Consider the following 128,007-nt stretch of genomic DNA (forward strand, 5'->3'; position numbering starts at 1 on the left):
AACCAGGGTTACATCATGATAATACTGTCACTACTGAAAGTCAATGTGAAATTTCAGTAGTATTCAAAGTAGGATTGAGACAGTAGAACCAGGAGTAAGGGGAGAAATTGAAAATATGCAGACGTCAGTGCAACACAGAGAAGAACTTTCTGATCCCTAGAGCTGCTAAAAAGTGTAATGGGTTTCTAGAGGAGGGTCAGAGGGTATTGAAGATAATTTTCCTTTGTGACTACATACATCTGTGCTGTTCAATACAGTAGCCACGAACGACATGTGACTACTGAGTACTTGAAGTGTGGCTAGTCCAAATTAAGATGTGCTTTAATTGTAAAATACCCTGAATTTTCAAGACTTGGTATGAAAAAAAAAAAATGAATGTAAAATATCTCATTAATAACTTTATAATGATTACATGTTGAAGGCATAATGTTTTGGACCTATTGAGTTAAAACAATGTTAAAATTAATTTCACCTGTTTCTTTTTACTGTTTTAGTGTGATCATTAGAAAATTTAAAATTACATATGTGGCTTTATTTTTAGCTCACAGTCTATTGCTAGCGGACGGCACTGATGTATTAACAGTGGCTGGACAACCATGTAGAGGATGGAGGGAGTTTACACACTGCATAAGGACTGGTCCCCATCTCTAAGTCCTTCAGACTCTGAATTTTATGCTGTAGGTTAAAGAACCACCAATAGAAACTGAAAAGTAGCTAAAACTTCACTGTTAAATTGCAAACGCTTTTTCTAGCAACAACCATTTGTTGACTTAAGAGTCCTGCTTAGGTTAAGACCATTTGTGGAAGAAGCTAGATGGCAGTGACTCATCACACAAGTGTCTTTGAATTCTTGGCATTTTCTAATGGGGCCATCACGTTGATCAACCATCATGTTGATAACTGTAGTCATAGAATCTTAGACTAACAAATCATGATCTTTTAAAATGGGCCTTTATAATCATCATATTCAAGAATTTTCTAATTTTTATTTCCTACAGCATCTTATAGATAGGATGTTTAGGAGTTTAAGTACATAAATGAAATAAAGAACTTCAGAAAAGAGCAAAACAACTCAGGCTGGAGTCTTTACTCTGTGCATTAAAGAAAATTGAGGGCAGTGAGTACAATCTATATTCATAAACTGCTGTATAATGGGTGCTCTTTGTGTTTCAAGCTTGAACTGTTTGTCTCCTTAACTAGACTATTATGACTTTGAAATCTGTATGCAAGTCCCTTCTATGAAGTGTGAGCTTTGTACAAGAGATCTGGGAGGCACTAGCTAGATGCTTGCTGCATGTAGAGATTACAGTAAGCTCACTATCTTGGAGAGACTAGTTCATTTTCAGACAGGAGTGGAATTTCCCGATAAGCCCAGGAAGCAATATAGAAACTGATTTGATTTCAGATCAGTATACATTCTAACCGCCAACTTCCTCCTTCCAGAATCAATAAGCCCTTCAAGGAGTTTTGAATCTAGCTAAGGAACTCATCATCATGGATTACAGGATATTAGAGCTGGAAGAGCTGACCCTGAAACCTACAACTCCTGACTCCAGTCCTGACTTCTTAAAGTTCACCTGTATCTTACTACCTAGGCATCATGTATGATTGTAAGGCCTTAGCATTTTAAGGTAGGAGAGTAGTGCTGGTTAGTTTCAGTGATAAACCTAGACTTGAAATGCTCTGCTCTTCAGTGACCTTAATCACTGATGATCTAAAAATTCTGACAAAATTTTAGGATCCCAAAGCTCTGCAGAGACTGCTTATGTAATTGCTATTCATCTTGTTTTATAGGTACTTGGCTTAATAGGAAGCTAACGATGGGCATTTAAAAGTCAAATGACAAGAGTCATTAAGAATAACCAAGAAGGATGATGTAAAGGCATCTCCATTTCAGGCTGGAGAGAGCACAGGAATTTTCTACCTCCTGGATCATAGATAAAAATAGCTGCTGTCTACTGGTGCCAGGTACTTTACATGATTCTCTCATTGACTCCTCACAGCCACTATATGAGATGGGTGCCATGTTATTCCATGTAATGCGTGAGGAATCCAAGACAAGGAGAGGTTTTGTTACTTGTCAGATGTTACAGTCGGTCATGGGGGCTGGAACCGCATCCTACAGCTGACCTGATACCCAAGCCTGCTGTCTGTGCTGACTGGGGGTAGAGACTGCCCCTCCCACCAAGGAGCTGAGACCATCTCAGATGAGCCCCTGCTTGGACCTTAGTAAACTGTAAAGAGTTGTTTCCTCTGAGAGAACAGGAGCGAGGGAAGGGGAGCTGTCAAGACACAGCTTGGACCCTCGGGGAACGCTATGCCTAGAAAGTTCTCAATGATAGAGGATATGGCTCCGAAGAATCGCAGAGACCTCATGGCTCTAGCCCTCACTCAGTAAGGCAACTTAAAACAAACAGACAATCACCTAAAATTAAGGCTAAGAAATATTAGCAGCACAATATCAGTAACGGTTTACACCCTAAACCCCAAAGGAAAGAGGTGAACCAATATCTCATTTTTCCCATTGAAATTTGTCTCTTCTGTACCCTTAATCATTACATTGCTCCAGTGGAACCTTGTACAGATTAAAACCCCTTATGGACTTGCTACCCTTGTTTTCTGATCCAAATTCAGCCATAAAACAAAGGACTCTGGTCACAATCAGAGGGAAACAAAAATGCCTGTAAACTCATTACCAATAAACTATCAAGTCCTTATCCTGTAACAAGGTTGGGTCAGAAATGTTATCTTTGGGTAAGAGAAACCAAGCAAAACACGATGGAGGCATTTCTCTCAGAGACCAGCAGGAAGTATTCCAGGAAGGTGGGATGACCCCTCGTGGTGTAAACAGGATGAAGGAGGACAGAGGAAGAAGACAGGGCAAACACTGAGTCCTCTCAGAAGAAAGTTTGAGAAAGAATGTGACATAGCTAAAGGGACCAAAGAACAACAGGAGCTGGGCTAAGGAAAGGTCAGGAGCAGAGAATCTCAGCCGTGCACTTCCCCTCGCTTCAATATCTGACCACATGTAGAAGTAAACAACAGCTGGGAAAGAAGGGAAAGAAAAAAAAGAAGAGACACATTATTCAGGTGCTATGAAGCGTGAGGGCAAGTCGGATACGCAGGAAAGTGGCATCTGATGTCAACGAGAGGACAGCACGTCAGTGGGAAGCCCTTCAAGCAAGAGGACAGCCAAGTGTCATGTTAGAAAACATCTGTAGACAGTTACAAAGCCAAAAGGATGTTGACTATTTTGTGTGGAACCCAGTTGTAGGCACCACGATGGGAAAAGTGCCAGGAAAAGAAGCAGAAGGGAAGGAAGGAAAGTCCAGGAGGATAAATAGCAGAAAGGCTGAATGACCAGATGGTAGGAAGCAAAGAAAACATACACCCTGACTTTGAAGAGTTTATCTTTGCCCAGCCTTCATGACCTGGCTTATGGGCAACCAGCGGATAATTGGAGTTGTAAGAAATGCGAAGTTGTCTCCCATGGCTAAATCAGCCATTGGTTGAAAAGAGAGAAGGTGAGAGTGTGTGTTAGTCCACTCAAATTCATCTTCAGCAGTAAAATATTAACGCAAATCACAGGGTCTAGAAGAGGACAATTTGGATAAGAATAGAAACTTGCTTGAAAAGCAGGGCAGTCAATGACAAGTACAATGCAAGTGGCAGATATTAATTATCTAATTCAACTGAGTTAAATGTTGTGTTTGCCCTCGCCATTAAGGAAGAGCAATCGACCAATGAAGCCAGTTGGTAAAACAAAGTACAACTTGGAAAAAGAAAACAACATATTTAATACTGTGTAAAAGGGAATGGCCTCATTAAGTGTGCATCAAAATGATGCATAATCAGTACCGTTATTATTTATTAATAACAGCGGTATGGAACCCAATTTCACAGTGGCTGAGGTCAGCCTCAAATGGGTGACTCACACACATGGCTGATCTACATAAATAGCATGTGCTAAGATTACCATCTGGTATAACAATCTACATCACAAGACTCCACATTTCCTGTTACCCAGGGTAAGTAAATTTCAAGCATGAGGGAAAATTTTAGCAAGTTTCTCCAAGTACCTTTACTGAGAGACTAATGTGGCTTACACAGAGAGGAGGGGAAGGGAAATTATGAGGTAAAGGTTATTCTCTCTTTCATCTGCCCCCAACTTCCCCTTCCCAGGAGAAGAGAGACGCCACCTTTGCTCTTCTGGCTCCTATCATTTAGAAAATCAAATTTGCCTAATTAATCTCTAACAAAGGCACTCCAGACATACCTTGAGACAAATATTTGAAATGTTAAAAACGGGCAGTGCATATTTGAAAAATCTTTTTCCCTTCCTTTCTTTTCCTATTCTTTTTTCTTTTTTTTTTCTTTTTTCTTGAATGAAGATATTAACGTGTATCATGGACCTATGCAAGGGAAGCTGTAGCCCCCAAAGATGACTTTGGTATTTTGTATTTCCAATAAAGACATCCACATCTGAAATTGTGCTCAGACGAAACAAATTTTGATTCATTTTAAAGATTTTCCTACTCGTAAAGATGTTATTACTGCTATAGCTAGAACTGCGTTGTTTTCTATCAGAGGCAAGTAAAGAAGCTCCTACTTTCACACCTACACACATGATGCCTCCTGGTGCATTATTATAATACCCATCTCTTTTTCTGAGAACCACCCCCAGGGTCTACCAGTCACAGAAGCCCTCAGAGGGACTTTTAGAGCTTGGGATAAGCCAGCATCTCTACTCCTGGTTTGATTCTTCAGATTCTCTTTTATTATTTAATTTTCTTTTTTTTTTTCTTCAAATTTTCACAAATTTGGAACTTTGCAATTCAGATTATAAAATTCAGATTATAATTCATCTCGGTAACAGAATTCTCTCCCTCGCTTTTTGCCATCTGTAAGAGACATTGTGTTATACAAATTAAAAGTATAAACAGAGATTTAATATAACCGTGAGGAAAAGCAAACAAATAGTTTACAGCAACCTTTGCTTGAGAGCAAGGACTATGCTTGTTATCAATAATAGAAATCCCTTTGCACAGTACTTTATAGCAGGAATCAACAAGCTTTTTCCGTGCAAATCAGATAGTAAATATTTTAAGCCTTTGTGGGCCAAGAGGCAAAAGAGAGGATTTTATGCTGGTATTTATATAACCAAAGAGAAGACAAATTTCCATAAAATCTTTATTGATGAAATTCAAAATGTAATAATAATAATTGGGTGCAATTCTATTGTAATACAGACCTACTAACAAGAAAAAAGGAATTCTTGGGTGTGGAGAGTGGTAACATTTTTCATAGCTGGGGTTCACAGTTAGCGGTCCCTATTAACAAATTGATACACACATTCACTGACACCATTCTTTGCTCACTGGCTCTGCAGAAACAGGCAACAGACTGAATCCGACCTATAGTGTGCCAACCTCAGCTTGTATTCTTGGGTGCTTTTCAAGCAAAGTGCTCTCACATCTACTATCGCATTTGTGCTTCACAATAATTCTATGAGAAATCTAGTTTGGTACATTATCCCCATATTATGGATGAAGTTCCCAAAACTTCCACAAGTAAAGTGGCTTCCTGAGGAATACAGCTGGTAAATGCTGGAACCAGGACTTAAGCTTGTACCTCCTAACCTCTTACACATTCCAATTTAAGGCATATGCTAAGTCTTTGCTTCCTCTGATTTACCAAGGAAAATAGTCAAATTAAACTCTAATAATATTCCAAGATAACATTGATATTACCCAAAAGATTTTTGTAATTCCATTTTTGAGGTGTCTATCAGAATATCTTCAATGGTGGTCCATCTCTTTCCTTAGACAATAGATTTGGCTTTTGCGAAGAGCCCCAAATCATTTGATGCCAAGTCTCATAACATGAGCTCCATTCGAGACACGAAGTTTGGATATAATGTAATGAGACTTTTTCTCTGGATTGACCTCATAAAGCCAATTCTGAAGATAATGTCCAAGCAGAAACACCTACCTCTGCCTGAAAAAAGCAAAGGAATCTTCATTGGGTAAGTGAATAGCCTCCCAGTTGACCAATCTTCATACAATTTTAGAATTAGAAGAGACTTTTGTGATAATTTTTTCTAATTTTTCTTATTTACAGAAGATGAAGAAGGAAACAGACTCAGAAAGATTTATTTGAAGAATAGCATTTATTTGAATTGTAAAATCTAATATTTGGTTTTAAAACCCCTCTCTCAGAAGTAATGACAGTTGAATGAATTTCTCTCCAGTATACATCTTATAAATAAAACTAGATATTACAGTTTAGTGACATTAAACTAGCAAGAATAAGATATCTACCCTAAAATGACTTGGAGTTTTGGCCTTTTTAGGGCAAGTTACTGGTTCAGATAACTTCTCAAAATCTCTGCCAGTCCTCAAACCCCATAATACTATGGAAAATTATATTGAGTCAAAGTCAAGTTTTGTAGGTAGTAGTAACCATTAATTGAATACTTCCTGTATGCCTTGCAGAGTACTGAGCTCTTGGCTCATATAATCTTCACAACACTCCTATATCGTAGTTAGTATTATTCCCATTTTATAGATGAAGAAATTTGCTTAGAGAGATTTGCCTACTATTGTATTTATAGCTAGAGAAAGATATTGGATTCTAACGTAATCAGTTAGTTGGGGCTCAATCAGAGGAGCAAAATCACCAGGAGCCATATATACTTGACCTTACATGATTATAGGAACTGACTGAACCGTTTACATACAGTTGAGCCTGAAGTCAGAAGGGCAGGCTTTCAGGAAAGAAAAGATGGACATGGAGTAAGGGAGAGCAAGGACAAACTACATCCATGAGAATAAGCTGGAATCTATTCGGATGAACTGGAGCCAATGCTAGCCTCTCACTGCCTCCAAGACTCCAACTCCAATGATGCATATAACCTGCACAAGAGCTGGTGCATTTTGCCACAAAACTGCATGCAAACCTGTCAGGTTCTCACTTCCAGCTTAATGAAACCATTGCTATATCCACTCTCTTGGGGACTAAGACCTCTAGACCAGCAGAGCAGGGACGGGTAGCAAAAATTCCACTAGTTTATCACTAAGGATGATAATAAGAGAAACCATTTGCATTTCCACCTCTTGATTCCTAGAATGTAAATCCTACCTATGGGAGAGAGAGTACCATATATTACTCACTGATTTAGAGAAGATAATGCATCTTGGAGGCTATTCCTTCAGGCTTCCATGCTGTGTACATCCGGTTGGCACTGAAACCAGTCTCAAAAGGTCATTCTACTCTTTTACTCTCAGGCCACCTTCTTCAGAGTGGTAGGGAACCTAGTAAGACCAGTGAGTTACATGAGTGTGAGCCCACTGCTGCACTTAATTTCTTGTGAAATGAGGTCTTCTGTCAAAAGCAATGTCGTATGGTGATCATGGCATCTGTAAGTCTGTAGAAGGTAGTATTGGCAGAAGCACTGAAGGAAGTTAAGGTAAATCTACTTCTAGAGTAAACGTCTATTCCAATGAGAACAAAGTGCTGGTGCTGTCCCTTACGTCATAGAATTGGCCCAATGGAATCAACCTGCCACCAGGTGCCTGGTTAAGCCCATCAGGGAGTGGTGCCATATTGGGAGCTCATTGTCATTCTCTGCTGTTGGTAGGACATATCTTCAGCAGTGGCTGAAGCCAAATCAGCCTTAGTGAAGAGGAGTTTGTGTTGTTGAGTCCATTCGTAACCTCCATCCATACTTCTCTGCCCACTTTGTTCATAGAGCCAATTGGGCAAGGATAGGGTATCCACTGGTATCCATAAGACAGGCTATTTGTACACCTGATAATTGAGCCTTTTCTGTTTAGGTTGCCCTTTGATGCATATTCACAGAGGTCCACCCACAATCAGAGGATGCCTGATTGACACTCTTGGAGATAATGACCTGTGACCAGTAACTTCCCAAGACCTCTTTTCACTAATTTTCCAATTGAGCTCCTTCCAAGTTCCTGACCATCTAGGCAAACCAATAGCCACAGCCCATGAATTGTTGTATAACCATATCTCTTACCTTCTCTCTTTCTAAGCAAGTGTACTTGAACAACCAAGTACACTGCTAGAAGTTCTTTCCCTTAGCACTGCCTTTAGGGCCACCCCAGAGTAGGGCTATAGGGGTAGCACCAGCATATTGCCAAAAACTATCCATAAACCAGACCTAAATGATTCCTTCCTCAGTCAACTGATAATAGGGAACCCCCATGGGACCATATGTTTGTTCGAGAAGGAAAAAGGCATATAGCAGAAAGATGTCCCATGAGCATCAGTACATTTGCACATGCAACTTACATTTGCCTTCAGGACCTGCTTTAACCTAATCTCATTTATACTGCTTCCATCTAACAATGGAATGCTTCCATGCACAATCAACGTTATGACCCAAATATGTGTGTCTCCATAACCCATGACCTTAACTACTATATGTACTGCTGTTGGAGTTCATAACAAACAAGAACCATTATATTTGGTACAGAAAGAAACGTCAGGTAACGATCGTTATTTACAACATCACTGCAGACATTTATTATGTTAACACTGATGATTTCCGATATAAAGCAGATATAATGGAAGAGCTAAACCCAAGCAACCCTGAGAAAATGATAATGGAGGATGCCTGATTTACACTCCTGGAGATAATGATCTGTGACCAGTAACTATACAGGAGAAAAGATCTCCAAAATTATATATAATTTAAATCCTAAATATCTTTTTAAGTAAATAGGTGCTTCTCAAACTTTTTCTGTTAATGATGCATTCCCATTGCAAAGGAACAAAGAATCCAGCCTCTTCTTAACTCTTTAGTTTTCTTCTCAGGCTTTCTAAAATACAACATTATACAAACTAAGGTAATTACTCAAAAATATAACATTTTTCCACCATCAACCTTAAAATATTTTGCATCATATTTTGACAAATGTAATCAACCATACCTATCTGATATGCTTGATTGCCCTTTTAAGAGGTTCTAATTTGATTCAGACCGACCTGATTCCTGTATCTCTGAAGAAGGAGAAAGTAAAAGCAAAGAGAAGCATTTCCTTTGTAAAGCATGAGGGAAAAGAAGAACTTATCTGAGGAAACAGAGTGCAAACAGGACATTGTAAAAGCACAGTTTTGATGTTAATGTTACTACTTCACCCATCGTGGACCAAAGGAAGATTCCATATAAGCTAAAACATGGTGCACCTATGAATAAAGGGATGTTAGGTATGTCGACATTTCACAAAGATGGAGTGATTTTCTTCCAAAGAGCTCTCCATGTATTGCATTTACAGAGATTACAATATTAAAAGTAGAATGAGACACCCTTAGAAATTTGAGCAAGGATTTTCCTTCTAGTCTTTGGGTGACTTTGACTCTCCAGGCTTCACAATGGTGGCTGAGGCCAGCAACTCTTAGCACGACTACCTTGCTTTTGGCACCCTGGGAATTCTCTAGTTTTTCCTGGGGTGATTGTCCCACCCTGGTTACTCTTTGACATAAACGAGCAATGAAGTTGCAAATGCAGTCATTGTCAAGGCTTTAAAAAATAAGGGAAGTGGTGACAAGGATAATCCAAGAACTACACTTACTGTCAAATGCAAGGATAATCTAAGAATTGCAGTTAAGCCAAAGAGCATTAATGCTTGGCTTTGGAACTGATCGTGAAATTTAGGAAGCCTTCTTGTTGAACTCTAACAAATACTAAAATGAGTCTATGCCCTGGGGATATCCACCAACTCCTAGTTCTGGGAGGCCGGCCTGCACTTCACATTTTTCTTCAGTTGAGATCCAAAGTGGACAATCCACACAGATTAATGGAGAATTGATTTTAAACGCTGGGTGATGAGGAATGCCAGTGGGGTAAGGAAAGGGAAAAAGAGATGGGGCAAGAAGGAGACATAAAGCACATATAGGCAGGTGCATGGTGCCTCCAATCAGATCCGTAATTCTATCCCCCATACTGAAGAAGATGCTTACAACAGTCATGGGTCACAACACAAGCTCCTTTATTCCCACGGCAAATAGCATTTGAAAATGGTGCTCTGTGCAATTAAGGTTTGTTGGGAACTTCTTTTTTTCTTTTCACATATGGCAATATTTATCTTCAAAGTTTTCCTCTTTGGCTCACAGGCTCCTTTGTGAAGCAGCTGGTCTTGTGTAGCCTAATTGTGAGATGATATGTTGTGTGATTCAGTAGCATTGTTTATTTGTACAGTGGTTTGGTGGAATTTATAAACTGCATAATATTGTTCTAGACTGTTTTCTTTTTATTAAGGAGCCACATTTTCTCCAGCATTCATGACCGGGTCTGTAATTAGGTGGAGCGTTCAAGATATTTTCATCCCAACTTCCTCTGTTAATTAATGACATTAAACCAGAAACTCTTGCATTTAAATGAAAAGATGCGAGCAGAACATGGAAAGAGAACTCAAGTGATGAATCAAGTTGAAATCCATCTTTGTTTTGCATACAAGAGCTTGTTAACAATTACTCAGATGTAACTAATACAAGCTGTAAGTTGTGTCTAATTAGTCCTAGCTGTTCTCAGGAAAATCAAGACAAATCACGGAGTCTTTTAGAAAAGCTCCCTTTTGCTATTCTTTGTCTGTCCCTGAGAAATCCTCAGTAAATTGTCCCAGTGACTTGTCACACGTTCTTTAATGATGAAATATTTCCAGTACTGCCTAGGCCTATAAAAAGTTCTAAGAGCAATTTTACTTTCCCATCTCGTTTCCTTCATTAAAAAGAAGCTGCATGTGGGTTTGTTTGTTTGTTTGTTTGTTTGTTTTTCCAATAAGAATATTTCTAAATAAAGTATGAATGGAATTTTCAAGGGACTTTGGAAGTGCAAAAAGGATAATTCCAGGATCTGGGATGGGCTGTGAAACCTGACAATGGTAAGATATGTTCAAGCTGAACAGAAAGGCTTGAGGCAGAATAGGGTGTCACAGGGGAAAACGGGGTTAGATGATCAGTCAAGCAGTTTCCAACATGGCATTGCTTTGGTAAATGAGTCACAGACCAGAGTCTGGCCCTTTGCCTTGTCAGTCCTATAACTGGAATTAATCGAGAATCTCAGATGTAGTCAGAATCTTGAGGAGAGATTCACACACTAAGTTCACAAGAGAGTAATGTGTAAAGGCAAAGGTCAATTTACCAATTTCTTATGGGGGATATCTATGTCAGGGTGCTGAATGCTTGCCCCTCCCATCTAAGACATCCCTCTCCATGTACTGAGTAGCCAGGAAGATGGGTTATTCATCTGAATGTTGCTTGGTGGGCGTGGAACTGAAACCCATGGGTGGGGAATGCCTTGAGGATCATGTCATCTAAGCAAAGATAAGGTTCAATGAAATTCCCATCATCTCACAGGGAACAACACTCTACAGAGATCTATGTGTCCCAAATGCAGTCACTTCAGTCCACTCAATAAGACTTAACATAAATCATTAATTCTTTTGCCCCTTTTCTTCTGTGCTGCATGTCTTTAAAGGTGTTAAGATTGTTAACCAGTTATTGAATGGCTGTTTCTGGGGATGCCAGAAAATACGCTGTCCACTTCCATTATATGCTTACTTAATTTCTTTGAATCTCTAAGAGCATCCTTTTTTACCCCACCGCTAAGTTTCTTGGGGAACCCTTGCTTTCACTCCAATGTATCATCTTCAAGCTTCAGGATTCAATCGTTCACGGAAGATATATTTATTTATCAGGAGCGTACTGAATAAAAGCTAAGTCCAGAGTGTTAAGTTGGGTACAGTTGAAGGCACAAAAAGAAGAGGAGATAAACCCTGCCATCGGGGAAACCTCAAATCCAATTAGGGAGATAAGCTATAGATAAATTCAGAAGAGCAACGCCATGCAGAACACAGCTTAGTACCAAACACACAGCGGAGTTCAAAGAAGGGAGAAAATAGGATGGTCAAGAGAAAGTTTAATGGAAGAAGTGGAATTGCGGAGGAAAATACATAAATTCCATCCTAGGTTAAGACGGGCTTTCTCAGTCTAGGCACTAATGACATTGTTGTGGAGGCCTTTTCCATGCATTGTAGGGCGCCCAGCAGCATCCGTGGCCTCTATCCAACACACCAGTAATGTCCCCCTCTAAGTGTGACAACCAAAGAAATCTCCAGACATTGTCATATATCCCCTGCGGAGAGGGGGGGCAAAATCACCCCTGTTGGAACCCCTGGGGTGAAGGTAGCCAGTCATCTAAGTGAATTATTCAACTGACCCTTAGAGATGGGGGACCAGTGCCCAGGAGAGAAGTTAGGGCTAAAGATTCAGAGCGGAGAGCTAGCGTCACAAAGGTGTGAATCTATAATATCGGGGAGGCAGGAAGAGTGGGGAGAATCTAAGAGAAGAGGTGGGCCTGAGACTGGATCGAGCATAAAACACAACAGGAGTTAGGAAATTTACTTTTTGCACTTAAACTGATGTTTTGAAAACGCTTAAAACGTTCCTGCCATTATTCTGAATTGGTGAGTTTTTTTTCTTTTTTTGATATACGATTCTCTTTCGAAAAGACTCCAGGACTTCCCTGGTGGCGCAGTGGTTAAGAATCCGCCTGCCAATGCAGGGGACACGGGTTCGAGCCCTGGTCCAGGAAGATCCCACATGCCGCGGAGCAACTAAGCCCGTGCGCCACAACTACTGAGCCTGCGCTCTAGAGCCCCACGAGCCACAACTACTGAGCCCACGTGCCACAGCTACTGAAGCCTGCGCACCTAGAGCCCGTGCTCCTCAAGAAGAGAAGCCACCGCAATGAGAAGCCCAGGCACCGCAGCAGAGTAGACCGCAACTAGAGAAAGCCTGCACGCAGCAACACAGACCCAACACAGCCAAAAACAAATATATAAAATAAATAAGTTTATTAAAAAAAAAAAAGAAAAGACCCCATATAAAGGGAGAGGTTGGCTACGTACAACTAATTATCTCAGAAGACATCTAAATACCCTATAGGAACAAATAAGATTATAGGCCTGACACCAGAACAAGATGTTTTTCAGGGCAGAGAGCTCCCTTTTTACTATATACGACTTTGCTTGAGAACTTGGCACCTAAACTGAGTGCCAAAATATATAATTAGGACAGAACACATTTCAAAATGACACTCAGCATAAACAATGTCATCACAATCCACCCTATAATCTCTTTCCAGGGCACTTTTTTCCAGGGCTGCACATGAGCAGAAGTCTTCAGCATCATGAATAGCCACTAGTTTTCCCAAAATGCCTGATGTCACAAGCCAACTTGGAGTAAGAAATTGTTATCTCGGCCCAATTTGTGACTTTGCTGGGGACCCTGGAGGGGAATCAAGGAAAGGCCGACCCACTGGCAAAGGGGCACGTGATACTCTAGTAGACCCGCCAATATTCCATGTCGCTTTCAGCAGGTTCATTGTCTCCCGGATTCATTTCGTAATCATTCTAGCAGGAAGTAAGAAGGCCCAGTGAGTCATGCAGAAATACATCCTTAAAAAAAAAAAAAAGAAATATCCAACTTGTTCAGATGTACACCGTTTTAAAATTGTGCTTGTTTTGAATTCACCAAAAAGCAGGTACTGTGGGGAAATACGGTTGGGTGTTGGGCAGAAGGGATCCATTAGCCTAGAAGGTGGTGAACAGGAGAATAAAGGGACATGGGAGAGAGCAGTCCCTTCAGAGAGGAACCTGGGATCTACCAGAGACCTTTACCAGCCTCGATGAGTTCGTTTCAATTCTTTTTATTTCACTCTTCGCCTGGACTCCAGCGCGTCAGGAGCAGCGGTGCAGAAACAATGCTGATTCAGAAAGGCTGTTTGCCAGAAACAGAAAGACGGAAAGGATGCAGTGTGGAGAGGGCAACCTGGACATGGCAAGGCCTGTTATCCCTGCACGCAGGGGAAATCATCAGAATCTCTTGAATCAAAAAAATCAGAGTGGAAAGCAGCCTTAAAAAAAAAAAAAAAGAGGCTGACTTTCCTCTGATATCCAGAGTTTTCTGGTTAGGCTTCAACTGGAAATGCCACAGTGGGGTGATGGGGAGGAGGGCAGGGGAACTGTTCTCACACAATTCCTCTTTCCCCTCCACTCTCAGATAAAACTGTTTCGAGGCAATGATTCTCTTAAGCTATACGCAAATGTTAAGGATAATTTTTATTTTGTCAAAATGCATTCATTCGTCTCTTCCTTTGAATCCTCTCCTTGCCCAGCCATTGCTATGAGTTTCCTTTAAAAAAAAGAAGAAATCACTCACGTTATGACATACACTAGAATAGCTCCAAGTCCTATTCTTAGATTGATATATAAGGAATTTACTCACCACTCCCTTCAGGATTAAGGAGCATTAACCTTTGGAACACAGTCTCCATATGCATGTCAGGGTATTTTTAAGAATGGGAAAACCCAGGATACAGATAAACAACAAGGGTTCCAAAGGGGATTATTTTTAGACCCGAGATTCCGAAGTATATAAAGCTACAGATACCAAAATGGTTCTCATCCTAGTGGACGTGCCCCTCCCGTCACCTCCACAGACCGCTGCCCCCTTGCTCTGTTGCATTTGTGTGCACACACACACACACACACACACACGAGCACACACACACACCTCAGACCCCTTCATAAAATCCCACTGCCACAATCCCTAATTTTGATCATAACCCAAACCGTGATGAGGAGTAGAAATATTTAACTGTTTGCTGCTGAGGCTTCCCCCTCAAAACTGTAATTAAAAAAATGCCTGGGTTGTGGTAAGTGTGTCTATAAGCATTTGAATATTAGTGATTTCTCCAAACCACTCTTGAACTCTGTGGCTGTCATGGGAAAATGCTGTGGATGTTACCCTTCTTGCAGTTACTACCAACCACTAGTCTCTGAAAAATGGAAAAGGATGAAAAAAAGCCTCCTCACATGATACAGCATATCGAATCTGCAATGGAAAAGAAAGTAATAACACTTGAAAGTTTACCACACTTGGGCTGATCTAGAGCAGTCTTTTGGGGTTCCGCACAGGGCATGCAGAATTGCACGCTTATTCCCGAGCTGTGACTCTATCTGAAATATGGAGTACCCTTGAACGGATCTTTGGTTTTCCACTAATCCAGAACACGTGGCATCCCCTAAAGGACGAGTGGGATCTGAGGGTAATGGAACTGTTTGCTCTTATCCTTTTGGAAAGAGCAGCAGCCGTATGGTTCTCGCACCTGGAGAGAATCAATTTCTCTAGCTGGTTTTACCCAAATTGTCTGAGTCTGTCTATGTTCCAGAGGAGTATCATTATGCTAATGATTTGTAAACTCTTAGTCAACAGATACAATGTCTGAGATTTGTTTCAAAATAATCCAGTGACAGGAAGAGGGAAATGAGAAGAGATGTAGATAAAACAGAGCTGAATAAAGGGTACAGGAGGGGGTTTATTCTACTATTCTTGCTAGTTTTGTGCGTGTTTGACATTTTCTATAATAAAAAGCTTTTTAAAGTTTTATGCAGTCATTCATTTATTTTCCATCTCAACTCTTTGAGTGACTTTCAAAAAAAGCACAGTTTCCCAGTTTAATTCACACAGTTAAAGCATACAGTCGGTAACCTAGTTGGGGGGGGGGGGCATTATAAAACAATGTAAACAATAAGACAGTGAGGGCCCCAAATCCTGATTTCACTACTTACTAACAGAGAGACTTCAGGGAAAATGTCTCAACATCCCTGAACTCCGTAATTTTACTTTTAAAATTGAGGGCAATAATACCTACTTTATCAGAATTATTGTGAAGTTCAAAAAAGTTAATATATCCAAAAGGGTCCTGACACTATAGGTGATTAATACATGTTAGTTTTATTTTTCAACAAAACCACTGATGGAATATCAAATGCTGAGTTTATTTCAAACTCCAAAGAAATAGGCCAAGTATTCGTTTAGGCATGTATTCGACCTACATATACCAAGCAACTTTTGTGTGATTTGAACTGTGCTGGGCACAGCACAGAATTAATACATGATCATTGCTTTAGAGGATTCTGTAGCCTAGTGGTAGGCAAAGGTATAAATTTCTATCACCAGTTGGGGAAAAGCCACAACAGGGTTATCTATGCAGAACTCTTGGAACCCTGGACAGGACACTAAGAACTCAGCCCAGAAGGGGTCATGGAGTGGTTAATCAAGCACTCAAATAGGGCATGCTACTGACCACTAAGCCCTGTTCCCCGGCCTCCCAGGGAATCCATCCAAGCTCCCAGCCAATCCATTGCCTCTCCTGGCGATATCCTAGGTAACCAACCGACAGCCACGGAAACGGAGCATACACAGTGGAAGGAAACCAGAACAAATAACCTCTGGCATTTCCACTCATTTCAGGACAGTCCATCTGAATTGTTAATAAACAGAGAACCGAACTGCTGGAAGGAATAGAGCAGATTGGAGGGTCCAGCTTGTGGGGCTGGGACGAGGGTTTGATAGTGGGAGATATAATGGGAACACGAGTTATTTGAGAGGTTGTGAGGGGTCAGTGGCGGAGCCCCAAGGCCATCAGAAGGCAGTCTCACACGCAGGCTTTGCCTTTGGTCAGGGGACAAAGAAGACTTGAAAACTGAAAAAGAGAGAAATAGCTGGGGTGGTGGTGCATAGAAAGAGGCAATGTCCAAATAACTTGCCCCCTCCTATTTTCTATTGGCACTATAAATACCATTCTGAAATGTTACCGTAACTTAATGAGTCTCTTTTAGGAAGCGTTGGGTAGTGAGTCATCTCAAAACTATGCATGAGGCTGAACACCCTGCTGGGATTCTGTGACGCTTCTCAACTGGCTATTACTGGGTCTGGTTTGGAATCCCATTTCTGTGGCGAGGAAGGAGCTGAGCTACGTATACAGACAAGGTCACCTTGGCTGCCAAGGTCTCAGCAACTACATTTATTCCCATCTTGCCCGGGGGACTTCCAGGAGAAGGGGAGCTCATCAGAAAGCTGGATGGCAGGGATGTGCTTTTAAAGGAGAAGGTGGGGCTAATTTTAATGAATAAAATGTTTTCAGAACAAGACCCTTTGCAGATGACAGGAAATAGACAAAAGGGAAATAGACTGAAGGCTCAAAGCAAGGGACTCAGGGCGACTGGACCAAATCTCTTGGATCCCCTTTCCTCTGGGGTCAGTGCTGCCGGGCTGGCCGAGCCGCCATTTTGGCCACCTGCCTAAGGACACCCCACAGATGTTCCTTTAGGCCCGGTCCCCTCCGTCTCATGGCTCTTCAGAAAGTCAGCAGCCAAAACCAAGGCCCACATCAGACAACAAACCTAGCAAAATCGTTGCATTACCTTATCAAGTGAGGGCCTGAGTTTGTATTTCATCCTCACCGCACTCTGTAAAGTAGGCAACGTTTACTAGCGTTGTTGTTAATATTATTTAATGATTTTGCCTTTTGAATAAAAATTATTTGTACCATAGTAATACATGTTTACTACATGATGATTATAAGGCAAAAATAAAAAATAACTCAGAGAAATAAGAACTATGATCCACCCCTTGGACATAAGAACTGCTAGCATTTGGATACATTTCTCTGCTGAATTACATGGAGCTTAAAGGAAGAGACTTGGAGAGAGTTGTCCGCTTTTATATTAGTTCCTCCATTTGAGACCTATATGACTTTCTTTTTATTGAAGTATAGTTGCTGTATAGTATTATATAAATTACAGGTGTACAATATAGTGATTCACAATTTTTAAAGGCTATACACTATTTATAGTTATTGTAAAATATTGGCTATATTCCCCATGTTGTACAATATGTCCTTGTAGTTTATTTTATACCTAATAGTTTGTACCTCTTAACCCCCTACCCCTGTATTGCCCCTCCCCCCTTCCCTCTCCCCACGGGTAACCACTAGTTTGTTCTCTAGATCTGTGAGTCTGATCTTTTTTTGGTATATTCACTAGTTTTTGTATTTTTAAAATCCCACATATAAGTGATATCAAACAGTATTTTTCTTTCTCTGTCTGACTTATTTCACTTAGCATAATGCCCTCCAAGTCCATCCACATTGCTGCAAATGGCAAAATTTCATTCTTTTTTATGGCTGAGTAGTATTCCATTTTATACACATACCGCATCTTCTTTATCCGTTCATCTGTGGACGGACACTTAGGTTGCTTCCATATTTGGCTATTGTGAATAATGCTGCTATGAACCTTGGGATGCGTGTATCTTCGAATTAGTGTTTTTGGTTTTTTTTTTGAATATATACCCAGGAGTGGAATTGCTGGGTCACACAGTGACCTATGTGACTTTGGCCAATCGATTTAACCTCACATCAACCCACGTGCCTTATCTGGAAGATGGGGACTATAACAAAACCAATCTCATGATTGGTCAGGGGACAAAGAACCAATCTCATGAGGTCATTGTAAAAACAAATCTCCAGAAAGGATGTGTCACAGCAAAAAGAGAGATAACAGAGGGAGCTCAGCAGCAGAGAGCAGGAGAGCACAAGGAGGGGGAAATTATACCTGGCAACTTAAGCTAAGGAAGCTCCTATGATTGATTATAAAATTTAGCTCTGAGTTCACTGGCAGCCAGAATAAAAATAGGTCATTGATACATTGTATTCTCTCGCAATCTCATGAAAGAAAGCTTCCTATTACATCAGGAAAGACATATTCTATTAGCAGTTGACTCTAAGAGGAGTTATCGTATGGTCTTTTCTATATGGGACTATAAAGAACATATTAGGGGCTATATTTTAAATATTTTCTAAAAACACAGATATTTCTCAGGCAACCACCTCTCCTCTTCTCGTGAGGCTCTCCAATTGCATGATCATTTGCTTTTAAAACTGGATAATATTTGTAAAAACAAACATAAATCACCCCACATACAACAGATTGCCCTTAATTTAGTAGCTTCTACTTGCTCTCTCTTAATTCCATGTGGCTTAATGTCGTATTTCACTTTACAGCTATAGATAATTCCTACTTACACTCTTTCTTGATAGAGATGTGAAAGAACAAAATTCAACCGAGTAAATGTTAAAGATCTTAATTGGCCTTATGCAGTGATTCATAAATCATACAGCATCCAATTGGGCAGCAGATAGAAAGGAGCTCCGAAGAGTTGTACAATTTGAGAGGGTTTTATAAACCAAAGTGAGCAGGAACAAGGAAGTTATTTTGGGCAAAAGCAGACTGGTTACTGAAAGGTTACTTTCCTCATATGGAGTGAAGGGAAATCTTGGCGGTCTGTCAGGTAACTTGTGCTGAGCAAGCAGACACTGATGGGTTGACCTACACCTTCATTTACTGGGAGAGCTGAGTATAGAAACTTAGCTAAGTTTTAGTTTGTTGACGTGGAGCTTAGCATGAGAGATTTCATCTTGAGCCCAGTAGAGATAGTACATGAATTCATTCTCCTTGAGAAGAAAACATGAATTAAAAGTAAGTGCCAGCATAGTATGTTGATTATGGTATCAAAAAACAATATGTTTTTACAAAGCTTGAGAAAATGAATGAGAAAGACAAGATGGTACCGAGTTTATTAAACATACTTGAGAATCATTGAAAGCTCCTCATAAGCTGTTTACATACCTCAAACTGACAACAGCTAAAAAGAACTCTTCTGTGTCTTATCTATTCATCCTTGTCTCCCAAAGTCTCTATTACATAGCACTTTCTTTATCCTAGAATCAGTGCTCTTTGACCTCTTGAAAACATTAATATTGCATTTATTTATTTATTTATTTATTTATTTATTTATTTATTTATTTATTTATTTATGGCTGTGTTGGGTCTTCGTTTCTGTGTGAGGGCTTTCTCTAGTTGTGGCAAGCGGGGGCCACTCTTCATCGCGGTGCGCGGGCCTCTCACTATCGCGGCCTCTCTTGTTGCGGAGCACAGGCTCCAGACGCGCAGGCTCAGTAGTTGTGGCTCACGGGCCCAGTTGCTCCGCGGCATGTGGGATCTTCCCAGACCAGGGCTCGAACCCGTGTCCCCTGCATTGGCAGGCAGATTCTCAACCACTGCGCCACCAGGGAAGCCCTAATATTGCATTTTTAAGTGATTTCTCATATTTCGATTTTCTGTGAACTCAGATGGCTCAATTAATACATTCCTACAATTTAAAGCGGCATGATTAATCATAAAAATAGGTCAGTGATCAGAACCAGTCCCCTAGAGCTGTAGACATTTGCAAAACCAACAGGCGTCCTTTTTGAACAGCTAGTTTATTTTGCAAAAGATCGCAGAAACCTCAAGATAGCATTTTCTTTGTGTGAAAGAAAGATTTGAGTAAGAGTTGACAAGATTTGTATTTAGGAATTGACGTCACAACTTTACCAAGAGTGACGTTGGTTTACTTCATCATTTGTGCACTTCCCAGCTTTTCTGATGGTGATCGGTGGTCCTGGGGCGGGGTGGGTGGAGGGGGGGGGAAGGAGATTCTTTTCATACCACCTGCAGTGTACCTCCATGGGGTGAGGGCCACTTTCAGGCTGACTGTGATGGCGTCGGAGATGACCAAGTGTAAAACTACTCTACTCATCTGAAAGGGTCACGGAGCTTTGCATGTCTCAGGTGGGACATGTCCAAGCATTGCCTATCACTTTAGCAATATCCCCCTAACTATCCCCAACACACCTAGCCTTGGGGATATTTAGGCAGGAGAAAGGGTGAAATAGCAGAAAAGCCCAGCATACAAACTGAGGAAGAAATTTCTGCTCTAAGGTTCCATGGCTGACTCCAACTGGTTTCCTTTATTGGTAAAGTTTTTCTTTGTGGGTTTTCCTTCTGGTCTACTGAGGGCTTGACCAATAGCCCATGGAATGTGTCAGCTCTAATTGCCTGTGTGGATTGGCACAAGTCATGCTTCAAAATTGGAATGTTGTCACATATAGTCCTCCAAAGGGATAAATGTGGCCTGGAAAATGTTTCACCCAAACATTCATTAAAAGCAATTGCATTCTGCTATGGTGAGGAGCAGACAACCTTCACAGAACCGCTGAGCCAATTCCCAGGATGCCGAAGGGGCTCAACACATGTCAGGGCAGTGCTACCTCACCCGGCCCCTACAGAACAGATTTCCTCCTCCCTCCAAGGACAGAGACGACGACCAGTTGCACCGGGGGGGTACCCTGGCACTGGAGTCAGGGCAGCTTTCCAAAAGAAGTGGGTAATTGGAGAGTTGTGAAGACAGACAGGGGATCTACAGACCTGGGCTCACTTTGGGGGTGAGCCTCCTAATTGATGATCTCTTTACACGAGTGTTGCCTGACGGGCAGCTAATAGCTGTCAAGCGAGCCTCGTTGGAACAGGTTTGAAGAAAGCAAGGAAGCGGTCTTCGGGGGAGTTTTGCCATGAAGAAAGATGCCATGAGGTAAGGACATAATGCGATTAGGGAGACAAAGAAAGGACACCAAAATCTTGAGCACCTATTATGTGCCAGGCCCCGTGAGTTGGCATATTTATCCATTTTATCTCAGGACTCTTAAGGTCAAGCACTCACATTCTCCTGCAGGGTCTGCTTTCTTTAGAAATAAATTGTGTCAACCTGGTTCCCGTGAACCAATTAAGTAGTAAATATTGGGTCACACAGACAAATCAGTTCTTTGCTTCTCCACTCCATTTCCCTCTGCACCTGGCAGACAGGTGCTAGCAGAGGAAAACAGAGGCTTGAACCAAATCCTATAATATAGTTGGGAAAGCATTCATTATATGCCAGAAGTCCAGATAATGTTCCTCTTGCCTCAGAAACAATCCTCATTAAAGGCACATAGGCAGACACCAAAGCATTGTTGGAAAACAAAACAAAACACAAACCAAAAACGAGTTATGTTAGCTACCTATGATGAATCAACTAGTTGACTGATTTAATTTTTGGAAAAATTAGCAAAATTGAGTTGCACTTTTTATTATGAGAGATTGAGTTGATTGGAGACCAATAGCAAAGCCGGAACTCTGTATCAGTTGGGGAGACCCAATCAAGAGGTGCCATCAAGGAAGGACTCTCTACCAGAGACACTCTCAAGAAAGTTCCCATAGAAAAACTCAGGCCCACAGGAAATGTCTAGTTGAGGTCATGGATCACAAACCGCCCCACTTGCCAAACTTCCATTTCAACCTCCTGCAGCACCATCATGTGAAGAAACAATTCTCCTTTTTGTCCTGGGAAATGACAAACTGTGGTCTTCTAAACATTTCATGTTTGATATTTGACATTTTCCCAAGAGACCCAACCCTACCCTCACCACGCAATGGACTGGAGATAAAGATTCTTCTTTTTTTTTAGAGACAGGCAACACTGCTTTTGGAGAGCTAGACAGAACCACAAGCATCTCCTAACAGAGAACGGAGCCGAGACAATCAGATCCCTGGAGACATGAGTGGGAATCAATTACCACATGACATTATCAATACTCATCTTCTGACTGACAGCTTTTCAGATATAGTGTCTGGAAACTCTCTCATTGAACTGGTCCCATTTTTATGAACATTTTCTCATAAGTTTATACCCATTTGTTTAGGCAGTACTGTTGACGATTGAACAATGCAGGAGTTAGGGGCGTCAACCCGCCCCACAATTGAAAATCCCCGTATAATATATATGGTCGATATATAAAATAAACAACCAACCGGGACTGTATAGCACAGGGAACTATAGTCACTGTTTTGTAATAACCTGTAAGGGAAAAGAATCTGAAAAAGAATAGATATATATGTGTGTATAACTGAATCACTTTACTGTACACCTGAAACTAACAAAACATTGTAAATTAACTGTACTTCGATAAAACAAACAAAAAACTTTACATTTGGCCCTCCCCTATCCATGGATTCAGCCGACAGCAAATCGAATGGTACTGTAGTATTTACTAGTGAAAAAAAATCCACGTATAAGCCCCTGTTGTTCAAGGGCCAACTGTAATTGACAAATGCTAGCTTGGGACTGCATCAGATTTCCTTAGAAGAGATTTCCTTTTTTTACTACAAAATCCCCTTGTCATCTCAAAAATGACCCGATTTAGTAGGCCTGGGAAGGAGATAGGAATCTCTAATTTTTAAATCCCTCCAGATGACTCTGCTGTGTACCCCGGTTTGGGACCACTGAGGGTAGACAGAGAGCCCATCCATAAGAGAATGTGAACTTTTCTCCACCCTGCAACTGTAGACTTTTCGAAATGTTTCACAAACGAGACTGGGTAACAGAGTTTGGTCTAAATTGGCCCAAATCTTTCTCTATTATTGGCAGAAATATCTAGCCATTAGCTGATGGGTGAAGCTCACTTTTTATACAATTTATTATTTCCTTTAACTTCCCCAGGGATAATTATTCATTCTCCTCTGCACTTCTGATTTAAACTGTCAAGGGTTAAATTGTGTTCCTCCCAAAAGAAATATCGGAGTCCTAACTCCCAGAACCTCAGAATGTGACCTTATTTGGAGACAGGGTTTTTACATCAGTAATTAAGTTAAAATGAAGTAATTAGGGTGGGCCCTAATCCAATATGACTGGTATCCTTGTTAAAAGGGGAAGTTTGGATGCAGAGATAGACATATCTCTGAGGAAAGATGATGTGAGGAAGCACAGGGAGAAGACAGCCATCCATAAACAAAAGAGAGAGGCCTGGAATAGATTCTTCCATCGCAATCTTCAGAAAGAACCAACCCTGCGGACACCTTGACTTTGAACTTCTAGCCTCCAGAACTGTGAGACAATAAATTTACGTTGTGACGCCACTCAGTTTGTCATGCTTTGCTTCAGCAGCCCTACTAAACTGATACATAAACATTAGTCAGTATTTAGTGGCCCAGCCTCCATCTACCTTCCTAGTAAACCTGCCTTTTCCCCTGTGTAACGATGTTTCCCCAGTGTAAGCAGCCGTGCTGGAAGGATAACTTCCTGTTGCTGCACCCACCATGGAAGCCAAGGGAACCAGATTCCGCCTCTATAAACCCATGTTCTAAGCATAGGAATTGGCACATGACCTAAGCTCAGACAACTGGATGCTTTCTTCTGGAACTTTCCATCTTGAGTGAGGGAGGCACAGATGGAGGAAGCATCAGGCCATTCTCACAGCCTCCACAGCAGTGGTGGTGGCTGGCTCAGCAGTGCCCCAATGGCAATTCCTGCAATAGGAGGTTTGTTCCTCCTCCCTGTCTCTGGTCCCTCCAGGGTTTCCTTGATCCCTGCTAATCCTCAAGTCTGGTCTCCCTGAATCCTATTGATTCTGTGAGCGTCATATAAATGTATCAATAGACAATCTTTTTTATTTAATTTTTAAAAAATTTTATTATTTATTTATTTAGTTTTGGCTGTGTTGGGTCTTCGTTGCTGCGCACGGGCTTTCTCTAGCTGAGGTGAGCAGGGGCTACTCTTTGTTGTGGTGCGTGGGCTTCTCACTGTCATGGCTTCTCTTGTTGTGGAGCCCAGGCTCTAAGCACGCAGGCTTCAGTAGTTGTGACACTCAGGCTCAGTAGTTGTGGCTCGTGGTCTCTAGAGCGCAGGCTCAGTAGTTGGGTGCACAGCCTGAGTTGCTCCGCGGCATGTGGGATGTTCCCAGACCAGGGCTTGAACACGTGCCTCCTGCATTGGCAGGCGGATTCTTAACCACTGCGCCACCAGGGAAGTCCTAGACAATCTTTTTTGACCTACAATAAACCAATTTCATATGGTCTGACCTAATAATTTTACTAGACTTATTTTCTGTTGTTTGTTACTAAGAACCTTGGTACATTTCCAATGTGCTTCACACATGTATTATTATAACCCATTAGTATCATTTCCATGTGTTTGTCTTCTCAAAACCACTATAATCCCAATACCTGTAGAGTGCCTATCACATCACGGGTGCTCAATAAATATTTGATAAATTAATTGCTTTTGACTTCCAGATTGTATTTTACATATTTATATATCTGGCTCTTTCAGAAGACTGTGAAAACTTTGTGGCCAGAGACTGTGGATTTCTTATCTCTGCATCTCCAGAAATTTATACAGATCCTTGTAATATTAAAAGTTGCTGAGTGACTGAACACACAAAGTTATTTTTTGAGAGAAAGGAGTCCATGTAGACCATCTAATTAAATTTTCTTATTTCACAGGGGCTCTTAGTTTAATTAGTAAAAGTCATGCAGCTAACTTCTTAATTACAAAGTCAAAAATAACCATGGTTTCAGTTATCATTGCTGTATAACCTATCACCCCAAATCAGTGGCTTAAAATAGCAATAATTATTCTTACTATTACCTTTTGTGGTTCTGGGCATTAATTGGACTTAGCTAAGAAATTCTCTTTTTTTAAAGTTTATTTATTTATTTATATTTATTTATTTATTTATTTATTTATTTATTTATTTATTTTGGCTGTGCCAGGATGGGGGATCTAGTTCCCTGACCAGGGATCGAACCCAGTCGATCCCTTACCCACTGGACCACCAGGGAAGTCCCTTAGCTAAGCAATTCTTGCTTGAGGTTCTTTGTGAAGAATGTCAGTGGCTGCAACTAGAGCCCTTTGATGCCTTCTTAATCCACAAGTTGGACAGTTGATATATTGACTGTCAGCTGGGATCTTGGCTGAGGCTGTTGGCCAGAAACTTTTAATGTGGTCTCTCCATGTTGCTTGGGTTTCCTCACAGCATGGCAGCTGGTTTCCAAGAACAAGTATCCCAAGAGAACAAGGCAAAAGCTCTGCCTTTTATGACCTATCCTTGGATATCAAATAACAGCACTCCCACTGTAGTCCTAAGCCCAGGCAGATCCAAGGGGACAAGACATAGACCCCACAAGTAATGGAAGGAGTATAAGTTTCATGCTGTAAGATGGGCGTGTGGGATGGGATACACTGTGGCAGTCACTTTTGAAAAATATTATATAATTTGCCAGAGGAGTCTGCCCTCTGACTACAATAGATCATATCCTTCCCACATGCCACATACACTTAACTCCTCCTTCCAAACCTCAATGTCCCATGCCATAAACTCGAAGTCCAGGATCTTGTCATCTGAATAAGATCTAGATATCGTGAGGCTTAGGTGAAATTCCTCAGGTGCACCACCCCAAGTACTGCTTCCCTTGATCTGGAGACAAATGAACTAAGTGTTTGCCCCTTCCATATGCCCAATATGGAACAGAAAGAATGTTTTATTTCCTCAAAGAAAATAAGAGTTTCACAAGTAAATAAGAAAGCGGAGGTTGGAGGCAACTTGATTAGGGTTTAGAAGATGAGAAGGGGACCAAAGTCCCGTAACCTTGATCATGTTTGAGGAACATCCATGTCCCAGTTCCCTAGACAGCAAGCCTCATAGGGCAGTCAAACATGGGACCTGAGCTGTGGAACACAATGACTGAAGGAGGTGTTTGAAAGGATGAACCTAAGGCAGCATCAGAGAGCTTTATGAACTCAGCTAAAATCAAGAAAAACAGGCAAGAGTACCCAACCTCGCTGAGAAAGGCTCAATCAACCAGAGGAGACAAGGGCATTAGGATGAGGAGAACGTAAAGCACATCTTCCTGACAAGAGGGCGGCTACAGCAAGTCCTCCGACATTAGTAGCACATGAAGCAAGCACACATGGTGTGTTGGCCATGACATCAATCCTCACCGTCCCCCGGCCCTGTCCTGCAACATAGGAAGGCTAACTCTTGCATGTCACGACTCCTAGGCTCCCATCTCACCTGGCTTCCCACTGGGTTTACCCAGTGAAGACCTGGGCTGAACACTGAGGGCAACAGGAAGAAAGAAACTTGGGAACTTCTCTCTTTCTTCGCCTCAGGCAACATTTCCAGCAAAGGTCACATGTCCTTCAAGGCGCCGGCTCCCTACAGACAGGGCCCCTCTGACACCAGCCCCTGGGCTCTGGAAACACTGCTTCTTCTCTCGTCCCTCTGGCTTGGGTGTGGTTACCAGCTCCTTGTTGTTACTAATCTTAGGGTTGCCTTGAAGTCCTCTATGTGGTTTCTCAGCCCTTGCATCACCTGGGTAACCAGTTCTGTGCATAAAATTCCTCTTTCAAACACTAGTGGTTTTTATTTTCCTGTTTAGACCCCATCTGATATGAAGCAATGTCCAAGATTCGATGGGTTATGATATACCCCCAAGACCAGTGAAGAGAGAAAAGCACCACAGGCCAAATATATACCTCCTTGACTACTGTATATAAAATAGATAACTAATAAGGACCTACTGTATTGCACAGGGAACTCTTCTCAATACTCTGTAATGACCTATATGGGAAAAGAATTTTAAAAAGTGTGGATATATGTATACATACGACTGATTCACTTTGCTGTACAGCAGAAACTAACACAACATTTTAAATCAACTATACTAAAATAAAAATTAATATATATATATACACATATGAATATATGTAGTCCCCATAGGGTAAGGAAGACTCTCCTAGGGCCCACATGCTACCCAAGCAACAGAGAAAAGGAAAAGGAGTGGGCAGAACAAATCCAAAACTGACTGAGTGGTTAGCCAAAAGAGACAGCTTTTAAACTGAAGTGACATAGTTATCTTGGCTCGGCAGGCTTAATCGTTCTGCTACCCAAATGAAACTAGAGGTTCAGAAGTTAAGTGGGTTCAGTCATAGAAACATAAAAGTCCTTTCTTTATATCGAAATACCCAGTCTTAAAATGCCTATCCACCATGTGAAGGGTTTTAAATTTGTCTTCTATGCAATGGGAATGGTCTAAAGGAATTCACACAGGGACTGACATATTTATCATTGCTGGAGAAAGATTCTCTTGCTAAACTGTGGAGATGTTATTGGAGGGAACAAGGTAAGAGGGAGAGAGATCTGTTAGTCTTTTCAGAACAGCTTAAATTTAGGAGTCCAGAAGTGGCCTTCCTTAAATGTTTGAGCAATATCTGGTTGATATTGCTGGTTAAAGTTGAGGAGGACAACTTTATATACCCTCCAATAGAGCTTCCTATTGTCACCGGAAGTCAAGTTCAGCTTCTCCTCACTTGAAAACCAATACTTGAGAGACAGTGCTGATTGGAAAGGAAAAGATGCCTTATTCAGGAGGCTGGCAACCTGGGGAGAAGCCAGACCCGTGTCCAAAAGCCAACTCCGAAGATTCTGCTTGACCATGGACGTTTTTGAAGGGAGAATCATTTGGGGAGGGGGTCTGTTATCTTCCACTGTGTGCAGATTTTCTCTTGATTGGCCGGTAGTTAGGTAAGAGGGTGGTGTTCCAGGAATCATGTGTTCAGCCTGAAGTTACCATCCTCCCCCCATTCCTCACCCCCGGGGTGGAGGAGGGCCTTTGTTCCTGCAGAAGAACTCAAATATATTGTTATACATATCCCTTGAGGAGGAACCAGGACCCTGCCCCAAGGCTGCACTATTATCTCTTGACTGCTCCACCTTTGTTTCTGCATCCCCTCTCTTCCCTGATAAGCAGCTGTTTGAATCCGCCCTTTGGAACCCAGGTAAGGTCAAGGAGGCTGAACGAAGCCCATTTCCTGCAAACAAGAAACGGGGGACCCAGAAAAGATTTGTACCTGGGAGAGCCCCACAGGGTCCTGCTCTGTTTCACTAGAAGCCTACTCTCTCCAGAGACCTGAGATTCCTAAGCACACTGAGGGTGAAATGACCTTCCAATATATGTAGTCATGATTGGAGCCTTAGAATAGACACAAATTAATGCAGAACTTGCTTTAAGAGACTCTCAGGTTGAGGTGATGAGTGCTTTTGGAGATATCCTCACTTCTGCTACTGTGTTACTTCAGAAACCCATTACAGTTACTCACACTACATTTCTGCAAATGTGTTCATCATGGTTTACTGTCTTGTGAAGTACTTGATAACTACCAAATGCTGCAGAAGTTTTGATCTAGATCAGAGTTTTTTAATCTCCGCAGCACTGACATTTTTTGGCTAGATAATTCTTTACAGAAGGAGACTGTCCTGTGCATTGTGGGATGTTTAGCTGCATCCCCGGCCTCTACCTCCTAGATGCCAACAGCACTTCCTGAGCTGTGACAACCAGAAACGTCTCCAGACTTTGTCAAATATGTCCCACAGGGGAAGAGGGATGAGGCAAAATAGCTCCTGGTTCAGAATTGTTGGTTTAGATGGAACAAGTTAGCCATGGGAGATAAACCAAGATACACACACTTAGTAAGTTGTAGTGATGATTTTGTTGATGATGATATTGCTGGCAACAAAACGAAGGATAAGTATAATTGGGTCCACTGTTTCTTTCACTCTAAACTGTGAGCTCCTGGGGTGCAGAACTAGTTACTGTTCACTGGTAAGAAGGATTATAGGTGGTGGAATATGCATCTGAAGCCCTCTTTGCTGAGCCTCCACCTGCAGAAGCAACATGGTTCCGGTCTTTCTCCATCACGAAGAGCAGTTCAACAATTCCTTTGTGTGAACTTCAGAGTTGGTCTCTCTCTCGCAAGGGGGTTATAGACCAGCCACCTCTCGGATTGGCAAACGAAAGGCTTTGCTCTAGTGGAGAAAGTATTGGGGGAAGCAGGGCTTCTTCCTTTTCCATTACCTCTAAAATCAGCCAAAGAAGTGCCTGCTGATTCTGCCTCCACCAGTGATGGTCAACCAAGTCTCAGCGCCCACAGCAAGGAAGGTGCAGCGAAAGAATGGGTTGCAGCATCTTCTTTAGGGTTTCACTGGGGTGAAATCCCCCCCACACCCACCCAGAGCATCACTTCCCGAAGGCAGAGACTGAGGCTGTTTTGTTCACTTTTGTGAACCTAGAACCTAAAACCTGAAACAAAATCTGTTACATAGGATATGTTCAGTAATTATTTGTTGAATGAATTATAGTGGAGAGATGTTTTATGCTCACAGGTGCAATCATAGAAAAACACACGAGGGCATCCGATCAATCAGAAAAAAGGAATGTACAAAGGACTTTGTAGATCACTTAATCTAACCCTTTTGTTTTATTGAAGGAGACACTGAAAATGATTTCTCTGCGTCCCAGATAGTGTCAGTGGCAGAGTTGGGACTATAATCCCATCTCATGCCTTTCTTTGATTTTTGCCATGAGCTGAGCTGTATAGTAGGGGCTGAGAATACAAGATAAACGAGGATGGGTACAGAATAGGAAACATAGGATGGATTGGGATGGCTCACGGTTCTGAGGGAGACCCCTGGGGGTCGATGTGACCATCCTAAACACCCATCACGGTGGGGCAGGGACAGAGCACAAAGAACCACTTCTTCCAGTCACATCATTTATGCAACCAGCTCCTTGGCTTTCCAAGACGCCTGTTGAAAGACAATGGCACAGTGGGACTCTTCCTTTGAATCTTTTGCTTGAGCTTAAGCCTGTTGACCAGTTGTTTTATATTTCTCACTATATTTGCTTAGTTGCTTTGGTGTTTTATGCAAACATCATGCTCTTGACTCAGTGGGCGATGCACATAAAGTTGGTGCTCAGAATAACCCACTCCCTTTCCTGTCCCCCTCCTTGTGTCCCCTCCCCACTTCCCCTTCCATTGTGTCCTGAGTGTTCATTGGTCTCACTGTTCCAAATCCTGGAACAAGAGGAAATAAATAAAAATTGATCCTAGCACCCTTGGTTGGAATTGTTTCCTGCACTACACCCCTGAGGATATTAAAATAAAAATTTTAAAAATCTATCTATCTACCTATCTATCTCATCTCTTCGGGTAAAATTCTACAGGAATAATTCCTTATGGTTGACTGTATTCAGGGGTTTGCCAGACGTCCCTGGACCTCCTCTAGGTCGCCATGCCACCTTCTCTCTGTGCTTCACCTTTGTAGGAATCTGCATGTAGCCAGTGGCTTTTGGGGGCACCAGGATGTGAGCAAGGGGAAGATGTACACGTATGGTGATGTGAAATCTGATATTTCATGAAATGAAAAACGACCACTTGATTGAAAGTTCTCCTCAGTTTTCTGTACTGTTTAACTTAATTTTGTTTCAAAGGAAGAAATTAATGTTACACCCATGTTTGAGGACAAGCCAAGCTACATGACTTCACATTGCCTTCAGAGCTGGATGGGATTGCATAAGTTCTTTACTTGTTTGCTCCCAACATCCTGAGATTGGGGATTTTCTATATGAATCAGAATGGAGATTTGGGCCTGAGGAGAGTGTTTCCATCTCTAGAGTTGGCTAGACCTTTATGATGTCACCTGAGTCATACATCTGTGTTCTTTCAGTTGGGTTGCCACCTATGGGAGATAAAATCCCACTTTGGGGGAAAAGCCTGAGAGATTGTACTGGGCCTTTTTGGGGACCACTAATTTCTTGCTTTGCTGTTTAATTATGTCTGTTCTCTTAGGCTGAATGATTTTCCTAGTTTTGATCACAGAGCACTGTCTCCCTCAGTACATTCTGTTCTTTTTACTAGGTCTCTGCCCAATTACAGGAATACACTCATCTCTTCTCCAAATAGCCTTTACTTGCTGAAATAAAGAAACCAACTACAAAGTGTTTCAGGGAAATAAAGACAAAATCACAATCATCACAACTGGGGAGGAGGGGCAGGGGACCAGAGAAATACTTTCCTTTAAAAAAAGTAATTGAAAAGCATTCTTTCTGCAACTTCAGGTGAAGTTATTCATATTTACTGACACAATTGCCTAATATTTATATTAACAATGTCTCCAGTCTCATAGGGTGTTTCAAAAGAGGTATAAAAATAACATCGCCTCTACTGCTTCTGACTCAGAATGTTAGAAAAACCAAGGTCATTTTTTCCTTTGTTCAGCACATAAGATGTGATTTAGAAGGTTATCAATAAAGAGATGGGCTATAGTTTTTGCTAGAATTACAAGCTGACCATCTGATAGTAACAAAGGTATGTGTTAGCTTAAGCCCAGAGGCCAGTTTGCAGTGAAGCTCTTTCTTTTTTTTTTATTGATTGATTTCAAGTGGCACTAATATTACTGGGGTCCTATGCTATTCAACTCCAATCCACATTACATAGAAATTCAGAAAGGCTCTAGGTTTCCGGGTTGGGAGAAAGTGGGGCTTTATTTTATTTATTTATTTATTTATTTATTTATTTATTTATTTATTTATTTATTTATTTTTGGCTGTGTTGAGTCTTTGCTTCTGTGCGAGGGCTTTCTCTAGTTGCGGCAAGCGGGGGCCACTCTTCATCGCGGTGCGCGGGCCTCTCACTATCGCGGCCTCTTTTGTTGTGGAGCACAGGCTCCAGACGCGCAGGCTCAGTAATTGTGGCTCACGGGCCCAGTTGCTCCGCAGCATGTGGAATCTTCCCAGACCAGGGCTCGAACCCGTGTCCCCTGCATTAGGCAGGCAGATTCTCAACCACTGCGCCACCAGGGAAGCCCTCCAGTAAAGCTCTTAAAGCTCAAAATATCCCACCTTCTCACTTTTATGGGCCCTCTCTAAGGCTCTGAATCTAATTTTGTGTTTGTAATTTTGATTCTTTAAAACAAAAAACAAAACCTCCCTTATATAAGCTTCCGGAACACAAAGCCTGGATCCACCCTTCTAAGACCTGTTAGTAAAGAGAGCACAGCTTATTTACAGATAGAAAAGCAGTGTCTTCTCAGGACCAGTGACTTGAAAGAGCACAGTGAGTATTCTGGCTTTTTTCCCCCCTTCAACACAGTAGAAAATGTTGTCACAGGTGCATAAATGAAGATTTCTATGGACTGAAAAGATTTGTACGATAGTCCAGCTACCCTAGAAATAGGTTGTACTGTCTCAGTAGTGCTTTGCTGATAAGTAACCATAAATTTTATCAAGAGCTTTGCCAGTGGAGCTTGTAGAATGTATGTATTTTCATTACCACATCTGTCAATCAGCTCCAACTGTTAGGATGAACCCTAAAGAATTGGCAACTTTCAACAAATCACGACCTACAAGAACAATTTCGTAGAGTTTGACTCAATATTGTTCAATCATAGGTTAATTACAAAAACAAAAGCTGGTAATACAAACAAAACAAAACAAAAGCTGGAATCTAGGACTTCCTGCAGGGGGCGGGCTAAGGGAATAGTTTAGCCCTTAAACAGAACTGCTTTCGAATTCTACACCAGAGCTGTCTAACAGAAGTAGAAAGAACTTCTGGCTCCACATGTAAGGAGCTTAGGAGTCACCACTCTGTCCTAACAACTAGTAACAAGCTGAAAAGACTGAAAAAATATCAACAAATCTTCCTGGATCCACAGAGAGGGGAGGGCACAGGGCAAACCACTGTCCCCAAGGTTGAAGAGACGGATGGATAAATAGAGGTCATCACCACTTATCAGAGCAGGGACTTATAAGCAGAAACTGCTGTGTGTGATATGATTTACATAAAATTCAAGAACAAATTAATATATTATTTGTGAATACATACATATTAAAATATAAGCAATAGATATAAAGATAAAATCCAACTTCAAGATGGTCATCTGCGCATGTATTTTTGTAACTTGCTTTTTTCACTCAACATCATATTTTTGAGATGTATATATGTTGATACATTTAAATCTAATTCATTTTCTTTTAATTACTAGACAACATTTCATTGTATGAATGGACTATGCTTTATCCATCACATTATTGATAGACAAAAAAAAAGAAAGAAACCACTGCAGGAACTAGTGCCGGGATAGGAAAAGCTGAATGGTAATTTACGAATTGCTGGAGGCTCAGTGTGAACACCTCTGAGAGTTAAAAACTCTGGGGGACCCACCCATAGCCTCCTCCCAACCCCTACATACACACACAATATTGTGAGATTCACCTCCAGGAGATCCACCAGATTCCCACAGTAAATACCAGAGAAAAATCTAGGACTTCCTGCAGGGGGTGGGGCAAAGGAATCATTCTGCAATACACCAGAGCATTCTGTTCTTATCAAGCCCTCTGGGGAAACCAGTTAAGCAGAGGCCAACCTGCTGCAGTATTATCAGAGACTAACGAACTGCTGACCTTGAGGAAGGGAAATATCCAACTCTGCAACCTACTAGCCATCCTGCCCCAGCTAAGGAGGGAGAAGAAATCTGAGCACCGCCTGTGAATGTCACAATCCAGAGGCCCAGGTTCACTGGAAGACTGAGACCTTATCATAGACCTATAGACTGCTTCCCCTCCCACTTCACCACCATGTTTCTAAGGCCTATTCGCAGCAGTTCCTTTTACCCAGAACATCATGTCCAGCTATAAGAAAAACTTACAAGGCATACCAATAGGCAAAAAACACAATTTGAAAGGACAGAGCAAGCACCAGAACCACACATGGCAGGGATGTTGGAATTACCAGACCTGGAATTGAAAACAACTGTGATTAATATGCTAAGGGTTCTAATAGACAAAGCAGACAGCACACAAGAATAGATGGGCAATGTAATCAGAGAGATGGGGAAATTCTAAGAAAGAACTGAAAAAACGGTTCTAGAGAAATAGAATAGGGGAGGAATACGAGCCCCATATGTACTTTTTAAAAAATTAATTAATTAATTAATTTATTTATTTATTTTTGGCTGTGTTGGGTCTTCGTTTCTGTGCGAGGGCTTTCTCCAGTTGTGGCAAGCGGGGGCCCCTCTTCATCGCGGTGCGCGGGCCTCTCACTATCGCGGCCTCTCTTGTTGCGGAGCACAGGCTCCAGACGCGCAGGCTCAGTAGTTGTGGCTCACGGGCCCAGCTGCTCCGCGGCACGTGGGCTCTTCCCAGACCAGGGCTCGAACCCGTGTCCCCTGCATTGGCAGGCAGACTCTCAACCACTGCGCCACCAGGGAAGCCCCCCATATGTACTTTTAAATTTTCTAGTAATTGTATTAAAAGAGTAAAAAAGAAACAGGTGAAATAATTTCAATAATATACTTTATTTAATCCCATATATTCAAAATAGTATTATTTAGACATGTAATCAATATAAAAAAGTAATGAGACATTAGATATTCTTTCTCTTTTGTACTAAGTCTTCAAAATATGGTTTGGATATTACACCTTGGAATGTCTCAGTTCAGATTCGCCATATTTCAGTGGCTTGAAGGCCACACGTGGCAAGTAGCTAGTGTACTGAACAATGAAGTTCTCGACCTTCCTCTTACAAACTGGGTGATCTTGGACATGTAATTTAACCATTCCGAGTCTGCTCATTTCCCTGTAAAATGGAGTTCTATCAAGAAAGCCTATATCGTAGGGTGACATGTGAGGTTAAGTAGGATAACAGAGAACAGTAGTTGGTGGTTGCTCAACAGACGGGGGGTGGGGGGTGTCTCAGTATCATCATCTTAGAAAATGGGACCGTCAACTAACCGCCTTGTCTCCGTTACGTTGAATTTCATCGGTGGGCTGGAAGCAAAGCTTCACCTGAACATTTCCCTATGATTTTAAACAGTTTCTGGTCAGTCATGTAACCAGAAAGTTAAGAAACAGAGTGACAGAATATTCTCAGGAATAACTGATGGCCTGATTCATTGATGAGATTAGGGTCTGGAGGTTACACATTCAGTGTCAAGAGGAAGGGGCGTGGCCCCTGGTTACAGCCTGAATAGACGTTAAAGAGCTGTTAAGACTACGATTTACTGACCATCATCTACAGGCCAAACGCCAAAGTACTTTTCCTAGGTCCATTTACTTAACAATAGCAAAGGCACAAAAACAAACACACAAAGCCCCATAAAGCAGGTAAATCTCATCCTTATTTTAAAGATAAGGAAACGGAGGCTCAGAGTGGCTGACAAATTTACCAAGTTGATACAGCTCTTAGGTGACTCTTTTCATGACCCTATGATATCCTCTTATTCTCACACTTCAAATAAAGGTGATGGGGGCTGGGGTGATAGGCCTGGTACTGGCCCTCTGCAGAGAAGCACGAACGAATTGTTTTCAAGTGAAACACTTCCTCTGTCTATAAAAGATGAGTATAAAAGATGAAACACAGAGTGTAGAAAAGGGAACCGTTTTCTGTTCTACCTAGACGTTTGAATGGACGGTTTGTTTCTAGGTGATGTTTAGACAACAGGCACAAACTCGTTCTTTCATTAGATAAAGCAGGACAGCCAGAGGGAGCCACAACGACTTTTTTTATTACTTTGATTTATTGAGAGACTGGCAACTCACTTGCAAAGTCTGGTTTTGCAGGGAACAGCCAAGGAAGTTTGCGGGAAAAGGGGTTTTTTGGTGCAGCGGTAGGGGAGAAATAGAGAAGTAGCTGCTCTCAAAGACCAATCCCAAAAAGCACGTGGCTCTTGTTATATCTGGCTGGCTCAGCAACTATCCAAGTTATGGGGCTACAGGGGATACTGTCTAGACCAGTCCTTTTGGCCCTGGGGTTGGCAGAACATAGGACCAGAAAGCCAAAGCATGGTCCAAACATCTCTCTGCATTTCTTTTCTGGTAGACAGTCAAGCTGGATGGAAACTAAATCTCCAACAATTACCAAATAGCAATAAACAAGGGAATAAAAAGACTGCACAGGGCTTTCTTCAGGCCTTGATAGATACATCCTGGCTCTTGAACTCTAAAGCATGACATCTCTGGACTGAATCTCTCTAAGGAAAAAAAAAAAAAAAAGCACAATCTTAAAGCTGGTATGACTTTTCTAGCTTGAGATCATGCTCCCTGAATCAGAAGTGTTCTCTGGTCTCCAGGATGATACCAGGACAGGAAAAACACATTGACATATAATTGAAATAATTTATTTACCACTAGAGCACCACAAAAACAGACATACATTGTGTTAAAATACAGCGTAATCAGTCATCAAAATACAAAACAGCTATTCTTATGTTCCATTTAAAAAAAAAAAAAAATCATGCCAACCATAAAATCGTATTGCTGTTTATCACAGAGAAACTGCAGGCCAACCCCACCCCCCCACATACTAACATTTTCCCCACTCCCTCCCATCTCCCTCCCCTCTCATAGCAATATTTACTTATGGGAAATAAAGGCCTTATAGAACCCCCAAACTAAAAAAAAAAAAAAAAAAAAAAAGATTCAAGAGATCTTAAAATAGAGCATTTAAAATATTATCAGTGCATTCATGAGGAAAGACAAAATAATACAAAACAAAATGTCATTCTATCTGAGAGGAAAATACCTGCAGAAATAAAAGTGATTTACATAGAATGGATAGAAAAGTGGAAGAGAAAAAAAAAAAAAATCAACACACTCCAATCTGGGATTGGGTTACATCCAACCCAAGGGTTGTTTGGTATTGTGGCATCCTATCTCTTGCTTTTCCAGTTTTCAAACAAATCCAATTTGTCATTTTAATAATGGTCAGGAAATTCCAAAAAAGAAGAACACTATATCAAACAAACAACTTCACTCTGGATTCACACGTCATTGTGCTGCTCTTCAGGTAAAACTGCAAATATTCCATTGACTTACTATTAATTGTTATCCTAAAGCTAAATAAGAGACAACTGACAGACTGACATATCCTACAACCCCTGACATAAGGTTACCTCCTCTGCAAAAATGTGGCAAATCATGTATTTCAGCAAGGTAAATTCTAACCTCTGATTTGATAACTCTCATTCAGAGGAAAGAAAGGATTTTTTGATCATGGGAGAATTTGCCTAGCGCCTTTTCAACCTTCAAAGAACATCTATAAAAACCTTAACTTCAGTGAAATAAACTAAATGACTTAGGTTGACCTGGGCTTTTTTTCTTCCTTAAAAAAAAAAAAAAATCAACTAAAATGTAAATCTTTCCATTTCTCCCTGAACACTAAAAGGTCGATTAAAGAAAAGGCTGTTTCCTATGAACTGTCTGCTCTTTTATAACAGTAGAATTCCGTGAAAATACTGATTAAACCAAGTTAGAGAAACCTTTCTTAACCCAGTCACCAAGATTCTGAGTTCCAGTCAGATCCTTAAGCCCTTGCTAAAACTAAAACATTTCACCTCAATTATCTATGTATCTATAATCCCCAATTTCCCTAAAATAGAAGATTGTTAATGTCTGAATTGATTAGTAATGATGCTTAGAAAAGGAAGGAAAACTACGTCTTTTTATAAAAGAAAAAAAAAAGGACAAGTGGACTCAGGTAGCTTATGTCATAATAATGGACAATGCAAAAGCACAGGTGGAACAAATACTATCAAACATGTTATTTGTAGTGCAAGTCAAAATACAGGGGCTTTACTCAAAAGTACTGGCCAGATAAAGGAAACACACAATTCCGAACGATCATTAAAAAGCGCCCAAATTTAAGTCCAATCTAAATCAGAGTTGACATGATTACAGAACATTAAAAATATGGTAAAAATTTATACATTACACATAAAGTAGTTAATGTTTTGATTTCATCGTTTGCAAAAGAGATCTGCAGATGTGTTTCCAATTATACTGGCTTCTATACCCATCTATTGTAGTAATATAGGTATGGTTACATACACCGAAATGAAGGAAAAATCTAGAGCATAGCTATACAGCAATACTTTAAGGTCTGAAGTTTGACCAGTACATATCAAAACATTTCAACATTTCACTGGTTGACTAAACTGACAAAGAACCATTTACAATTAAAAAGGAAAAAAAAAAAATCTTACAGACTTATTCTGACCGAAAGTTTCCTTTATTAACAGGCTTTTCAGTTTTGAACCTTACAAGAAGCTTCCTCCGGCAGTTGGTAGAGAGCATGTGTTTTCAGGGTCTTATCTTCATGCAGACTTGCTCGGTCATATAATATGTCACTTGCATTTTTCATCCCGTTAATATGACCTCTCTTTTTTGCTGGCTCGTTTGAGTTCAAGCTCCTTAAGCCATCCATGAGTTTCTGGCAAAGTATTTGGTCTCCACTTTATACACCTGTTTTATTTTCCAAGGGCAATGAAATGTTCATTATATAGTAACACACAATAAATAACTCACTGTTAACTCTAAGAGTAAGAATGGGAAGGATGCCTATTGCATAGCAATACAGAAAAATCAAGTGAGGCGTGGGATAAAAACGTATGTACAGCAACTCCACTTAACGGGATTTTCCTGTTTTTTTTTTTTTCTTTCACATAATTAACACTAACAAATTCTTCCAGTGTTTATTTTTTTTTCTCAAGAAAAAAAGGTTTTGCTTCTTGTCTCTCTCACTTACAGAGTAGGTTAAATATAGAATAAAGCCTTCAACATTTTTTTTGTTTGTTTCAGATGCCAGTTTTAACAAACAGAACACAAACTTCCGAAGTGTTTGAACTAGTACCGCTTTTTCAAATTTTTTTTAAACACTGATGAAGCAAGGCTCTCTCGTGTTTTCCTGTTACAAACATTGCCTTTGTCACCATCGTCATCATCACCATCATCATCACTGTGTGATTATCGTCTTGTCACTTTTCCAAGAATCTTAGCTGCATTTGCAAGACTTTACGATCATATTAGAAAGCTGTTCAATCTTGGGTGTTTTGCCGATGTAGTAGAGAATGGTGAGTGGTTCTAAATCCTGGGACACGCAGCAAGGGGAAGCAGATGCTTCTGGATTTATGGTATTATATAAGCTGAGAACCTGAAAGGACACAGGAGAAGAAAGAAAACATAGGAAAAGACCAAAAACACCAGGCAATTATTTTTTAATAGAACAATCGCACATGGTTATCTTATCAGTCACAGCACTGAGTAGGCAATTTAGATTATTTGGGGCTTACACTTTCCTTTACTTATTCTCCAATTATAGTCAAATGGGTAGGCGTCCTGAGGAATCCCTGAATTCACCATTTTCCTACAGAATCCTTTTCTCATACATTGTAAACAAATAATTCTGTAAAAGTCAGATTAGGCAAAATTGCTCATTCAACAGATTTTCCAGTTTTTCCAAGGAGTCTTTACTTTGATCACTGCTTTGCTGCCCATACTTCCCAGGCCCTCAGAAAACTTGGTCCAAATACCAAACTTGGTATTTCGCCTTGTGTCTACACTTCTTTGTAACTGAAGTTGTTTCGTGAGTAGTTTCAATACCCACCTAGATGAAGAGTTCCCTTGAGGTCAGGGACTCTACACACCTCTTTTTTTCAACCTTATAGCCCTAGTGAGTCTTCTCTGGACAAAACCAAAACAAGACTCACATGCTAGGTGAAGAAATGAATACATGGATAAACAGGAGAATAACATTTTTTATTAAAACTCTCATCAGAGCTTTAATCTACCCTTAGGTAGAGCAAAAGACACCTGTCTGCAGTGTGAAATCTTCCTAGGCTAAGTGTCTTCTCAGTCCAATTTAATGTCACCTAAATTTTCATTTAAAATAAAAAAAGATCAAAGTCTTTTCATTTTTCATTGCTTCGTAATAAGAACGACCTCGGAAGTAATCTATATTCTTAATTATTCACTTTGTTACATTTTTCTTAAAATAATAATAATAATCAACCCTCCATTTAGCTTTCCAGGTGGTAAATGGTAGTGGCTAAGTTGGAGGAGTGAATAGGCAGTCTTAGAATGAAAAGAAAGTTCTATGGTTAGTGCTATACCTTTAACCCCATCCTATATCAAAGGGGTATGTGACTTCTACCAACGGAAGCATGGAACTTCCCCAGTGATGATAAAGAGACATTTCCAAGGATGCCATTAATGTGTTAATCAAACGGCGAGTGACCTTTTCCTCGAGATTCACTGCAATGTTTTCAGCCTAAGACAGAAGATCTGTTCAGCACAGCAACACTGACTACTTTATTAAGCTACCTCTGGCTTTTTGGGTAACTGTCCAAACCACATATTTGTGATCATGACAGTGATTCTTCCTCTCTCCTTGAAAAACAAGCATGGTCTCAGCCTTCACACACTCCCTCTGTGTATCAGGGAGGAGAATTAAGTCTCTACTTGGCAACTGGGTCTTGCCCACATTACAGCTACTGTTGCCACAGCCCAGCTGAAGCAGCCTGGCCAGAGAGCTCAGACCAAGGGACAGGCATGAGCAAGCTTCCCTCACGTGGCCAAGCACGTGGTCAGCCCAGAGAGCCCGAATCTCCAGGGGTGTCCGGAAAACAGCTGAAGGAAGGGGAGGCGTATTTGTCAATTGAAAGTGTAGCATATGTAAGCGTTTATCAATAAACAGACTTCACGTTCCACCAACACAAGATTTTTTCAGCTGAATTCAAGAGGAATTTTAGAATACAGATTATCTAAAATAATTGATATCCCCCAAACTCTTGAGTTCAGCTGAACGCATTATGTGACCTTTTTGGCAGGAGATTCATTTTCCTATCCTGCAGTGAAGGCAATTTTTCTAATGTTTCTTTAATAAGGAGATTTACAGAGGCATAACCGCGATGTGTAGTCACATTTCAGGAATTAAACTCTACGACGAAGTGAACGAAGGCCTGGTTATAAAACAAGGAGGCCTGCGTTCCAAGCTCTGGTTTGTCACCAGCTGTTTGCTCTTGGGCAAGTCATCTACTTGATCTAGACTTCAATTTCTTTAAAAAAATGAAGGGTTTGAAGAAGAGAGCCTATTATTTTTTTGTATTTTATTTTATTATTATTTCATTTTATTCTATATTTTTATTGAAGCATAGTTGATTTACAATGTTGTGTTAGTTTCAGGTGTACAGCAAAGTGATTCAGTTATGTGTGTGTGTGTGTATGTATATATATATATATTCTTTTTCAGATTCTTTTCCCTTATATGTTGTTACAAAATATTGAGTATAGTTCTCTGTGCTATACAGTAGGTCCTTGTTGTTTATTTATTTTATACATAGTACTACAGGATGGGACAAGATAACTTATGAAGTCCTTTCCATCTCTAAAAATCCTACATGACTAGGCACCAGGAAGAAGCATTTGGACAAATATCATTATTACATAGAAAAAGTCTTTGCTAATCTGGGCTGGGAACCCATGGCATCCAATCTAGGACCTGCCTTCTGAATTAGCCTTCATTCCTCATTGAAGTAACTTAACAAAATATTCAGATTCTCATTTACTTTGGGTTATATTCAAAAAGACTGGGAGATACTGATTTTCAAATCACTGTTCCATATATCATCTTTATGTTCTTCATGTCCACTCTCGAGTTGGACATTATTATTTCAAAAATAATTTTTAATACAGACATTCCTTTTTACTGATAAGAAAACTGAGGTTCGGAGAAGTTAAATGATTTTATAACTGCCATACACTAGTGAATCACTCTGCCAAAGCATCTACTGAAGTCCTCTATGTCTTATATGACAGTCCCTGATGGAGGTGATAACGGATCCTTTTTTTAGCTGGAGACCTGGGTCCCTGCACATCTTAACAGCACATGACACTGAGTGATATATTGATCCTACCTATTTATGCTTACAGCTGTTAAGAATATAAAACAAAGGAAAAATTAAACTGTCCTCAAGTTGCTTGTAATCTAATTGGGAAGGCCAGACCTACTGTCCAAACTCATCAGTGTTACTTTCTGAGTTCACCTACAGCTTACATTTTTTTCTCATCATTCCAAAGGGTGTCTCCAGCACCCATTTACGTGTGATGACAAAAGGGCACCAGGCTATTTAGAATTCATGTGGAAATACTATCAGCAGGTAAATATTAGCAGCCCAAGAATAGAAGAGACAAGTGAGGCCCGTACTTACCCTACTGTGCTGAGTGTCTGAGCTCCACAGATACGGGCACGCTCCAGCACAGAAGTTGGCATTGTACCCTTTAGGCTCATGTATCCATTTCCACCCAAGATCCCTCTTGAAATCAATGTAAAGTGGGCGTAGGCAACAATTATCCTGCACATTTCTGATAAAAGAAAAAGCAATGGAGATTTTAAAGCTGATTTCACCCCAATCCCCCCGCCCCTCATCCCAAACCAGGAAAATGACTCGTTCATTTATTCAACAAATACGTATGAGCAAATACCACGGGCCAGGTTTTAATGGCTGAACTGCAATCTCAAGACACTGTCATGATGAGGTGTGATGGTGATTCGCTGGACTCCCTTGCGAGTTCTATGCCCCAACTCGTTTATCTGGGACGTCAAAAATCAAACCCTTCCCTTGAATGATGAGATATAAGCAGAGATATGGCAGATGGAGACCAAGCCCCTTCCAACCTACAGTGCACAGTTTTGCCATCCAGCCTCTATTGCCTTTTCAAATGCAAAATGGATGAAGTACAATAGCTATTTACAGAGAACAATCTAAGGCACTTTCCTTTGAGAAGAAATCCTTTCTTTCATTTCCTGTTCCTGGATCTAGGAATGAACCAGGGATCAAGAAACACGGAGTCTTGCTTAGAGCAACCATTGGATCTGGCAACCAAAAAACACCCTTTTTCTTGTGAACTCAGACACTTTGAGCACTCTATCGGTGAGGACCCCTCACCACCCCACAGCTCCTACCATGCTTGCTAAGAAACCACAGAAAAGGGGAACTCCCCGGTGGTCCAGTGGTTAGGACTCCGCGCTCCCAATGCAGGGGGCACGGGTTCAATCCCTGGTCAGGGAACTAAGATCCCCGCAAGCCACTAAGGCCCTCGCAAGCTGCACTTGTGGCACGGCCAAAAGAAAAAAGAAAAAGAAAAAAAATACAGAAGAACATTCACACTTTCCCTCCATGAATTCATGTGGAAATGGGAGATACATTTCTGTTACCCTCCCTTCTCATATTCTCTAGTAAAAGACACGACAAATAGCATCCTTCTTCTGTCTCTCTCACCACTATTACTGTGAAGAAGGTTTGAGCATGGGTACCTTGCAGGGAGAGTGAAGGCTTCTACAGGTGGTGAGTCTCCCCAGTTAGGAACCCCCATCCTGCACCTCAAAGAAACCTAACTTTGCTCTGGGGAGCAGACAGCTCCTTTTCTTCTTCAGCCTCAAAGTGCTTCGGAGGGATCTGGGGAAAAAGTTCAGGGGGCTAGTTTTCTCCCTTCACAGTAGATTCATTGCTAAAGAACTGATGAATACAGCATAGAAATAACTGTTTAAACCTCCGGAAAGGATGATGTTACGAAATACTATGGCTCTACTTTTCTAGTCCTGGTTTTACTCAATGAGTTGCAGTTCAAGTTCATTTTTAGTAAAAAAAAAAAAAAAAAAAGGGGGGGGCATAGGCAGTACAAAAGTTAAACAAACACAGTTACTTTTTGTTTTCTTTTTATTTCCTTTACCTAAAGCAATAGGCTGCATCCAAAGCACGCTTCTTCCGCCGGTTGGACTGTTGTGACTCAAGTCTGTAGGAGGGTAACAACATTAGCAGGAGATGTGGGGTCTTCCCACTGTTTTTTTTCCTAGTGGACTTTATTGTTTTCTGATCACCACTGGTATATGTGGAGGTGCCATCAATACCTTGAAAAAATGCATTCGGGTAATAAACATTTAGCTTCACCTTCATCAAATAGAATCAGCCATATCTTTTTTTTTTTTTCCTTTGTCTATTGTCACAAATAGCAGTGATGACCACATAGCAGCAGCAGCTGGCTCACTCCCCGCAGCAATGGATAGGACTAGTGCAGGTGACAAGGAACACGGCTAAACGGGGCTCTTGTCAGAAGGCAGTTCCGTGTCCAAGGCAGGGCCTGTTGGTTACGAAAGTCACTACAGAAGAAGTCTTTGACCTCTGGTCCAAGGGCAATCTTGACTGTTTGTTTTAGTCAGTCCTCAGTGTAGGCTGTGCTCAACCCCTCAACGACTGATGACATGGCCATAGGACGTGTCACCCGCTGGTCCCCTCTCTTCCTAGGACTGCTCAAGTCAAAGACTTCCCTGATGAACCTAAACTGACACTTACACTGAACTGCAGTGAACGAGGTTCAAGTGAAACAGAAGTCACCCACCCTTACCTAATGCTATTTTGGGAAGCTGTGAAGAAAGGGTTTTTTCATTGATTTTATGACATCCTCCACGCCTTCCTGATTCCATCTGAGGTGGAGAGACTCGAGCTCCCCAAAGCGCACTCAGGAGACTGCCAGCTTAAGCATTTAATCTCCATACTCTCGAGAATCATGACTAGGTTAGAGACTGAAATAAATCTCTAGGCCGCTGGGAGGATTCTTCCATGAGCAAGGCCCACTGGAGCCTTCTGCCAATGGATGGAGGTCCCAGGTGGGGTGAGTTAGGAAAGGGCCATTAGCTCCCTAACCTGGTGGTGTGGAGCCAGTGCTGCACCCGCAATTGGTCCAGACTCCCCCCTCAACTGTCGTCCTCCAACGACTTGTTATCTAACGTAAGACATGACTTGAACCCTTGGCATCTCCTCATCCTCTTTGACTTTTGGCTAATTCACTAAAAGGTGAGCAACACTAGGGGGGCAACTAAAACCTTGTTATGTGTTTATAAACTATTGTGAAAGTCTGATAAGGAAGCCACTTGGACTATTGGGCACCAGCTAGAAGAGGGGGTGTGTTCTGGTACAGGTCAGGTTAGTTACAGAGGCTGTGGTGGGAGAGGACGTCCTCTGTGAGATAGAGTGGTGGCTTCCCGACGACGTTGGGTTTGGGGGGGATAATCAATGGATGTCCTTGAATGCATGTGATCTTCTTCTTCTATAATATTAGCATAGATGAAATGTTGGTTTGCTCAAGTGAAGAATAAAGGGCTTAACAGGCTATTTAAGAGTCTGGAAGGTTGGTAAGTCTGTCAGTTAGTACTGCCAAGTCATCACGGGGCATCAAGCAGCGTAAACTGGGAAGGAATCCCTTTCTTCCAATCCTTTCTGCCTTCATATATCTTTCCCCAACCATATCTTTGCCCAAACAAATGAAACTCCCCGGGCCTCACCCAGCAATCTCATTTTCACATGCAGACTGACCTCATCCCCCCAGGAGATTATCAACAGAGACCCTTCCCTCCCCCCACCTCATACGCCCAAGTTTCAGTTACCTGCAAATCGCGCTTCTAGTTCTTCACTTTTGTTGGGGATGATGTAATTATTCGATGGTACAAAGGTGCAGCAGGGACAGTGTAAACTTATTTTAAATCCCAGATTCCTGTCTGGAAAACATTAAGTCAAGGAGGTCATTTGTCTATGCATCTACTACCCCTCAATCTGCAATCGACTTGCAATAACTTAGGATCACTGAACATCGAAGGAGGAGAACAGAGGGCGGTGGTCACCTTTATGGTGGAGCCATTCGTGAACAGCATCAGTGACATCGAAGGAGAGCCATTCGCCTTCCGCTCTGGTTTTCACGACTTTGCTGTCGATGTAGCGCTGGGTTGGAGATGTTAAATCTTTGGATTTGAGAATCTAGAGGAGGAAAGGGCAAGTGAAAAAAGCTCAGCTGGCATACTGACAGCATGACTAAGCTCAAACCATTAACAGTACTCCAGTTCATTATCTAAATTTAGTCCCACTCCAGTCCCTCCATGTACTGTCATCTCACTAGCATGTCCACATGCGTAAAAACATAACACCAGGCCATTTGCCATGAAAAACAGAGCTACTAAATCAGCTGTGTGTTATGATAAAGGTGACAGGAACCATAAAGCCAAGTGTCTCGAAGAAAGTGACAGTAATTATTTTCCTCTGCTGACATAAGCTTTGCAAGATTTCAGCCATAAATTCTACGCTATTAAGTTAACGGTTTTGTTGTCCTGCTTCCCTGCTTATTTCATTTGGGGAGCTGGGATGTGGGGAGGGGCTGGAGGATGGGTCCAGGTCAGAGGATCCAGGCTCACCCTCAGAAGGCTCTGAATTATAAATCTTCTTCTAATAGAGAGAGAAAGGTCCTAACCTTGGTTCCTAGATCCACCGCCATTAAAATATGCGGCACGCCTCAGCTTTTGAGGTAGGTTTCTAGCTGGGATTTTTACCCTCCCTGTGACTTGTTTTGATTTATAAAGATATTCCATATCCCACAGACGAAGAACAAATTTGGGCAAGAGCAGTCTGGCACAGTGTGGAGGGAGAGTTTGAAAGGAAATCAGCCTGAACGCTGAGAATTTAGACGGATGCATTTATTTCAAATAAGTTAAGAGTAACTGCAGTATGTTCTTAGGTTTCTATAGGAAGTGACCATTTTAGGTTGTTTTTTTTTTTTTTTTAATTCTGTCTGTCTTTAAATGATACTGTTTTATGAACCCGTCAAACCACGACCCTAAGTCTCCAAGAACTATATTAAATCCCTACCCAAACCTGTATCCTGCCTTTCCTCAGTACTTACGGGCTCAAGCCCTGTTGTTTTATACTTCCTTTCCTGAGATTGAGTCTAACCGTTCTGTGGTCATTTCATATATACATGTTTGGTCTCTCCAACAAGTTCATAAACTCTCCCAAGGCAGGGATCATGTCTTCAATTTGATATCATTTCAAAGCACAGCACTCGATTTAATCAATGTCTATTAAATGACTACCTGCGTATCTAGAAGACTGATTTATTCTCCTTTAAACCTTGTAAAAAAAAAAAACAGCATAATCTTCCTGCTGATTTTACAACGCACTTTCCTTCCATGTGTGCACATCATTTGTTTCAAGTAGTTTGACAACAAATCCTTCCTGGAACATCTGGCATTATAGTGGACTCTTTTTTTTTTTTTTTCTTCTGGATTGAGTAAGTATAGAAAAGGGGGAAAAAAAGTCATACAATTGGACTTCAGGTGCCCTCATGAATTTTAGACCAACCCTACCCTACAAACCTGCCCCTAAGGTCCAGCAAAGCCCACGAGGGAAGACAGTCTAGAGGCAATCATGATGCTACCATAGGCAAGAGATGCCCTTTGTGAATCAATGCCTTAAGGGCTGGGCACATGAGCTCTGAGCTTGGAGCATACTATTGCATTTAATTTAGTCCTGAAAACCTTCTTGTCAGGCAGATGAAGGAAAGTGAGACTCAGAGAGGTTAAGTAACTTGTCCAAAGCTTCACAGTGAATGAGTGATTTAAAGCAACCCCAGGTCATTTTTCCTCCTTCAATGCTGGATTTTTGAAGACCAAAAGAGTTGTGGGAGTCAGGGCTGGATTATGGTCCACCCCACCCCTGCACAGATGCCAGAGAACACTCAACGATAGAGGCAAACATTTCTAATAAGCTTATAGTAAATGTTGGTACAAGGTGAAAATATCCCACGTGGAACACATACACAGTTAATGTTGATAAAAACCTATAATTTTCCAGATATAACCTAACAGTGGTCAATCCTCTGGAAATGAAACCTTGCCTTGAAAACACTCCTAGTTGGGTAACTAAGACACCCCTTTATCCAATTCAGAATAAACAGTAAAATTCACCTAACACAGGATAACAATGGTGAAACAATAGTTGAGAAGAAGTTTCAGGCATTTCCATCTGCCTCGTTGGCTAAAGACTAGTAACATTCCCCAAACTCACTTTTCTGTCTTTAAATTTCTTCCCCTAGATGACTTTCTATAATGATGCATTATTTCATAATGCTTTGTGTGTTTATTTGCTTTGCTCCCAATTAGCATGGTGTATATCTTATTCATCTTCATATCCCTAACATACAGACACACTGTCTAGAATGAAACATTGCTTTCATTGTTGAATTAATTACATATGATAAATATATATCTATATCATATATCAAATATCTACAATATCTATGAGATACATGTGTATATATCTCATATCTTAAGACACCATATATACACACATGCCTATATACATGTATGTATACACATGTATGTGTATACACCATCTCACTAAAAACAAAGAACTTTATTTTTAAAGTCGTGACCACATTGACCAAGTGGGCAGAAAAAAACACACACTGGCAAATCTATGGAAATTTTTCATCTCATACAGAAGAAGTAAATCTAGATTATCTGGCTTTAAAAGCAGATGAAGGGGGAGCAAAGAGATTCTGAATTTTTTTTCTTTTTAAATCTCCTTAGAAGTTAAGTGCTTCCTCAGCCACAGAACACTGGTAGGTTCTGACACTGGACAACTTCATAGTCTCACACCGGTGAAAGGTCCTCCATATCTTTTTACTAGCTCAAGAACAGGCCAGTTGAAACCACCCAAGAAAGATAGCTAGTGAGCTACATAATTCTGAAACAGAGAAGTGACTTTGGTCTTGTGGGTTTGTTGTCTTGAACTTTATGGCCAAGTAGTTCTTAAACCCACTTGTTGCAATTTAACTCCATTCTTTCTTATCCAGCCCTCAGTGGAAACAGGAAACAGCTGCTTTCCATCACTCATAGAATATCCCTCATATTCTTGGAGACTGTTATTAAGTCCCCCTCAGCATGCTCAGTCTCCCTCTCTAAGCTAAATAAACCCAGTTCCTTTAGCCCATATTTAGAGGGGCAATTTCCCAAACCTTTAATCATTTGGGTCGCCAACAAGGATGGACGCTGCTGTATAAAAGTTCTCCTCCTACAGCTTGGTGATTTCATTTCGGAACTGGCTAGAAAACCTTCTAATCACATCCCAAAGTCTTGAATCTTAACCTGAAAGGTATTGTCTTTCTAAGAATAGGCACGATCTCCCTATTCTTTGTTTATCTTCCATTTATCACCCACGCCAAGTGAAGCTGTAAGGGAAGGAAATTAACCTACGGCTCTTATCGATTAGAACTTTCTTAAATCCAAGAGTTGATACAAAAATGACCACCTTGGTCAACTTCCCATTCTATTTTAGCCTTTGCTGTGTGCCTTTCTCCAGTCTCCCAACAACAAGTGTATTGAATGTTAACAGTCCTGGATGTGCAGCTGTTTTGTTTTGTTTTTTTCTAGAGCCACAGTCATTTCTAAATTCCTTTATACATCTTATCATGACAAAGGTAATTTAATTGAATGGTAAAAGCTCTCTTAACTGGCCTCCATTTGACTGGACAGATTAAGCAATATTCTCCATTTGTTCTGTAATAGGTATTGGCTGATGCCCTTAGCACCCTGGGGTTTATTGCCAGAAAGCTACTCTCTAGTATGTTCCAAGGACTTCTGGTCTTAGCAGTTGAGTTGCATGCTTAGCAAGTATCAATTGTATATGTTTCTAAACCTGTTTATGATAGTTGGACTTGATATTGTATTTTTTTGACCACGCAGCATGCGGGATCTTAGTTCCCCTACCAGGGATCGGACCCGCGCCCCCCGCATTGGAAGTGCGGAGTCTTAACCACTGGACCACCAGGGAATCCATGATATTGTAATTATACAAGTTAATTAGATGGTCTAGAAACTGATGAAATATAGGACCAAATGTGAAGAGAGCTGTTGCTTCTGTGAGAACCAAGCTGAATGCCTTAGAAAGTCTTCATAAAGACAAATTGCTTAAAAAAAATTTTTTTTTGAAAAACTGTTTGGTGGGTCCTCAAAAAAGGTAAACATGAAATTACCATATGATCTAGCAATTCTACTGCTAGGTATATACCCAAAAGAATTGAAAATAGGGACTCAAACAGATACTTGTACACCAATGTTCATAGCAGCATTAATCACAATAGCTGAATGATGAAAACAATCCAAGTATCCATCAACAGATATATGGATAAACGAAATGGAGTATATACATACAATAGAATATTATGCAGCCATGAAAAGTAATGAAATGCTGACATATTACAGCATGGATGAATCTTGAAAACTTTATGCCAAGTAAAATAAGCCTGACACAAAAGGACAAATATTGTACGATTTCACTTATATGAGATAACTAGAATAGGCAAATTCATGAAGGTATAAAGTAGAATTAGAGGTTCCCAGGGGTTGGGGGTAGTGGGAATGGGGAGTTATTTTTTTTATGGGCACAGAGTTTCCGTTTAGGATAATGAAAAATTTCTGGAAATGGATAGCAGTGATGGTTGTACAACACTATAAATTTACTTGATGCCTCTGAATAGTATACTTTAAAAAATGGTTAAGGTAAATTTTATGTTATGTATATTTTACCACAATATATTTTCTTTTCTAATTTTAGATGTGGGAGAGACAACTATCAAAGAAGGAAATAATATGTTAAAAATCTAGAAGGATCCTGCACTCGGCTTGCTTAGCAATTGTCCTGAAACGTCTCTCTCTTCTTCAAAGAAACTAAAAACTAGAAAGTATTGATGATGTACTATGGATGTGGTTTAGGCAAAAAATAAGACATGGATTGGCAATAGGCAGAGCCACAGTCAATGAAAAGTCCTCGGTATTTTATAAAAAACTCAGCATTTAAATTGTGTTTGTGTGTGTGTGTTGTACACATATATACACATACATATGTTTTAAATTAAAATATAAAGTTTGCCCCCCAACTCATGTTTTTATAATTCCCTGCTTTAACTGACTTTTTTGTCTTTAAATAACAGAACAACAACTGTTCCTGATTGAATTAGAAGAGAGCTTCTAATATATTAAAAATGAGATTTAGCTGTCTCTTGCTTAGCTACCACCCACAGCCATGCTTGAATGGTACCTTCATTACGTTATTGATATATACACATTATCTGTAATATGTGTAAAATACCCACATATCGCCTTTGGCAAAGCTCTCAGTTCTTCCCTGAATTACAAAACTCCCTACACAAAAGGATCCATTCATCTCTCTGCCACTGGAAACCAGCCAGTCAGGGAGTGGAGAGAGGCAAAAGTCACTGATGTTACCCAATAGTTTAGGGCCAAAAGGAAGAAAAAAAAAAAAAGAAACAGAACTCTAGATGCAAAATTATAGCCAGAGGAGAGCTTAGTCTTAAAGGAATAATGCTATAAATCAACTCAGGATTTGGCTCAGACCTCGTGAAAGACACCTCTTCCATTCCTATGAGACATCGCAAAAAGGTATAAGAAAGCATTGGGGATTCGATTTTACTTTCCATATTCAGACATCAACAGATCTACAGAAGGACCCAGGGGCCCATTCAACCAGACTTCTAATGGAAAGAGAAATTTAACAATAGGGCTGGAGAGAAAAACTGACACCAGGTTAACAAGTGTGGACCCATCTTGTTCCTTTTAAATGTTTTTAATGTACTTAATGTTTAAATATATTTCAGTGTTTAAAATGTTTGCAGTGGTGTGCACGGAGTGATGAGGAAATGCTGAATTAAACGTTCACTCTGCTGGCTCTGAGCACCATTCTCTTAGATCTGCCTCATCTCACGCACTAATGTCCGTGTCATGAAACACTGGTGTCAGAGAGGCCCTTAGGGGCCGTCTCTCCAACCCAAAACAATTCATCCTCTAACATCTCTGGCTTTATCTGAAGACCTCTCACGACAGTGAACTTGCTACTTGTTGAGAAAGATCATCCCACTTTGGGCCAACTGGTAGGTTGAAATTTTTCTTTATCTTGGATTTAAACTTTCCATCAACTCGTCTTAGTTAATAATAGTACCATTGCCTCATCTTCATACAATGATGTTAGCTTTTCAAAAATGTGAAACATTTTCACATTTTTCAGTCTTCACAAAACCTTGTGAGGTAGACATCCTAGCCCTTATTATCTGAATACTACAACAGGAGGAGAAGAAGCCTGAAGGACTTACCTGGGTTACCAAAGCCCTGTAGGAAATGCCTGGAAACATCTTGCCCTGTTCATACCAGTTGAGGGGGCTTTTGAACATTGTACGTATTTTGCTCTCTGGAACAAGATGAAAAATTCTCTTTCTTCTCTATGTCAGCCCCCCATCACAGGAGATGGCTTCCCCCAACTTCTTCCTTCAAGACAAGGTTTGTGGTGCTTTCCACCCTTGTCAAGCCCCTTTTCAATGTCCCTCTTAAAATCAGTTCCTCAACAAATTCCAGGTACAGTCTAGCGGAATATGGCGAATACACAGAATATGCCAAATGGGGAGGGGGGAGCCTCATGCTTCCCTTGTTCTGGTCACTATTTTTAATGCAAACTATTTATTTTTGGCAGGAGCCACATCACACCATTGATTCCAAACTTTTTGTAAAATAAAACCTTTGTTCTTACACAAATCATTAAATCAGATTTTCCACCCCAAGTCCTTTCTTGGGAAGGACATGAAATAAAGACAAAGAAATGAAGGAAGGCAAAGAGAGAAAGAAGGTTGGTTTTTCTAACCAGTGGTTCTCCAACTTTAGCCTGCATTAGACACATCTGGAGGGCTTACTGAAACATCTATAGAGTTTCTGATTTAATAGGGGTGAGGCTGGGGCCCAAGAATTTGCATTTCTAACATGTTCCTAGGTGGTGCACAAGCTGCTGGTCCAAGGGCCACTCGGAGAACTACTGTTCTAGTCTATATTGACGCAATTCATTTTTGAACCTAAATGGAAATTCCACATATATCTCCATTAACTTTGAACTTCTTATCTGAGCTGGGTTTTTAGCATTTTAGAATCTCTCTGAACCTTGTTTGCTCTTCAACATCTAAACTATCCTCGTCATAGTACCAGCCACTGTGCATGCAATGTCTTCATCAGCTTGACGATAACAGTATTAAACTGTATAGAGCCAAAGCCATAACCTGGTGCTGTATCCATAGTTACTTCTTTTCTGGTTGGCCTTGTTTTCTTTAATCAACACCCTGTCTTGTGTTGTATACAGCAGAACAAAGTAGAACTTCACTAGTGTATGTAAGGTGTGAGGCCCAGTTTAAGCCAGAATCCTGCCCATCTTTGCCAATTCATTCCATACCCTCTGTGGTTCCTCAGGTTTCTTTGAAGAACCCATGGCGCTTGCCAAGTGCCTTTGGAAATCATTAGTGTAGGGAAAAGGCTCATAGGCTGTGAAGTCAGGCAAACATAAACCATCACTTCCTTAGTATGATAATCTCTAGGTCCATCCATGTTGCTGCAAATGGCATTATTTCATTCTTTTTTATGGCTGAGTAGTATTCCATTGTGTATATGTACCACATCTTCTTTATCCATTCATCTGTCAGTGTTAACTTAGGTTGCTTCCGTGTCTTGGCTATTGTAAATAGTGCCGCTATGAACGCTGAGGTGCATGTATCTTTTCCAATTAGAGTTTTCTCCATATATATGCCCAGGAGTGGGATTGCAGGATCATATGGTAGCTCTATTTTCAGTTTTTTAAGGAACCTCCATACTATTCTCCATAGTGGCTGTACCAATTTACATTCCCACCAACAGTGTAGGAGGGTTCCCTTTTCTCTACACCCTCTCCAGCATTTGTTATTTGTAGACTTCTTAATGATGGCCATTCTGACTGCTGTGAGGTGATACCTCACTGTAGTTCTGATTTGCATTTCTCTAATAATTAGGGGTGTTGAGCATCTTTGCATGTGCACACGCCTGTCTTCTTAGGACACTGACCATATAGGATTAGAGGCCTACCTTACTTCATGGTGTAACCTCATGTTAATTTAACTAATTACATCTGCAACGAGCCTGTTTCCAAATAAGGTCACGTTATGGGATGCTGAAGGTCAGGACATCCACATATCTTTTTTGAAAGGACACAATTCAACCTATAACAGTAGGTGTTCACGCATTTCTGTGGGTTGTGTATGTTCTGATGCTTGATCTGACGGGGAAGTTCTTCAAAGCAAAAAACACTCCTTTCTTGTTCTTCCACAGAGTTTTTTCCACCGTAGTTTACACAGTCCATCCTTGGTAAATTCTTATTGACTAACAGACTTCATTAGAAAGACATATATGATCAAGTGACATACAAGCCCCTGAACAATCAGTCATTTATAGTGATAGAAACTACTTCTCAGAATTTTACACATACACATGGACATACACCTCACAGAGACTTCATAGATAAACAGACAGACAGACATCTATATCTGTATATCCATATCTGTATCTATCTATCTATGATGACAAAGAATCACCTGACAATGTAAACAATTTTAGACATATTTTACCCTTTCTACTTAACATATTTTGTTTTGGGAATGAAAATGATGAGAAAAAGCAAGAAAGTAGAATTTCCAAGTACTAGAAAGTGGGGTCTTAGAATCAGAACTGGGTAAACAGCTTCTCTTCCACTGAGGCATAAACATAGCCCTTTGTCCCTGTTTAATTGCAGCCTCCTTGAACAGCGCTGGGTCACCTTGGGCGTGTCTAACAAACTGACACACTGCATGATTATCCTTCGGAAAGTGGCCTAACAGACCCAGCTCTTATCCTACTTCTCCCATCACCACGTCCTGTAATTGCCGCTTGTAATTGTGGCTCCTTTGTGACTGCATCCCTCTAAGAGGTCTTAAGGAATGCATACTTCACAAGAGCTTCACAAGAGCCTGCATAGCACACACCTATGGAATACACATCAGCTTCAAAAGAAAGACTCACGTTAAAAATACAGTCTCTTTGGAGCTGAGATATCTACATTATTATGTCCCGATATTAACTCTTTCTCGTTACAGTACAATGTAATGCACATTGGTATGTTTCTGTATTACACAGATCCATGTGCAGTAAAAGTATGGCATACAGAGGTCTTTAATGACCTTTATGGAAATGACACCACCAAGCTACATGCACACGCTTACACACATACACACACACAAACACATATACACACACATACATACACACATACACACATCCTCACACACACACACACACACAGGAAAGCCTCTCCTCTGTGATGAAAACACCTCATAATTCCCTATTTTTTCCTTCACCTTTTTCATTCTCCACACACGGGCCTCTGTGCTGACTGCACATGTGCATAAACAAGCAAATGCATCTCTACGGGTCTGAGGGATGAAGGAGTCCTTTGTGTAAACGGAAGTCTCTGTGATGCTGCAGCTCGATCTCATTCACAAGAGCATGAGATATAAATCACACAGCAGAGAAGACGATTCAGCCAGACACAAGTCACATCCGCACAGGCAAGGAAAGAGGCATGTGCCATACAACAGTCAATGATGGAATCTGATGAGAAATGAAGTCAAGACCACAGGTCAAGTCAGTCCTTGGGACCAAACCACACAGCTCAGTCCTAAGGATGTTAATAATTACCCAGTTGTTTCCTACCACGGGGGGAATGAGTGTCCCCAACAAAACTTCAAGCTGCCATATCTTCTGATTTTCTCATTTGATATCCCCTTCCAATTCTGCTCTGACTAAACACAGACACACACATACTTTGGGAACACACTTCCACCCCCCCTTTTCCTTCTTCCTGGCTCCCAACAACCCATATGACCTGTACTGTAATTCAAGTCCCTGCTTACCTTCAGCTGAGCCCTTTAATTTAGAGGGTGTGATTCTAAAGCAATGAGTCTAAAAAAATAAAGAGCGTGGTTTTTCTACCGTGTTTACGGGTTATCCAAGAGTATCAGTTTCATTACTGTATTATATATATATATGTATTTTTCCTACATGGTTATTATTCACTTAACCAGAAGTAGCTCTGACTAAGTAACAGAAAATGGGTAGCTATCAACATTTCTTTCTTCATTAATAGCTACAGAGGTATCTTTAAAACAAATCTAGCAGAATTTCCAAATCCAAATAATTGATGTGTCTCAAGAGTCCCCTGATGATGGTACACGCTTCTTTCCACAAAGTTCCTTGTACTTAACTCTTTTTAAAACATTTTTATTGGAGTATAGTTGATTTATAATGTTGTGTTAGTTGCAGGTGTACAACAAAGTGATGCAGTCATAAATATATATAATCCTTGTACTTAAATCTTATTTTGAAATGTTTCTTCAATGTATTCAAAGACATTTATTGAACATCATCTATGCACCAGGTGCTGTTCTGGGAGATTATCTCTAGAGGTGGAGACAAGACCATAAACAAGATGAAGATGGAGAAGATCAAGTATAGCATGTGACAAGAGTATGGAGGAGAAACGTGGAGAACAGGGACGGGAACCGTTGGGAAGAGGGACCCTGAGATGTCGGATGTCAGGTTGGCTAGGAAGGTCTCTGAGCAGGTGACATTCGAGGAAAGATCTGAAGGAATGAAGAGAGGGAGGCTTCTGGAGAATGGCGAAGAGCACCGCAGGCAGAGGGAATAGCAGCCGCAGGCTTTAGGAGGGGGTGAGCCCAGGGTGAGGAACAGCAAAGAGGCCAGGATGGGGGAGCCCCCTGAGCGGGGGAAGTCACGGCTGCGGGGGGCGAGTGAGCAATAGGCCAGGGAAAGCCTCAGAAGGCACAAGAAGGCCTTCAGCTCCTACGCGGAGTGAGGTAAGAAGCCACGACGGGGCTCTGACCAGGGGATTTGGATCGGACCAACCTCTCGGCAGAGATCGCCCTCACTGCTGTGTTGCAAACAGCCTCGAAGGTGGCCAGGGTGCAAACAGCGAGACGAGGCCACTGCAAAAGCCCAAGCACGAGACAAGAACCCCTGGGACCAGGGTAGTAGCAGCAGAGATGTGAGAAGTGGTTGGATTTCGGCTCCATCTTTTAAAAACTGCCATTAAATAGGAAAATCAACTTAATTACTTTTTATGTTCCTCTTATTTAGAACTTTGGCAGTTTTAAAAAACCAATAGTACCTTTCAAAAAAAATCCAGATTTGTCCCCGTTGGAGGAATTCTCAATTATGTATTTGTAGGCTGTGAACACAGTTCTAGAACCCAAAGTTCCCCCAAAATATTCTGATTACTGTTGCTATCAGGAAATAAACACATATCCTCCCTTGGAACAACTTTTGCCCTGGTGGAGTTATAGAAAAGTCGACAGACATTTACGAGATGGAAATAAAACTATTGAAATCAATCCAGGAAGCAGGTATCAAGCCTAATCGTGTGGTGGTGAGGCAGGGAGAGGTAGTTATGGGGCCGGGGATGAGGTAAAAAGACATCCCCACTGGGGTCAGTCACTCTGTAATGGTTTCTTCAAAAAGAAAAGCAAGACACATCACAGCCTCCAACTCATCACAGCTGCCCTTGGAGTTTTTATAAAGCAAACACCCAGAATGCTAACACCATAGCTCTTCCCATAATCCTGCTCTGCTCCACTGATGCCCGGAAATGGGTCAGATGACACCTCATCCAATCAGAGATGAATGGCATCATCCAACCAGAGGCGACTGACATCATCATGGAGTAGTTTTACAACCACAAACCCACTCTAGGGGAAGTATAAACCATGTTCTAGATGACCAGCAAAACCCTGGTGAAAATAATCCACTCCTGACGCAGCCAACGTGCCAGACACTTTACAGCTGTGTTCTCCTCACAGCAACTCATTAGACAAGAACTGTCAACCTCCAGTGGATGAAGAAAATCTGAGGCTCAGAGAGATGAGTGACTTGTAAGACCAGAAAGCTACTAAATAAAAAAGGTGAAAGGTGAACCCAGGGCTGACCGGCTGCAATGTTCCTCTTGTTTCCTCCCCAGAGCTACTCACCAGCAATTGAATGAGACCACCACACACAGAGTGAGTTGAAAATATTATCTAAGGAAGTCCTGAAGCTAACTTCTGGGGCAGCCACTGCAAACCCAGGACCCACAGCACTAGGGGCTAAGGTGAGTTTTCATTACTAAGAGATTTGGAGCAGATCGTAAATTTAAGAGATTGTTTCTGATAAAAGTTCAAAGTCAATGCTTTGGGAACAATAATAATAATAATAATAGTAACCATTGAGTCGACTAATATTGTGCTAGGAGTTTCCATGCATTCTCTCCATGTCTTACAAAATGCTTGCCAAGTAGGTGCTTTTATCCACATTTTACTGATACAGAAATCATCTCGGTGATGTGACTTCCTCAGACTCCCCAAGGGGGAAAGCCACACCTGGAACTCACACTAGCCCAACTCCAAAGCCTGGGCTCCTCCTACCAGTAGGGCAAAGCAGTCAACAGCATGGCCTTTGGGGCCAGACTGCCTGCGTTAGAATCCTGGCTCTGCCTCTTCCAAGCTGTGTAGCCTGGGCAAGTTTCTCAACCTCTCTGTGCCTCAGTTTCCTCATTTGTAAAATGAAGATAATAGTAACCACCTCATAAGGTTATTATAAGGATTAAATGAATCAATCTTTATAACGCACTTAAAATAGTGCCCAGCAGACAGTAAGCACGGCATGGGTTAGCGATAATTCTCAACACGGTTACTGAGCCACACTACACAAAAGAACAGAGAATTATTAGTTTCTGTTGCACGATTATCAACATTTCTTTGAATACAGTGGGGAAGGACTACTGTTCACACCATTGCTGGGGTCCTCTCTGCTCACAGGGTTCATAGGCTTCGGGTAACGTCATAACCTAATGCAAATGATAACCATCCAATTTCCTTACGAGGCAAGCATGTCATTCGATCAGTTTGCAAAAACCTGAGATATTAATAGCCTTGTACAAACAAAGTGTTTATTATACCTCACGGCTTTTTTAAAGTGGGTTACTATACCTCGTGTGTCTCCAACGTGGCGCCAGAGTTAGGATCAGTATTAAGGGGATTGTACGTTGTAAAATTCTGGACAACAGGAGCACAGTATAAATTTTTTTTTTCAGTAGCACTTTTTGCAAGTCAAATTTAACAGACAGTCGGGTTTCTTGGCTGACCTCTTTATATTTTACACACCCTTGGGCAATATGAGAAATGAAAGCTGAACTCTGTGTGTGTGCACGCGTGCGCGTGTACAATGGCACATATACGCATGTGCATGCGCGTCTGTTTGGGATTAGGAAAAGGTTAATCTTCATTAACCCCACTAGTGCTGTGGTCCTTGCAATGACAGGAACCTCACCCTTCATTTTGCAGCTTTAGAGTCCCTTAAAAAGCAGGCCAGGGCTTCCCTGGTGGTGTAGTGGTTAAGAATCCGCCTGCCAATGCAGGGGACACAGGTTCGAGCCCTGGTCCGGGAAGATCCCACATGCCGCGGAGCAACTAAGCCCGTGCACCACAACTACTGAGCCTGCGCTCTAGAGCCCGCGAGCCACAACTACTGAGCCCGCGTGCCACAACTACTGAAGCCCGTGCACCTAGAGCCTGTGCTCCACAACAAGAGAAGCCACCGCAATGAGAAGCCCACATACCTCAACAAAGAGTAGCGCCCGCTCGCCGCAACTAGAGAAAGCTGGGCACAGCAACAGAGACCCAGTGTAGACAAAAATCAATAAATAAATAAATAATAAATAAAAAGCAGGCCAAGGCCATCTACCTTGAATTATCACTGTAAAGCCTTAGGGGTGTGGATCGTTTAAAATCTTTCGCGGAGATGAGATACAATGTCCATTAGAAGTAGCTGGGGATTCGCTCCTCCCCACTAAAATCTTTGTTTACTTATTTTGCTCCGTAAACATCAATTCACTCTTTCACCCTCAAATCTGAAAAATCATTTCATATGGACTATACAGCTTGAAGCCAAAGATAAATGGATATAAATGACTTACGATTTAGCCGCTGTTTTGTATAGCCTTGCAAGGGATCTCTGAAGATGAGATTTCATCACATTTGACAAACCCATTACTGTACAAATGCAAATCCAACTAGGCATTAAAATCCAAGGATTGGGAATTCCCTGGTGGTCCAGTGGTTAGGACTCCGCACTTGCACGGCAGGGGCACGGGTTTGACCCCTGGTCGGGGAACTAAGATCCCGCATGCTGCACAGCACAGCCAAAATAAATAAATACATCAATCAATCAATCAATCAATCCCAAGGATTAAAGAAAGAGGTCAGAAAAAGCAGGAGGACAGATTTTATTTTACTTTTGTTCATCACAGGTCTGACAGAGTATTCTGTAGAGGGGGGAGTTCCTTTGTTAAGGCAAAGGTGACTTCAACTGAAGCTGGACGCCCTACCTCTACAAAAATAAACACCACCATTGCCCCTCTTAAGGCCATGGTTGGGAAATCTAAGGTGCCTTGGAAATCCACTGAGCTTGTTTCATCCCAGCACCTTTATCTTCTACTGATTAATAGGGAACTACCAGCAGACTGTATTCTACCAAGATCTGACACCAACATTTGTGGCCTCACATCAGCCCCTTGTGAGAAGGTGACATTTTTCTCCTGATGTATGATGTATGATGTATGAACCCAGTATATTGCATTGCCTCCCAGGGAGTTCTTTTGCATGGTTTTTTTAGTGGTCTCAAGCTAATAAATTAAGCTAATGATAACCTGGCAACTGCCTTTGGCAGGTAATTCTGTAGAGAGCTCTTCCTCTTGGAGGAATCAAAGACTTAGAAGTCAAAATCTAAGAGATGACGAGGAAGGAAGGGAACTAACCTAGGTTGACTGCCATCTCTCCATCCGACAGTTATATACACTGTTTTATTTCACCCTTACAATAAACAGCAAGTGAATTGGAATTATTAAAAAAAAAAAACTTGGATCACAACGCCCATACCAGTGAACACTACACCATGCTGTCTCATTAAGGGTGACTAGTGAACGAGTGAATAAAAGAAAATGCTGTGCATAGTAATTAACCAAACCTGCTCCTATCTCAATCTGATGCATTCAGATATTCCTGCTATAAATATTGTTGGGCTCAAAGAAATCTCTTGAGTCAGGCACATGGTGTATTGGAATTATCTGCCTGTCCACCCAAGGAGTCCAAACAAGATGGCAGACTGCCCCCAAATTCTCACAGCTCCCTTTCTGGAAGGAATGAGTTCTGAGGCATTCCTCTGGATTCTCCAAATTTTGTTCTAGGAGTCCCTCGGGTATACCTCTATTAGTGGAAAGACGGTACTGTTGAGACACCATTTACACGTCTGTTCCTCCACCAGACCCTGAGCAACTGGAAGGCAGAGTCTGAGTCTGATTTATCTGTAGATGGCTGGCACCAGTTCTGGTGCCAACGCGAGGAGGAGCTCACTTGGAGTTTGCTCACTACGACTCCATACAGTGGGTTAGTGTGGCAGATTAAAGATGGCTGCAACTTCTTTGACACTCCTCCCATCAAGAGTTGGGGTCTATTTCCTTTCCCTTTGAATCTGGGCTGGGCTGTAGGTCATTTGATCAATAGAATAAGGTGAAAATGATGCTCTGCTAGTTCTGGGCCTTGTTTTTAAGCAGACTGGCAGCTTCTGCCTTGGACACTTGGCCCCTTGAGCCTCATGTAAAAAGCCTGACTACTCTTCTGGGAAGACTGCGTGGATACATCCTGAAACCATTTAGAGAGGAGGAGGGGCTCAGTCATCCCATCCAAGCTCCAAGCTTACGAGCAAACTCATCACAGATCCTCCAGACCAGACCAGCTGCTACCTGAATACCATCAAGTGACCCCAGTCAAAGTCACATGGAGCAGAACAGCCCAGCCAAGTCTTGCCCAAGCTTCTGACCCTTAAAAATCGATAAAATAATTGATATTTGAGGCGATGAAATTTGGGGGCAGTTTGTTATACAGTGACTAGATCATCGAAATATTACAAAGGTACAAATCTTATTATCCTAGAGGTGGTAAAGTTTTAAATGAACAGTGAAGAGATCCATAGACAGAGAAAACAAATTTTTGGTTACCAAAGGGGAAAGGGAGGGGGGGAGGAATAAATCAGGAGTTTGGGATTAACACATACACATTACTATATATAAAATAGATAACCAACAAGGACCTACTGTATAGCACAGGGAACTATACTTGATATTTTGTAATAAGCTATAAGGGAAAAGAGCCTGGAAAAGTATATATATATATATATATATATATATATATATATAAAGTATATATATATAAAAAGTATATATATATATATAAAGTATATATATATAAAAAGTATATATATATATATATAAAACTGAATCACTTTGCTGTACACCAGAAACTAACACAACATTGTAAATCAACTATACTTCAATTAAAAAAAAAAAAAGAAATGGGAAATAAGTGTGAAAAGGGCGTAAGTTGGTGAGAGGAAGCTAGACATAGCTGGGATTTCCAAGGCCCTCTGAGGTCAGCACCCCTAAACATAAGTATTTTTTGGTGGTCTCACGTGGCCACGAGGTCATGGGCACCCTTACATAAGTTATTAATTTCTTGGTGCTTCATTTCTTTGCTTGTGAAATTGGGGACTTAGCCCCCTCCAAGATGGCAGATACCCTTGCTCTTGTTGGTGATATTCAATTGAAGAAGATTCCCCTCTCCTGTTTTTTTTCCCTCTCATAACTCTGGGCGTGATTTTAATCATAAATACAAGCACAACTTAATCAGAGAAAGATGTATTCCATTCTCCAAATGGGCTGAGAGCTCTACTAAATATTAGTAGGTTCAAAAGCATTCCCAGAGCACTGGAGCTTTATCGGAGCATATTTCAATAAAGGCTGCCTTTGTCATAAATCTCTAAAAATATAGTAAGGGTCACTCCTATTTGGAAAAATGTTCAGTTTTCCTCTTTTTTGCCCTCTTTCCCTTCATATCAGAAGGCTTTATCCCTTTCGTATTCCCTCCGATACTGGTGTACATCTGAAGTCATACTATGATCACACCAGTATACGCTCTTTAGAGCCTGTTAACATAACAGAAGTCAGAGGTAGCAGGAGGACAGTGCGGTTTTATATTACCACCATTCATCACAGCTCTGACAGACTATTCTGTAGAGGGGAGAAGAGTGAGAGTCGCCTTGCCAAACTAAACATGATTTCCACAGAAGCTCGGGTATCCTGACTCTCCCAGGCAGGGAGAAATCAACAGATGCACAGCCCTGGACAAAACTAACTCTGAACTCACTCCCGGAAATGCTATCTTAGGTCTTTCTAGCCTGGGATTCGGACTCTAGAAAGAGGACCCATATACATTTTATGGGACAGAATGACCCCCAAAACTTGGGATATGCCTTAAATCTGTGATTCCCAATGGAGAATGGAGAATGATCATATCTGAATCATGAGGAGAGCTGTTCGAAACCACGTCTGTCCAGAGGCAAATCTTTTCCTCTCCAGGGAGAATCAGAATCTCCAGGAAAGGGACTATGGACAGGCCTTGTAGAAGTTCCCCCAGGGCATTTAGAGGTGCGGAAGCACCTCCTGCACCCACATGTGAGCTCGCGCGCGTGCACACGCACACACACACACACACACACTCCCCCTGCTTAAAATCGATGTCCTGAGGAATCCTAATAAATCATCCATACAATCATCTAAACACCCTGAAAACCTAGGCCTAGTCATCCTATCTCTCTTCCTCTAGGAAGTAGATTGTCAACCATGTGTCCAGTAATACAGTAGTCAAAGGGAATCTAGAAACTTCAGAGGCTTTGTTCTTCTGAATAGTTGAGCTCTCCACATAGCTACAGAGCTGCCCATTTAAGCACTGAGTATTTTATTTTTCAAAATAACATTTCAGCAATTTTGCATAGAAAACTCTCTAGTACTTTACGGCACGTGTTCAGTTACCTGAATATAGTTAAGCCTCACCTGCATAACTGAAAGCCGTTATTGTAAGCATCCATTTCTGTCCTGGGACTTGAAGAGGGAGTTTATCACTGAAGGCCACAAAGACTTCCAAATGCATGGAAGGCAAGTGGCAAGTTGGAGAAGAACAAGCCAAAAATGGGACTCCAAATAAAAAGGCCACAAGCAGATGTCAGAATCCAGATAGGGTGCCACAGAGATAAAGACTGGGTTAACTACAAACAGGATAAGATTTAGGAAAATTGTCCATACAGGCACTGCATTCTATGACTTGATCTTCTGGGCTGGCATTACTGGGGTGCACAGGCAAACATGTCAAGTCTGAAGGGTCATCTCCTCCTGTCAGAGTGTCTTCCCCCAGCACTCCTTCTAATCCAGTGCTTCGAATTTCTTGTGGTCCCAAAAAAGGACCAAAGGCTGCCTTTCCGGTGAGTCAGCTGTGTGTGTGTGCGCTATGTCTTCTGTGAGGGTGCTCAGGGACCTCTCTGACTTACTACCTGGACTTTGGCTGTGTTTCAGGAGGTCAGATTGCCGCATAGCTGAGCTCCAGATAGATAAGGAGATGTTATTCTTCCTTATTTTCCTCTAAAACTACCTCCTTCCTGGATCCCGTGTTCAGTGTCACTGAACAAGCCCGAGGTCACGTTCTCCAGACGATGAGCTTCTGTTTGGGGCTGTATCTTTTCCAATTGGGGGGCTTTAGTTGGAGCAGAGCCTGCTGCTTGTGTCATGGGGTGGCCAGTGCTGCAATAACCTCTGGGAAGGTACACATCCACTGAGGACTCACTGAGGTCCTCTAAATTACCAGCCTCCAGGGACAGATCCCCTCCCGGAGATGAGATGGCCTCTGGGAGGAAGACAAACCATCAGTAACCCGCTATCAGAGGCCACTCCTCGGAGCAAGGTCAGGAGCCAAAGAATAACGGTGATTTAGCAGCTTACGTTACAGGCAACAAAACCTAACAGACCTTGCCTTCAATTAACTGAAGTCGCGTAATTGAAACAGGGCCAGAGAGAACAATCTATCTGCACAGAGGCGCATGTACGAGAGACTTAATTGAAAAAGAAGAAAAAAGAGGATAGGGAATCATGTTTTTGTTTTTATTTTTCAAATCACCTTGCAATATCTCTGGCTACCTTTGATCAAGCTGCTTTTTCAGAGAACTCAGTCTTTGCTTTCCCTCCTAATACCACTCCACCCTCTGGCCGGCCTAGTTTCTCTTATTTTTCTTCTATTCCGGCTGATATTGAGGCAAAGAGGTAGGGAAGGATTTGCTACAAACAGCAAATGTGGTGAGGAGTGAGTGCTTGAGAATCAGAGCTGGACCTGTGTCCCAGCCCCGCCTCCTCCTAGCTGTGTGACCCTGGCCAAGTGACTTAATTTCTCTATGACTCAGCATCTTTCTCTGTAAAAAGGAGAAAGAATCCAGTAGTAGAAAGAATATTTGAAATGAGTGAAGGTGGTCTAAAGGTACGAACTTCCACTTGTAAGATGAATAAGTTCTGGGGATGTAATGTACAATATGGTGACGACAGTTTGTAATAGTGTATTAAATATTTGAAATAAGAGAGTAAATCTTAAAAGTTCTTACCACAAAGGGAAAAAAACTGTGACTATGTGAAGTGGTACATGTTAACTAAACTTATTGTGGTGATCATTTTGCAATATATACATATATCAAAACCTTATTCAAGGTTGTACACCTTGAACTGATACAATGTTATACGTCTGTTATAAGTCAATAAATGAAAAAAAAAGATACCTCATCATGCAAACTTCACAGGAGAGCTGTGTATACAAATGGAGGCAACACTTATAAAGGGCTTAGCAGAGGGCCTGGTACACAGAAAGTCGACCCTGTCTGATACTCTTAGAACGCGCATTAAGATTTTAAGGTCTCCACGGAGAGGGCCCTGAGGATCTAAGCAAGAACTACTTTTCATGAACACACATGTAAACTGGTACTTGAAAACCGTTTTAACAACTTCAAACTCATTCTCTGAGATTCCGTGTACAATGCTTATTTGTGTGGGAATTTTTCCATTTTCCCAATAAATGCAAAGAAAAGTCTTATCCAGATTACCAAATTTTCCAAATGTTTACAATCCAGGACAATTAGAGGTCTCCACATGCAGATGTCAATTCCTTTCATTCCCTCAAGTAAGCACGCTTTTTAGTCATGTTGTCTCACATGCCTCCTCCTTAACATTGGGGTTCTCGGGTCTGTTCTCATTCAGTCTCCCTCTACATATCTTCCCTGGAGGGCAACACTCTGCCCTAGTCTCTCCTCACCTCCTGGCACTGAGTACCATCTCTTTGGTACCCTCAACAGGCCCCTTCAAAGGAGACCCTGTTTTGGTACAAGTGGCTCCTTCTGTCAAGAATGACCATCCCTCATCCTGTTTTAACAGATGCTTCTTGAGACCCCACCCAAACGTCAAGTCCCTGGTGAAATCTTTCCAACTCTGCCCTCTACAGACACTGTTCATATGACACTATGACATATTCACTATGACCTGATCTGCCTCCCTTGCCCAACTCAGGGCTTTCAGAGCAGTGCTTTCATGTGTATCAGATCCCCTAAAGATCTTGATAAAAATCTAGATTCTGATCTACATTCTGTGCATTCTGATTTGGTAAGTCTGGGCTGGGGCCTGAGATTCTGCATTTCTCCCAGCTCCTAGGTAATGCTGATGCTACTGCCCGATAACCCACGTAAGTAATAAGCTGTTAAGAACATCTCTCACATCTCAGGAACTTGGTATCATCACCATCATCATCATCATCATCATCATTATCACCATCACCATCATCATCATCATATCATCATCATCACCAGCATCATCATCATCATCATCACCAGCAACATCATCATCATCACCATCATCATCATCATATCAACACATCATCATCACCATCATATCATCATATCATCATCATCATCACCATCATCATCATCATCATATCATCACCATCATCATCACATCATCATCACCACCACCACCATCATCATCATCATCATCACCACCACCACCATCATCATCATCATATCATCACCATCATCATCATCATCATCATCACCACCACCATCATCATCATCATCATATCATCACCATCATCACCACATCATCATCATCACCACCACCACCATCATCACCATCATCACCACCATCATCATCATCATCATCATCATATCATCACCATCATCATTATCATCATCATCATCACCACCATCATCATCATCATATCATCACCATCATCATCATCATTATCATCATCATCATATCATCACCATCACCATCACCATCACCATCATCATCATATCATCACCATCATCATCATCATCATCATCACCACCACCATCATCATCTTTTGATGCAGCTGCCTAGCAACTGTACTTAGGGAGATGAGATGTCAGGGCTGCCTGAAATCATGGCGGACAGTGGTGAACAGAGGATGTGCATCTGGTGTGGGATGGACTAGAAAGTGCGGGTAGAATCAGAGAGGAAAAGGAGGCAGGATGAGGTTAGTGAAGAGACAGGAGGTAGCAAAGAGAGGAAGAAAAGAGAGTGAAAAAGATGGAGAGAGAGACAACAGGAAGGAAGTGACGAGGGAAGAAAAGGAGAAAGGGATGGCCATCGAATGAGAAAAGAAAGGTAGCTGACTTCCCTCCTTGGGGTGGGACTGGTCCTACATCATCTGACTTTACAGAGTAGGGGGTGGACTTCTGGACTTGAGCCCTCCCGAGGGTGGGCACTCTAGCCATTCATGCCCAGAGCTTCCCCCCTTCACTCTAAATGTTCTGCTTTCCTGAGCAAGTGAGGAATGAACTGTCACGGTGAGATGAATAATAAATGAGGGTCTATGTCATGATTATGCGTGTAGAAAGCGGCGTATCTCAGTTCAGAAAATCTCAGTCTGTAGGAAGTCCTTTATCCTAAGACTTCGAACTGATTGTCCATTCAAACACCCAAACAAAAGTTACCTGATACAGTTCGATCCGTTGTTCAGGCACTCTGGCTTTCGGGTTCTGTAAACGAAAGACTCTGAACTCTGCCTTCACCAAATTGGAAGCATTCTTCTCCATGGCGGAGACGTCAAATCGGACAATTCTGAAGTAGGGTCTGTAGAAAGTGGGCGGGATGGCATCTGTAAAAAGTTAGGGCAATCATTCAAAATGATAAAAATCCATTGTTCTCTCACAAAAGACCACGCAGCATGAGATAGTCTAAGAAACCATACGGGAAATATCTACAGAATGATTGCGTTTCCAATGGCCAATTTAATATCATTAACAATTGAACCAGAAAAAAAAAATATAAACATCTGCATTTGGTTACAGGAGCAACCGATTAATAGGGATTAACAAACCACTTCCAACTCCATTTGAGGCTATAAAGTTAACCCTCTCCTTTGAAAGCTGACAGAGTGGTGGAAAACCCTAGATGGTTATAAATTGGAACAAGTTCATGACAGTGGATGCCTGGAGAGAGCCGTCAGGCTTGCGTACACTTTCATCAGTTGTGCCAGGAAAAGAGCTCCTAATGGCAAGCAGTTTGCCCATGTATTTTTTTTCCTTGAAATTTTGGCACTCAAACACTCTGTTCTCTCCAGCTTCATGGACTGCATCTTTTTTGGCTTTGATAATTTGGTCTTTCACACACATAGGACCAAATACACCCTCTAGACAAGTTAGGGTGAGGACATTTGAATAAAAATACACATATACTGGCTATACCAGTCCAGTCTTAAAATCCTTTATTCGGCATAAATGTCCATTGGTGGGAGGGAATCCTAGCTAATGAAGAGAAAAAACAATCAACCCAAATGCCTTCTGTTCTGAGCCATGAAAAATACAGAGATGCAGAAAGCCCACAGCAATTTCAAGTTCATGGGCTGCTAGAATTTTGCTGTTATGTTGTAGTAACCTGTCATTGCCTTTGAATACGCAACTTGAGGTTACCCCCAAACCAAAGCAAGTCCAAATTCTATCCCCATACTTCATATACAACACCGATTTATTAAGCACCTACACTGGGAAGGCCGCCTGTTACCGGTACATTCCTACAGTATAGGTAGAATAGGTATATTTCTACAATATTCTTCCAAAATCTCCTGCAAACTTACTTTCATTATTCTGGAATGTTCCATCCAATTCTGGTGGCTCCATGATTTTCTACCCCCTCCTCAATTGTGTCACTTCATTGGAACATAACCATTCATTTTTTTATGGCTTCTTACAAATGTTTTTATTACTTCATTATTATGTTTGCTTATTTTGTTTTCCCCATGAAATTTTAAGAATCTTGAGGACTAACCATATTTTCCAGGTCTTTCTTTTTCCCCATCTACCTAGGACAGGGCTCTGCACACATGGAGTTCACCAAATATCCACTGTTTACGAAGTTGGTCATCAACAGGAGTCTTGAAAGACTCAGGCATCTGGCTATTGGCAATACTAGCTTCTTATTAAATAAATGAACCATCCTGGTGATCTTAAAATAGAAATAAATACCTTTTGTGATTTCCTGGGAAATCCATGCCCTGACAATTACACTGAAAAAAAAAAAAAAATGCTAGGAACACACCAACATTTCCTCATCTTAAGAGCTCTGAACTTTTTTTCCCTCGTAGAGGCTTTTCCCCATCCCTTTCCCATGTCCTGTGACTGCTGGAAAGCAGCTCATGGGGAAGTGGTGAATTTCAAACCATGCTCTGCTCGATGACTGCTTCACAAAGGACTGTGTGAATTGAGGCTTTGTAGCTCAGAAGCCTCAGAAACAAAAACAAACAAGCAAGCAAACAGAACCCCCCAAATCTAAAGCACCCACGTTTCAGAGAAAAGAAGGTATTCATGCGGACACGGGGATGGCCCGCTGCATCACTACCGTGAAATACTTGGTGGACAGTTTCAGGCAGACATACATTCACCCAGCCAGAAAGGTTTGGGGAGCCCCCTAGCTTAGCAATTTGCAAAGGTAGCTGCAGGAACAAACTGACCTTTCTCTCCGCTGGAACGTGCCCAGCCCAGGTGATTGGACAGGCTTGTCCCATCCTGATCAGCTCAGCTGAAAACAGTCTGGGGGCCCAGGTAGAGAGGCCTGGGGAGGGCTGGGGCCAGGCCTCCTGGCTTCACACACTCTCTAGTTTGGCCAGAACCTTCCACAGGCCTAGTGGCTGCATTCAAGTTCGCATGGCCTCCCCATTAGACAGCAGAAGCTTCAAACATGCTTTGAAAGAGCATCCTGAAAGCGCAAAGCTGCTTCAGTGCATTTCCTGTCATTAGCAAGAGTAAACATCTCATTGGTTTTCTCCCTCTTATTGGAACCCCCTTCAGGCCTGTGTTACTTCCACAGACACCCATCATTCACACCCGCCAACCCCAACTTTATCCTTCCATCAAGTTTGTAAATAAGTGCTCTTGAGATTTATTTTTATTCTCTTTTGTGTTTATTAAGCTTTGAACAATTTTTTTCCCTTTCTGGTCCTCTGCCCATAAACACACTTTCTTTATATGGCCGCTTTGGACCAGGAGGTCAATTTTGTTTCTCCTTCTTCTAAGCAAATCATCCAATGATCCTGTCCTAGGCTTTCGAGCTTTGAAGGGGTGTTTGCAAATATTTACAGGAATCGCTTGATAGTTAAGTACGTTGTTCTGCTCTGCTCCCTATACCCTGGCAAAGAGCCCTCCTCCCCTCTGGCCATTATAACCATTTTGGCTGTTTCAACTGCCTGATAATACAAATCCACAGTTTTGGTTCTTGCTTTATAAGTCGAAGCAGTTAACACAGGAGGTGAAATGGCAGCTGAACATTCCCCACCAGTGCGTCCGCTTTGGTCTTGTGACCACAGTGAAGGGACCAGGCCAGCAGGACACAGCAGCTTTTCCCACACCCCTGCTCCAGCACCCGAGAGTGGGAGCTCATTGGATAAAGACTGGTAACTAAAGAACTGACTACCACTTCTAAGGGTCAGCCCCAGCTGTCCCTGGCTGCCCTCTGCTACGGGTCACCAGTCCCCTGCCTGGCTGAGGAACTTGAGCGACTTGCCAAATATCCTTACATTTGGGGGAAAAAATAAAAATCACAGCAAAGTGCTGGGGCCTAGCCTGTGACCCTGCCCTTACCTCATAAAGGCTTTTGGACGCCTGGTGCAAAGAGCTCAGCGTGGCCCCTCTACACCCAGCCTGGATGCTGAGGCTTGCTTCCTGGGCTCGGGGTGGCTGGGTAGGTAGTTAACGGCTTGGGCAGTCCTAATGCACCCATCTAGCCTTGGAGGGATGGAGCTTTTTTCTCCACCTTCTCCAAGAACTCATTTCCCCCTTTGGAATGGGACATCTCTCTAAAGGCCTCTGGAATTCCGATCCAGTTCCTACCCCACTGCCAGGTAGTCGGGGACTTGTGTTTGACCTTTGCCAACTTGCCCACGCTCACGCTAGTTGGCGCTCTCCCCTCCATGTCTGACCCACTTTTTTCGGTCCGATCAGATGTACCTTCCTCTAGCCCTGTGGATTTCAGACCACCAGGCTTGCTCTGCTCCTCCCCTCCCCTGCCGCCCTCTGTCCCCTGTGCCTTCCTCTCGTGGAAAAGCTTGCACATGGGAGATTCCAGAATGCCATCCAGTGAGTGGTATTCCCCTCCCCTCAACCCTGGCCACACATCCCTGCTAAATCCCACTTGGGGGAACAGACAGAGGAAAAAAAGAAAAGGAGGAAATCTAGCTACTGATTTACAAAGTAACCATGTACAGGATGCCTAAACCTTTTGAGAGCATAGGATCACAAGCTACTTTTATAAGCATTCTAGGTTGACTTGTCCTCTCTTCCAAATTATTGATTAGCTCATTTGTAAATCATCTTCTCCTTGTGTTAGCACCCTGCGGTCAGGAATCTTCACTTAGAGTTCTTTGGTTCCCCATGGCCCAGGGATGGCTTCGTGGGCATGTGACCAGGGTGGTGGCACCGGGTCCCAAGCTCAGAAAAGCCTCACACTGGAGTTTGATGCTCTGTGGTCACCATCTTGAGACCCTTAATCATTTCATCTTTGAATTTAGGCTTCATACGTGAAGTCTGATGGGACAACGGAGCACGTGCAGGGGCAGGGGGCCTCACTCATGTGCTGGGCCACCCTCCCGTCACCTCCAGGCCTCCCCGGGATTGGCGCTCAGCCCCCTGCCCCTCACCCCCAGGAGAGCCGGCATCAGGCGCCCACCCCTGAACATCTCCGGGCAGGGCATGGGGGCAGCTGTTTCAGCTGAGGCTGGCAGCATATTCAGAGGCAGCCCAGTGGGAGAAAGTAGCTAGTCCTTCTACAGTCACGTACAGTTATAGGATCCGAATGCAGTGGGACCTTTAAGGCCATTTGAATTTTAACCCCAAATCAAAAAGTCCTAGCTATGGGGCAACAGGGACATCAGTGGGCTTTTCTGAGGCTGTTTCTTCATCTATATAAGGAAGTAAATAATTTCCTAGCTCATATGTATTGACTCAGGTTGTCAGTTCACACAAGCGAGCAGACAGAACATTCAAGCACTGGGTCTCGCACAAATTTCCCCTCAAGAACGTCCCTTCCTATCCCCCTTTCCATCCTGCAACAAAGATGCTAAATGGTTCTTGGGCCTTCCTTGAATGTCCCACCGAGAGAGAACACTCTCTTACCACCTAACTTAATTAGAAAAGAAGGGGCAGAAGCAGCTAAGTGTCCTGGGACAGTTTATAAATGACTCTGAACAAAAACCAAAGAAAGGTCTTACAGCATCACCAATACGTGAGGAGCTCTGACAGAAAGTGTAGATTTGGAGCCTGAAAGAAATACCCCAAGGATGTCCAGAGCTCAGCCTTTCGGGAGGCAAGGCTTCGACCATCTATCCTGAATCTGGTAGCAGGTTGAGCTAGATGGCCACCCAGCTCACTTGCAGCTCTGCCATTTCATCATTCTCATTTTGATATTCTCCACGGATGGAGCCTCCAAAAAGTATTTTTTCTCCCCTAAATTTTACATTAGATGACTGTCCCTCACCACCTGCTTTAGAGTCACATGGGGGGCTTATGAATATGCTTATTACCTGCCTCTATCCCAGACCTACTGTGTGAATCCCAGGTGATTCTGTTTTACATCCAGATTTGATAACATCTGCCCTAGACAATGTCTAACCATAATGAACTTGGCCCAGGCTTCCCTTCCCTTCAGTGTTATGAACTGGTTAGGGATGAATAAAATATGTCTATCCCACCATCCCCACCCTAAAAAGAATGGCCTGGTCTCACTGCAGCCTCAGAATTTACTTCACAATCCCCTCCCATTTTCTAATAGTTTTATATGCTTCATGTCTGCTAAGAAGGTGTTTTTAATCCCCATTTCACAGATTCAGAAATCAAGAGCAAGGAGAGTGAAATAACTCCTGGCTAAGGGCAAGGTGAAGCTGGCCTGTCAATCAAAAGCTCTGGCTTTTCACCACAATACCCTGCCTTCCGTGCAAAAGAGTCCCCTGAGTCGAAGACATGAATCCCACCCCAGGCAGAAAGACCAACACCCTCACTGGAGCACTGTTGCAAAAACGGGCACAAAGAAGTAGCTCCTGCATAACTAGAGATCTGTTTGACCTTGCAGTAAAGCTCCAGAAACTTTAATGCAAGGCCCAGTATTTTCACTGATGCTCCTTAAAAGAATGGCTCTGGTTTGGAGATCCGGGGCTTGTTCAGGCGGAAGTTCCCCCCAAGAGGCACTTTGCTAATACTAGGACTGCCCAGGACCTTTTGGACGCCCGTACAAGATGTGCCTGGTGCCTCTACCCTCAGTAGCATTCACTGGCTCTCATCCCCAAGCTCCTCAAACAAACAGAACAAACTCTTCATTCCCCTTTCCAGAAATGACTGCACTTTCCCTACAGCTCTGCAGTAATTGGCGTGGACTTTTGACAGTGCTTAACGGGTGTAGCGGCCCCTCATTCCTGACATCCCCAGCTTTGAGGGAAGTAGTTTGGGGTTCATTAGACATTCCCCAGAGAGCAGCAAGACAAGCAACCCGCCACATGATTGGAGGGCAAGAAATGAGCTGCTATTTGTATGTGCGCGGACACAGCCAACAAGAAACCAAGACAATTGTGTTTGGGGGTTTCCTCAAATTTGTCTTGGCACACGGGAGATAGATTGGATTTCACTACCCCATCCCAAACACTGCTGACATTCAAGTCACAGCAATTTAACACAAAGTGACTGAGGAATAAACAGTGAGCCCATCACCAGTGGTTTCTGATGTTCTCCCCGGCCATCCCTCCTATTAAATGTAACCCAGCACTGCAGCATCTGTGATGGAAAGTGGGTGTCTCCGAGCAGGGGACAGACCTAATGTGCTGCTGGCGGTTGGGAGTCACTGTGTCAGCATCAGCTTATGTGACTTGGCCTTCATCTAGCTGCTATTTGAGACTGTGCACAGTGTCAGCAGGACCGTTTTGGCCCCTTCTTACACAAAACCAAAAAAGCAAAAGTAAATTCACAGTGATGCTGGCCCACAGTGGTTGGTTTTCTTCAACTATGACAGACACGGTGTTTCTAGTGTCTACTCCAAAGTTGCCGTCACCTTCATAAAAACCCCACTTATGTGGAGACACCTATTTTGTTTTGATTCTCCTACGTTTCTCATCGTGCTCAGGACTGTGTATGGAGAGGGCACCCGGACCCACTTTTGCGGGCAGGTGGACCACGAATGGGACATCTTCCTTTGGAATGACGTCACAGTGGGAGGCTGTCCTCTTGTTTGGAGTAGGTGATTGAAGCCACTCTTCTCTGCCATTGTCTCATTCTTTAAAGCACATACAACTCTCTTGGTTTTTTTTTTTTCTTCCTCTCTCTCTCCTTATTTTCTCTCCTTCCTTTGTTCCATTTTCTTTCTCTCTTTTCTTACTTCTCTTCAATCTGTGCTTCTTTTTCTCTAAAAAAAGGCGGGGGGGGGGGGGGGGTTGGGGGGAAACTCCCTGGTGGCACAGTGGTTAAGAATCCTCCTGCCAATGCAGGGGACACGGGTTTGAGCCCTGGTCTGGGAAGATCCCACATGCCGCGGAGCAACTAAGCCCGTGCACCACAACTGCTGAGCCTGCACTCTACAGCCCGCGAGCCACAACTACTGAGCCTTCGAGCCACAACTACTGAGCCCATGAGCCACAACTACTGAAGCCTGCGCACGTAGAGCCCGTGCTCCACAACAAGAGAAGCCACCACAATGAGAAGCCCGCGCACCGCAAGGAAGAGTAGCCCCTGCTCGCCACAACTAGAGAAAGCCCACACGCAGCAACAAAGACCCAACACAGCCAAAAATAAATAAATTAAATAAATAAATTTTTTTTACATGTTAAAAAAAAGGGGGAAGGGGCAAAATCGCCATGATTTTGGTCCACTAATGGCCTTTAAAGAGGCCAATGACCTCATGACATACTTATCCACACAGCTATTCTAGAACCCAGCAATGGCTCCCAACAAGGTCAACAGAAAGAAGGCAATATGCATTGATTCCGCTAACAACAAGTTAAACTTGGAAATGTAGGATCTCGCCCTTAATCTCTTCATGGATGAGAAGCACCCTTTATTTTTAATCTCTTTCTACAGATTGAGAAACGAGTAAAATCTTGCCAGACTTAACACCAAACATTGCCAAAATAAAGATGAAAATGTACCCTCTCGGAAATTCTTGCTCACTGCTGCAGAGAGCCTTCTTAGCCCAGAACAGACAAATTTCAACATTCCCCTTTCCAGAAACTACTGCATGTTCCCTGCAGCTCCATGATGATTGGTGTGGACTGTTTGACATGCTTAATGGGTGTAGTGGCTCCTTGTTAGCCCGAAAATCTTTCTCTAAGCTTTCTAAAATTATAGCAGTGATGCACATAATGGTTATTGCGTGTCTTGTACCGGGAGCTCGTCTCTGTGTTGTCTGTAAGCTTCTTGCTTGTGGCCTAACTTCTTTGTCAGGCAATCGCCTAATTACTTTGAGGCACTGTGCTGCTTTCCTGCTCTGCCCTGAAGCTAAACTAATAAGCAACAGGGCACACCCTGCTAGGATTGCAAGCTGTTTACCAACTTCACCAAGTGGGACAGGCTATTATTGCTAATGTATTAAATTTATAACTTGGGAGTGAGTAAATGTGAAGAGGAAGAGATGGTCTGGATTATCTAGTTTGAAAAGGAAAGCAAATGCAACTAATCTTCATTCTCTCCGAAACTCTTCATTGCACTTAGAAATGAGAACGCATAAAGGGTTTGCCTGGCACCTATTATGTGCTCTCTCAGTGTTACTGGTATCGAATTCCTCTTACTGCAGTTTTCTCTACAAGACAAGACAAGACAGTCTCTCCCAGAACTCCTTCAGTGACGGAGAACTCAAACTTAGGCAGATGACCTACTGCAGTCTCTGACAGCTCCAACTGTACAGAGTTCTTCCCCATCTTGGGCTGAGATCTGCTTACCTACGAGGTCTGCCCACTGGGTCTGGTTCTGCCACACAAGATGATTTACCCCCTTTCCACTTGGCCCTGCTCAGAAATTGTGAAGCCAAATCTCACGTCTCCCTGCCCCCATCTCTTTTCTTTTCTAAGCAAACAAACATTCCTATTTCCTTTTCGTGAGAGCCTTTTACCTTCATGGATGGTATCCTCTTTGCTCCAATTTTAAAATCAGACCCTTAAATCTGAACATAATTCTCAAGGCAGAATAGAGTAGAACTATCACCTTCCTCATTGTGGAACTTATACTTTTATTAATACATCCCAACTGTGAATGATTCTCATTCATTTTCATTCTCTCTCTCCCTCCTGACTGCCCCCACAACACACATTCTCTCTCTCTTTTTACCTTTGTACTCGTATCATATTTTCTATGTTTTGAATGCATAATAAATGAGAAGTCTTCGGTCTTTTCCACACAATCTGTTTTACAGATGCCATTATCTTATGTTTTATACCCTGAGGCTTTTTTGTGTGCAAATTTTACAATATACCCCTATCCAATATGTACTTATTTGATTTGACTCCTCATTTCAAATATGCTGAGATGGATTTGATGTCTGATTTGGTGAACCTGAGCATTCATTTGTTAAATAACATTGCAGAGGACAGAGTCTTAAAATCAGAAATGTTCTTTATGCTGAATGCCAGTCCTGAACCTCAGCTAGAAAGATGGTAGGGAGTAAGAATTGCTTGAAAGGAATGTTTAGTTATCAGATATCTTTATTAGCATTTCAGTAGATGGTCATTCAGTACCTTAAAAAGAATACTAGAGTTTCAAAAGATGGTGCTTTCTTAGGGTTAGTAGATGTGTTCATTAAGGGTGTGGTCTCTTCCTCCATCCTGTTTGTACTGGCAACACAGCTATGGGCAATTAAGATATGGGAACATACAGGAATTATAGGAATCCAGATGAACTGTGGCATGACCGAGTTCTGGAATGGAGCCACAGGTGTTATGCTTGTTTTAAGAATTCATGTTCATTTGGGTGCTAAGCTGCTTTCTGTTCAAGGTCGGGACACCACTTGCGAGAGGAGAAAAAACAGTCTTTAAAGTAACAATCTCCACAGCAAAACTAGACCACGGCTAAGTACTTTGAAATGTTTGAGTGTATCTTATTTTTATTTAATTATCTGAGAGCAAGCCCTACCCTTTAGTTTCAATCTCATGACTTTGGTGTATAACATGTACAAATTTTCCTCTGCTCTTAGGGCCACTGGGAGAGAAAACTGACTAAATGGTAGCAGCCAGGACATCCAAAGAGTGAGTCCAACTGGTCCCAAGTTACTTTACACCCCAGCAAAGGAAGAAGGCACTGTCATTTTTGAAAATGGAAGGAGTATTCGTAAGAAAAAAAAAAAAAAAGAGTTTCTCCTCTTTGGGGAAGCTTCAGCTCTGTCTTACAGCTCTCTCTCTCTCTACTATCTTTTGAAGGCTTCAGGAGCCTTAGTGGCAGGGGTCAAAACTCAGGTGCTTTCTGAAGCTTTCCCCACTCTCTTTTCTCACTGGTGGTTGTGTAGATGGCACAGGACAAATGCCTTTATTTACTTACAAGCCAATGGCTCTCCTACGCTTCTTAAAAAGCATTTGCTAAGTCCCCTTTAAAGAAGAGCTCTTTGAATAAGCCAGTACTTCTTAAATACGTTAGGGTGAAAGCAAATAGAACTCCCAGGGCACCATAGTGATATATACACACATGCATAACCAGAATAAAAAAAGCAGCAAACTAAGGTAGAGAGATGGAACCTTTCTACAACACCAGTGTGGGGTTTACCTGCATGTACTCGGGGAATACTGCGGGTATGCCCTAAAATCAGGGGAATAACTTTCACCAGGTTGGGGTGCATCTGTTATGTCCTTGACACACCATATTCCATTTCTTGTCATATTACAATTGTTTCATTAGACTATTTTTAAAGCCTAGACAACACATCAGAAAGATTTCCCCATGTCAGAAAAGTGGGAAAATAGTCAGTTCCATAACCTCATCTGAATAAATTAATTGAGCTTTTGTGTGTGCAAGGGAAGGAAGGTTACCAATGAAGAACACTGTACAACAGAGCACCCATGAGACACGGTCCTGAGGACAGCTGCTGCCAGAGGAGGTTTGACAAGGGAAACTCGGTAACTCCTCTCAATTCCTTTCAAGGGCTCTTAGACACCCCAAGAATTCTCCTTAGCAGGGAGCAAGCCCTGTGGCTGCCTGGCTATTGCACCAGACTGGAGATCCCTGAGAGCCAGGAAGAGATCTGCGCACGTCTATTTCACCCATCAGAGAGCTCCATTTTAGACCCTCCTGACCAGGCCACCCATTGGACCGACACTTGTAGGAGCGACCCTGGGAACACTGGCTCTATACTGGAGAGAGAAGCCTTTGTAAGTCTCACAAGTACAGGAGCTGAATCATTCATCTTCTCTCTCTCCAAGGCCTCCTAGTACATAGTAAGTGCTCAATAACTATCACAAAGGAAAAGAAGATTAATTCTTTTCTCAAACAGCTAAATCATATGATGAGGACCAGTGTAAATCACAAGCCCTGACATCTTCCTAGGATTTTAATGCCTCACAATGTACTTTCACATACATTACTTCATCTGAGCCTGGTAACTCCTAGGTAGTGTTATCTCCATTCTACTGTTGAGGAAACCATAGTTCAGAAGCCAAATGGTTTTATTTAAATGAGTCTGGGGACTTCTTAGTGCTAACCTCTGACACCAGGCTCGGGACCTGCCCTTCCTGTAAGATATAAAGCAGCTGACAGAGCAAGCAGCACAATCTCTTAGACTGTGCATTCTCAAGTGAAGCCTGGGAAGACAAATTCTGAGACCTTCGTGGTATTCTGACTTGAAGAGATACAGCAACGCTAAAATAAACACTCTGTCTTTTCCACTGGCTCTGATGCTCTGGTGGGAGCGCTTTTCACTGTTATTGTGAATAGCTATTCTAGTGCCAAGGGCAGAAGCATCTTCCTCTAAATGCCCAGCAGCCTGAGAGGGACGGCGCTTAGAAGGAACCAAGATGGAGAAGTGATTTATGCTCAGGCAGCTACCTTGGGGATCACGACATTCAGTGACCTTCCCTGGAACTGGTACTTTGGGAATGATGCCAAGAGAGATTCAAGAGAGAAGGAGGGAGCAGATTCCCCCATGTTTCAGCGGGAGATTAAGATGTCTTCAGGCCATCTCTTTCTTCCACGGTGGGTAAGGGGGAGACTGGACCACAGGCAGCCACAGCAGTGGGCATAAGAAAGACTCAGAGGGACTTCCCTGGCAGTCAAGGGGTTAGGACTCCAGGTTTCCACTGCAGGGGGCATGGGTTCGATCCCTGGTCGGGGAACTAAGATCCCCTAAGCCGCGTGGCTCAGCCAAAAATAAAAATTACAAAAGCAATTAAAAAAAACAAAAAAAGAAGAAGAGAGACTCAGAGATGTTTTTTGACCATCAGCCTCAATGACAAAATCACTTTTTGGTGTATAAAGCGAGTCCACAATTGCCCAGAAGTTTACTGCACTTTTAAAATTTTCCCTCTGGATGTAGGGGATCAGCTGTGACCTCCCCTCCCTCAAGGTGGCTTCACAGAAGTCATTCTGCCTTGAACAGACAATCAGTGCAGCCCAAACACAGATGGACTTTTACAAATGCCAGCTGATCCCTTTGCTTCCTTTTTTTTTTTTTTTTTGAAACCAACTGATTATACATTAATTACTCCTTGTTCATTGTAAGAAGGAAGCTGAGGGGCTCTCAGAGGCAAATATGTGTTCTCCATAGCTCTACTATAATCATACACATGTCTAAGCTCATGTCCATGGCTCTGTGGGTGCCTGGGATCCTCCACTACAGCTTCTAATCTTGCAGAGGACAGACACATGGCCTTGCTCTTGGTGGGCCTCCGGGGCTGCTTTGTTTCCATGAAGGGTAACACCGATGGGGAGAATGATGGGGGTTGGTGGTGCACATACAGACACACGAACTTCACAGCACGTTCAGCAACATAAAATATCCCAGAGAAGGATCCCAGAATCCTAAAAGCATTTTACGAGTCTAATATATAGAGACACAGCACAGAGTCAGTCCTTTTTCCCCAGCCTTCAATCAAGCCAGCTTTTCTCACAAGTCTAGTGTGAATGAAGGGAAGTGAAAAGTGCAAGTGGCAACAGGTCTTGGGTGGTAGCCATTTGGACTGTGGAGGGATTTAAAATGTACCATATGGATCTATTTCTGCTTTGCAAATAAGTTCATCTGTACCACTTTTCTAGATTCCACATATAAGTGATACTATACAATGTTGGTCTTTCTCTTTCTGACTTACTTCACTCTGTATGACAAGCTTCAGGTCCATCTACATCTCTGCAAATGACTCAATTTCGTTCCTTTTTATGGCTGAGTAATAGTCCATTGTATACATGTACCATATCTTCTTTATCCATTCCTCTGTTGATGGACATTTAGGTTGCTTCCATGTCCTGGCTACTGTAAATAGTGCTGCAATGAACATCGGGGTGCATGCATCCTTTTGAATTATGGTTATCTCTGGATGTAAGCCCAGGAGTGGGATTGTTGGGTCATATGGTAATTCTATTTTTAGTTTTTTAAGGAACCTCCATAATGGTCTCCACAGTGGCTGCACCAACTTACATTCCCACCAACAGTGTAGGAGGGTTCCCTTTTCTCCACACCCTCTCCAGCATTTATTGTTTGTAGATTTTTTGATGATGGCCGTTCTGACCAGCGTGAGGTGATACCTCACTGTAGTTTTGATTTGCAAAAGGAGTAGGTATTTGTATCTGTATAACTGATTCACTTTGCTATACAGCACAAACTAATACAACATTGTAAAGCAACTATACTCTAATCAAAAAACATTAGAAGATTAAAAGGCAAAAAATAAAAACTAAAATAAAATGCGCAATATGGGAGGGGCTTTTCAGATGTGAGCCTGAGGAGGGCAGGGCAGTACAATCTCTTGGTACATCTCACTACAGGGCGGCAGCAACCTCTCCAGGACTCAGTTTCCTCGTGTCTAAAAGGATGTTGGGCTTGGACTAGACTCTAAGGCTGGGAGAGTCACTGGCTACTCCTGAGGTTACGGGGATTCAAGATTAAAAAGCTTGGCCTGCACTTTCTAGCAACACAGACACCATGGTACAAAGCAAGCCCACTTTCATTCTCAGCCATCCCTTTCTCTCTCTCATAAACTCTAACCTGTGAAAAGTCTTGACAATTTTCAACTAAAGAGACAACTTCAAGACGTATCTTGCTTTGCCCCCTGTGACCCCAACCTACATTTCTAGCTTCATGGGCACGTCACCATCTCTGCTGCCGTGTCCCCTCCCCCCCGACACCCGCCACAGTGGACTCTCCCCGAAGCCCTAAATGCACCATATGACTTCCAACCTCCAAACATGCCAAGTGCTGACATACCACCACACCCATGCCACGTGAATCCTTCACCTAGAAACTGCTTCTTTACATTTGGCAAATTCTACTCATTCTTGAAGGTCCAGCCCAGTTTCCCCTCTTATCAGAAGAATTTCCAGCTCTTCCAGGGCAGAAGCCATCTCTCCCTTCTTTGGGCCGGACAACACTTAGCCTATTGTGTCTGCTAGCTCTCTCTTTAGATGTTTACCTGACAGATGACAGCATGAGAGCAAGGACTCAGATTCATTTACCTTTAATGTCTGATAATACCAACTCTTGCCTCTAAGAATCGCTACAAGGGTTAACTAAGGCAATGACTATGAACGCAGCGAGTGCTCAAGAAATGTAAGCTTATATTATTAACAGACCACGGAGCGTAAAAGATGAAAGGCTGCACCCTACTCTCAGAGCCCCATGCCAGGAAGACTCTCCTAACCAGGAACAAGGAAAAGGTCACATATGTCCAAACAGCAGCGGTAGCTGAAACCCTGTGGATGGCAGGAATTTTCTCTGCCTTTAAGAGAATGCTATTTGCAGCAACATGAATAGACCTAGAGATTATCATACTAAGTGAAGGAAACCAGACAAAGACAAACATCGTATGATATCCCTTATATGTGGAATCTAAAAAAAATGATACAAATGAAATTATTTACAAAACAGAAACAGACTCACAGACTTCGAACACAAACTTATGGTTACCAAAGGGGAAAGGTGGTCTGTGAGGGGTAAATTAGGAGTTTGGGAGTAACATATGCACACTAACTGTATATAAAATAGATAATCAACAAGGACCTACTGTAGAGCACAGGGAACTTTCCATCCAGCGGGTGGAAAGTTCCAGAAGAGCAGCCAAAGCTCAGTAAATGATGAGCCTTCTAAGTGTCAGAACCATACACAAAAGGAGTCAGGAACTTCCCTGGCAACAGCCAGAATCTTAGGACAAGATTCAAGGAGAGATAACAGAACCAGATGACCTTTGAAATGTGAACACCCTGACAACGTGTGACACTGTGCTGAGGCTTATTAGACAAGTCTGGTTCTAGCCCTTTGAATCTTCAACTTTCCTCAGAGAGGAAAGATGGGGAAGGAACCAGATAGCACTGAGGGTTCAGAGGCTGAGCTTCCGAAAAGCCTCATTGAGGTTTTGAAGGCGAGATATGAGGTCTATGTGTCTGCTCCTTCTCCTCGGCTCGTTGTAAGTCAAGCATGCGTTTTGTGTGTGATTTTCTAGCTCTTGATCCAATATTGCCTGTTGCAGCTAAGCGAGGAGACTGGTCTTCGTCTTGACATGTGGTTGTGCTAGAACCCTTCTGTAAAAAACTCCCAAATCTCACGGTTAAAGGGATGAAGGGTTTACACACAGGACTATCGCTTCTTGGTAAGAATTCCCATTTACCTCTGAAGCTGTGTTGTCTTGAACCTCTCTGTGCCTTGGGAGCTGGTGACCACTTTACAGGGCTCTGGTCAGGCTCAAATATGATGATGTATGTGAGCGGGCTTTGTTAAATGCAAAGTGATTCATAAGTGCAAGGTGGCATGACTGTATTTACATTTATTCTTTTTTAATATCTTTTAAAATTGAAGTATAATTGACCTACAATTTTATATTAGTTGCAGGTGTACAACATAGTGATTCAACATTTTTATACATCGCAAAATAATCACCATGGTAAGTCTCATTACCACCTGTCACCACACAAAGTTGTGATATAATTGACAATATTCCCTATGCTGTAAATTATATCCCATGACTTATTTATTTTATAACTGGTAGTCTGTACCTCTTGGTCTTCCTCACCTATTTCACTCATCTCCCCACCCTTCTCCCCCCTGGCAACCACCTGTTTGTTCTCTGAATCTATGAGTCAGTTTCTGTTTTGTTGTTTGCTCATTTGTTTTGTTTTTTAGTGAAATCATATGGTATTTGTCTTTGTCTGACTTATTTCACCTAGCATAATACGCTCTAGGTCCATCCGTGTCGTCACAAATGGCAAGATTTCATTCTTTTGATGGCTGAGTAACATTCCATTGTATATATGCCACATCATCTTTTTCTGTTCGTCTGTCAGTAAACAACTAGGTTGCCTCCTTCTCTTGGCTATGGTGAATAATGCTGCAATAAACATAGGGGTGCATATATTTTTTCAAATTAATGTCTTTGTTTTCTTCAGCTAAATACCCACAAGTGAAGTTGCTGGATTATACAGTAGTTTTATTTTGAATTTTTTCAGGAACCTCCATACTGTTTTCTATACCGACTGCACCAATTTACATTCCCACCACCAGTGCACAAGGGTTCCCTTTTCTCCACATCCTCGTCGACACTTGTCATTTGCTGTCTTTTTGATGACAGCCATCCTGACACTGTCACTGAAGAAGAATGTACTGGCCACGCTTCCCCAGAGGTCCCTCAAAGACAACAGGCATTTGCTGACACAAGTGCATCTAATCCCCCGGAGACAACTTTTGAGGTCGATCTCCGACTTTGCAGATAAGGACACTGAGGCTCAGAGTTAGTGATCAGAAAACACTGGTAAGGGCTTCCCTGGTGGCGCAGTGGTTGAGAATCCGCCTGCCAATGCAGGGGACACGGGTTCGAGCCCTGGTCTGGGAAGATCCCACATGCCGCGGAGCAACTGGGCCCGTGAGCCACAACTGCTGAGCCTGCGCGTCTGGAGCCTGTGCTCCGCAACAAGAGAGGCCGCGACAGTGAGAGGCCCGCACACCGCGATGAGGAGTGACCCCCGCTCGCCGCAACTAGAGAAAGCCCTCGCACAGAAACGAAGACCCAACACGGCCATAAATAAATAAATAAATAAGTAAAATTAAAAAAAAAAAATTAAAAAAAAAGAAAACACTGGTAAGTGGATGATCAAACCCAAACCCTGACTCCCAACAGGTGTTCTTCCCACTCATCACATCGCCTCAGACTTGGGAAGGGTCCACTCAGGTTACAGTGCACAGAATCTGAGCCACTCTCGGGGGGCTGTGAGATCACGGTGTCATCAGTCCTATGAGCCACACCTGCCCGGGACCTCGACATGCACATGGGCAGCCTCCGAAGCACCTGTAGCCAACCCTCATCTGTTTCCCTGGCTTCCCTGAACCCCCTGCAGGTCATCCTCCAAGCTGAGTTTCAACCAACAGATCTGAGTTTTGCCTTCTGTCCCTTTGTGGCCAGACCCTAGGCACGTGAAGGACTGTCCACAGCCCCGAGCTTAAGGAAGAATGAGGTGAAGCAAATGCATGGTAAATCCACTGCCTGGGAAGTATGCCTCTCAATATGTGATACGCCAATAATAACAGCAGCAACTCAGAGTCCTACCTGCATTATCTCATTTAAGCCTCACAAAGACTCGACAAGGTAGACACTCTTTTCATTCCCATTCTGCAGACGAGGAGACTGAGGCTTAGGAGGATTACATAATTTATCTAAGGTCACATAGCCAGTAAGTGGTGGCACCAGAGTGAAAGTGACTTATCAATACAATGGACTACTTTTACTACTTCACTTCATAACGTAAGATAAACCCATTTATACACAATCATGTTTATAACACATAGTAGAGTATTTAACATACTTGCTTTTCTCAGCTTGGCAAATAGACCACACACCTGCTAATGCCTTTTCCATGTCAAGTTGTCCTGACTCTATTCCAACATACATAGCAATTTAAATTATCTACGTGAAAAAGATGATAACTTCTAACCCTATAAAATAATAAATGACAATACACTGTCACTAAAAATAAGACACATACCCAATGCATTCAAAACATGTATGCTACGTAATTCCTTTTTGTTTTTTTTCATTTTTTAAAAATGAATCAAGATGTTCTGGAGGAGGAGGGGGGAAAAAAACCCTGTGAATTACTTTCTATTATTTAAATAAACCTTAAATAAACTTTCCCTATATCTCATCTCTACAGAACGGTCACCCCACCACAAAATCGCCATGCATGACAAACTGTGAGGCCAAAATGAAGGAAAGGGTGGAGGAAAGACATTCTTGTGTCATTTCACAATTTTTGGGAGGCTCCAGAATGTGGTACTTTTTGGTCAGTGTGTGTTTACGCTCTACCTTTTTAGGTTGGGAAATCCAAAGGCAACATTTCTTACTTGAAAATGTTGTTTCATGGAAAGTTCTTCAGAAGTTTGTGGCTAATCTTGTTGCAACTTCTAACTCCTTGAAACCTTGAAACCTGACTCATAGGACATATCACCAAATCTGGCGAATCCTCTGACAGGTAGCTGTGTTAAAATTCTTTGGTAAAAACTACCCAACATCATGGTTAAAGGGATAAACCGTTTATGCAAGGGCTGCCACTTCTTAGTAAGAATTCCTACCTCCTCTAAAGCCAATAGGAGCATGTGTGACACTGAAAGCCTGTGACTCCCTCCCCACCCCCATGTCACTTGCTTTCCCATCAAACAGAAAAGGGACCTCTGAAGGGCAAAAGAGCAATCCTGTTACTGCATTTCAAAATGTTCTTGTGTTTTTCTTAATGTAGATTCATATTTACAATAGATGATACGCTTTTTTAAAAAGGCACATGCTTTCCCGCCTTGCAGTTTCAACTTTCCTAAAAGATCACTTACAAATCCTAGGAGGATTATACAGCCACAAAACAGCAGTTCGATATCCTGTCTAAATGTGGGTGCATTTGTGCTGCTAGGCTTCTCGTTAAACCCTCTGTTTAGATCATAAATCCAGCTCCACAGCTCTCCTGTAATATCCCAGGGCAGAATCCCCAAGTTTAAGGCTCTATCACATAGTTTTCTTTCCTCCTGACTGGGAATTGCCTTTCCTTTTGCATTTTATTTCTCCTTGAAACTTTTCCTAACCATGTAGTGTTTGATTAAAAAACCCAGTTAGGGGAGGGGAAAGGGTAAGCTGGGATGAAGTGACAGAGTGGCATGGACATATATACACTACCAAACATAAAATAGCTAGCTAGTGGGAAGCAGCCGCATAGCACAAAGAGATCAGCTCGGTGCTCTGTGACGACCTAGAGGGGTGGGATAGGGAGGGTGGGAGGGAGGGAGATGCAAGAGGGAAGAGATATGGGAACACATGTGTATGTATAACTGATTCACTGTGTTATAAAGCAGAAACTAACACACCACTGTAAAGCAATTATATTCCAATAAAGATGTTAAAAAAAAAACAAAAAAAAAAAACCCAGTTATTTCCCAAGAAGACTCTAAAAATAATTTACAGTAGGCTTGTGTCATATGACAACCTCCTCGCCCCCATAAATATTTATTTGCAAAAACTGAGATGAGGGATCAGGAGAGAAAGAGCACATCATAGCTCCATATACCACCAGAGCTTGGAAAGGAAAGCCCGTTAAGGACCTGTGCTCCTGAGGAAACTAGAGATGGTATTTGAAGATGATCTTAGCATTATATTGGGAGCAGGAGTTGGGAACTTTCATCCTCCTTTTCTTAATCCTGACTCCTTTGCCTAAACACTGGCTGTTTCACTGCAGGCAAGTTACTCCACTCTCTTCTGCTTCAAGATTGTGTCGAAGGTGTATTTTTGTCAAAACTCATCAAGTTGCACACTTAAGATCTGTGCATTTTGCTGTATGTAAACAGTACTTCCATTAAGAATGGGGGGCTTCCCTGGTGGCGCAGTGGTTGAGAGTCTGCCTGCCAATGCAGGGGACACGGGTTCGAGCTCTGGTCTGGGAAGATCCCACGTGCCGCGGAGCGATTAGGCCCATGAGCCACAACTACTGAGCCTGCGCGTCTGGAGCCTGTGCTCCGCAACAAGAGAGGCCGAGATAGTGAGAGGCCCGCGCACTGCGATGAAGAGTGGCCCCCACTTGCGGCAACTAGAGAAAGCCCTCGCACAGAAACGAAGACCCAACACAGCCGTAAATAAAAATAAATAAATAAATAAATAAAATTAAAAAAAAAAAAAAAGAATGGGGAGTGCTTGCTTCGGCAGCACATATACTAAAATTGGAATATGATACAGAGAAGATTAGCGTGGTCCCTGTGCAAGGATGACATGCAAATTCGTGAAGCGTTCCATATTTTTGGGTGGGAGAGGATTGGATTAGGAGTTTGGGATTAGTAGACGCAAACTATTATACATGAAATGGATAAACAACAAGGTCCTACTGTATAGCACAGGGAACTAAATTCAGTATCCTATAATAAACCATAATGGAAAAGAATATGAAAACGAATATATATGCATAACTGAATCACTTTGCTGTACACCAGAAACTAACACAATGGTGTATATCAACTCTACTTCAATTAAAAAAAAAAAAAGAATGGGGGGAAAAAAAAGAAATTAGAAAGATGAAAATGCATATAAATATTTTTAAAATAATATCATTATGTAAGGTCCTACAAAGAAATACTAGTCCCAGGCAGTTGTACAAAGGAATCCCACTAGACTTTTAGGAAACATATCATTCCAATCTATGCAAACTATCCCAGAGAAAGAAATGGGGAGATACTCTAACTCAATTACACAGGCAGTATAACCTTGATACCAAAACCGAATCAGAAAAGGGAATGTATAAACCAAATCCACTCATGGAACAAAACCCATTCAACAAAATAGTAGCATAACCAACTGTTGTATTTATACCACCCCCGCCAAAAAAAGAAATTGAAATGATGGAAAATCATCCTTTGGATTCAGTTCCTGTGACCAAATGTCCAACACAGGACACAGTGGCACTGTGAAGCCAGTAGAGAAAAACTCTGAACTTCCGCCGAGAAAAGAACCTGCCTACCTACTTCAATGTAGAAGTGAAACCAAGGCCTTAAAACTAGTCCCTTCATCGGTTTCACGAGAGCCGGCGCCTCGGTGAATCAGGGGCCCGGCCCTGAGTCTGGACGTGGATCTTGGAGCAACTTTCTCTATGCTGGGGTGACTGTTCTTCCACTGACAACACTCACCAAAGAGCTTCATTTCACACCTTTGCTTTTATAATTTTCCACCTTCGGCTAAAAATACCGCTTTTGGGGTGAGATTCAACCGAAGCATCAACCCCCAAAGCAAAGGGAGTAGTAGCGAATAAGGGTTCTTGCAAGGTGCCCCTGGCAAGCTGGCTCTTCCGTTTCTATCTCCAGCCTCATTGGAAGACAGCCCTGAGCCCTTCGGGTGCGGCCAGGGGGCTGCTTCCAATGCTCTGGCTTCATTTTCACACGAACGCTCCGCCAAAAAAAGAAAAAGAACAAAATTACAGTTGTGTCGAGGGTCCCGGTGGCAGTCCCCATCCGGGAAGGGCAGAAAGAACTAGAGGCAGTTTTCACCATCTCCTTTTCCTGACCTTGGGGATCCTGTCACTATTTACTCGTCGGATGAAGTGATGATGAAAGTGAAGTATGGTTCATTACACATGTGCTGATCTGGCAACCGCTGATCTCTTCGACTTGAAAATAATTCTCACCTGCTCCAGCCTACGACTGCCCCACTGTGTGTGCATGGACACACACACACAATAACAATATGTCATTTACTAGCTCTGCTTATTGACACGCAGGGTTCAGTACAGACTGTCTGGAACTTGGCCTCCAGGCCCTTCTCAAAACGTAGGAACCCCACAGAGAGCTGTCCTCGTCCAGAGTTTCAGGATGGGGTTTTGTTTGCAATCTTGGCACTGGCGCCTGATGAAGAGGACATCGTGCTGTAGCACGAGGAGATTTAAGGTTTGGGACTCAGCAGACCCAGATTCTGATTTGGCTTTGCCACGTAAAAGCTGGCCCTGGGCACATCTCTTAACCTTTCTAGGCCTCAGTTTCCTCATCTGTAAAATGTGAGGAACACCTTCCTGGCAGGGAGGTTGGGAAGGTCAGAGGAAATGAGAATCAAGAGAGGCTACAGGAAACGATTCAGCCCCACGTGGCCACCATCATCCTTTGCTCTAAACCAGCTTTACTAAAGTAAAAGTAAAGATAGACCTTGGAACAGAGCTAGCTATGTGGCAATCCAGTTAATTCTCGAAACCGCACTTTGCCCGTCTCTAAAATGGGGGACAAGACAGCATCTATCGCCTAGAGATGTGAGGATAAACTAGGACTGTGAAAGCAAAAGCACTCAGCGCTGTGAGTTTGATGGGTACCCCAACGGCGTAGCTTCCGTTATTTTTTCGTAGAGTCCCAGTTGCCAGCAAAAGGCAGACCTCTGTTCATCTGCCCAGCTCCCTCGTCATTCAGGGATGCCTCTGCACACGGACCTCCCTTCCCAGCAGCCGCAGACTCCCCTACTCAGGGCAGCTCTGCTCTCCATCTCCAGATGAGGCGAAAATCTGGTAAATATTACACGTACAAGGTAACAGGTCTGGAATGCTCGGCATCCCAGGCGGAGCGCAGTTGCTTCTTGGCAGCCAGACACATATAGGCTGCAGCCCAGGGCCAAGCTACATTTGGCTGCTTTGTGCAATTCAAATGAAGATATTAAAAATCCTCCAACTCTCTAAACATGTGTACTGTTTGCTCATCAAAGGGGTTCGTTTAAGAAAGTCACCTGAAGGGAACCTGGCATGTTGACTGCTCTTTTCAGTTTAGACCCGAAGGAATACTGCGTGTATACGTACCGCATAGGTTTCTCATACGTAAATGGTTTCTGTATTTTACGCCAGGTGGACTCTACTTTCAGAGTGCACTGCCTTTCCCCAAACAAACAGGCCTAAGCAGTTTTCATTCTGGAGTTATGCCCTTAACCATTACACCACGTTGCTGCTTCTGTGTCACGTGATCGCTCAAACTTCAATTCATGGGAGCGAGTCATGATGACAGCGGCAAATATGGGAGGTGGGGTGCCTTGGCTCTTCCACCTATTAGCTATTGATCTTGGGAGTGATTTAATCTATCTCTGTGCCTTGGTTTCCTCCTATGGGAAATGGAAAAAAATAATAATGCCTGTCCATTATTGCCAGGATCAAATGAGTCAATATCCCTAAATGCTTAGGAGGGTACCTGGGGTAGAGGAAGCACTACATCAGTGTAAGTAATAAATGTTTTTACTATAAATATCATTCTTGTCGCTGTTGTCATTGTTGTTATGGACCAAACACCAAGTGTGAATAAAAGAAACTAGATACAGGTCCTTAGCAAAGGGTAACTGGTTCCCCCAGTAAGTAAAATAAGTGTAGTTAGACATATTTAGGCCCACCTTTCTCTCTATTAACTAGAAGCAAGTAGTGGAAAGTGGTAAAATTAGCTTACATCACAGCCAGTGACTTAAACTTTGGCCTTCACTGATTCAGAGGTCAGGACTGAACTTCCCTCGGTTAAGAACGCAAAAAGGACACCGTTTTCAACTGGCTTCATCTCACTCTCCAAATATCTAACCTCAGAACTTTTAAATAAAACCTCCACCCAAATGGCAACTTCGAGAAAAAATATCAAAGCAGACTTTGAGCGGGAACAAAGAAAGGGGCACCATTTTCCTAAGAATAAAGAAAACAGAGCACATTCTCTTGGTTTGCTTTGACAATTAAAGGTGATCGGGAGGCCCGATTTCCCCTGTGGGTGATGGAAGGTCAAGGACTTCCGGGATGACAGCTCGAGTCTGCTGGCAGACACCCTTCTTGCTTCGCTGGCCTGGGAATGCACTGCTCCAGCAGGTAACGAACGGCCAAGTCCAAACAGCAAGCCGGCGACAGCTGTCTCTGTCCTTTGCACACCTGTCTGGCTCCCACCCTCCTTTCCTCCCCTCCCCTCTGGCCTCCCTGTGCATTCACAACCCTTGCTGCTGCCTCAGGCCCCTTGTGTGTAACAGCAAGAAGGAAAAAACACTACAAGATACAGAAGGAATTAAAACGAAGGAGGTGATGGCCAGGGTGGGCCTCAAGATTCACTTTACAGAAGATACAGGAGGAGGCCAGTTGTATCAGTAAGAGAAAGGACAAGATTTCTTACTCAGTAAGGCCTTCTGGGACCTCAGGCCACATCCTCTGGAGACATCTATTCTGTGTACCCATGACCCTGGGCAGAGTTCCTCTCTGGCCGCAGTCACCCAAGGCACAGGACAGGACGGGGCTCCCCAGGGGTCAGGAGTGGGGCAAGCTAGACAACACGAGGGGCAGGCAAGCGGCACAAGAGTGGGCCTTTCTGTTCTTCGTACTTGAAGAGGCGTAAGCCTCTCTCAATACAGAGTCTATGGGGGGCGGGGGAGGGAGCAGTAGACTGAAAGAATCACAGTGCTGATTGGGGGTGGGGTTGGTCGGCAGGGATGTCCTTGCGGTTAACCACATTTTACTGGGCTTTTTTATTGATTGCAGTTGTATTGAAAGAGACATGACTCAGACATACCATATCCGAAGCCACGTAAAGCACTGGGCTCTAATGGAATTTCAATGTATGAAAACGTCAAGAACTGTACTCTGAAATGTGAAAAGCTTTGCTGTCAACACAGACATCCCTTGCTTCTGTCTTTTAACAGCTGAAGGAGATGCTGACTTTCCTATTTCCCTTTTCATACCGAGGCTCTGGCTATTCACTGCTCAGGTACACATATCATTCTATGTACGATATGGATCGATGTTTTAAAAAGCTGGCTTCGTTACCCAGTCACCTTGTCTTTGTGTTTCCATTGGCCTTGGCTTGTAAATATCATTCAGCAACTTTTTAGTGGTTCTGCTTTGTGTAGGGCAGTGGGTGTATCAATTTGTCTTCACAAATAGGCTATAAGCTGCTTGAGGGCAGGGATAACGTAAGAATAACAATAAAAAGAAGAATGACAAAAGTAACACTACAAGTTTTGAGGGGCATGCCATCTGTCACATAGGCACCATGATTGTCCCATTTTGGTGGAAGCTAAAAAACCGAGGCTTAAAGAGGGCGTGTGCCCTGTCCAATGTTACATAACTAGAAATAGGGCGCCTCCACTTACACCTACGTTATGTGATCCCAGGGCCTTCCTCTGGGCTGTCTGTGCTGCCTCTTCTGGGGGGATCCGCCCCTACTCTCCTCATTTTTATCCACCCGTGTGATTCAGGCAGCAAGCCCTTGAGGCAGTACATGCTCAGTGAATATTTACTGAATTAAATGGAATAAAACGGTATTTTCCACATCATTGTTTTCAGGGACAATCCAGGAAGGGATTAAAGTGAAATAACAAGGGAGAGAGAGGTACCACTTAGTTGTAGAAATAGTTACTAACACACAGAGTTCTTTTAGGCAGGTTCTGAAAGTTTTGAGCCGTCCTGATAAGACAAAGAATATCATTCTGCCTTATTTCCTTGTACCAATGTTTAACTGATATCTTCAGTATTATTTTCCTCTGACAGAAATTGGTACCACTTTAAATTTTTTCTTAGGCTTTAAAAAAATATATCACTTGCTTTTCTCAATGTATAACTCGATATTAAAAACATGGGTTGGAATTTCTGGTTTTCCTATAGTTCTCAGAATACAAAAGCAAGAAAGAGTCTTCACTGATCACCTTGAGATAAGTGAATGAATGAATGAATGAATAAAAAATATATTCATTCCCTACCACATGCAAGGCATTTTTATGTGTTAATTTCTTTTTTTTTTAAAGTACCATTAACAAGCGTATTTTTAAAAATCAATTCTCATTTTAGAGAAAAGAAAAATGAGGTTCAGAGAGGGTAACTGGTTTGCCCAATATTTCCCAGTCAGCATTTTACCCAGGATTCTCCTTTATGCAAAACCTGTATTTTCTTTCTATTATATCACAGACTAAGTGTCACCCTCAAGAGTCATCTTTGGCTCATGTATGAGTCACTTTCTTGGCTTATCAGTGGTAGGCTGGGATCAAAAAACCAAAGGTTGACATCCTCACAAAGTTGAAAGGAAGGGACCACCGTCTGTTATAACAAAGCAAAAGAAACAGAGAGGCCCATTATATGAACTCGTCTGTCTAGACAGATGACTAAACAGGGGTCCCCCCAGGGTTAGACTTAAATTTCCTCTGTTCAGCCTGTTGGATATTTCGCAAAAAAAAAAAAAAAAAAAAAAGTGCTTAAAGGCTGTAGTACTAATCCAAGCCCTCCTACACTACCCAGAGAGTAGTTTAAAAGTTGTTTCAGTGCAGCCTGCATGTGTTAAAGTTTCAAGCAGAAATTGGATTGAAACAAGAAGAACCCTAAAAATACTTGTGCTGTCCGGCTGAGGACCCAAGAACACAGGCCCAACTGTCCCACTATAACTCCAGGGACAGCAGTTCGAACTCACAGAGGGAGCAAGGGTTGATCCAGGTGTCCCCGCGGGACCATCCACAACAAGAATGCATCAAATATAGTCTTGGCTTTCATATGGGCTGGCAAGTAGCTTCACTCCTGTCCTTTCTGTGCCCCCGGGGACTCTGAATTTTTCCTAACTTATAACATGAAAAATGCTACTGACAGTAAAGAAGAAGTCAGTATCCCTTCATGCAGGCTGAGAGATATAAACAGAGGTTGGTGATAATAAGATGTTTCTAATCCTATTGACATTGCTTTGCTTAGAGTACAAAAACTTCCCCCAGGTAGGAATTAGGAGCTGGCTAACAGACCAAGTGGCCCCATGGAGAAACTGGGAGCAGACCAGTGGACTAAGGCATCGCTCATTTCCCAAGAAGTCCTTAGCGATATGCAAGGTGCTATTTCTCTTATGGTCCATATTTGCAAAATTCACTCACTCCCACATTTAACAAATATCTATTGGCTGCCTTGATCTGCAACATTCCTTCGTATGTATGGGGATACATACGAAGGCCTGGAACCGGAGATGGAATTTCTAGGGCCTTGGCCTGGAACTATTCTGATCTTTTAATAGGCATTAAAGGATTAATGCAGTAGTCTGAGCAAGAACTCAGATTTACTAGCCAAAAAAAAAAAAAAAACCCAAAAAAACCCCCCAAAAACAGTTGTTCCTATCTAGGGAGAAAAAAAAAGAAAAACACCAGGATTTTACACTGCACGGTCCAGTGATTATCCAGTGTGGACCAGAGAATCACATAAGGATGCACCGTATTTCATACACGTTCATATAAGAAGCAACCATTTCCGCTCTTGAAACAGGGAACCCAGAGAATAAAGATGAGCTAAACTCAGAAGCCACTGCCTAATTCCAACACCTGTGTTCAAGCCCTTGGGTTCTGCTGCCTGCTTTGAATTTCCATAGGTTTTTAGGAGAGGAATACTGGATTTAAAAGGGAAAAAAAAAGCATCCAAACATATCTTTTTTCCTTCTTCAGAAAAGAGTGATCTCTTTAAAATACAGATACATATTATTCTCACTCAGTGCATTCTCCTTTTCTGACACCTCATCCCCTCGCCCCAAATATTCTTGTGTATATACTTAAGTTTATCGTCTTAGGGGAGCGATTAGTTGGAGCTTTGGAACCAGACAGACCAAGTTCAAGTTCTGGCTCTGCCACTTATTAGCTGTGTGACTGTGGGGAAATTACATGATGTCTGTAAGTCTTGGTTTCCTTATCTGTAAAACTGAGAATAACAGTAGTGTTTATCCTATAGGGCTAATAGAGAAAGATGAGTGCATTGCCGAACGTAAGTATTCAATAACTAATGGCTATCAGTATCATTATTATTCATCTTATTATTACTAAAGCCAGAATCTACCCTTTTTATCTATCAGTACCCCCAAGCAGGTATATGCCTTTCCTTCATGCAGAAGTTCGCTCATATTAGAACATGGATAGCTAGACAGAAAATCATAGTAGTAAAAGTTATGTGAACCCCCAAAACAGAGGTTCTCAGACCTGGCTGCACATTAGAATGCCCTGGGAAGCTTTTTAAAACTAAAGATGCCAGATCCCACCCCAGACCAACTGACTCAGTATTTCTGGGGGTGGACCTCAGCCTGAATGTATGTTAAATATCCCCCAGGTGATTCTCATGCCCAGTGAGGTTGAGAATCCCAGCACTAGAACACCCAAGTAGAGACCACAGCCCTGAAGGTCAACGCTTCCAATAAAGGATCTGAGTGCTTTGATATCTGAAGCCCAAGTTCAAGTCTTTGCCATGGTCCCAGCATACCTGTGGGTGAGCTGGTCTTGGTGCTTCCCCTGTTTAGTTTCTGAAAGCCAGTCTGCTCTCTCCCTAACAATAACACTTGAGTAAACCATCCCTGAAGCCACAGTGGCCGCAGTTCCCGCAGGGAGCTGCCCTCCCGCTCTCCTGCCTACACACAATGGACGAGGTAAGTAGCAGCCTTGAGAAAACAAGCAACGCAGACCAGGAAAACAGAGAAGCAACCCCTGCCGTGCATGCGAACACAGACGAATCAGCTCCGCTTCAGAGCAAAGATACAATCCAACTGAAGATTAGAAAAATGTGGTCTGACCGTTTGGATTTCACAAGGATCCAAAACCAATTTTAAAGTCCAGTCGGTGGACAAAGTTCACATTCAGCAAAACAGCTCCAGTGGTTGCATCATCCACACAACAGGGCAATTCAGAAATACAGATGTCCAGCCAGGGGCAAAACAATGCTTTCCTTTTTTTCTGCTCTTTCCCACCGCTGACCCCAAGAGCAGGATGGAAAAGCTCAGCATCTGCTGCTACTAAGAATAGGCTGCGGAGATGACGATGAACTTGAAAGCACGGAGTTACCCAGCATGCTCAGGGGGCGCTCAGAGGGTATCGATGGCTGCCCCTGGGTTGAGAGTGGTACAGAAGATGCCTCAAGCCAGGCGGGGTCATTCTCCGGTTTTCTCACTGGACACAGCAAGAAGGAGCCTGAATCTAAGGCATCGACCCGATAGGTCACTGTCAGGAGACTAAGGTTCAGGTTAGACAGAATTCTAGGGAACCACACGGTACACGATGTTTAAATCAATTGGCGTGGAACTCACACAAGAGAGAGAGAAAGAAACGGGAAAGTCATGGTCCCTCTAGCAAACAGTTAAGCATCTTCAAACTTATAGTCTCATGGAAACTTAGCCTGGATCCTTACTGTGAAGAACATTTACCAGATATTGCTGGGCATGTGAGGACCACAGTGGCAACCTGAGACCCTAAGGCTAAGGGATCTGAGTACATGCTTTGGAGGTAAGCCTGAGCTTCCCTGACATACATAAATTTCGCATAACACATCAGGACTTGCTTCCTAAACCTAGTACTACCAACTGTGCCTCTGACACCAAATAAACTTGTCTCGGTCGGAGGAACAAGTCATACATAAAAATGGAGGAGAAGGACATTGATGTCTGTCTTATAAAGCCAACCTACTAATTATTCAGTAAATACCCATTATAAAGCTCCTCATAATTCAACAGATCAAGCGATAGTGCGGCTCCAGCCAAGCTATACCCACAACATAGACAGTTTTTAACATGGGTGAAATCTTTGTCTTTCCCCAACTCCTCCACCTACACTGTGGTAGACCGTACCATTTTTGGTCCAAATGTGGTCTGTCCCTCTCCCCTGGGCCCACGGCCACATGGACCCTTTCTTGTGTCTCTTCCTGTCCTACTGAAATCAGGCTTGGCCAATGGAATGGGGTGGGGATAACTGTCACATCTCCTGAGGTCCAGCCAGGAGGTCAGCATGCCCGGGTTACATGCTGCTCCCTCAGCCTGTGGCCTGCAATGAAGATGTCACGGAGCAGACCTACAGCCAACCCACAAATCCACAGCATGTGAGTGAGGGATCAATCGTTGTGATATGCATTTGAGATGAAGAAGAAAAGCTCTAGTGACTTTCAGCTTGTACAATAATGTTATATTCCAGAGTCCCATCACACAACAGCACATCGTGGTGTAATGGATTTTATACACCATGGGTCCATCGTGTCTCCTGAATGTAACAATTTTGAATAACAAATACTTGATGTAATGATCTTGCCCTGTTCTCCAGCCTCGGTATTTCACAGCGGGTCTCCTGTAGGAATGCATCCAATTTCTCAAAGACGACACTAAGTTCTTCCGCTGTCTCACGGTTCATCAAGACGGTAGTCAGGCGAGCTCACAGAGGAAGTAAACGACATGAAAGGGCAAATCTTCTCCTTCCAGAAAACGGAAGCAGCTTCCTAGGGCTACTGGATGACTGCCAAACGATCATCCCAAAGGCCATCTTTTCAAGCAGCCAATACCACCTTCCCCAAGAAGGCTTCCTTGACCTCTCTCAAGCAAGTTCAGCAATTCTCCTGCCCTCTCAGACCCTCACTAATAATCAGCCACATGGTGTTAGCTTCTTGGTTTGGTTTGGTTGGTTGGCCTGCCTGAGCTCCTCAGTAAGGTGTAGTTCTCCTGAAGTCAGGGGCTATGCTCTATTCCTCCATCCAACGGCGACTTCACCCAGCACCTGCATGCACTATAGACTCGGTGGACATGTCTTATACAGATGGATGAAGGAGTCAAATCGACATCCCAGTGTAAAGTCTTGCTGTTGAAGACTTAAAAATTAGAATTCAAAGTCTCATCCAAGAGAAATGCTTTTTGACTGACAAGGGACATAGTCTTACAAATTCCCTGGCTTATGACCTCATTTCAAAGTTTAGGCAAAGGCATAAGGCACAGCTGGACAGGTCCAAAGACCCTTCCAAGCCCAACTTTTCACTTCGCACAGGGAGAGATAGTTTGTCATTCTCCGAGGCCAACCGCGGTCACCTATGAGTTTAGTGCCTTGTGTCCCCGGTCACTGAATCAAGGGTGGCCGTGACTAGGCAGTACAGCAAGTACAGCCTCCAACAGCTGCCATTCTACACTTGTCAGCACAAGATGGGAGACCCAGGAGGCTATTTTCATACACAGAAGGGGGCAAAGATAGCGTCTTTCCCGAAAGGAAGGGGGTGGGTTGCCAATAACTCAAGAGTATTCATTTAAAACAATAAAAAATAAAAAAAAAAACACAAAACGACCAAGCACCATATTCTACATACAGAACCCACTTGTAGCCTGCCTATCACATTATCTGCTAAAGAAAGAACTCAGCACAAGGAAGGTCTGGTTGAAGTTCTTGGTGCAGCTTCACCACGACATAGACAGTTTTTAACATGGGCGAAATCTTTGTCTTTCCCCAACAGAAATGCAGCTGCGAAGTGCCTTTCCCATGCATTGCCAAGTCCAACTCACTGGGCTTCGTACTCCTCCTTGGTCACCCATTCTCAACTGCGCTATTCTCAATTGAACCACAGGAACCCCTGGGCTAGAACCACCCTTCTCCCCATTTTATGCAGAGGAAAAGCCCCAGGCTTTACAGTGGCCTCCAAGGCCCTACCTGACCCATCATTAACTCTCTAATCTCATCTCCTAGGATACTTCTGATCATCCTTGAGTGTGGAAGGAACGGTACCCACTGCTCCCTCTGCCAGAAATGCTCTTCTCCACATTGTCTCAGGCTGTCCCAGGCCCTCCTTCAAGTCTCTGCTTCCATGTCACCCTCTCAATGAGCCCTTCCACGCCCAGCCTACTTCAAATCGCAACTCACCTCCCCATTCCCCCAACGCTGCTTTTCTCCCCTATCGCGTTGATCAAATTCTACCATTCTTATCTCGTCTTTTGAACTAATTGTCTTATCTTCTTTCTCCAGAATGTGAAGCTCTCCCAGGGCAAAGTTTTCTGCTGTTTTATTCACTGATGACATCACTAGTGCCTAGATGGATGCCTATTACATAGCAGACAATGACCGCTGTGGCGTGAAAGGCAGTATCGTAAGAATGTCTTGTCTTTCCCTCTGTCTTCCCACGATCTCTGCATGCATTTGCCGTTTATCTTAAAACTCGATCTATATTTGTAGTGCATGTAGAGACCTTTTAATGGAAGGCTTGCTGGGAAGTAGAATGAATATGACCAGTCATCCTTTTCCTACTTCAATAGAAAAATGCTTTTTTCCCATTGTTTAAGTCTGCAGAGTGATAAGAGTTCTTATAATATTAATATTTTAAACTTCATGTTTTCTAGTGGTTACTAAGCGTGACCAGTATAATCCTAGGGTGGCTATGAAGTAACCACTGTAGTTAGCGCCTCTTCCTCTAGGTGTTAGTTGACTGTTACATTTACCCTTCACCACACAGCAAACAACCTACTTCTCAAGCCGGTAGAAATAACAGAGAAATCACTTGGGGCACAAGGACACTTTCTGGGCATGTTTATAAAAAAAAGAATAATAATTTTTTTTTTTTTGGTTTAGTGATACAGACCATGTAGAAGAACTGGCTGCTTCTTTAGTTGGATGGTCAAAAACACTACATAATATCCACACTGTATGGCTGGAATCAAAATACTGGATGGTTCCAAAACAACATCAAAATAACAGGAGGTCTAGGGTTGCACAAAGAAAATACCAAGTAATTTATCATTAACTTTTTCTTTTTAATATCTGGGTCAGATTTTCACCTGCTCGAATACCTCTGGTTGAAAAAAAAAAAAAACAAAAAAAAAAAAAACCCACTATTTGGAAAGAGAAAACTGCAGTTACTTGTGGCTGAGTTTGGCTGAGAGAGTAGAGTTTACATTCCATTGTTGGCGAGATCCTTACCCCATGGAATGTCTCAGAACAGGATTCAGGCCACGAAGAGGTCAGCAGTGCTTTGACCAAACACTACCTCGGCGAATTAAACATTATACATTGACTCAGACATTATCAATTATGCATCACTTACACGTTATACATTAGTTTCGAAACTCCCCTTCCCAATCCACACTTGAATGGAGGCGTTCACGCCCGTACGTAACACCCCAACTAGGCGTCCACCCGCCGTGTGATCACTTGCTTGCACATTCAGGGCCCCCTCTGTGGTGAACGGTGAGCAGGGGTTGTGTGTGAGAAGTGTAATTAGCCACAGGTCCACCTTGATATCTGCATGCGTTTGGGGACATGGAGAGCACAGGGTGAAAACTCAGCCATGCTGTGGATTCAGGGTCTCACACTTGCAGGACCAGCTGATCAAACAGAGGCCCCACTGGATCTGCATCCTTCAAGCTGAAGGACTTCGAGTAAACAGACCAGCAGAATGCGAGCATCCTCACCTCAGTGAGGCCGGGCTCACCTGTGCTGCCTCTTAAAGGTACAGACTCTGCAGCTCCACCCACCCCAGTGATTCTGACGCCGCAGGCCTGAGATAGGTCAGGGAATCTGCTTTTGATGGCCCTTCGGGACATACACATGCAGGCCACACTTTGAGGAGCCCATCTTTAAATCTGAACCAAGCTGACAAGACGCATCGCGCTCAGTAAATACTTGAAGAACGAAGCTGAATTTCCCTTCATGACTTCTAACCCATTTCTTCACAGAGAGACCGTCCCGACTGCTTATCTTCTGGATTCTTCTATCTCAGGAGAAAAACCTTCAGGCAGGCTCACCTCATCCTAACCTACCTTTTTGGGGAGAGTGAACTTAAAGGGAGAAAACTTACGCAGCGGCCACATGGGCTGTGAGGGGCAGGGACTGTTTCTTCCTCCAGGGGATTTGATGTAAAGCTGATGAACCATCAGCGCGGCCAGTCCAAGCAAGGGTGTCAGGACACATAGTGATAACTACACCCAGGTTAGAGACGGAGGGAGGAAAGCCAGAGGCGCCACGGGCCCGGCACTCCCTGCGGCCACTCCCAACATCTCCTTGGAATGGAGAGGCGGTTCACACAAGGTGACAGGGACGGCCCTCGAGCCCTTGGCACGAGCCAGGCTCCACTTAACGAGTGTTCAGAATCACAGTCAGCATGGAGAAATTCACCCTGACCCTGGACGCCTGCCCCTTGGCATCCGCTCACTTACATTTTTACTCAATTACTATTTCTAAGAACAGAGACAAAAAAAAAAAAAAAAAAAATGCAGAGCCCCACCGCTCAGCAGTCTTGAATGGAAGGTCTGGAAGGGTCCGCAGGGTTTCCTCCCAGGAGGGAAGCTGGGTGGGGAGGGAGAGGCTCCCACCGTAGGGAATCTGTGCGTCTCTCTCCCCCATCCTGGCCACACCCTCCGAGACACTCCTGATTTTCCCAGACTCAGGAGGGGCAGGGTGGGTTTCCAGTGTTTTTTCACCAAAGAAAGAGGGAAGCTTGCAGCGATTAAATGACCGAAAATAACCCCGAGGGAGAAGGCGTGTCTGAGGCCAAAAGCTAGGGTAGGCCTCTCCACTTGTTTCCTATGGGAAGAAAACATGAAAAGGAAATGAATCCAAAGCGGTAGGTAAGAGAATTATAAAATGAATGGGATGGGATTCCAAAGGGAAAGCAAAAGGAAGGGCAAAAAAATTAAAAATAAAATAAAAAAAGTTTGGGGTCTGTGTGGTGGAGGGCACCAGGGCCAGACCTGAATTCAGATTTTGGCTCTGCCCCTTTTGCTAGCTCAATGACCAAGGACAAGGTATTCACCTCTCCAAGCCACAGTTTCCTGTGGGGAAAAATGGGGATGTCACACTCGCCCTCCCCACCTGCCCACCCAGGATGACGTGCCTTAAATACCAGGGACGTAGTGGGTAGTCAACAAATGTTTTCCTTCTCTCATCCCTTTCCCTTGTCTTTTCCAAAAAGCTGGTGAGACCAAAAAAAAAAAAAAAATCAGACAATTAACTCCTTGGTTTAGACAGTGAAATAAAATACACATTTAGAGATGGAAAACCAAATATAATCTGCCTCGAAAAAGGGAACTTCAAAAGCATGGATCAAGCCATTCACTCTTTATTCACATGGCAGCTTCTAGCCACTCTGAGGCCTTCTGTACTATATTCTCAATAGAATCAGTTTTTGTTTTTCTTTCTTTTTTTTTTTTTTAGGAAAGCCCAGCTTAGGCCACTGTAAATAAACTATTTCATTTCTTGATTCCTTGATTCCTAAGAAGCAAGGTTAGGCAATGGTAAAGTCCACAGTAGGATAACCCAGTGAGTCAGACATCTACTGGGGTAATAAAAACATTTCTCTTGTCCTTATTTGGGACCTCCACCTGCATTTAGAATCAATATAATCCACGCTTCGTCAGGGCCTCAGAAGTGCAGCAGGAACCAATGCCAGGGTGGCGAGTCCATTTCCTCCCTTCCTGAATGGATCAGGGTACAACCTGGGCCAGAGTTCTTGAGTGTCAGGATCATCTAAGACCTATTCTTTGCTGTGGTCTCATGGCCCAGCATATAATAAAAGATGGCACTCAATCAAAGCTGGCTAAATTTATTAATGTTCCAAATCAGAAAGGGGTGAGACCTCCGGCTTCGGTGGCCCCCAAACTAACACGTGGCCCTAGCTCCGGGGAGTCTGCACTTGTTCTGAGGGTCAGGGCGAAGTGGCAAGCTCCCAGGTTCAGTCAACTGAAGCCTTGACCATGACCACCGCATTCTCTCATGCAACCCATTAATGGCAACATAAAGGTCACAATGATCAGCGTATGTTTCCCACAGGCCTCCCTCTACAACTTCAAAGGAGAGAAAATCTCCTTCTTCCCTTTCAGTTCAGTACCAGAAACATTCATTGAGCCACTGCTATGTGCCAGAAACAAGAACATAGATTCAAATAAGACACCAAAAAAGGACCCTTGACATTCTGGCCATACCATTCAACCCTCCAGAGAGTATCCACCCAGGGGGTCAAGAGATCAATCTGTCCAATCACTCGGTAACCCCTGGATCACACACATCTCATAGACCCACAATCCATTCTTCCCCATACTGCAATCAAGTCATCATATCACTTCAAAGCATTCATGAGTCTTTCTCATAGAAACTCTGACTATAAAACTGGGGGCACCTGTGTGACTGTCCAGCTACCAAGGCTGCACTTCGGAATTCTATTTTGCCTCTGACAAGCTCCCCCCAGGAGGCAAACAAACACTACAGATGGGTCAGCTATCACTACGGCAAATGAGGTATATAAAGCAGACGAGTGTACTCACCAAGGTACCCACAGAGCACCTGGGGCTGTCTGGAGCACAAGCTGCCCACTGAGCCAGAGGGTGTTGTAACAACTGGGCAGACAGCTAGGAGTTTTAAAAAGTACAGTCATTAGCTATTTTACTGAGGAGAAGCCTTGTACAGAGCTATACAAAGATTCAACGCAGAAGAGGGACTCAATGAACGTACTTATCATTCCCCCAGAAATAGAAGGTCCCCCCTACTCAGGGCCAGGGGACTAGGCAGGAGGGATCTCTGGGGGATTGTGGATTCTTGCCCCAGATCTTTTGGCATCCCTTAACCAGCAGTCAGGCTCCTGAATCCAGCGTTCCCTTTAACACATTCTAGTGTTAGAATAGCAATGTACAATTTATATACTGAAATGGTAAAAATATATACCTTGACTTATATGAAAGATGAATAAGAAAGGCCTTGACCTCTTTGACAAAAGACAGACTCCCTATTAAGAGTAAAACTCTGATTTTTGTTTGGTTGGCCTCGATTTCAGTTTTCTTAAAACCACCTGTCATCATTTCTAACCTGCACATGAAAACTCCTTCTCCAGTGATCAAAAATTCAAGTGTATATTGCTTTGGGGCTGCTTAGCTGCAGTTTAAAAATCTACGGCTCCTTGGAATGTATTAAAATATCTTCCGTGATAGTTTTGACATCCTGAAATTCTGAACTTTGCTTTTTTTAAAGTAAAGGTAGCAACTAGATCTTGTATATTGCCCACCATATTCTTGCAAACGAAAATACACCAAAAAATACCTCCAACTAAAAACACTGCTGAGTGTTCAAAGGCTATCCTATCTGTGATAGAGGCGATAATAAATATCAGATTTTTGCATGAGAAGATGTAGATGGACACCCTGCTCTGTCATTAGTTTCCTGGGAATCTCTGGACAAGTGCCTTGATGCACCCAAGCCTCTGCTGCTATAAAATGAAACTGACATCATGCTATCCCTGAGGGTTTTTGAAAGACTGAAGTGAGATATTTAAAAGAAACTGAGAAATAAAAGGTGCTCAAGGGATGTAATAATATTAGTTATCTAACTCATTTGATAAACTCCTGACGGCCTTCTAGGTCTGCATGAATATACTTAAAATCCATGCACCTTCCATTCACCTAGGGCATGTCTTCTAGAAGTAGCATGGCCACTATTTATACCTGACTTGAAAACTTCTTTGGACAAAAGACAAAAAGGTCTTGTGGATTCCCTCCCACCCCATACGCACCTCACTCCCCTTTTTTTTTTTTTTTTTTTTTTTTTGCCAGATTTGTACTTTTATCTCTCAATTTTAAAACAGATAAGGAAGACTTTTTCCATGCCCTGTAGCTTACCATCTCCAACATTCAGCCCACTAACAAGATCCCAGGGACCTATATTCACACTTGTGTGGATTCCACCTTCCAGTCAAAACCCTCTTTAATTGAGATGTGGGACCTGCATGGCCTGAATGGCCTGGAAGACGAAGGCCCAACACCCAGGTCTTGGTAACACGCTGCTATCATGTTGCCACCATATGCTGTTACCAGCTGACATCTGCTCACACATGTTCTCACCAATAAGCAACCATGTTGTTTATTTTTAGAGCCCTCTCCACAGCCTCACAGAGAGAAAGTTCCCTCCCATCACCCATCAGCAAAGACAGGAAGCTACAGACTGGGTATAAACTGTTTGTCACAAGATCAGCAAGGCACACAACGTCTTCTCATTCAGATCTGACCTCTAAAAAGAGATGCTGAAAGTTATCTTCAATAAAAATCTCAAGGAACGGAACCAGAGACAGGCAGGGTACGCAAAAAGCATCGCTTGGTTAGCAATGCTTTCTCTTCAGACTAGGGCCCTGTGCATTTCTTGGGGGGATTTCACTCCTTTTCCTGGGAAACAGCACCTTCTTCAGGCCAGTGGGTGTTGTGGTGCCAAAGAGGGATGCTTCTATTACCGGAATCCAGATCCCTGAAATCGCCCCAGGTCACTGGGGTCAAACGAAGTCTGTGGGGAAACAAGGCAAGCTAACTGTCATCATTTGTCGTTTCCAACTTGCAGTCCTCAAGTATGCACCTTTGGTTTACTCTCTCTCCGCCATCAAGCTACAGCATTAAAATGCTTTCTTTCCTCCCCTTCCTTTTTCTGTTTGTTTGTTTGGTTGGTTGGTTGGTTTTTAAGCAGGGCCAAAGAACAGGCTGCTCTGGTGCTGATCCAGTGCCTCTGAAGTTAAGCCCATGAACTGGGTGGAGAGATAAATGATGCGAATAGGGATGATTTAGGCCAAAGAAAGTAACTGTTAGTTTTCGTAAAAATCAACTTTCAACATCTATGTGTTTGAAGTGGCACTGTGGTATGCATAAAGTTTTTCAGATCAGTAAGGTTTGGCGTCCGTGTGAAATGCTTTTTAAAAGATGAAACCCTACGAAAAATCTGAGACATGAATAGTCCTAGAGAAATAAAAATTTTTAGAATTACCTGGGCACTCAGTCATGAATAATGGGGTACTCGTATGGCTCACATAAGTCAAAAGAGAAAAACAGTCCTGGAATTAAAATTTTGCATGGGGCATTTACAAAATAACTAAGAAACAATGAAGCTAATTATAAAAGCGTTGGGACTCATTTTTGCCTGTGATGACACAGCTAAGAAATAAAGCAACAAAACCCAAATACACAGTGTTTCCAGAGTGAGTTTCTGAACTACCTGCTTGGGAATCACCTGGCCTTCTTGTCAAGAGGCAGTTATCTGGAGCTCCCCTCAAAACTACGGGATAATAACCTTGGGAATTCCCTGGCGGTCCAGTGGTTAGGACTCCGCGCTCTCACCGCCGAGGACCCGGGTTCAATCCCTGGTCGGGGAACTAAGGTCCCGCAAGCAGCGCAGCGCGGCCAAGCAAAACAAAACAAACAAACAAAAACTACTGAATAATAATCTGGATGGAGGGTAGCAGGCAAAGGTTTGGGAATCTGCACATAGCACTCCAGGTGATTCTTTTGCTTGGTAAAATTCAAGAAGCACTGGTGTAGGCTTTTGTGACTTAGAGGTTAGAAAGGCCTTTTACAAAAAGCTCGTTTGACCTCAACACAACCCAACCAGGTGGATCACAGAGAAACCTTTCTCTCCTAAGAGCTGTCTGTTCTGAGTAACGGTTTTATGTAGCGTGAAAGCGGCTCTCAGTCAGAGAGAAAGCCATTCTTAACGCAATGATATCTTAAGCAGAATTAAATGTCGTTAAAAATGCTTCAGTAAACTCCACATCAAATTAGCCCTCCCCCTCAGTCCCTCCCCAGCCCTCCACCCAAACATCCTCCAAGCAAACATCTCTCCGATAACAGCAATTCTGGAAGTGGGTACTGTCATTTCCTCCCAGCAGTAGACGACAGTGAGTTTCTACTCCACTTAGAGAATCCCCCGTAAATGTTACTGAGAAAGTGCAAACCGCTGAGCCCCAGTGTTTAATGACTCGGGGTCAGCTTGGCTCAAGACCCTCTTTCTAGAATCCTGGTACAATTGCCAAAGAATGAATGAAATTAGACATGACCTTATACACAGAGTTTCATTATTGATGGTGATGTTTTCTGACAGTGGAATTCTTCTGAAATATTTCTCTCTACAAGACAAACCAGCACCTGCCACCTAATTCCGTGGAGGAGAAAAGCAAAAGTTGAGTAGGTGAAACAACGGCCGCTTAGGAGTGGGTTCACAGATGTGACCAGTGAACTCTACTAACACACTTAACAACCTAAGGCTTGATACTCCAGGGAGGTACAAATGAATGACTAAGTTACTATTCAGATCAAAATGACTGTGTAATAGACATATCTAAGGGTGAGAACTGCTGCCTTAGAACCTGAGGTGACAGCCATAATTAATTCTCCTTTGGTTCTGCCCGGCTACTTCCGGGTAAAAGCTCTTACCTCTGTTTCTCTCTCCTTAACTTCCAGAGCCCCAGATGCTAAGGTGTGAACTTGGATGTAGAAACACTTCCCCAACAGAAAACCCTGACAGACCTCCAAGTGGGCAGTTCCTTTACCAAATCACCCATCTTCTACAAAGAAATGTCCTCAGTCTGTGATTTTCCTCTTTTTTTCTCCTTCTAAAGTCGAATCAGAATAAGTCATCCACCTTCCCCGCCCCCCTTTGCCAGCCCCCTTTTTGGCCTGTCTCAGCCAGCAACTGAGTTATAGGAGTTTATTATAAAGCAAGAAGAAACAACTTCAATGGCATGGTCATTAAGTTGTCAAAGCAGAGTGAAAATGAGATTAAGTCAATGGATAGGGAAATAAATGACCCTATAAGAATAAAACCCCCCAGTGGAAGGAATGACAAAGTGACTGCTACGTGTGGTCTAGAGAGAATAATCCCTGATGAATTTGATCTAAGAAGTGCTGAATTCCCAATACTGAAGTGACTCCAAAACTTAAAAATTACCTTTCCCAGAAAATTCCCATTTATGGGCAGTAATGTATTTTAGCGCTCTTAAAATGCATTAAAAAATATGGTCTTCTCTTTTAGTTAGTGCTTCCCCTGAGATCTGCAAAGACCAGTGGACTTCTGATCGTTTCAATGTCTTTCTCAAAACCGAACTGTGCATTCTCGTTCACAAGCTGAAGTAACAAATAAGGATTCTTACAACAGCCTAAAGTTATGAATGAGCAGTTATTTGTGAACTAGCTTGTCAAGACAGATGTGGTATTTGTCAGTGTGGTGTGGGTTAGATAGCAAAAGCCAAAGGGACAGAGCGCCAAGGTCAAAGTCACAACATTTTTCTTTTTCTTCCTTGAGACTGAAAAGATGCTACAGCACTTCCTGAAACAAACATCTCCAAAAAAGCAGCCTTACTCTCCAACAGCTGCCCCATGACTCTCCTTTCAGAAACACCATGTCTCTCCCTCAGGAACGTCCTGCTTCCTAATTACTGACACGGAGGCCGCGAGGAAGGCCCGAAAGGAGAGTGGCAGTCTCTCCGTGGACAGAGATGTGTGCAACACGCCAGTGTGAGAGCAAACAGCTGCCTGGGGAGGTTGGAAATGCATTTGAACTATTTTCAGAAGGTCTGGGCTTTGTAACATCCAGAAAGCATGTTCCATTTGCTTTAAGTTCCTCAAGTTGTTGTGATTAAAGGAACATCTAAGCCCCACATTTTTGACTTATCAGGCAGAACCAAATCCAAGGGCTCATTTTTGAGAATGAAGGGATGGGGGCTGGTCCACATAGAAGAGCTTTCTGGGCACCAGCAGGCTTTCCCTCCTTCTAACAAGATGCTAAATCCAGTAAACTCGATTCCTCTTGGACGGCAACGTCTTCTCATACCAACGAAATGGTTTTACTCGGTAGCCCCAGGAAAGCCAGAATGCTACCCCACGCGGAGAGCATTTTGCTCTGCTAGCAGCTACCCTGGGCCGAGGACGGCCTCTCCTCTCTGACATCACCTCCTAAGTGTTCATTTCCTCCTCAAACCCTTTGTGGTGACTTCTCACCACCCTCTCCCCTTCCTCCCGCCCATCCTCCTCCGGGAGACTTCTACCCCCCAATGGCATTTTGCTGCTAGAAGTCTGTTTTTAAATGAGTCGCCTGACACCGAAGAAACTGCTGTGGCTGGTGCCAGGTCATGGAGATGCAGGGAGGTCCAAACGTCCTGGCTTCCTTCTCCACAGAGCCTCTCCCCAGGGGAGCGGGTGAGACAGGGGGCCTGGGAGGAGGGGCCGCGTCAGCCCAGAGGCACGTTGCCCACAAGTCCCTTCTGCGTGTTCGCCTTTTCTGAGCAATACCCTCCCCCCCATCCTTTGTTGGATTTCAGCCTCTAAGGCCCAGAAAGATAAAGAGGTGAGTGCTATGTGACTCATACGTGTACTCAGAGAGAGCCGTTAAAATAATTTTCAACATTTTTTTCCCTAGAAATGTAAAGTCCCTTTGAAACAACTGGTAACACCTTGAGATGTCAAAACAAAACAAAAAAAAATCAAAACCGGATATTAACGCACTGAGCATACACAGCAAGACACTCCAGCCGGGAGGAATCCGTGATGCGGACCGCCTGCTTCTGGTGCCAGAGGTGGCGATTACCAGTCGGAGGCTCTTAAAGTTTACTAAATAGAAACGTTTTCTGAGGGCAGATATCATGCTCCCACTTAATTTTATTTTCGATGTGCTTCCAGGCAGCACTCTGCTACATGCACGGGGACCGCTATTCTCCCAATCCACAAACATTTATGTGACTTCACTGATTTTGCATAGTTTTCGTATTTTCATACTTCTAAAATCCCGATGCCCTCTTAGAATCAATGGCACGTTACAATTAATTGGCAGTGATATTTCTTTTTAAGTGGCATATAAAATAATGGTGCACTGTAAAATCAGTAGCGTTTGAGATTCAGTGAATGATAGCTGCCGCATAAAGCAAGCCTATTAAGTGCCAGAAGCAGCTGCACTTGGCCTTTCTTTGCATGTCACCATCCATCCTCTACAACCCTAGGGGGCAGATATCATCTTCTTCATCGTTACAAGTGAACAAACTGAGATCAGCTTAAGTGCAGGCGCTTCCGCCTGGTCACCAAGCCAGTGATGGCAGAGCTAAGATCTGAATTCAGCAGGAAGCAACTTAAATGTCAACGAGGCAGATTTAATAACTTGCACCGAGACAGCCAAGTTGCTAATCCAAACAAGACCACATTTTAACAACTGCCATTGGCCTGGGGTAGGACTTCTTGTCTTTGATGCTCCCTCTTCCCTTTCAGCCTCTGAGATTCCTCTGGTGCCATTCCCTTTTATTTATTCTCTTTCTTTTACTTCTTGGGGCTGTCTGGCTCTCAAGTCTGTGCTCACTGTACAACACCGTCCTGCCTTCCTCAATAAATTAATCTTCTGCGAGAGACAAGACGAATCACCTATCAATCAAATTTATAAACATTTTGTGAGGAAAATGGTTGCAGTTCAAGATCAAGACAAGGAGACTTGAGAAATCACAATTTTTGTATCAACCAAGTGCAGAGATAAAAGTGGAAGACTGTGTTAGAGGCAAGAAGAGAGACCCAGGGTGGTAGGAAAGGCTTCAGAAGTAGATTTCCTTCTGGAGGGAAAGAATGCAGAGCTTCTATGAATGTGATTCCTGCCAGGTGAGGAGAGTCACCACCCTTTCATGGAGGGACTGTATCATTTTGCAAGAGGGCAGGAAAAGTCATGCTCTCCATTTCCTGGTCTCTATTTGGGGCCTCTATTACTTGTGGTACCTAAAAGTCTGACTTCCAGGAAGACATCGCTGATAGAAATAGTTATAGCCATGTCCTCATATGTCACAGGGAAAATACCAGTCTGGACCGTATAGGGTCACTTTTGAGTGTGAAATAAGTGCACGCATGTAAAATATTTAAAACTATGCTTGGCACGTAGTATGTACCCGATGAGGGTTAGCTTGCTTTCATCATCATCATTATCGCCATCATTTTCATTTTTATCTGCAAAACTGGAAACAGGAAATGAATGGTTCTGAGAAGCTTGTGTTGCCTTCAGCACGGGGACAAGATCCATCAAGAACATTGTCCCCAGTAACGGAGGGGAGTAGATTTCTGTCTCTCCGTATCTCCTGGTCCTAATGCTTTGAACTCTTGATCCTTCTTCTGGTAACTCAATCTCATTCTCTAAAGGGAAACGCTCATTCCTTTATTAAGCATTGACTGAGCAACAACAATGTGCTGTAAGAACAGAGATAAGTCAGAGTGGGTTCCTGTTCTGAGGCAGTTTACAAACCGATGAAGAAGACAGGTCAGGACACAGCTAGATTTTACCTACAGCAAAAGAAAAGAGGCTGAGATAGAGATGAATGTCAGTATTGTGAGGGTGCAGAGGAAGAGCCACTTAAATAGGACAAAGAACATCAACGAAGGTTTCATAAGGAGATGGTACTAACTAAACCTCGAAGGACATTTAAAGGTGTTAAAAGATGGATCTCTAAGTGGAAGAAATGACATAAACAAAGGGCTGGAGGCACAGGAAATAAAGGGCCCATTTGGGTAAAGGCAAAGAGGGTGATCTGGCTGGAGTGTAGTTTTCTTGGGGGGGGATTTAGTTGGGGGGCTGCTGAGCAAGGAGGAGGGGCCTGACCCTGAAAGGTCTTGGATATTATCTAAGACATCTGAGATCTTACCTACGAAGCCTAAATTCTCAAGGCCTCCCTATATGAGGATTAGATAGTGCTGGGCATGCTGGATTACCAGCCCTGCCAGTCTCTGTTCCCAGCCCCTTAGGTGGCAAAGGTCACCTAAGGACCAATCCGAGTGAGCCAGGGAAACAGACCCACTGAGTGGAACTTACTAAGAAATGAATGAGATGTTGGTCCCGAGACATCCCGGGCTGGTGGGAGTGGTCCCCAGAGCATCACTTTTAATCATACTCGAATATCTCTAAAATATCTCCTTTTAATAATCTCATAATCAATGGCACGTTATAGTCAATGGTCAGTGATATTTCTTTCTTTGTGGCACATAAAATAACAGTGCACCTTAAAATCAATGGTGTCTGAGAATCAATGGTTAATAGCTGGCATGCAAAGAAGGTCTACTAAGTGCCAGAAGCAGAGCTCAGGACTTCTTTACACAGGTCATGGTCAGTGCTTTGCAACCCTAGGAAGCCAGCATCTCCTTCATCTTTACAAGTGAAGAAACGGAGCCATGGTTGAATGAAGTTCACCACCCTGCACACAGATATTCCAGAAGAGAGAAGAACAAGGAGGCAATTTAGAGCCTGTGGGGAAGAGGTCAAGGGGGAGTGCTGATGCAGAGTCAAGGCCACCAAGCCAATTCGGAAGCAAGGTGGTGGTCACAGTGCAGTGTAGTTCTAACCTATCAGAGGCTAGAAAAGAAACAAAGCCAGTGACAACCACCAAAACCCACTTGTGACTGCAGCATGAGGCGAATTTCTCCCAAACACAGGATGGAAACAAGCTTTTCAGTCTAAACAAACCCATCAGAGAATCCCTAGCATGTGATTAAATTGAAACTACCTGGAGAACACTGAATTCCTAGGTTAAAAAGTATCTTTGTTTAAAGACTATTAAAAACCCAAAGCACACCATATGGTTTCAAAATGACAATGGAAACGTTTGTTTATCTCGGCCAGAGGCACATTTCATCAAGCTGTTCAGAATCTGCAAAGTGGATCCACCCTTCGGCAGTCGGGCTGCCTAAGGAGAGCGAGCACATCTGGCAAATCCACATCCTCTCTCCAGGATCCCTCAGGACCGGAAATGCTGCATCAAGAGAGCTGACAGGGCTGTTTCCAGAGCTCTTCCCTGCAGGCTCTGTGCTCCTGGCTCACCTTAATACTGAACCTGTAAAGGGCTGGGGGTGGCGGCGGGGAGGGAGGAGTCCCCCCAGATTCCCACCTCGGTGGTCAGCTTGTACGTCTCTCCCAGGGCCAGGCTCTTCCACTCTATTTTCCCTACCCTTCTAAAGATGCAGCTTGAAGTGTGTTGTAATCTCTGGGCAAAGGCCTAGGAGTCGTGACCTCCTTTGTTCTAACCCAGATTTGATATGGGATCAACAGTGAGTCATTAGCCCTTTTCTCACATCTCAGTTTCCTCTAGGAAACAGGATCTGTCATTCTTTCATATCTTTTTATATGAAAGATGCTGTGACTGGGTTACATCAGCATCTCTTCACCAGGGAGAAGGCATCGTTCAAAAAAGTGCAGCTCCTTGAGTAGACCCCAGGGGTCGCTGTGGAGACACAGAAGGCTCCCGGAGCCTCTGCCAGGTCAGCTGGTCCCCATCTACCCCTCCAGCTTCACAAAGCCCAGCCTCCATCCAGTGGGGACTCCTCAGGAGAGGAGACCGGCCTCCCTTGGCAACAAAGACGGCCCAACTGCTTCAGTTATAACCAGTATATCTCTTTGAGGAGTTTTCCTAGACTTTGAAAAGTAAAAGAAAGAAAAGAGAGAAAATCCTGGAAGAGAACGTAGCCTAAAGTTAAATGAGACCACAATTAGGCACTAGAGTTAGTACAAGCAATGATGCAATACAAGTGGGGGAATTAAAGTTGGGTCTGCTGTGTGTTAATAACTCAATCATTGGGGAAGTCTAGGGAAGGGGTTCAAATCTGTCTCTCTCTCTGTCCCTTTTTCTCACACATCCACAGAGAACCCCTCTCTGTCTCTCTCTCTCTCTCTCTGTCTCTCTCTCTGTGTCTCTCTTTCTCACACATCCACAGAGAATCTGAAAAATAAAATCCCTATCACTTTGCTGTGTACCTGAAACTAACACAATATTGTAAATCAACTATAGTTCAATTTAAGAAACAGAAAAAAAAAAAAAATCCCTGAACATCAAGCAAAAATAGTACTATGTTCCAGCAACTGCTAATATTTTCCTTCATCGGGCAATTGGCTGATAGTCCAGCAATGTGTACACAGAAAGATATATCCGTGAATAGAATGTTAAGTTGCATGCCCCCCAAACCATAGTGCGATTGATATTCTTTCTATCTTCCTCAATTTCACTTGGAAAATTACAGGGGAAATAGAAAAAGAGATTGCTTGGTATTAAATGTTTAGCATTTATGTGAAACAATTACAAAGGAAACCTCACCGTAATGTCTCAGGCTGTATATTTTAGTTTATCTAATTCAATATGATAGAATAAACCAACATGATTATTTACTTTCTTCCATTGCCGAGCTTGGAGATTCCACTCTTCCTTAACATGAGCTGCTTATTTTCCTTGCAAGGAAAATCCACGATAATCCCTCACTTCTTTTTTCTCTGTCCTGACTAACATCACATTGCTGCTGACTGAAGTTACAGATGGGTGGAGCGACACCCTTACTTAGGCTAAATGAATGGGAACTTTTGATGCCTCTAATTTAGGCCCTTTAAGATCATAATAATAAGGTATACACCATACCAAAGAGTCAAATTCATAGTCCCACTTGCTTAAGAAAACTTTCTGATTATCTTTCTATTCCATGTTAACGTCCTTTAGATGATAAAGATGTTTTACTTTCAGATTATTACTTTGGAAATGGTACTACTAGCAGAATTCAGCAACTGCAAATAAATCCCAGGGTTACTGGCTTTCTCCACGTGGGGATTACCGACATTTGGAGCTGGATAATTCTTTGATGTATGGGGGTGGCGGTGGAAAAGGGACCTTTCCTGTGCGTTCTAGAATGCTGAGCAACATCCCTGGCCCTTCCACTCCCAGTCATGACAACCCAGAAAGTCTCCAGACATTGCCAAATGTTCCCTGAGGGTGTGGGCGGGAGAAGGGACAAAATCACCACAGTTAGAACCACAACACGTGCCTGATCTGTTACATGGAAAAGAGAGGCGAAAGAAAGAAAATAAACCTTTTTGTCTCTTCCTTTTTTTTTTTTTTTTTTTTTTGACTGTCGAAGGGGCTACATGTTTTAATTGTTAATCATTTGGATTCTTACTCTGTTATGTGGAATCACTCTTTCTAAATTTCTAAAGCCCTGTACAGTGTCTTTTGAATAGATGTGCTTGAAGTTCAAGTGGATTGTCAAAAGGACGAGAAGTCCACTAATTCCCACTGGGTAAAGTATGGGTAAACCTTAGCATAACTCCACTTTGAGCCTTAAACTAACAGCATGTGAAAAGATCAATACGAATAAATTCAAAACTAATCAGATCCCTTCTTCAAATGTTGACACAGTGTTATTTATATCCCATAAATACCTTCTTGACTAAAATTCATCCTAGGAGATTGGCACCTGGCCAGTTCTATTCATATTTACTGTATTTATATAGTATGCTGGGCCAAGGATAATATTTAAGACAAAATATGCCTGAAGGCATATACAATATCTCTTATATTTTTACTTTTAAAACTCCGCATTGCTAAAAACATTTCGCCTGAACTGTATAAAATGTCCTGCAAAGGGCTACCAACAATCTGTAATGATATATAGCTCGTTGAGTATGATTAGAACATATTTGTAATATTTGAGCTGAAGTCACTCCCTGAAAGCTAATAAGTTGGTGGTAAAAAATGAACCAGTGATCTTTCCCATGCCTTCATCTCTGGGGCTTATGACCCGCTGCGGATTCCCTTCAAGAAATGACAGGCACACTTGCTCCCCACCATCACTTCAGGGAGGATTGAGTTAAAAGTTAGGCGGAAAGGTCCTAAAGAGGGAAAGCTGGTATATAAGCCAATGCTGTCCTTTCAGTTTGCCCTTTAAAAATATGGTGGAGTGATTTTTTTTTTCTTTTCTTCCTTTTTTTTGGAAGGGTTCACTATATTCCAGTATAACTAGAAAGTACTGGAAAATCAGTTAACCTACTTTCTATAAAATTATCCACAGTCCTAGCACAGTAGTATCAAATCTGCTATTAATAAGGCTTTCTGCTCCTAAACTTCCTTTAAGGCTTTAAGAAGCCTGTACTCTTTGTAGGAAGACTGATAGTTTATATTTTACCCTGCACTGATCGGAGGCTTTCATTTCTCTGGTAGCTGGGAGAGGAAGCAGAAGGGAATCCACACACCCACCTGAGATGCCGACCTCTGAAACCCTAATAATTTGAGCATTTTTTCCGATTTGGTGATGATGATAATCTTGCGTGGGATCACCTCAGTTCTTTAGACTGAAGAGTGCTTGAAAGAACAAAGAATGAACACCCTCTTGGGTAATTTGCTCTCTCCACACCTATCTCATGAAGGGATCAGACCTCCTCTCTGTTATGAAAGTGCCAGCAATTCATGAGAGCTGTTGCAGGTAAACATTGAAGGCTTGGCTTGTTCTGGTTCTACATAACATAACTGCCCCGCCTGCCCAAATTCCAGGAGAACGGTTGCACGTGCTAGAGAAAGCAAACCGACTCAACTCCCTGTTGGGTCTCAATGATTTTGGACTAATTACAATGAACTTTCTTTCCTAATTATCTCCTTGGCTCCACCCCAGGTAGAAAGCTTTCCTTCACTCCCCGGGGGGGAATCACCAGGGTGGAGTGTATTTATCACCACTGTTGTGGATGGTGATGTAATTACAATAATAAAATCATCCCGCTTGCCAGGATCTCCTGCTTCAGCTCTGCTCTTCAACAAGAAGAGATGATGATGCAGCAAAACAGAGGTCGCCAGGAAGCCTGGGGTTGGATACTTCAGCTGACAATCTGAGACCATCAAATACAAGGCATGGCAAGTCCCGGAACTACGACTTGTCAAACTAAATATAAATATTCAAAAAGAAAAGCACCACCCTGCAGTTAGAACCTCTAGGATAAAATTACCAAGATGGCCATATTATCTCTGTAGGCAAGACGCAGAGACGTTGTGAAGGCAGCCAGGGAGTATATAGGGCATGGAAAGGGGAGGAGAGAGATGGGCAACCAATGAAAAGTGTACGACTTGGGATTTGGAAGAGGCAAATGTTGGAGCTCTTTTTTTTTTCTTTTTCTTCTTCCTGGTATTTAACCCTCTCAGGCATCAATATATGCTTCTTCTTCTTTTCTTTTTTTTTAAAGAACTTGGAAATCATTCTAAGCTAACTGCCCTCTTCCCTTCCCCTCAAAGAACTCTTAACAATAAATCATTCACTCCCGTTGCTACTGTATGCCAGCTGGTTTTGAGGACACTGCCCTCAGAGAAGCCAGTTTAAAAAAAAAAAAAAAAAAAATCGGCTGTCTTCTACGCTGAGATTTAGGAATGCAACGAAGTGACTGCAGGAAGCCTATGAAAGGGCAGGGAACACCGGGCTCAAGAGTGAGAAAGATAAACGATAAACGCATAAGAAAAAGGATCTGCTACACCGGCGATTTTAAGAAGGCAGGTTTGAGTGAATTCTGAAAAAAATAACGTGAAGGGAAAACCCTTTTAAACGTAGTCAGCAACGAAGCTGTCCTTTCTACCATTCCAGGTGAAATCAAAAGGGGACGTGGTTACAAGATCTCGCCTTGGGGGGAATGTAAACACCTCGCCGAGGCAGGAGATTCAAGAATTGAGGGGTTGGAGGTAGGTTTTTGGAGGGGTCTCCAGATCGGGTTTCGTCTTGGCGATGCTGACATTTTTCGGGGAGTTAGAGACAATAGGGAAGGCTTGGGGAATCAGCTGATAGGTCGGCACGGAAAGGGGCGCCTTCCGGAGAGGCTAGTTTTGAGCCACTTTTTTTTTTTTTTTTTTTTTTTTTTAACCCCTCGTGCACCAGTTCGGCGGGCTTCAGGCCAATCGGAGCAAAGAAAACAAACCCACCAAGGTTTCCCGGTTTAACGCGGCCCCAGGGAGCGCCTCCAAGTTTGACAGAGGAGGGCTGACTCCTAGCCGGTGGCCGAGTCGAGAATTCCAGGGAAGAGAAAAAAAGAGAAAAACGCCTTATAAAAGACGGGGGCGTTGGGGGAAGGGAGAAATGGAGAAAATTAAAAGTCGCAAGTCCACGTTTTAAAGCCTAACGTCCTCAAGCACACAACTGGCAAGGAGGTGGGTGGGACGGAGGACAGGAGCAGGGGAAGGAGCGAGCTGGGACCCGGAGAGGGCAGGGCGATCCCTGGAGTGGCTGCGGTTCTGGAAGCCTCGGGCAGCGCTAAGCCCCGGGGAGTGGAAGCGGGGAGCGGTACTTACTTTCCGAGGGGAAGAAGGGCGGCATGTCTATTTTGTAAACCTCCTTGGCGTAGTACTCCTCGTCGCTCCGCTCGCGCTCGCAGGCGGCCGCCCTCCGGCTCGCCTTCTCCTGGAGCAAGTCCCTTGTGCTGTTGTAGATGGAAATCACCTCCGGGGGGACCTCCTCGGGTTCGGGGTAGTCTTCTGGGGGGCTGGTGAGTTTCAGCTTGCTCAGGATCTGTCCGCGGATCGCCTCGATCCTCTTGCGCATGAACTGGTCCATGTCGAGCGTGCTGCAGGTAGACAGGCTGAGCGCGACCGTGACCAGATGCAGAAGCAGAAAAGCGCTCAGCACACAGTAGTGCATTTTTTTTTTTTAAGGTGGAAAAAAATTTTTTTTAAAAAGTAAAAAAGTAAGAAAAATAAAAAGAAACCAACAACTCTCAAAGTACAGATCAGGTAGATTTTTTTTTTTTTTTTTTAATGCGAAACTTTTGCAAACAATCGGGAGTCAATGTCCGAGAGAAAAAGCTATCTTGCTTGAATTCCTTTAAAAAGAAAAGGCAAGTCGTTCCCCAAGTGGAAATATTAATACACGACGGGCAAGGGGGAAGCTTCACTTGGGGGAGTCAGCAGAAGTTTTCTTGGAGCGACGAGATGGGGGGGGGGGGGAAAAAAGAGACGAGTGGCTATTAGGCAGAAATAAATTGAGGAGGAGGAAACGGAGTTCAGTGTGTCAGTTTCGGGTGCGGAGTGGCGGATCCGAACTCGGCTCCTCCGGCCAAAAGGGAAGAGATGAAAAGGTCCCGGGGCTGGCAGCGGGCGCGCCGGCGGGAGGGGCGCGGGCAGCGCTGTCAGGGGGGCGGCCGAGGCCGGCCGGCTCCAATGTATATATTTAAAGAAGGAGCGGCGCGGCCCTGCCTTCCACTACGGCGCTGAGAGCAGGAGCAGCAGCAGCTCCGGAGCGGAGGAGCGCACACGTGTGTGAGTGTGTGTGTGAGTGTGCGCGCGCGCGCCCGTGTGCGCGCGCTGGGAGCGAGCCCGGCCCGCGGCGGGGAGGCGGGAGCGCTTCGCGCTGCGCCCGGGGCTCGGCCGGGTCCGGCGGGGGCCGCGGAGGCCGCGGAGGGAGGCGGCGAGGATCCTGCTCCCGGAGCTGCGCGCGGGGGCCGACACCCCGACCGGCGCGCCGACCCGCCCGGTCACTCCACGTTGCCGCCGCCGCCGCCGCCGCCGCTGGCGAACGCGTCCGGCCTCCAGCTCCCTCCTTCCGCTCCTCCTTCTCCTCTCGCTCCAAACGCCAACCCGGCAACAGACGAGCGGCGGCCGCCGCCGTGGCTTTCGCCCCCCGCGGACCGCAGCGGCAGTCCCGGGACGCGCCGACAGGGGAGTTTTATTCCTAGGGGGTTGCGAAGGGGTTCCCTTGGACTCCCACCCTTGCCCACCCACTCCTGGTTTCTCTCCCACTTGGGCTTTCTCGCTGAGGGTAGCAGGCACTTGGCAGCCTGCAGTAGATCCTCTCCTTTCTCCTTTCTGCGGCCAGGCAGCCCCTCGGTTTGCCCCCGAATGGCTCCCTAGACCGTTATCCTAGGTTCTCCATCCCTCTCGCCAGGCCTCCTCCACTTGCGCTCTCGCTCTTCCCTGTGTGTGTCTCTCTCTGCCTCTCTCCCGGTCTCTCTGTATCTCTCCGGCTGCCTCTGCCTGCCTTTCTCTCCCTCCCTCTCTCTCTCTCTCTCTCTGGTCGGGAGCTTCTGGAGCTCCCCTCGGAGCGTACCTTCTGCTGCCAGCAGATAACATCACGATCCTGCCTGGGAGGAGAGATTTATAAGTTCTCTCTGAACCACGTGTTTGCCTTCAACAAAGTGACGTGCTAGGATTACAGTCAGAAGTCCTCTCGTTTACTTAGACCACGAGCTCTCCCTGAACCGTTGAGGGGGTGTGGAAATGAGGACGGCTGTGGGGAAGGGAGGGAGGAGGTGGAGTGTGCGCCCTGACAACAGTGATTTATGGTATTTACTTTATATAGTCATTTTGGACCCGTCTGGTGAAGGACATGCGATCAAGCCTCCCATTTTTACTTCGTGTGGCTCGCTCACAGCCTCCCAGATGGGATCACTTGCTCTAGAATGGAAGTCTTCCCTCCTGTATTGTACACACACACACACACACACACACACTCTCTCTCTCTCTCTCTCTCTCTTATGCAAATGAGCATCAAACAGTTGACTCTGGGCCAGGCCAGCCCTGAGATAGGTCATCCAAGCTCCACCTCCTAGCTTTTTAGTGGAATCATTTTCTGAGATTCCAGAGCACCGTGCTGGTACCTCTATCCTAAAGCTTATTTTATTATGGTTTGTTGTTTACAGCCTAGTTCTGCATTTGACTGTGAACGGCTGAAAACAGAGCTCTCTCTTTTGCACCTGGAGAATGAATTATATTTATTTTACTGTTTGAATGAATGGCTATCTTAATTTGCTGCCTAAGCCACTTCTTGACATGGCTTTCTCTTCACCTTCTTCCCCAGCTAGACTTTAGCAATCAACTTCATTCCTTCCACAGGATATATCCAGGAAGCTGGGATTTTAAGTGTTTGATGTCGCTGTTATACACTACTCATAACTTGACATTTTCTATTTCAACCTAGTCCAAATTAGATAAATACAAAAATAATTCTTGCCCCTGTTCACTTTTCCATTTTTCTTTTACCTTTAGTTACTCAAAGTCAACATTTTCATTTCATCATGACGGTAGCCATACAGACTAGACAGATGATTTAAACTGGAAACTCTGTTGAGTTTTCCCCCAAACTCAAAGCCACTATATCATTCCCTAGTTCAGATGTTCCTTTTATTATAGAAAGGTCACAAGGAACTTTCTCTAACTTTTGGAATTTACACTTTCCATGTGTATGGGGCCTATATCATTAGTAAATAGAGGGGTGGATAGTTACAATAACAGTAGCTAACACATATTACACTTAGTAATGTGAGGCAGATCGACAGATGTATATATATGGTCATTTAATCTTCACAACATTCTAAAGTAGGTATTATTATTATTATCATCTCTATTTTGCAGATGAGGAGGCTGCGGTACAGAGAGGTTAAGTACCTTGTTCAAGACCATAGTAAGAGGCAGAGCTGGATTTTAAAATCAGAATGTACTGTCTATGTTCTTATCCACTACGTATTTCTAAGAAGCACTGGTACCAGAATATGTCTGACAAACAGGGATTGTGTGGTGAAGTTAAGTTTGAGAGATACTGGGTACTCTCTTGCCTTCTTACAGATTCACAGTTTCCATCATGTTAAAGGCTCTGAGAATCTTACAGAAAATAAAACTGTTTAACTCTTTTAACCCAGCATATCCTGAACTCCCTTGAACATGGGATTGTTTCCTATGAAAACACATCAGAAAACTCTGGAATAAAGGAATTGTTCCAACCAACTTCTGAATAATTCTGAAAATTATGTGTAAATCAGCATTAGCACGTTCCTTTCCTGGAGGTCAATTTCAAATTGAAGCAACTTGAAAGCAGTTAAGTATACTCAAGAGGCTGCTATGGGGCTAGTAGTTCCACCAAGTTGTCATCCCTTTTGAGTTGAGTTGAGTTTGAGAACTGCACTAATCTAGCTATACACAAAGGGGAGAAGTGACTGTTCCTACACGTGGGGCAATTATAGGACATAGAGCAGAAGCTACTGAGTGAGGATGCGGCTTTGGAAGGTGGCTGGTTACCTTAGGCACTGTGCTCCGCCAAGGACACAGGCTCAGCCTCCCCTCACATTAGGGAGACTACCTTCTAGATATAAACACAAACGTACCTGAGGTTAAGTGGGTTCAGATTAGAGAGAGTGTGGATAAAGCAGCAAAAGTCCATCTCCATCACTGCTAGGAAAGCAACCTAAGCCATAAATCCTTCTGACAACCCCCTTCCCAACATACAAACACACACACTTTTGTCCATGGTATTTAGTTTGATGAACACATACTGCTTACTTTACAACCCCTCAGACTCCTGGCCTGTTCATAAGAGGCTACTTTTAATTTCCCCAAAGCCCAGGAAGCGAGGACAGGGGAGGGGATGGTAAACTCTTCTGGTGTAGCTGAGGAGAGTGACTTGAGTGTAGCAGGAGAGGAGGCGCCCCTTTCTACCTCTCAGGTGAGCAATCCTTTGAAGATGCAACAGGTAAGACTTCAGGAGCTGTCCCCCTGGTTTACCAAAGCCATATGGTAAAAGGGGATTGCACCCACACAGACCATCCTGATTACCTCGAGGAGGCAGGTGAGCACAGTGGTAAAAGGGGCAGGTTCCAGACTCAAGTTTTCTTGGGTTCAAATATCCATCGCTTTCTGGTTTTGTGATCCTGGCTAAGTTACTCAGACACTTGTGTTAGTTTCTTCATCTATGAAATGGGGATAACGCATAGTACCAACAAGTTAAGATTATTGTGAGGATTAAATGACACAAGGTACCAAGAGAGTTTCTAACACAAGCTCGCACTTAATATATGCCCATTAAATGTTAGCGACCATTCTTGTATACTCTCACTTCTTCATTTCTGTCAGTTCTTTCTCCAATATAAACAGAAGGAAAAAGCCAGGGAAGATGCTAATTAGAATTTGCTTCATGGTTATGCCTCCTGGAAGTTTCTATAAGTTCATGCTCATTGTTATTTTAAACATTATGGTATTTTTCCCCTACTAATTGTAGGAAGAAAGGGCAAGAAAATACAATTTTGGTGAATAGAACTCTAAATGATTATCAAAATCCAGTTAAGTCCAAATTCCAGTTTAACACCCTAAAATGGAATTCTTTGTTTTCCAGATCAGTGGGAGAGGGTACAGCTGTTTCCACCGCTAGCCTTTCTCTGCTCATTAATGGGTATATTCACTTAACTAATGTGCAAGTCCTACAAGAGCCTGAACAAATGCTTGATATCAAAACAACTACTCATCCCTGTCCCAGAGTTTTACCCCTAAGGATCACAGACAAGAGTTTATAATGTAATAGGTCCTTCCTAAGTCTGGTGAAAGAAAAACTTCATTTGTAACAATTTTGAAAGCTTTCCACAATGGTTTCAAGCCTCAAAAACCAGGAGGTGGGGAAAAGAAATACACAGAGCTACTGTAATTGATTACATTTTACTCTCAATAGTTACACTTGATAACCGCAAAGTAACCCTTTAATGTGAAAATATACCAAAAGCCTTTTAATTTCTTACTTGTAATTTTATCTTTGACACCACAATTCAAAAACAATGTTTGGTCCATAGCACTTTTTGTCTCATGTTCTGTAGGCATTTTTATGCAAGTTTCTGCTCTCAGAATAATGAAATGAAAACGTTTAGTGATTTCCACAAGAAAAATCATCCAAATATTGTTTCCATTCTGTATCTATAGGTTTATCCAAGAAAGAAGTGATAAAGGACAAAGGACGGCACACTGGCAGGGAGGAAAAGGCTGAAAGAGAAGATCACAGGTGGTGAAAGATAAAGGGATGAACTCAGGAGACAGGGAAAAGCAGAGGTATCAGTAGGTTGTGAGGTTTTAAAGTGATAAACTCCTCACACTTTGATGATACACTGTGGGAACACTGATCTTACCCTTTGGAATTGCGATTAGTTGATGGATTACTGCTAGTGGCTTTGGGGCCCTTCCACCTCTATATTTTCAGCTCCATGAGATTTCCAACAGGGGGCAACCTCCGGAGGCCTGGATACTGTCACTGCCTACTGAAATCAGCCAGAGATTCTGGTTTCTTACCCCGGTGAAATTCAGCCACTAAAATAGCACTTGGTGACTGATATAAATAAAGAGCATTTAGTGATTGATATAAATAAATGAACATTATGGGGACAGCTGTCTTACACTAAAATATGGAGACATGCTTGATAAAATGCTAATGCTGATCAAAAGAAGCCAGCAGTAGAGTTTGCCTTAGTTTTTAGGGCAGGGTTTGACACTTGCCTTTACAGAATCTCTGCTCCTACTTCACTGACCCCACCAGCCCAGCAGTCCCCAGACACTTCACAAAGCAAGAGGCTGGAATTAGGTTGCTGGGGAGAAAGGGAGACAGAGAATATGAACAAAGTAAAAATTCAAAGATGAGGAAGGAAAAGAAAAGGCAAACGATAAGAGAAAAACATAATGATGTTATAATTAAAATGAGTATGACAACATAAAGTGGAATTTTTATCTTTTTAAGATATATAGTCTTTAAATGAATTTGTCATCATTTCAGTGGGCTTCATAGATTGTGGAAAATTCTGAATGTGTAAATTTCCATGAGCAAAGTTACCAACCTCTATTTCAAACAACCTTGCCTTTCTGCTGCCTCAATTATCCTGCAATTAAAACATGAAAATAAAACAAAAACCAACAGGCAATAGCAATTGCAGATAAAAAGAAAACCTGGATGTAGTTTTTTTTAATGTTAGAAGGAAAAACTAAATACGTATTTTAAAAAGCAAAGTGTAAGTATACTTTTAATATGTATTTTAGAAAGCAAAGGTATATCGGTAGTTATGATTTGTAAAAGTGGAGACTGAGGGCCACAAACTTTTCCTGATGTTTGTTTCAAGTCTTAGAAAAGAAAGTTAGTCCTTACATCTAGGGCGACCATATAATTAATCACACAAACCTGAGCACTTTCAAGAGTGAAGAGGATGCTTTTCATCAATACACAGGACACCAGGGGTAAACCAGGACTATCCCAGACTGTCACCCTAAAATGAAGCCACTTTCCAATCGGAATCTGTAACAATGCATCAATTAACTTTTCACCTTTTCTCGGTTCAGTATGATATATGTTGCGTATTTCCAAGCCTTTTTTTTCTTTGCCTATGCTACGGATTCTAACAATCACTATCAGGGCTATAATTTGAAAATACTTGTACGATTTTTAGCATTTATATAAACATGCACCACCCCCAAAATGAAGCTCCTGAGAGGTGCCTGGTCAAGATTCTTCTGAGCTCCATGAAAGCCCATCTCCCACACAGACAGGAAGAAGAGGATGAAGATGGAAATGACTGGGGATTAACAAGTATTTCATGTATTCTGGGTACAGCCAAATTCATTTTTAAATTTTGGAAAGTGAACAATAGATAAAAGAATCTGAAAGGTAAAAATAAAGTGTCCTCTTCCCGTTTTAGTGTACAGAAAGAACAGAATGTTTCTGTCATTTGCTGCTTCCAGGTCACCTAATACTGACTTTTTACATGTTGATCTTTCCTGTTTAGTAAACAGTGAAGGCTGCAACAAAACCAGGGACCTGGGAAGTTAACGTCACCTACAGTTCTGGTTTCTTTTTAGATTATTTCAGTTATCTCTATGTGTCTTTTCAAGTACAAAGGCAGTATCTTTACAGTCAATATCAAACGGCAAGCTGTTTACCATAAACCAAAGGAATAAATCCATAAATGGGTGTGTGCTATGACCCAAAGAGACTTCAGCAATACACAGAAATGATTTTGGCTACCTGGTTATTAGAGATAAGCTTTTGTTTTTTAAGAGGTCTTTGTTAATTAAGTTACTTAAGGTCACTAGACAACAGATTGTTGCAAGGTCAATCTGGTTATTTGACCAGTTGTAACGGTTAAATGGAATCGATACCCCGGTTGTACTGATTGTTCAGAAACTAGTCCCTCGCCTGGTGTGAGGGCTGGAGGGGAATCGTTTAATTCAATGATAGCCTAAATCGTGCCACCTAGAGGAGAAAAGTGGTATGTCCTACAGCTTCCTATTTGGAGAAAACTAACATACTCAATTTCCCTGGGTATTTTCATCACAGCCTATTAAACAATGATACAATGTCATCTGGCTGTAAATTTCTTTTTAACTGTAATTAACTTTCACCTCAAGAATATTTTCCATTGACTTTTTTTTTCCCCAGAGGAAAAATAAAGTGTTAGTTACTTGTTATCTCCTAGCCAATAACATTCTAAACTAAAATCTAGTCTTCATTTTTACAAAGCATAATTTGAATATCTAAATTCTTAATAGCAAAAATGTCAGCACTTACACTTTTATGAGCCATCTAATGTCATTAAGTAACAACCAGAGCTATGGGCAATATATTGTATCTTCGTATAAAAGGAGCTAGTCATGTTCCAACAGACAAAACTACTGGACCCTACTCCAGGACTTAGTAGTAGTTCCATTTCTGCAGCATCAAGATAATTAAATAGCAAAGTTTTAATTATCAGACATAAACAAGATCTATAATAAATTCTCCAATAGTACACTGTATAATAAACTGACAGTAGCAACCAAAATAAAGCCTGAGCTGACAAGCTACCTTTAAATTGCTAGTGCCAGGAAAATGTTCACCTTTTGATACGTGCCGTCTTCCCCTACCTTCCACTGGCCATAGGTTCGTGTCATGAGTAAATGAGACTAAAAAATGTAATATGCCTATTTATTTTTCCCAGAGCAAAGTGCAATTTCTAGAATCTCATTTTCTATAAGACCTTAATAATTTCTAGAATGTCACTTGCTATACAACATTAGTATCATCTACAATGTGAGGAATCACTGTTGTGTTTAACAGCTCTATGACTGGAGCTTGGACTCAACTGTATTAATAACTGTGAACTCGGGCAAGTAATTGAACCTATTGCCTGTTTCCTCAACTATATGTTGGGGACAATAACAGCACCTACTTCACAGGGTCATAGGAAGACTGACTGGATGAGTTAAGGGCATTATAAACTGTTAAATACTATCTGGCACACACTAATTACTGTATAAATGTTTGCTGTTCTTATGACTTGCTCTGGTCCAACTTATACTTGACTGGTTGATGGGCCGACCTTCATGCAGTCATCAATTGCACCTCTCCATGTCAACCCCTTGGAGCGTTCCATTAAGACAGTATTTAGAGTTTTGGTTCTGGAACAGTTGAAGTAGACAGTAAATATATTTTAATTTCTCATTAAAGGTCAGGATCTTGGTACTCAGTGTGAACTCGACTTTTCAGGCCGTCAAAAATTATTTTCTCAAAAAAAGAATGTATTATGTTCTTCGATTCATCTAATGAATTTTTGGCATTTGAAAATTTTACTTATGCTATCCATAAGTTTTTAATCTTACATTTTCAGTCTACATGCAATTCTTGACACGTGACTTCACCAGTCTTCACGCCATCATGTTAAATGGTAGCACAAAAGTGGAAGTATCACAGTTGACGTTTGTGTGTGTCCTCAAGTCACTGAACTTGTAGGTTGCCTAGAATTTGTTGTTATTAAAAATAATGCTATTAAACTGTTCACACAGCATTTTCTGTAATTAGGATCTTTTCCTGAGGAGGGTTTCTAGAAGTAGAATTACTGGGTGAACACAAATTTTACTATCTGCCAGACTTTAAACTTTTGTGGGAGGAACTCATTACCTAGAAGAGGAACGTTTATGATTAAAGAGATCAGAAATGAATAACAAATCTACATGCACAGCATCTAAACCTCCAAATATATAATACTGTTTCCTGAGACCCTCCCTACTACATAGCAGGTACTGTGCTAGACAGACGCTGTGCACGCATTATTCCAATCCCTCCAATACACAAAAACATATCCCTGTGCCTGAGGTACATGCTAGCCTCAAAAAGTTTTAAGACATTTTTGCAACGACACATGGCTTAATGAGTCCAAACTGAACTCTGAACTCAGTTCTGATTCCAAAATTTTGCCTTCTGTCATCTAACAACGAATACTGATATTTCTAAAAATATTCCATGTAAATATAACTTCATTTATCATTAAAAAGTGTACTTGGGAGTCCTCCTAAGGACCAAAATATGGCAGCTGTGTCATGCAATAGATATTGCTATCATTCCTACCATTTGTAGAGAAG

General features: G+C 42.7%; 1 protein-coding gene and 1 non-coding gene across 4 annotated transcripts; one reads left to right on the forward strand and one right to left on the reverse strand.

Annotated features, from left to right (window-relative positions):
• Positions 1–38,447: 38,447 nt before the first annotated feature.
• TGFB2 (transforming growth factor beta 2) lies at positions 38,448–119,610 on the reverse strand. Of its 3 annotated transcripts, none has more exons than XM_068541812.1 (8): positions 118,177–119,610; positions 103,616–103,699; positions 67,930–68,093; positions 45,913–46,045; positions 45,679–45,789; positions 43,968–44,030; positions 42,446–42,599; positions 38,448–39,390 (listed from the first exon to the last, which is right to left on the reverse strand). In XM_068541812.1, the coding sequence occupies exons 1-8, from the start codon at positions 118,520–118,522 to the stop codon at positions 39,366–39,368; spliced, it is 1,080 nt and encodes a 359-aa protein (XP_068397913.1). In that variant the 5' UTR covers positions 118,523–119,610; the 3' UTR covers positions 38,448–39,365. The 3 variants fall into 3 exon arrangements, with proteins under 3 accessions (XP_068397913.1, XP_068397910.1, XP_068397912.1); XM_068541809.1 differs by having other exon boundaries at positions 43,968–44,145; XM_068541811.1 differs by lacking the exon at positions 103,616–103,699 and having other exon boundaries at positions 43,968–44,145.
• Positions 87,797–87,905, forward strand: LOC137763117 (U6 spliceosomal RNA). Its single transcript, XR_011073683.1, has one exon. It is a non-coding gene; the product is annotated as a U6 spliceosomal RNA (small nuclear RNA).
• Positions 119,611–128,007: the final 8,397 nt, after the last annotated feature.

The sequence above is a fragment of the Eschrichtius robustus genome, chromosome 3, assembly GCF_028021215.1.
Source record: "Eschrichtius robustus isolate mEscRob2 chromosome 3, mEscRob2.pri, whole genome shotgun sequence".
NCBI lineage: Eukaryota > Metazoa > Chordata > Mammalia > Artiodactyla > Eschrichtiidae > Eschrichtius > Eschrichtius robustus.

What these genes read in the sequence shown, in the direction of transcription:
- TGFB2 (XM_068541809.1), bottom strand. Translation starts at nt 118,522, where the DNA reads ATGCACTACTGTGTGCTGAGCGCTTTTCTGCTTCTGCATCTGGTCACG. An exon ending in AACGGATCGAACTGTATCAG is followed by an intron (nt 46,046 to 67,929) that starts GTAACTTTTGTT and finishes TTCCTCCTCTAG; the next exon opens with ATTCTCAAATCCAAAGATTT. An exon ending in ACTAGAAGCGCGATTTGCAG is followed by an intron (nt 44,146 to 45,678) that starts GTAACTGAAACT and finishes CATTTTTTCAAG; the next exon opens with GTATTGATGGCACCTCCACA.